Raw genomic sequence first — 144,179 nt, 5'->3', positions numbered from 1 at the left:
TTGCAAAATTTCTAGTGGCTTGATGACACCTCAGATATAACTTGATTATGTAATACATCCATCTGTATAATAAGGCCAGATGGACTCCACATAATTTCAAGACAATGCATAGTTTTTGAGGGAACACCATCTCATCCTTGTAAAAGTTTAGCTCTCACTGAAGTCAAATATGTTTTCTGAAAAACTTACTGCTTAGGAATATTGTGTTTCACAACTTCAGTTTGATTCACTTTAAGAGAAGTTATCAAGTGAAAAACAGAAATCTCTTTTGTTATTGCAGACTATGTAAGCAAATACTGTGATAAAGCTTAACCATGTTATCAGTTTTAATTCTCAGTAAATACTGGTGGAAGTTCTTTCCTGTACTGCTTATATTTCACTATTTAATTGAAGAAATCAGAGGGGGTTTGAATCTTATTTAAACCTATTTAATTCAGAGAACTTAGACATGTTTAATGGAAGAAAATAAGAAGAAAATAATTGATATGTTTTTTTTGGATTAGATCTATGCCAAAACTAGAAGTGAAAAATAACTGATATGTGAATCTGACTATGCTATACTAGTTTCACATTTAAGATCCAAGGGTTTTTTACAGTATTAGTAAATAATAGAATCATAGAATGGTGGAAGTCAGAAGGACCTTTACAAATCATCTAGTCCAACGTCCAATTATAGGTAGGGACATCTTCCACTAGCATCATAGAATAGTTTAGAATAGGAAGAATAGGAAGGGACCTCCAGAGATCATCTAGTTTCTTCCTTACTACAATGAGAAGGGACGTATTCAACTAGATAAGGTTAATCAAAGTCCTGTTCAACCTGACCTTGAACACTTCCAGGGGTGTTGCATTCACAATTTCTCTGGGCAGCCTGTTCCAGTGACTCACTGCACGCATCCTAAGAAATGTCTGCTTTATGCCCAATCTTAATTTAGTCTCTTTCAGTTTCAGCTCTTCTCTTGTCACTACAGACCTTGATAAAAAGCCACTCTACATCTTCTATATTTTATGCATTCAAAGGCCACTATAAGGTTTTCCAGAAGCCTTCCTTCCTTCAGGTTGAACAGCCCAAATTCTCTCAGCCTTTTTGCACAGCAGAGGCGTTCCAGCCCTCGGATCATATTTATTAACTTCCTCCAGGCCTGCTCTAACAGATCTTTGTTCTTGTTGTATTAGAAACCTCAGAAATGGATCCAGTAGTCCAGGTGGAGGTCTCACATATTCAAAACTTTTTTTGTTTTTTTTTTTCTTCTGCCCTCATCTCTTCAGTGTATTCAGTTATAAACTGATTATCAGCTGCAGTTACAGAATACAAAATTTCACAGTCCATGGTACAGAAATAGTTGAAAATTATTATGAAATACTAAAATAGAGTTTATTTGTTAAAATACTGCATTCAATTCTAAAGTGTTGGAAGAATTTTTCAGTATCTGAACCTTCTCCTGCAAGCTCTCAGGAGCTTAGAATGAGACAAAACCTAGAAAAATGTACACCTAATTTATTCCTTAAACTTTCTATTAATAGAAAGCAGAAAGAAATTTGCCACAATTAGAGAAAATATGAAGTTCTTATAAATCTGTAATTTTTAAAGATATGCACTAAAAACCAAACTTCAATATAAAATAATCTTATTTAATACATAATGATATATTAATGTATTTTCAAATCTGAACTATTTTAATAAAAATGTTTTTACAGCTAGCATGAATCCTTATTTGTTTTGGGGAAAAAATCCTCTTTATATAAAATCTAAGGCTACTTATGTAGTTTTGCACAGTATTTCTAAGAAAAAAAATTAAAAATCTAAATTGTGAATTGCAAAAATAATTTAAGAAATAGAAAATAATAGCAAGGAACACAGCCTAAAAATACACATGAAAATATCAGAGCAGCCCTACTGAAAATAGGACTATTCTATAGTATTTCTCTTATTAAATTAAATAAGTATTGGGATTAAATTAAATAATATCTGGGATATTATGAGTGAGGTCCATAAAAATATTTTTTTTCTAAGTATTGTTTTTCTACCTACATAGGAAACTAATCAGATATAATTAATATTTCTTAATCCATGAAGAAAAAATTCCTTGACATAGGAACATTTAAATGTTAATCATAATCAATTAAATTGTACAGAATACAAACTCTAATTTTCTTTAACTGTACTGCACCAAACTATAATTCATAGCAAAATTTTGAGGTTTTGCTTTTAAAGTTTATATCTGAAATGCTTTCTCATTTTAAAATAATTAGCTGTTCATGACAGAGAATTTCTATATTTTGCATCTAAAATATGTAAAATCATCAGCTTTCATTATTAGCCTTTAAATTGATTTCTTCATTTTAATGCATATTAAAGCATTAAAATCTGCATGTTTGATGATATTATTCATAATATATAATATACAATATTTAACTGAGAAAAGATATAGCATGCTTGTCTATTTAGTATATGAAAAAGAATTACAAAAGAAAATGCTAGATCAGTGAACATAAGGTAACTAAATTTTGTAACATCATCCTTATGACAGTTTCTTGTCACATGACATCGAGCAAGAAGGAATTGTCATGTCCATTTGATATATACTGGCATTCAGAAACAGTTTTCAATCACCATATGCATATCAGAATCATATCATATGGAGTCAGAAGTTTTTGCAATGTAGAATTCTTCATACATGCAACAAGAGTTGTAAATAGTCTAAATATCCCCCATTTCATCAAGATTAAATGTCAGCTGAGAATTTGTTGCACACGTGAATGAAGGATGGCTCATAACTAACTGTAAAAATAACGTAGTTGAATCTGCATGAGGTAATAAAAACACGTTCTCTTAGACTTCATCACAGTCTACAACTTCCTCATGAGGGGAAGAGGAGGGGGCAGGCACTGATCTCTCTTTGTGGTGACAGTGACAGGACACAAGGGAATGGTCTGAAGCTGTGTCCAGGGAGGTTTAGGCTGGATTTTAGAAAAATGATCTTCACCTAGAGGGTGGTTGAGCCCTGGAACAGCTCCCCAGGGAAGAGGTCACAGCACCAGCCTGACAGAGTTCAAGAAGTGTCTGGACAATGCTCTTGGGCACATGGTGACTTCTGGGGATGGTGCTGTGCAGGGCTGGGAGCTGGACTCAAGGATCCTTGTGGGTCACTTCCAACTCAGCTTATTCTGTGATCCTTTGATTCCATCATATCTGATGTGATTAGTCATTTAGAAAAATTATTTCTGTAACCTTCAATCAAAAGAGCAGATTAACCTTCCTAAAATAAAAAGTCTAATAATCCACAGTAATAATTAAGCATTAGAAAAGAGCACAGGATTCACAGGATTTCACTTAGAAGAGGAATACATGATTTCTGTTTGGCATAGCAAATAACCAGTTTTCATATTTTCATCATAGAATTCTTTTAGGTATAATGTTAAGTAACTTGCCAAAAACTGAGCTGTTATTGTGGAAACTTTATGAGTATAGAATAATGAGTAGGCCTTGTTCCAATTTTATCATAGTCTAACTAAATAATGCTAGAAAGTGTAAGATACAGATTCACAAAACAACAAAAAACACTCTTGATGTAGGAAGATTTTTTTTTTAAATTATTTCAAAAATAGGCAGCAGACTTTTTTCAAACTAGAGGGTTAAGTCATCTAAATACCTGGGACATAAATTATTTTGCAAGTTTATGGGATTTTTTTGCTATAATTTGGAACTATTTTCAATTTCTTTTCCAACAGGGCTGGCAATCTGCTTTACTGATCTGTGTCACATAATGAAATGGCTAAACAGAGAACAGCTGAACTCAGTCTGTGATTTTGAACCAGATAGTCCTTTTATTTGCTTGAGTATATTTGCTATTTCTGAAATAATTTAAGTACATAGTACCATGTACTTAGACATAATGGTCTAAGCCAAGTATTTGCTCATGCACCATAGTTCTCAAAGCAAAGCTAGTTCTACTCTTCTTCCTTCACTATTCAGTTCTGCATATACTTTTGTCAGTAAAGAGCTGTGTCCAACCCTTCACTCCCAACAGCATTTTTTAAACATATACAGTGCCAACTAAGACAGCAGAACACCTGTGTTTTTTCTGCATATAAGACTTCAGGGTCCTACCTTCCCATAGAACCTCTCTGTAGTGAATTTGTCACTTTGTTCTTTTGCATATTTAGTTTGAAAATTTGTTTATTATTTCTATGTAAAAATTGCTTGTATTATTTCTATTTAAGCTTAGACAAACCCCAGAAAAGTATGGCTATTCTGCATAACAGATTATTTATATGGTAGGATTATTTCTTTCTACCAGACTCTTGAAATATTTCATTGTTATTTAAAGCAGTGTAACTAACTAAAAAGGAATGCAGATATTCTCTCAAAAGTACCTATATGGTTGATATTTTTTGTCTAGAAAAGACATTAATTTTATTTGCAAGCTGTTAGAAAATAACACTGGCTATGGGGAACAACCTGAATAGTGGAGCTCCAAGAATTCTAGAATTCAACTCTTCAGTGTTGAAACTCAGTAATATAATATACCTTCATCTCTTTTTACATAGAAAACTGTCTTAAAGTTCTCTAAAACAACAAAGGAGGTTATCCTAAGTAAATATTAAAATATTCAAATGAATGAGCTGCTGTTTATATAGTGTGTTACCTAGAACTTCCTAAAAGTTCTTACTATAGTTGAAGATTCAGATATATAATCTTAGATATTATTATTGTTATTGTTATTACTGTGTTGATTATTAACATTTTAATCACATATTAACATTTATATACAACAGATAGCATTTAACATTATTAATTTATTTATATATGAATATAAACATGCTTACCATTTATCCTCTATCTTAGAATTTTCTGGAATGTTTATATCTAAGGGATAGCTTAGCTATCAAGCAGTTTTGAAGTGATGTTTCAACATTTCTAGAATTCAGGAAAATGCTTCATGTCTAGTGCACATAACATTGACTAGAAAGTTCATTCAATGGCAAAACTGTTCCAACTCTAGCAATACCATAAAGCTAAGAAATATTTTGTGAACACTAGTTATACACAAGCAAGAAAATTGTCTTTGCAATCAGGACCTTGGTTTTCCTCTGAATTTCTTATTTTAAAATGAAAAATTACTGAGGTTTTGTGTGTGTCTTTCTTTCCCATATTTTATTTGATAATTCTGTTATCAAAATTTTAGCATGGTATTAGGGGAATTTGAGAAAATTATAATTCTTTTTCTGTATTCCTATAAAATAAGCACAAAAAATGAGTGGATCAAGGATTTTTCAATTATGGGGTCTCACACCTACTGATACATATGGGGATTTAAAAAAAACTATATTTATATAGATATATATATAAATTTATTTATAAATACATAGAGTCATGCATTATAAATGCATACTTATTCTCATTTTTGTACTCTAAAATCTAGGTGATACAGCTGGTTCTTGTGGCGATCCAGGTATCCCAGGGCATGGGTCTAGGGAAGAAAACAATTTTAAAATTAAAAGCACGATACATTTCAGCTGTGACATTGGATATATCCTCCATGGCTCAGAAGAAAGAACATGTTTGGCAAATGGAAGCTGGACAGGAAGACAACCTGAGTGCAAAGGTAAATCAAAGATCCACTCAATTTTTGAACTGTTTTTTAAATACTGTTGATCAGAAAACCACTTTTGCATTGCCAGCTTTGTGTTGTGAATGGGTGCTGTTTTTTTGGACTGACAAAGTTTTTTTCAAATAAGTTTTTGCACTATAGCAGTGGCTTGGCATCAGGTGATGAATTTGAAACCAGTTCCTGGCACCCATGAAACATCATGTTTACAGGTTTTGAGGGAAAAAAATAAATAAGCCTCTAGATCTCAATTTTTTGATGAATATTGATTCACTTAAAAACCTCAGTAAAATGTGACCTTTAATCACAACCATTATACACATGCATTTCAGACAAAAGACCCCAGTTTTAGGAAAATGTCATTGTCAGGATTTCTTTAGATTTATACATCTATGTATAAATGGTTGGCTTAAAATTTCATTTAATAATACTGTTGACATTATTTTTCAATAGAAAAGAAATTGCTGAAACCAGTTTATTTGTAAAATGTAATTCTGGAAATTTCAAGGTAGACAAATTATCACAAAAGAAAGCTATAACAGGATATTTCTGAAGAATCAGTTATTGCCTAAATTACCTTTCTTCAGAATAGAAAATAATTCCCAACAGATTCTTTTGCAAAACAAAGTGTTTTGAAAAGAAGAAAATACTTTGAGAACATGTAGTCTTATTTTCTACTGTATTGCTATTGACTGTGTTATCTGTATGAAAGAGTAATTTCATTTAAAAAACTTTTTTCATAAACTGGTTTTGTAATATCCTTTCTGCTGAATGATTGTCAACTTTACAGTACATTAAAAAAATAGTGTATGTATATATATCTGTTTCTATGCTGGTATCAAAAGGGATATGCTTTGCCCAACTGTACCATCTGCTATTTTTCTTCAGTCTCATGTATTACGGAAATAAATCAGCTTTTATAGATTTTAAGATGATATTTGATAGTATTTCTTTCTTGAAATGATAAATATAGTTCACAGATATTGTAGGTGTGGTAGTGCATGCACAGGTATATTGTTCTAGTTTAGGTCATATAGATTAGATGAATATATATGTAGTCACATAAGAAGGACACATTCAAATTCCCAAGCTGAACATTAATGAACTGTGAAACATCAGGGTTCCACCTGCCTGTGAAATAATAGCTGACTCCATTCAGTGCTTTGAATTAGGAAGAATACTTTGGTGATGCTAGAAATGCATGATTCAAATTAAATCTGCAGTTATAATTGTAGACCAGATATTTGCTTATAATTGGAAGTTTGTTTTTGCAGCTAAACTAGCTTTTCAGTAATGCAGATTATAAAGCTAAATTTGTAGGTTTTTCTCTACAAACCAAAGGGTGAAAATAGTAATGTATATACACAGTTTTTTAGTGTACATTGTACCTTATCAGTAGGTGGTGAAACTTACCTTTTTAAGGACAACAGAATGGATTTCTACCAAATAATACTGCTGGCAGGATTTTTCCTGCTTCAATTTTTCCTATTTCAGAATCACCTTTTCTACATTTTGTAAATATTTCACGTTTTCCTTTATAGCTGTGCAGTGTGGTAACCCAGGCACAACTGCTAACGGAAGAGTACTTCGCATTGATGGAACTACATTCTCTAATTCAGTAATTTATTCATGCATGGAGGGATACATACTTTCTGGATCATCTGTAAGACAATGCACTGCCAATGGAACATGGTCTGGATCCTTGCCAAACTGCACAAGTAAGACACATTTCTAATGAATAGTCTTTGTTTTTCCTCTCCTCTGAAAGTAATAAATAAAGTAAAATGCAGAAGTCTCATGCCAATAAGTTTTCATCTTTTTCTTGCACTACTTCTTACATGATTTTGTATGCTAAATACCTTTTAAAAATATGCTATGCAAATGTTAAGAATATGTTTTTTAAAGGCAGAGCACAGTGAAATGTATAGACTGGTATTTCAGTTTCAGAGAATTGTTTGGTTACATACTCTACCTACTTTAATTCTTTACTAGTATATATATATATATATATCAGTCTTGTTTATGTTTTGTGATATGACATATCCAGACATTTTTATTTTAATTGTTTTACTTCATCTTGAAAAATCAGCAGTGTACTATTCTCTTCTTCCAGAGTAAAAAATAATAAACTTGTAATGAACATTGAGGATTCTTTTCATAGTGACTCCAAGGTCAAAACTGTTGTCCCATTTTTACATATCATCTTCTGTTTGGCCTCTTCACTAACCTTAAAACTCCTTTGGCTACCCAACTAACAGAAGCTATTTCAGCAGCTCTAACATTCATAATGAGCATTTTGCAGCACTTTATTTTCAAGCCCATCTGTTCCTTCTTTATTACATGTCCTAGTTCATCTTTTAGTAGCAATTATGAAAATTTTACATTTATGTGATGCATGAGACTGCCTATCATTCTGAAGAAACATATCCTCATCAGAGGTATAGCAAACTGTTTTTTAAATTTTGAACACACTTACAGCAACCCAAAAAGAAGCCAAAAGATAGATGATAAAACTTTTTGGTTTTAAATCCATCTTTAATGGATTTTTGCAGTCATAAAGCCTGAGAGATAGCCAAGTGTTTTTGTTTATTATTTTACAAATTAGAATGAGAACCAGATTAATTATACCAAAAATAAAGGTGATTTGCAGTGTCAACTGCATCTATATTTTTTCTTGTATTTTAGAATAAAATTTTACTGAAATACATGCCAAAACAGTCTTCTCAAGACACATTACTCAGGTAGAAACATGAGATTTTAACTTGAAATATGTTGACAGAGGAAGTTTCATAGTAAAACAAAGAGAGGGAGATTCAGGATATACCATTTTTCTTTTCAAGGTGTTATCAAAATTTACAGCCAGTCCATACTTATTACAGCTCTTGCTTTGACATCATTGAAAATGCTGGGATTTAGAGCTGGCACCATAAGAAGAGAACAGTGTAGATAATTTTATGCTCCTTTACAGGCTGGGAGCCCTGGGCAGCGTACCATCAAACAGGACTGACCTGTGTGCAACATCATGCACACCTAGACCATAGCAAGCTGGTATAGGATTTTCTTAGGAAGAAAGGATGCTGCCATTTCTGCAAACAAAAACAATGTTCTCCTGAGAGCTTCTTGTTGCACTGCTAAATAAAAAGCGAGGTGTATCACTGAGTGGGGGCTGCCTGCAGCGCCTCTGTTGCCATGAGCTGGCTGAGGCTCTGCCCCTGCCAGAGATCTGTGTGGCAGGAACAGGTCTGAAAGCTGCCCTGGCCATGCAGCACAGCCTGGGGCTCCCAGGGTCATCCTGTTGGGATTCACTGGCTCCTCAATAGGAAATGCTCTTCTGGTCAGCATTACTGCAGGAATTTAACATGTTTTTGCCTAAAACGGTGACTCGAGTGAAGGTGGTCCAACTGAAATGAAACAAAGATTAGTGAAAAAAAGGATAAAGGCATTAGCTTGATATTTTAATTCAGTCAAAACAATAAAATATTTATAAAAACAGAAGATTATTTTATTAAAATTTACACATTAAGGATAGTAAATAGAATATTTCAAATAAAGAAAGTTTCAGAGTATTTGAAAGTACTTGTGTTAGAGAGACAGTTCTGTCTTTCCCAGTTCTATATTATTTGCAAAGTGACCAAGAAAAATCTATGGCTTTTTAGTTTTTAAATAATTTGAAATTACTGTGTTACTAGGTAAACTAAAATAGGCAGATCTCCAATTTTCTTTATTAGTACATTAGCTACTTGTTTTCTTTATCAGTACATTGGCTACCTTTACACTAACCCAGATAACCCTATGTTACCATCACGTGGTTTGTTTTCTAGTCTCTTCTGTATCCATACAGTGATTGCATGGGACATTTTAAGATTTGATATATGCTGTGTAATTGGTATCTGCTCACTCAGACCATGGTAAACTGTAGAGAAGATATGCTATATATATCTTGGATTCTCAGGTCCTGAGATATTAGGTCAAGGAAGCTACACCACAAATAGTCCACCAGTCATGGATCTTTGTGATTTTGGAGATCCAGATCCAGAAGGGGTGACATTCACGTCAGCCATGCTTTGGCATTGAGGTAGAAGTGGCCAGGACATGTACTCTGCCCAGGAAACTGCTTCTCACAGTTTTCCTGAAGAAATAGCAATGATGTATGGTGATTTCCAAGTTTACTATAAAATAAGCCATAAAGCACATGGGATGCTTTATATTGTATAAACTAAATTTTCCCCCTTTTTTTCCCTAAAAACAAACTCTTTTTAGCATTGCCACTAGTATTCCCTATATTACTTACTCTAAAAACTGTTCAAGAAATTGATAGATCCAGTTGACCAGATCTGAGGGAAAATTACCTGTTTTAACACTATTCTCAGATTATAATGATATAAAACTTTTTATTAACTCTTTATGAGTATCTTATTTCACTAGGAATTTAAATTGTCTCCTGACATTAGAAGTCACAAAAGGTTTTACAACTACTCCCACACATTAAAGAACTATAGACCTAGTTTTTATGTAAGCCATAGCCCATGTTTGGGGGTCACCTGAATATTCTCACCTGTTTATGTACATAGCAGCTATGTGAGCATTTATAAAGTAGGAGGCTTTTACAGGCATCTATTTTAAATTTTCCAGATTTTGTTTCCTTTTAGAATACCATAGAAAAGTAAAGTAAATAATAGGCATCTACTTTTTTAATAATGAAACTGAATTGATTTAAAGAAAAATTTTAACGTATATAAGGGTGGTAGTAGCATATGGATTATGTCATGCCTTTTTTCTTTTTTTTTTTTTTTAATTGTAATCTTGAAATTCTGTCAATTTAAATCATACAGTCCTTTATTACTATTGTTGAAGTATTTATGATTTTCAAATATAACAGTTATGTAGCTCCACATATGTTCAGCAGCTAATTAAGATGGCATATCTTTATCTTCTCTTGGTGGAGATAAGGTTTATGCCACTTTTTCCTTCTGTTTTTTTCCCCCAATGGATGCCTAGTTTTGTCATGTTTTTGTTGGTTTTTTTTTTTCCTCACATACAGATAAATCTCACATTTTAAAATATGTTCCTCAACTATTTACTTACAGTTATCAGTTGTGGAGATCCAGGAGTCCCAGCCAATGGCATGAGATACGGTGATGATTATGTTGTTGGAAAAAATGTTACTTATATGTGCCAACCTGGTTACACAATGGAAGCAAATAGCTCCTTAATTCGCACTTGTACTAGCAATGGCACGTGGAGTGGAGTAATCCCAACATGTAAAGGTACAGCTTTTACTTTGCTTGTCAGCTATTTCTTTTATGACATTTACCTACACTATTTATTGTAAATTGTTAATTTATTGTGTATTTTCACAGAAATCAAAGCTACTTTTAGTATGAATATATTGAACTGATTTCTTTGGCTGCAGAAACAATGACAATCTTTTGCTTCTTTTCACTTTTATATTCCTACAAGCATAGTATATTGAATAGTTTTTTTACAGTTCTGTAGAATATTTTTATTACTTTGCTGCTAAACTGAACTATCCAGTATGAAACGATGATTTAGATTTGTTAATTGCAGTTGGTATGTCATAAGAAAGTAACTATATATATGTCCTTCCTTTTACAAACAGAACACTCAAACATGTAAGACTCCTCTGGGAAAGATCTAAATATATACAAACTGAACTTTGTCAAAGGCAAATTTATCTGAATTCCTCTGTCTGTAATACTAGGATTTTTTCCAGATCCCTCCTTTATTAGACAGGCACCTTTAAGTATCACCTTGCTACAAAAAGACTAAATCATTCTTGCAAATTTCCCAATAAAGATTTTTCTGCTTAATGTTATTTTCTCTACTGTGAAAACTGAAAGGATAAGTCTCAAGATATTCCTTCTTTCTCTTCTTCAAATTGCATACCTGATTTTTATGGGTTTTTTTGTTGTGTTTTTTGGTTTTGTTGGGTTTGGGGTTTTTTAATGCACCCTGTGAAAACTTTAAAAATCAGAACATAATTGAAAGACAAACTTATCTGTCTAATCAAAACTATTTCCTCTGAGAAACACACTTGATAAACCTTAAAACAACTTCTCTCTGGAGTTATTTTTCTCTCTTCCTAATACTACATCTGTAGAAAAGCAGCATTACCATTTGATGTTTTCTTTCTGGGTTCACACTAAGTATGTCTGATCTCTGTTCTTTCACAACTTAAGTTAGCTACCTTTGTATTTACTTTTTTCTTACCCATCTTCTTTCTGTCTCATTTTAAGGAATCAAAGTAACATACATACCTGCTAAGCAGCACTTATTTTCCTCCTATGAATTCATTTGTCAAATTAGATCAATTTAATTTCAAATCTCCACCAGTTTTGCAATTACTTTTCTTGCTGAACACAATTCCCCCAATACTTTACCAAGTCCAGTTTAATTTTAATTCACCTTTGACAATGTCAATTTTTAAGTTATTTTCCTGACACATTCTTAAGGATGGCAAACATTGAAATCTTCTTGAAATTTCACTTTTTTTTCCTATTTGCATTGAGATAGCTTCAGTTTCAATTAAAATATTATTTTAAGAACTGAAGAATGGACACAGTGGTCATATTGACCAAGAGTCTCAGTCAACAGCTAGAGGATCATAAGACAGAACAAGTATTTATGATAAAATCTCTCAGCCTCAAATTCTTATTGTCTACAGGACACCTAATTGAGACCAGGAAATCTAATTCTGAATTGATTCAAACAGAATCATACAAAAAAAAAAGAATTTCACTATAAATTTTGAGGTTTTGAGTCTTTCTGGGTTTGGGTCATGCATATTTAAGGCCTGTATAAATGATAATTAATAATCCTATGAAGAATGTCTTGTTTTTTCAAAATTTTATTCTACTTTAAATTAGTTTAAGTACACTAGACAAGTTAATAGTGTAATTAAAATAATATATAACATGCAGTAGTGTAAAATGTATAGCAATTAGTTTTTACTGTCAGAATGAAGTGCCAGGGTCCTTTGGTACTATTTAGTTAAAATAATTGGAAAATGAACTGGGCAGAAAACACATGCATAATTGTCACTGTGCCATTGAAAGAGAAGATATAAATACTGCTCTGCTGTGCCAAATTGGAAAAGGATGCATGTTCATCTGCAACTTAATATTCAAATATTCTGACATTGTCTTTTTTGCAGACTTGCATTTGTTATATACTTGTAGTTCTTAAACTGAGAATGTTGTGGTACATATTTATGCCTAACTCTCTTACCAAAATAGAGAAGCTTTCTGGTTTGTTGCTGGTTATGGCTTTGTTTTTCTTTTCTCACCCGAAAATTCTGATGTTCCATCTATTTTCTTCTACTTCTTGTCTCCTTTCCTAATTATTCACCAGTATTTCCTTCCTTAGTCAGCTAAGAAGTTAAAATATACAGACCCTTTTAGATATACTGTTTGTGAGCTCTTTGAGAATGAAGACAGAATCCTGCTGCTTAGAGCACTTATTTTGAATTACTCTTATTAAATCATGATAGAAGTGTAGCAAAAGCTATCATATCCCTTTCTGGAGCAAAACCAAGACCCCAAAAGCTAGATTTGGTTTACTGGCTGGCAAAGGATTATTTGAAACTATATTCTCAAACAGCCATGAATGGTACTGTAAAGTATCTTTATGGTCTACATAACTGAGATTCTCACTGAAGAGAATAAAAAGAATGGAGAAATGGTACATAGTGAACCCTCTGCAGGTTGCTTATTGTTAATTACCCAGTGAATTCTTTTAAGCTTGCAAGATGACAGCTGTTCTAAACATTAGTTTAAAGCTTAGGGGTGCAGCATTTAACCTCCTCCATTTTTGTGACCTGTGCATTCTCTGCACAATTTTTAATTACCACATCTTCTCATTTATCCCAGCTGGCTTTACCAGATTAAATTGTATTAGTTTATTTGCTTTCTTTCTCTTTTGCCAAGCACAATTTACATTTTTTGTCTATCTTGTTCATTCTGTCAACTTGGTCTAAATTTTCCTTTCTCTTTTTGATTCAGATTTTCTTTAACTTAATTTCTTTTATACTTTTTCCCCTTAAGCATTTACTTAGAAATTGTGTGTTACTACACCACTATCCAGTGAATAATACTTTTATCTTTGTCTCAACAGCTATATATCTTTATTTCTACTGCCTTCCTGCACAGTTTTTCAGTCCTCTTGCCTACAACTGAATAGAAAATGTTTCTATTTCTTCCTAGGAGTCCTGGCAATTTAGAAAATATACTGAAATACTTCTTGTTGGCCTTCTCTGAGGCAGCAATATTTACAGTTTCAAAGAATTGTAAATCCTTACATTTTCTCCCTCTCTCTAGCAACTGGATGCTTTTTGGTGATGAACTACTCACAAAGCAAATAGTAACCAAACTGTGTTACTTAGAAACAGCCTTTCAAGTAATATTTTGGAACAGTTGTCCTGGAATTTCATCCCTACACATTAAATCTAGCAAATGCCTAAGATGGTCAACAGGAAGAAAATATTTTATTATTTCCACACTAATAAAATATGGTTGTACTCTATGTTGTCTTAACAGACAAAAAAAAATTTGTAGTAGATTTCCAGACATATCTGAACTATCATACACGTCATAGTTTCCATACTGATTTTTAGGTAGTCTTCTTATTTGGTTTGATGCAGCATCCTGGTTTATTTAAGACACTTCATCAATCATCCACTGCCTCCTAAATGAAGGAAACCAGACATACTAACGTCAGGAAATGTGGCAAGAATACAGTGAGAAAGCATGCCCTGACTGTATTGTCCTCTAAAAAAAGGTGAAATTAGCCCATATGGTTCTTCTAGTAATTGTGTACATGGGGGATATTTACAGCAGCTGGGCCTAATTACTTTGAATATTATTGCAGCTGTTACCTGCCCAACTCCTCCGCAGATCTCTAATGGAAGGTTGGAAGGAACAAACTTGGACTGGGGATTTAGCATTAGCTATGTCTGCTCTCCAGGATACGAACTCTCTTTTCCTGCTGTTTTGACTTGTGTTGGGAATGGAACATGGAGTGGTGAAGTACCTCAGTGTTTACGTATGTATTCACATCACAGTCTGTATTTTGCTGTTCAGCTATAATGGTTTTTCCCTCTTTCAAGTTTTCACTTTTTTTCCCCCTCCCTCCCCCAGTTAATTTAAATTAATTTCAAACCTGGGACAATTACAATCCTTATAAAAATTTCTAATATTTTCCAATATTTTAATGTTAGTTGTAGATTGAGAAAGTCATGGGAGCCTGTAAACCCTATGTGAGCATATAGGAGTCCTTGGACACAGATTCAAAAAAATATAACAGGCAATGTGTATAACATAATCCAAGGCAACTCAAGATTAAAAGGTGCTGGCTTGTTTTCAGATCTAGCTACATGTGTGATAGGGTAACTTTCATTATAATCTCTTATTTCCTCATTACTCATCTTAAACTTCCTGTGATGTCACAGAGAAATCTGTCTGGCTATTATGTTGATTAGGCAGGCCCTGGGTGATTCTGTGACAGTTACCTATCTTTCACCCTAGAGTAAATTTACCTATATATTTTATGTAGTACATTTTATTAATCTGACTACAAATTTCATTACAGTATCCAATCCCATTCATTATATATACTTTATTTAAAGTGATTGTGATTCCTCTGAGAGATATTCAATTGATTGCACTGAAAAAAGGAGTTTTTGTAGTTATTTGTGGAATAATTATACAACTCTGTAATGGTCTTCAAAACAGACTAACTGGAAGAGGATAACATCTTATTCATGGCTTTACTGTCTCTGAAATTTAATTTAAACTTGCCAAGTAGCTCTGCTTGCCAGGTAGCTTGCTAAATGTTGCAAAATGCACTTCTCTGTTCTTTTACTATTTTTTTTCACTTTTCATCTCTCCCTGTCAAAAATTTTCTCTATTTTGGCTATATCCCAGTACCATGAAAGCATATAATATAGATCATCTTTTCCTTTTTTTTTTTCCAATTATATTCTCATATCATCAACAGCAGTTTCTGACTGCTGCTGAAACTGTGTGCCAAGGGTGGAACATACTGAAACATGATGAAAGGCATTTTTTCTGGAAGAAAAAGAACAAGACTATTTGTTGCTTAAATTCCCAATGTAGAGCTCTTCTAGAGTCCATTATACTGTGAATATCAGAGACCATAAAAAATTATTTTTATTATTTATTCTTGATTGAAAAATGGTGTCCTTCATTCATTTTTGGATACCACAAGCTATTTATGATTTTTAAAGCTGGAATACTCAATACTGCAGTATACTCTGAAAAAGTGGGCTCTACCTTTAAACTTTTTAAGAGATATATTTAGCACAGAATGTATCTGCCTGGGAATTAAGGCTATTTCATGCAGATTACATTAACTGAATATTGTTGATGTGCAATGGTTACCCATTGCTTGCAAGAGGAAACAATTGGCAGCCAGTGCTTGTTGAAAAGCTTAAGCTGGTTGTCATCTGGCAGAAATGAGGAGGAGCTGGTGAAAGTCATTCGTAATAAACAATCTTTAAGTGGCCCAGAATCAATTTGACATCAGAAATTTAGTTCCTAGCTTGGTTCAATAGAGCCTGTAGCTGAAGATACACAAGAAATAGTTATGACATAGAATAATTATTCAGAATATTGTGGTACCAGAAGCTGCCCTCAGCACTTGAGATGACGCCACCCCAGAGCAGAGCAGGACATTCCCCTCCCTTGCCCAGCTGGCCATGCTGGGCTGGCCCTCCTGGCTGCCAGGGCACTGCTGGCTCATGGTCAACTTGCCATCGATCAGAACCCCCAGCTCCCCTTCAGCAGTGCTGCAATCCAGCAGTATTTTTCCATGCTGGATGAACATTCAGGGTTGTTCCATCCCCAGTGCAGTGCTCTTGTTAAACTTTATATCTTTGGTGATTGCCCAGTCTTCTGATCTGTCTGGGTCTTTTCACAGGGCACAGATGCCTTCAAGTGAGTCAACAGGTTCTCCCAGTTTAGTGTAATCAGCAAACCTATAGTGTACCTTTGAGTCCAGGTGCTTTAGGAATCTTCTGTTTGTACTAGCTGTGTGGTATTCACAAATAGCATGTGGCAAGCTGAAGTCCCCCCAAAAGACAATAGAAGTTGATTTATAGGTCTCCCTTAGTTCATTGAGGAATAATTTGCCAGTGACTGTGTGTCCTGTAGTAGACTCCCATAACAACATCTGCTTTGTCCCTTAATCCTTACCAAAGACTCTTAACATGCCATAATGCCCTGGTTTTGTCCAGAAAAGTGTTAGATTTTTGCAGGGGCTGGGAGGGGGAAGGGTTAAGTCCCAGGTGTTAGTAACACTTCACATCACTGGCAGGGGTGGGGGAAAGGATTCTCAGAAGTTTCAGTCGGAAAAACATCAGTGTGGTCAGGTCAGATAGGGCTCTGCAGTAAACATTTTGCAAGTAAATTTTGCAAGTTGATATTGTTGCTTTTACTGTTTGTTTTCTTATCTCATTTCTGTTGCCAGTAATTTGTTCTTATCTCAACCCCTGATCTCTGCCTTTTGTGTGTCTAATTCTCAACCCCAGCCAGAACAGGAAGGGGTAGGGGAAAGCTGAGAGGAATGGAAAAGAGCAACAGGGTGTTTTTGGGGAATCTCAGTGGGGGGCCCTGAATGGGGCAGTACCATTCCTAAACCAGGACACATAGTAAACAGCAACCTCTGCCACCCCTCTTCCCTGCCTCATCCCCCATCTCACTTGGCCTGCCTATTCCTCCTGAAGAGTGTGTAACATTCTATGCTGGCACACCAGTCACAGGACAGGTCCCACCAGCTGTTCTGCCAAGGATGTCGTAGTTCATGGGCTGAGTCGAGGCTTCTAGGTCCTCATGGAGAAAACTGAAGGATCTCACTAGTACTCAAAACTCTGGCATCCCATTGCTTATCACAGATGAACCTGGTTTTGTCCCTTTCCCTCTTCCAGTGTAGTTTAAAACTCTATTGGTCAGCCCTTTTAACTCCTACACAAAAATAATTTTTCTCCTCTAAGAAGAGACAGTCTTCTGACTGCCATTGAATAGCAGTTGATCTGGTGTTGTATAGAGCATAATATAATCAAAAACCCCAAAGTTCCTCAGATGACACCATCCTCAGAGACATCTGTTGATCAGTTGGGTCTCTCTGCTCCTTTCAGTATTCTTCCCTGATACTGAAAGGTTTGAAGAAAACACTAATTGTCCTCCTGTTCCTGCAAATAATTGTGCTAAGGCCTGAAATCTCTTGGTTACCTTGGACTTCTCTTTGCTGCCTCACTGCTGTGGACATAAAGAACACCAGATAATAATCAGGGTTGTACCAGACTAGAGCATTTTCTAGTAATGTTCCAGGCTCCAGAGAGGCAGCAGGCTTCTCTATGAGTAAGGTGCAGTTAGCATATTGGGTCCTTGGATTCCCTCAGAGGGATTCACCTATGAAAACTACTGTTCTTTTTGTTTGATAGAGGTGATCATGATGCAGGTGCTAGGTGATTTTGCTCTCCAATTCCAAAAAGACCTTCATCTGCATCTTAAGTTGTCAGCCCATCTAGTTCCAGGGCCTCATACATGTTGTATTAGGGCACCTGGGAAGATGAGGCAGGCTAGGAAAGGATTTGCCTGTCCGTGCAAGTAGTAACCTACTTCCATTTCCCCTCTATTCTTAGAACCCCTCCTTCTGCCAGGTGGTGAGAGGGTAGGGGGGCCTTTGTTTCTTGTGTCATGGTTGCCTGGTATATTCATCTCAGGGATGATAGAATATGATGCCACAAGTCAATCTCCTTGTCAGATGCTCCTTAGCTCCTCAAGAAGCTCAGCCACCAGGCTGAGCATCTCTTCTACCTGCACACATCTCAGACAGGTGTGTTCACTGCTGCCATCAGACATTGACAAGAAATGTGCTGTTAATCAGTTAAATTTCTTCTAAGAATGAAACTAGCCTCAAAATCTCAGTGCCAGAACTCCATGGTCCTGCTCTGTTAAAGACCCTCAGAGTCCTTAGGAAAATGTTTCCACTGAGAGTGGAAACACTCTTAAAACTTCCAGTTCACTGCAACTTTAGTTTGTTCTGTAGTCACCTGTTCTAGTATCAGAAGGAAACTGCTGTGTTTTACCATGGTGCCTGGTTTCCACGCTTACTGATATAAGAGGAGGATATTCAGTAGATATTCAATGTCTAGGTCAGCTTGACTGATAGCTAAGGGGTGGAGCTTACTTAGTTTTAGAAAAAATTAATAAATTTACCAAAACCTCATTTTTGAATGTGAGAATTGTTTTTCCCTTCAGAGTTTGTTGATACTTTGTTTGTGCAAAGAAATTTCAAGTCCCTGTGTTAAAAATTTGTGTTTCATGTATTCTTAAATTTAGACACAGAATTTTCTAGTGAAAGTATAACAACCATGAAATGTCATTCACAAATGAAGTACACTGTGTGGCACAATCTCCAATCCATAGATCTTTTCAGAATTTGGCCCATAATTCTGCCCACAGTCCCGTGCCACCTAAAGAGATGAAATTGCTTACATTTCTGGTATGTTACAGATTAAGCCCTTTCTCTTCAGCAGTGTGGGTGTGCATGGATTTCCCATACAGTCAGTATCTGTCTAAAGAAGCAGAAATCAGGAACATTTCATGCGAGCAGGTCCTTTGGAAAGCTTAAAACATGGGTGACAAAGATAGAAACATTACAAACACATTTTGAAGATTGTTGCTTGAGAGATGTAATTTAAGTTATGTTTGTAGATAAGAAAGATGGAGCACAAAATTCCACTGTCTGTACAGCATGCCTATATATAAACATTATTGTTAAGAGGTTTTTTTAATTATTATTTTCATTATTACACCTTTTTCTGACTCATATGAAATTAGACTACACAATAGTGGAATTCATGTTGTGTCAAGGAATAATATAGCCTGATGACACAGGATTTGCTGTAGCTGATTTAATTTCCTGGGTCAATTATTCAAAATTCAGCTTCTGACAATATTTGGTATTTCATACTGTAGAAGGCGGCCAATAAATTTGCTAGCAGTGCATTTACTCAGTTATGACATGCTATTGACTTAAGGAATCTTTAGGTTATAAGAATAAGTTAAAATATATCCATTTAAGAACAGATTTTTATGACTGAAATTTATCCTGTCATATAACAGTTTATTAGTATGTGATTTTTAGATTGCTACAGAAGTTTCTTTATTATGTTGGGGTTTTTTGGTGTTTCTTTATTGTTAACCGTTCTAACTTTCAAGTATTGTGCTTCCATACATACCAAATCTTACCTTTCAGTGAAGGATGAGGAAGCAGGACTTAATGACTCCTAAAATCTATCTGCTAAATCCTTTAATCAGAAAAAATGTTGAGCACTGTGTAGGTGGCAAGAAAGCAGAAGAGGAGGGAAGATTGACATGGAAGTTTGATACACTCTTTGATTGCTCTCTAAAGATTTGCAGATTGATGTGTTTTGGGGCACAGGTGAATTGTGGATATTTGGACTTCAATAAAATAAGTTGTCAAGTTGATTTATTAAGCGTCAGGTATTGACCAAGCACACTGTGTAGTCATTTTGAACAACTATCAGAACTACTGCAATCTGGCAGACTAAATATTCTCTATCTAGTCTCTCTGAATTCCTATTAAATGTTTCCACGTTTGATCTGTGTCTAATAAAATAAATATCAAATTTGGAGTAATTTCTTCACTTAGTTCAGCTAAGTGGATTTGTTTGGGTTTTTGTTTTGTTTTGGTTTTGTTTTTTATAAATGCTGCATTCCATTTCTGTCATGTCTTTTTTCACAGCAAAGTTTTGTGGTGACCCTGGAGTTCCTGCTCAGGGGAAGAGAGAAGGCAAAAGCTTCATCTATCAGTCAGAAGTCTCTTTCAGCTGCAACCCTCCTTTTATTTTGGTTGGGTCTAGCACCAGGATTTGCCAAGCAGATGGAACATGGAGTGGTTCTTCTCCTCGATGCATAGGTATGATTATGCCAATGTATTGAAATTTTTTTCGATGCTTATTATCCCTCTTCTTGCTAAGACAATCTAGAATTTTTCAGTTTTTTTGAATTATCTTGGTGTTATTCTATACTCTCTAAGAATCAAATCACTTTATTTTTGTCTTTCTGATTGGCTTACTGCATGTTGCTGAACAAGCTTAATTTTGTCATACATTCATGTATTTAATTAAAATATTGTAATTTGTTTTGTCTTTTTTATACTGCAATTCTTTTAGAACCTACTCGTACAGCATGTGAAAATCCAGGAGTCCCAAGGCACGGGTCACAAAATAACACATTTGGCTATCAGGTAGAGTATACTTTTTTTTTTTTTTAAATTAACTTGCATATTTAAATATATTTTATACAACCTCAAAGTCTAGAAACATGTGATTAGAGGTTCAGAGGCTGCTTCTGTAATAGTTGTTTGCTGCTGTGTTGCTGTGTTTCCTTATTTCTAGCTGTGGGATTACACTAACTCTGTGTCCCTATCAGCAATGCACTACATGAAAAACTTGTGCTCAAGTTCCATTTGATCTTTCCTTGAAGGCTTTCAGTATCCAATTCCCTCCCCAATATATGTGCTCCCTACGATTTATTAAATAAGCTTTTTCTCCTCAAAAATGTGTATACTGTGTGCCAATCTGCTAGTGTAGGCATACTCTAAAAAACAGGACTTTTTTTCCTGAGAGAAAATCGAGAGAAAATCAGTTTGGAACCACAAATGAATTAGAGAGTCACAGATCTGTTAGAAGAACTTCTTGCTCACTCCCCCTTCTCAAAACAGTGTCAGCTAGAGCAGGTTTATGAGGGCTGTCTCCAGGTGAGTTTGAATATTTGCAGAAATGGAGACTCAACAGTGCCTCTGAGCATCCTGTTCAAAGCTGATCACCCATACAGTGAAAATTAACCCTTTTTTCTTAGTTTTATAGAGATTTTTTTCCAATTTATACCTATTCTTGTGTCCCTGGGCACCACTGAAGAAAAGTCTCTTTCTGTTTCTTGTCCTTCCCCAGGGTTTGATTTTTTTTTTTTTTTTGCAGGCTGAATAACCCCAGGTCTTTCAGCTACTCATTGCTTTTCAGATGCTATAGTCCCTTAATCAATTTTCTGGCCCATCACTGGGCTTCATATAGTATTGTCCTTGTCTCTCTTGCACTGTGAGCCCAGCACTGGACACAGCACTCACTCACGACTCACTGGGTCTAGCAGAGGGGAAGAAACACTTCCCTTGACCTGTTTTAATGCTCTGCCTGATGCCTCCCAGGAGACTGTTGGCCACATTTTACACAAGGCTGTGTTGTGGCAAATGGTGCTTGCATATGTTTCTGTTGGAAAAGGAATTGTGAAACTGAAAATTATTTTGAACTGCTAATTTTCTGATTCACACAAAACAATAACGTCAGTGAGATGTTTTCATGAGTGAGTGGTTTAGAGATGAGAAAAAGTACTTTACAGGAATAAGGGATCTTGTGAACAAAGAGAGAGTCTAATCTATCCTGTGACATCTGTGTTTGATGTCAGGGCTGAAAGCTCCAGGCAGATGAAGAGGAATGAGCAGAAGAGTACCTAGCAGCTCCACAGTTGTAGGAGGTCTCTGTCTAGTAGCAGGAGAATAAAAACTGCAGTTTGCTGGAAATACAAGAAAGGGCTGAGTGAAATTTGAACAAACTTACAAAATTTACTTAGTTTTTAAAAGCAAATTGTAGCTAAAGACTTTTCAAAGTTTCATGGCCAAAAATTTCTTTGGTTTATCTTCTTGGTGGCCTTTATGCAGTACTTCTCAGGCTTGTTTTTTAGCAATATTTGGATTTTCAGATTGTTTTTCAGCTAGATCATAATCATATGGAAGTGATAATAAAATTGCCTAAGTTTTCTCTAGGCACTGAAAGTACTGTTTTGTGCCAAGATACCACAAGCAGGGGCAGACTTCATTTGGTTATATTATGCTAGAGGGCAACTCTTTATTCAACTATGTATTTAATAAATAATTTATTAAGCATTTTCTATAATTGTATTGTCACAGTTTTTCTCACATATTAATGAGCTTTCATTGAAGAAGCTAATACAGTCTCTCATTTGTGCTGTAGTTGTTGTGAGTAAAATATCACAGCTAGCATGGAACTGTAAAAATATCAAGCAAAATGTCAGTTGAGAAATCATTTGTAAAATAAGTGGCAGGGTTTACAACTCTGTAATTCTAAAAAAAAAAAAAAATTGGAAACAGTTATAAGGTTAGTGCCCAGTATTTAAGATGTGTGTGTTACAGTCTCCTTACCCAGCCAGCAACTTATTCTCATGTTTACACAGTGAATTTAATATTATGTAGGAACTAAATAGGCAACTTCTGATTAGTCTAAGGATGATTGATTAGTTAATACATAGCAGGGTAGAAGTATCAGTCATACAGATGAAGCTGATCTTAGCTCTTGACTGGATGGAAATAATTGTGAAAAAGATTGGTTCTGGACAAGTCTGTAGATCCCAGAAAGAAATATTGTATTATCATATATTGTATAATGTTATGACTCCTTTAAAACCACAAAAAATATTGTAAATTAATGTATTATACTATAATTCATATTCTGTGTGAATGGGATAATAGTTATTTTTCCTTCTATCCATAGCAGGAAGGTAAAGAGTAATTCTAAATTGTTCCTAAATACAGATGTGGGTTTCCTTGTTTTGTTTTGGCTTTTGTTTGTTTTGTTTTAACTCTCTCAAATACTTCATATTTAAACTAATATTAATAGGGTAACTTAATTGACTTAATTGCCAAGGTTTAAATTTATTTCTCTGTCTCATAAAAATACCAAGCTGTAGCCTTACACTTAGAATTCAAGTCTTCATATGTGGAATCCTGTTTTAAGTACTTTTTATCAAATGGCACTACCTCCTCTTTTATCAGACAAAAATCACTGACTGACACTTGCTTTTCACAATACTGATGTCATGTTATGAGCTTGCACAGCACCATTGCTTTGTTCCTATTTTTCCCCTACTCTTGATTATCTGTTTGCCTGTCTCATTGATTGCACTGAAAGTTCAGGCAAACACAAGATAATTCTAGGCTTGACTGAAAGGGATATATAAATCTGACCTCCTGGAACCTACACTAACAAAACCACAAATATCATCACATCACTTTTGAATGATGTTTCAGCTATTAAATAAGAGCTTTGTAGAAAAAGAGGCAACAGAATTTTGCATGGACTTTATTGTTCAGTATTGAATTCTTCAGGCAGAAGCAGTTTCTTTCATGTTCAAATAACATCAAAATACCAGTTTAGTGCTACATGGGAATCTGGTATGGCATGGAAGCAAGGAGCATCATCTGCTTTAATTGTTATGAATACATACTTATAGGATGTTTGCCTTTAATCTGAGCCATTTTTATTTGACAGATCTACCTTTGCAATGTGTTATAATGGAGACAAAATAACTTTATAACTAAGAGAATACTTACTTCATTTGTAATCTGGGAAATAAATCAGTCCTTTGAAATAAACTGTGAGGTTTGAAATATTTCTTCAGCTGTATTGCTAGAAACATAGAAAAGTGCTTATAGCACTTTGACCATAAGCTATTGTAACACAAGGTACTACTGAATTGAAGAAACAGTTTAGAACTGCTTAGACCAGTCAGTCATATATATAAGATTTATTACTTCTCTTACTTTTCCAACATGTTTTGTAGAAATTCAGCTGTCTTCCCTAATGTTGTGGCCTAAATTGAGCCAAAGAGCAGTCTAAATTTAAAAAGGAAAATAGATAAAATGTAGTAGTGGTATCCTTCTGCTAGCTCTTGGGTTCTATCTTATGAAATTCTATATGAAACTTGATCTGCAGATGTTAGTAGCCTTGCAAATAATCTCCTTCTGTGAATTTAATGCTTATAAAAACTTCAGTGTTGATTGAATTGTAGAATGAGGTTCCAAGAGAAGTGCTCTACTACCACAATATAGCTGTCTCCATTAGCACAGTTGGCATCACCTTTGCATCAATGAAAATGTAATTTAAGCCATATCAGACACCATGTATTTTCCTGCTTCTCATTGTCCTGAAGTCTCTGGTGTCAGTGTGTTAGTGTCACAATCTGGAGTGCATCATTGGCACAAATATGATTTTTCTTTTTCTTTCTTTAGTGTCTGTCATCTGTTTTTCACCTGGGGTTATTTGTCATGTTCCTAACACAGTTTTACACCACTCAGACCACAGCTCACTATTATACACATCATATTTCAATCTATACTATAAGGTACATGTTACCTGTGTTAGATGGTTGTTCTGTTTTACCTCTGAAACCAGATTCTGTCCAGGCCTGTATGTCTTTAAGGGTAAGTTGTTCACAGCAACAGGATCTCCAGTGCCAAGACTGTGTTGCATCTTTTATCATAGTCACACTGTAGTCTTCTTCACAGCATCCTGTTGTCTGCATTTCTCAAGGGTTTTGCTGTCGTTCCAGCACCAGGCCTATATTTCTCTGTACTGCATCACATTAATGGGAAGTAGCTCATTCTGCACATACTAGATTCCTAGATTCTTTTTTTTCTGCTATGGATATAAATCTGTGGTTGTACCATACAGAGAAAAAGAAAGGCATAAAACCCAGTCATAGCTGCCTGATCATAGGAGATTTAAATTTTAAAATCAAAGTGAGTTAAAAACAAAACAAAACAAAACCAAAACAAACACAAAACTCCAGACAGCTCAAGACTCTTTCAGACAAAGAATGCCTGTCAAGCTTCTGCCCAGGGGTATTGCAAGCTCAAAACCCTTTTTTAAGGGCAATAATGTATTAGTGGGCTACCAAACTAGAGATACAGTGAAGACTTAATGAGGTATATTTTCATTCACTTAAAATGTGATGCTAAGAGTTACTGAAGATAAATAACTGGCATTCCCTTGGCTTCTTAATTCTTTGGCACTAATTGCTGGGGATGGAGAAATTTATTAGAGTATCTTCATGCTCTCTGGTGAACTGAAATCAAAAAAAAATTGATTGTAGAGTAACTCATGAGGGTTAGAAGTATTTTCTATTCCTATAAGGAATAAAAGAAATAAGAAGGATAATAACTTACTATTTTGATAATTTTTATACATTATTATCATCTTATTTGATGAAAAAGTTAACTACAGTACTTTGTAAATGGATGCATGTTGATATTTATGCATTTTCTTCACAGATTGGTATTTCTCCTATTAGAGAATAACAATTATACAGTCTTTGGGGTTTTGCAAAAAAAAAAAAGAAAAAAGTTAATTATTATGTTAATTTTGGGAATACCCAAGCTACAACTGACACTATAGAAAAGGCAGCTATAGAAAAGACATAATCAAGCACTATTTTTATTTTTTTTTATCCAAACACTGTTGCCTAGAGTACTAATATTTTCACTTGAGCTGTAGAATAAAAATTAGAGCAAATCTGATCATCTCAGGACTGGGAATTTTATGGGCATAGAATACTGTATTTTAGCGCCACCTGGTGCCTCTGACACAAGAATATTGCAAAGTACACCACAAAACTTTTTAAAAATACTTTTATTTGTTTAATAATAACTATACATATCCTATCTAATTAATTAATATAATTTATTGTTCTTACTTATTACTTGTAATATTTTTTCATTTATTTGTAATCTTGAACAACATGGCAGTATTTCTTAAACATCTTCATGCCTTCAGCAACTGTTGCATTTTTTGATGTTTCTTTGGTGCTAGCATATATAAAGGTTGTGTTTCTTGTGAAACCATAAAGTCATGGAATTGTTTGGGTTAAAAGGGACCATCAAGATAATCTACTTGCAGCCCCCCTGCCATGGATAGGGACACCTCCCAGTAGACCAGGTTGGTTAGAGCCCCATCCAGCCTGGCCTTGAACACAGCCAGGTATGAGGCATCAACAGCTTCTCTGGGCAACTTGTGCTAGTCTATCACCACCCTCACAACAAAGAACTTCCTCCTAATATCTAGTCTAAACATACTCTATTTTGAATCTATTCCCCCTTGCCCTATCACCACATGTGTCTGTAAACAGTCCTTCTCGGTGTTTCTTGAAGGCTCCCTTCAGTTACTAGAAAGCCACAATTAAGTCAGAATGAAGCCTTATTTTTTCCAGGCTTAACAAACACAGTTCTCTTATCCTTTCCTCATAGGAGAATCCTTTAGAACATTTTGGTGGCCCTCTTCTGGATTTCCTCCAACAAGTCCGTGGTTTTCTTGTGCTGAGTCACCCAAAGGACTCAGGGTGATGTCTCACCAGAGCAGAGGGACAGAATGACTTCCCTTGACCTGCTGCCCCATGCTGCTTTTGATGCATCCCTGGGTGCAACTGGCCTTTTAGGCTGCAAGTGCACATTTCTGCTTCATGTCCAGCCTCTCATCCACCAGAATTCCCAAGTCTTTCTCTCGATCTGTTCATATCCAGCCCACCCCTACTATAAGGTGTAGTGCAGCACCTTGAGCTTGGTCTTACTAAACCTCAGGATGTTCTCACAGGCCACTTCTTAAGTTTGTCCAGGTCCCTCTGGATAGATCCCATCTTTCCTATGTTTCACTCATACCACTCAGCTTGGTGTCATCTGTGAATTTGCTGAGAGTGCACTCAGTCCCTTCACCTGTGTCATTAAGGAAGCCATTAAATAATATTGAACCCTGAGAGACACCTTACGTCATTGTTGTCCACTGGGATTCTAAGGCATTCACCGCTACTCTCTGGATGTGACTATCCAATCACTTTCTTATCCATCTGACAGTCCTCTGATCAATTCCATCTTTGCCCAATTTAGGGAGAAGGATGTTGTGGTGAGCTCTTGTGAAAGGCTTTACAGACGTCCAGAAAAATGATATCTGTAGTGCATCCCTTGTCCACTGATGTAGTCATATAAACACACTTTTCTTAAGGCTAGTATTTTTTAAAGTAATATATTTATGTTGAGTCTTTTAACTAAGATCTTTACCATGAAAAGGAAAAAAAGCTACTATAACTACATGGAGCTATTTCTAAAACTTGTAGTATTTTACTACTTTGTGCTTAATCATGCAAGTGATTTAGTGTATTTCCTTCAAAATCTTTTAAAAGTAATTACATAGTCCAGTGAGCACAGAAAAGAGCAAAATAAAGGGAGATGAATTTTAAATCACATCCTGTGTTGATGAGCTACTATCTGTAGTTCATGAGTTATTATTAAATTTCATTCTGATGAGAAACTTGAGCTGAAATGGAATAGTTCTATAAAGTTTCAAATTAATACTTGTAGCAGTGAAATGCTGCTTCGTAGTACTAAGCTATCAGGAAAGAATCCACACTTTGAACATCAGTCTGAATCAAGTGTTATGCATTTAAACAAAATAATTAAAACATAAAATCCAAACTAGAACTATAAATGTGCTGTCACAGATAGTTTAAAGTTTTCAACTACTTGTTTAAACATGAGTTGATAAATATATTAATACAGGTCACTGCAGAACAGTAGATACAATCTATGCACCTTAATATTTGAGTTAACCGCTCACACTATGTAATACAATGCTCTCTGAATCATGTACTTCTAATCTAATTTCCTCGCTTTTGATGGAAACTAAGAATTATTTGCATTTTCATCAATTTCACCATGACTGGACATGCTGAACAAGTTATTCCATTTTATGTTTGTGCAGAAACTGTAAGAATTCTATTTTCCTTTTTATGCAACACATACCCATAATAAGGATAATAATTAAAAGCTAATCTCAGATGAATTGCTATTGTAAATTGTAATGTACTTGTGTTCCAGCTTCTATTATCAAAGTGGCATAAAGAGCTGTTATTCTTTACCTCTCCTCATCAAAAAATAAAATTAAAATGTCATAGGAACATTCTGAAGCATAAGACAGTGCTGTTGACCAGCCTTGTCTATTCTAATCAAATATTTCTCATTATAACCTGTGACTATATCCAGCATTTCCCAAAGGGGGATCTGGTTCAGCAAAAGTCCAGCAGAATCTAATACCCATTTCAATTCTGTGACTTGCCTCATTTGTGGTAATTTTGCCCAAGTGGCATTCCTTTGGTCCAGCGTGGGGAAGGCACCATAAGCTTTGTTTCCAAGCTCAGTTCATCAACTGTTCCAGGCCCAAAGCAACACACTAGAGAGACCACAGAAGATGAAGATTTGATTTTCTTCCATGTAGGATCTAATTTTGGGGGGAGAGTAATTCTACTGGGAGCAAAGCAATTTTTTATTTCATATCAAATTGTTCTGTGAAATTAATTTACTTTCCAGAGAAAGAGAATCACAACTTATCAAGTCTGTATTATGTGAAGAAGTGATAAAATTTAGGAAAAAAAAAAATCCCAGCTGATAGTTGCTCATAAAAATATTACTGTGTTTTCTACTTTTCAACAGGTGGGAAATGTTGTTCAATTTCAGTGTAAAAAAGGACACCTGCTCCATGGCTCAACAACACGAACTTGCCTTCCTGATCTTACTTGGAGTGGAATCCAGCCAGAATGTATACGTAAGAAATGACTTTTTTTTTTTTTTCCTTTTCTCAGTTTTTTTAATCTAGATTATTTAGCTGCAGTAACATTGTCATTAAGTTACATAACTTTATTAACTGAAAGTTAACAGAAATTTGTACTATTAGCTTTCAGCAGCTAGAAATATGAGTCTGAGTGAATTTTCATATAAAAAACAATAGAACTAAAAAAAAAAAAAAAAACCACAAAAAAAACAGAGAGAGAGAGAAAATAGTCAGATCTTCTTCCATTGTCAATTTCTATCTAAAAGGGTGCAACCCTTCCAACTCAGGAGATGGTGAGAATAGGACATATCAGAAAGCCTTATTCTAAAATATGCAGAAAAGCATATAATTAAAATCTGTTCCAGTAAGGAGTTTGAACTGTTTCCCAGCCAAGGAGTCACAGTATTTTAAGATGGGGAAAAAAGTGTTTTCAATTGGAAATTTTTGAATTTGAAATAGAATCTTTTTAGAGTATAGACAACAGCACTTCATTTCATCGATCTTTACACTTTGGTAAACAATGATCATTTACTGAAGATATAAGATCATGGTTAATCTTTGTAGTTCAGTTAGTCAGCTGTATTTTTCTGGAAATAGTCTTACCTTGTAAGGTCTGACCACATAGAATCACTTCAGTGAATGGAGAGCATATCCACAGAAGGAAAGAGCATTACTATTGTCTCAGCTGGTGCTAGGGTTAATCATAAGCTAACTGCAAATCAGTAGCTCAGTGTGTTGAAAGGTGAACTCTGCTCTTGGAGGTATGCTGTCTTTGAGATAACACATAAATCCCACATTCTGGTGATTGTAAAATATATAAGACTCTTCATTAGAAATGGTAACTAAATTTTTCTGATATTTACAACTCACCTTCAATTTCTCCTTTATCTTTCATAGTGTTTTCCAACTCACCATTTACTTACTGTAATACAATGTATAACATATATACATAAATAGGATAAATGATGTAAATCACTAGTAGTGATTGCTTTCAAGTCTGGTATGATGTGTGCTGTTTCTGTTCTCATATGCAGACAATATTTTGTTCATGCAGGTACATTTAAGTCTGTTCTTGGTCCTTTGGAATTGAAAGGTTCATGTTTAAGTGTGCATTTACAGACTCGCAGTGATATTTTATAGGCTATATAGTAATTTATAATGTGAATTAAAATATATTAATATGTAATTCCTATTGATTTTTCACTTTGTTAGTTAATCGTCAGAATGGGCATTTATTATATTTTCAGAAATATTTTCACCATTTTGACATAGGAATGTTTTATCTTTTCTTTGTAGCTCACAGCTGTAAACAGCCAGAAACACCAAGTCATGCTAATGTTGCAGGAATGGATCTTCCATCACTTGGTTATACATTGATTTACACTTGTCAGCCAGGCTTCTTCTTGGCAGGTGGATCAGAGCACAGAGCCTGTAGGTCTGATGGCACATGGACTGGGAAGGTTCCAGTTTGTGAAGGTAAGTTCTTCTGTTTCCCACTGCATGTGCCATCTGTCGTATTTCAGTGCTTTTCTTTACTTGCAGTTGGCACATGCACACAACAATTTGATTTGGCCCAGTCAGCGTGTTTTATGAAAGGCAGGTCCTGCTTGATGAACCAAATCTCCCCCTATAACAAAGTGACCTGCTTAGTGGTCTCTCAGTACTTGGCACTGGTGAGACCACACCTTGAATAGTGTGTACAATTTTTGACTCCTCACTCCAAGATACTGAGGTACTGGACTGTTCCCAAGGAAGAGGAATGAAGCTGGTGAAAGGTTTGCAGCACAAGGCTTATGAGAGCCTAGGGAAATTGCAGGTCTTTTCCTGCAGAAAAGGATGCTGAGGGGAGAATTTATTGCTCTCTATAACTACCTGAAAACAGGTTGTAGCAAGGTGAATGTTGGTCTCTTCTTCAAATTAACAAGTGATGAGAGGGAATGGCCTAAAGCTGCCAGGTGAGGCTTAGGTTGGACATTAGGAAAAATTTTTAGGAAAAATTAGGAAGGATTGTCAAGGATTGGAACAGGCTGTCTGGGGAAGCGGTGGAGGTAGATGTGTAGATGTGGCATTTAGAGCCATAATGTAGTGAAGGACTTAGTAGTGTTAGGTTAGCTATTGGGCTATAAGATCATAGAGATCTTTTCCAACCTAAATGATTGAATTATTCTGTAGTAATTTTTGAAAAAGATGCCTAAAGTCCAAGAAGATGTCTGAATCACTGTGTGAAATTAATTCATAGGGCTTATTATTATTTTATATTTTTATGTAAGGAACTGTATACTATACTATATATATACTGTATACTATACTATACTATACTATGCAATATAGTATATATAGAATATATATACTACTATAGAAAACAAAATGTATCTACTTTATCCTTGCTGTTCCAATCTTTAACTTTTTTCTAATTTTTAGTACCCACTTTGTCACTATAGGACATGAAAACACCGTAGCCAAGTCATGGTGAGAAAGGTGGTTTTCATGTGAGATAAGGAATATACTCAAGTGTAGGAACTGTTTGGGATTTTATTTCCTGAATAATTAAAGGCCTTTTCAGATTACTGTTACCTAATGCTTCAGATGTGGTTATCCCCAGGGCTTTTAGAGAGGCGTTCAAAGGCTTTGTAGCCAAACATTGCTACTTGGAAGGGAAATAGGAAATGAATAGTTTGTACTACTAAAGAACAGGTGTCCTGGATTTGCATGCCAGGCAAGTGCTGGGGGAAAATAAAAGAGAGCTTTGGAAAAGTGCTAGAAAGCTAGCAGCCAGGAACCTTATGACTTGTTCAGTAGTTGGAAAGTATTACAGCAGGCCAAATGTGATTCATTGATTGTATTTTGATTCAAAAATTTTCTGCTGCTGCTGTTGAAAGAAGTTCACCTCTTATTGTGAACTTCCCAAAAATAACTTGGAAATAGATGAAAAGGAATAAAACGTTTGGAGCTGAGAGCTCTAAAGGGATGTGTAGGGGAACTAAATTAGAATTTGATCCTTTAAATACAAAATTGAAATCTTGAAAGTCCTACTCAAATATCTGGACCTAGAAACTTAAACTTCACAGTTAACTAGTTTTAGTTTGGGATTTGCATCTAACATTTGTATTTAAGTTTTATCTGGTGTTTCAAATTTCAGTTGTAGACTTGACTAGAAATTTATTCAACTTGACAAGGCAAATTGACTCATCACCTTTTTATGCTAAAGCCCACCTGGAAAATGTGATCCAGAAACTTCTAACCTGAACTTTATGTAGTCAGAAAGTATATGCTGTTGAACCATTCCCCCCAGGTCAACAATGTACAGTGAAGCTCAGTAAGTTTCTTTCAAAACAGAGAGGAAATAGAGGTTAATCTATCAGTAGTAACAGTCTATGAGAACCTTAGGCTATATTTCAACCCCCGCCCTTGCTTCTTTACCATTTTAACATGTATGACAAGAAAAGACCTTTTGAAAAAGCTAGAATTTATTCTCAATAAAAATATTCTGAGCCCTTCTTGCAAAAGTTTTCTTTTTATGCATAAACATACTCAGCTCAGGGGGAAGGCAGTTTCTTTTTTTGTGTAATTTTTAGAACATGGATCAGAGAGAAAAGGCCTGGGTTCAAGCCCAAGACCCAAAATACAAAACACTGAAATCACAGTTGGAGCAAGAAATTGAGTGTAGTGCTACATGAGAATATTTTATATTAGGAGACAGAATTATTTGTCTACTTTATGTTCCAGTGAATCTGAATTAGTTTCTCCAAAGTAAAACAGCTTAATCTCCAGGAAATTATAATGTCCTAGTCCTAATTTAGTTCATGATCTTCAGTGATGGGAGAGTTCCTGGTCTAAGCAGAGAAGAAATCATATTCTCCAACTTCCAGTTCTTGTATCACCTGAACAGAGGGAGATACTGTGGACAGCCTTTTTTGTTTCTTTCTTTCTTTCTCTTGTTATCCTTTAAAGAATCGGGGACCTTCTCCTTCAATATTAAGTGATTAAGGCAGCATTTATGGGTTTTCAGTCTTGAGTACAAGATGTCTCACTCAGTAATGTTGAAGATAGTTAAGTCCTGGAGAGAAAGGCTTTCAAGCTCCCTTTGGTTATGTGTATCTCTACCTTTTGGTCTTACATTACAGTCAATGCACTGTTTGTTGTTTGTAATCCAAGTGACAAGGCCAGGATTAGATGTTATATTAGGAGGCATCTCACCATGCACCATATCAGGTGCATGGTCCAGGACCGTAAATCCTGAAACGTGGATTCTGCAGTGAAACCCTGCACTGTCTGACTGCTGAAAATGACTTAATAACATCCAGGTGCATGATTTAGGAGGATATGGAGGAACAGAATAAATTTGTGTGCAAGTGCTCCTGTGATACTGAGGTTTGATGCCAGCTGAAATCTCATTTGTATTTGAGTTTTAAACATCATCCCATATGCTTTTTAGCAAATAAATTTTATGATGGAAGTTATTTTCTTTGTTTCTGAGTAACATTTTTCTGCTGATTTATCTTTATATCATTTATTTTTTCTAATAGCTGGTTCTAAAATATTAGTGAAGGATCCCAGACCAGCATTGGGAACACCAAGTCCCAAACTAAGTGGTAAGTACTCCAAAGTTTATATTGTTATAAACCGTTTCTGCAGGAAAAAAAAAAAAAAAAGAAGATCAGTTTAATGAGATTGCACTGAGTGATTTAGAATGGGTAAAAGATATTAGATTAGGCACTTCATTAACAAGGGGGAAAAGATAATTAAATTATTCCCTAATTTTGAAGTCCATCTACCATATGGTATAATTTATATCTATATAAAAGTTCTGTTATATGATGAGAATTTTATTTGTTTCACTGAAATCACTGTGTTCTGTATAAGATTCTATGCAATTTACATATTTACAAACTGTACTACTCACCTTGTAATAATTTCAAGATATTTTTCAGTTTTCTTCAGTCCTGCACTTTTTTTACATATCACTAATTTAAATTGCTTTACCTAAATACTGAGTATTAGCCTTGAACTTAGCCTTTAGAAAATAAGCTGATTTTAGCTGAGACAAGGTAATCTCTCCAAATCTGTCTGAAGTCTCCAGTGTTAACAGATTTGCTGAAGACCATATTTTATGTCCTGACAAGAGAAACTGTCTGTCCACAGAAGAGATTTTTTTGAAAAGAGCAGTCTACTTAACTAAAGTTAACTTTTGGCTGTAATAAACCTATTGAGTTTCTATGATATTGAATAAGATTTAAAAGTAGTACTTTAGCATATGGGGATTTGGGGGCTTTTTTTTTTTTTTTTTAACATTTTGTGTACCAGCTCAGAACAGTGTTTTTCAATGATGTGCTGCTGAATGTTAGACATCAAATTTTTAATTCATAAAATTTTCATTTATTTTGTGCAATCCCAATTAACTGCCAATATAACACAAAAAGATCAGTTTTCATAAAAGTAGGAAAATATATTTCCAGCAGATTAGAAATCAACAGCATCAGAGCATTTCCACCATGAAATTTCCTTGCTTGTAGGTCTGGTATCTACATGTTTTTTCAAGAAAGACATACAAATATAAATACACATACAGAGACAGAAAAACTAGGAAAGCTCCTTCACCCTTCATGGAGAAGATCTGTCTTTGTATTGCATAAAGTAAATGATGAAGGAAAACTGTGGATATTCCAGTGTGCCCCAGTCTTGGATTTAGAGGTGTCTTGAGAGAGAGAAAAGAGCAGAGGTTGTTCTCTGCTTATCTGACATGAGATGCCAATGCACACATGAATACAGAGCTTTAAGTTTGGTGTGAATTACTTCAAAAAATGTGCAAGTGCTGATTTTAAATAGTGATTCTTACATTCTGTAACTCTGATACATTACTTTGGAAAGTGTAGTAAGCCCATCCCAATCACTTTTAATTTAATTGTTTGAAAGGTATCTTATGTTAAGATTTTAAAGATTTGCATGTATCAGTTTTTACATCATAGGTAGCTTTTTGTTGTTTTGGTGGTGTTTTTTGTTACTGAAATAGCATTACTTAAATTAATAATTTTTCAATTTGCTAATGATAAGTATTGAATGTGAGGGTATAAATCTAGCATATTTATTCCCCAGCAGACTATGATCTGTTATAAATTTTACATTAGAGATTTTTTTTTTTCTCTTTGTGGAGCTCATAGTGTTTTTAAGCATTTGAAAAGACAAAACATTATATATATATATTTTGCATTAAAAAAAATTGACTAGTTGATAAAGAAAATGCTTATAATATCTAATGTCATTTAAAGAAAACAGCTATATCTTTTTTTTTTATATCTAAATAGATACTAATTCCTGCAAAATTCAATGCTAGCCATACGTCCCTAGCTTCTGTGCTGGCACAGAAAACATTCTGCAGTGAGTGGAATGCGATCTTCTGGCTTAAGCTTTTAGAATTTGTGAAACTGGTTAACTCTGGGACACATCCATATTTTAGGAAAAAGGCAATTGAAGATGTAGCTGTAGTTGTGTTCTTCAGTGCATATACATTTATTTCATAAAAGTTCATGCCAGGTTTCTATGTTTTTTATCTGAGAATTATGCCTAGGAGATTTATAAAGAGTAAAGGAAAGAAAATCATATTTATCATACATTTTGTTGGTTATTTGACTTTTTAAGTACTGGATATCGCAAAATGTATTGAAACATGTTTTCATCTGAATAGTTCCTGATGATGTATTTGCCCAGAATTACATATGGAAAGGATCTTACAATTACAAAAGCAAGAAGCAACCCATGACATTGACAGTCACCAGTTTCAATGCAACTTCAGGAAGAGTAAATGCAACACTGACAAATAGCAATATGGAATTGCTGCTATCAGGTATGTGCTAAAGAAAACAAATGTCCTTTCTTTTTTTTATTGTTCTGTCTTACGTACATTGGTATCCTGCAACTTGCTACATAACTTAAATTTTATTATCAAATAAATTTTCACTGCATTTCAGTTCCTTTTCAAATATAGGGATTTTTCCACTTCTTTCCTTCCCCTTGGTTGTTTTGTTTTTACTTTTCCAGGTTTTTAATATATTTGGAGTTAATAATCAATAAGCAGTAAAATAATTATATTAATTATCATGTTTCTCTTTTAAACATTTTAAATAATCCTCAAGTACTGTTCCTGGGATTCTCTTAATTCGTATTTATAAAATTTCACCACAGCAGCCATATGTTGACCTAGAAGGTCAGAGATACCTAATGAACATGGAAAGAAACTAGAGCTGACATTTGTTAGATTCATAGAATAAACCTATATTGCCAAGGCTCATTCATTTGGGCTTAGTGGTTTAACATGAAAGTAAGTCTTCTCATTAGCTCAGAAATTATTTGTATGGAATGATACCTCCTATAGGGCAGTCACCAATCCTTAATGTGGAGAAGACTTTTATTTTTTTCAATTTAGGCATGTACACAAGAAATTATGAATTTGTAATCATTGCCAATGGAAGATGAAATCACCAAACATATTGTGGTATTTTATTTTCATTTCCTAATTAACAAATAATGATATTTGGGTTCTATATAATTATTCTGCAGGAACACAAATGAGTCAATAATTATGTCTACAAAGTAAATAAGGTTGCATATGAGTCTTCTCATTATATGAAAGAAACTCTCTTGTAACTGACTACTAACTGATGAAGAACAATCCAATCATAAATTTATTTTTTTTTTCTTTTCAATTTAGCAGCAGCTTTTGGAATAGAATTTGTGTGTGGATGTTCCTTTATCATGTTTTATATGTAATGACTAAATTATAATTGAAAGTAGGGGTGTGATATTTATATACACTCTTCCTGATTCAGAACAATATTTTTCCATTTCAAATCAGATTGCTGTCAATGTTCTGCCTAAGGCTTGAAGTAACAGCTGTGTGTATGGGATTTCCCTTCTCTCCTCTCTACAGGCTAAGCTAAAAACTGTTTCTATTGAAATCTTACGATTATTGAAATAATTTCAAAATAGAGTGCATCTTTCTAAACAAACAATGTTGACATTGGTACTTATTCTTCCTGCTTTTCCTCTTTAAGACAAGAGATGATGTGTTTATTTTCAAAGACAACATCATTTTCCTAGTCAACAGAAATATGACTTTTTAAAACTATATTCTACAGGAGTGTACAAAAGCCAGGAAGCTCGGCTAATGCTCCACATATATCTCATTAAAGCACCCTCCCATACATCTGCAAGCAAGTTGAAAGAGGAAAAATGGGCTATGGATGGTTTTGTGAGTATATTTCTGCTACAACAGAGAGGGATTTTTTTTTATTGAAATCATGCTGGTTTTTAAATCCAAAAAATCCTGAGACATATCAAATGGAATCTTTTTAGCAAGGCTGATTCATTAAATTACCTGAAAATTTTCTTGTTAAATGCAGGAGATCAGTCTGAGGGAAAATATGGGATCAGTCATAGAGTGTAGGCAAAATTAAAATGCATGTTAGTACAGAAGTCTTTCTTATAGGTCTATTTATTACAATATATTTTAAAATTTTATCATAATTAAACAAAACAATTTTGTAATAATATTATATTAATACAATAACAATTTTGATCATTATATTGGCATACATGTTTTATTTTTTGGTGAGTTTTAGATATACCTTGAAAAAGATGTGTCATATATATGTATAGAAAACAGAATACTCCAATTCAGCATTAGGCCCTTGGGGTTCTGGATCTGAGTTTATTCTTTAAAACAGAGGAAGAGAGTACATAACTGGGAGGAGGAGAGGTAAAGAAGAGGGTTAAATAGCCCGGGTTTCTGGGATGTGATTAAACCATGAAAATGACTTCCACGAGTAGAGAAAAAAAGTAGATTTTTTTAGGAAACAAAGAGCCTAAAATTATATGTGTGAGGATAAACACTCATTCATCCTTACTTACATCATATGATTTTTTAAGGAATTTATTGGTTTTCCTATTTTTCACCTATTGGTTAAGCACTAAAGGTTAAGCACTATTATATTTTTTTTATAACTGGTTGAACAATGTATTTTTTAAAAGGTGCAGAATGAAAATCTTAAACTAAACTCATAAAGCAATAAATGTACTAGTGAAAAGGCTTAACTCTTTTGGCTTGTACAAACTTTAGGCTTCACAAACATGCTCATGAGTTAGCAAAAGCAAAGAATTTACTTTCAGATTTCTAAATTTACAATAGTAGACAGTATACTCCCTACATTCTATATGCTATTTACATACTGTTCTCACTTGACCTTTTTTTTCCTTTGAGTCTTGGAATAGCACAAAGAGGCTGCTTTAGCCCAAAGTAAAAAATTCACCTAAGAAAGGCACTGGGTCTTCAGTGAAAACATAGCTTCAGGTCATTGCTGAAGACATACTGTGTCTTGAGAAGTTGGGAAGCTTAAGGGAAAAGATTGAAGGAAACCTACCTAGAAAACACTGAATTTTACCCTAATAACTATTCTTAGAAGCAAGTATCTGTCGAGTTGTATACAGTACACTACTTTAGACTGTACTTACTATAATAAGAGAGATAATCATAGGATCACAACCAGTTCCCTCCCTCCCACAAGCCTTTTAGTTTTTACTAGCATATTTTGGCCTTATTCTTCTGGTCCACATTTGTATAATTAAGTGCTTATTTGGATAGGCACTGAGAATAATCAAAAGAACTTCCAATTAATTTGAGGTCTTTTTAAATTCGTTTAAAACTAAGTATTAAAACCTCAATACTTGCATCCTTAGGATTATATGTAATATAAGTTTTTCAATCTACTTCCAAAACAAAACAGAAAGTTATGAAGCATATAAGAGCTTAGAAATGCTGACATTTGAACTACCAGAAACTTCAGGTCTGAGTGGTTTTAAAAGAATACAGTTAAAGGTAGTATAAGGTATCATATGGACCATAAAACACCAAGTCTAAGTCGTGCCTATAACAGTCTTGTCTTTTCTTTGGAACTTTATATATAAATTTCCTAGAAAAAGAAGTTTTTGTAGTGGGGAATAACAGCTACCAGTCAAGCATATTATGATATAAAATAGAATAGCTCCCTCTCAAATAGATACATGTAACTTGAAACCAAGTTTTCCACATTTAATTCTAAGTACTTTTTGTTTACAGGTTTCTGCTGAACCTGATGGAGCAACGTATGTTTTTCAAGGATTCATCCAGGGTAAAGATTATGGACAATTTGGGCTTCAAAGAATAGGTATTCAACAAATTCTAATTCTTTGCTAGTTCATTGTTCTGTATTCAGCTTTATTGTATTCAGTAGTATGAGGGTATCTGCAGGATGTTAACAACTGACATTTTATAGACTATTGAGATATTAATATCATTAATATTATGATCATTAATATCATTAAACTGAGTGGTAGTTATAAATAAGTTGTAAGGAGCTATAGATGACTCGCAGTCTGCTGCCTAATATACATATTTATTTGTAATATTTTGAGCAATTTTTTTATCCAATTATATGTAAAATGAATTTAGTTTCATATCTTAATAGTGATCTAGAAAACCCATGTTGTAGAATGTTTTGATAAATTGATTTCTTGCTTATGGTACTGAAACACCATTTCACCTAAACATTTGTTAAAAGAGGGAAACGGCTAAATATTTGCAGGTAAATATGTATATTACTTTTAAGAAGCAAAAATGTTACTTGATAATTGTTTATTTCCTAAAAATTAACTTCCTGTTTCTATACTAAGAGAGCTTTGATTACAGAGCTCTGGTGATAATTCTGTTGTGTTAATTAAGAAAAGAATTTAATTTTCTTTTCTAATGTTGTCTTAAGAACTGTGATATTTCTCCTTCCATGAGAATTTGAATTTAGTTTATACCAAATTTTAAATGATAAAATACTGTTGGAAATGCCTTGAAGAGGGCTCCTTTTTCACTAATATAATAGCTATTTAGAAAGAATTCTTACCTCCAGGTAAAATTCCTATATGTGAATGGAAAATTATGTTCTTTCAGCCACAAAGTATTGTCCATTCTTATTTTTTTTTTTCAGTGAAATCAGGAAATTCTATAATTCTTGAATGTGCTGGAAAGAGGGAATGTAAAGTCAAACTTTTCTCTTTTCACAATTCTAAGTCACAGTAAAATATACTGATCCTGTTTTTCACTGTAATTTTATATGCAAATTACTTTGAAAGAATTTTTAGAAATATCTTTATCAAGAAATGTTTTCTTTAATATAAGAAGTTATTTCCTTTTATTAACTTCTTAAAATTATTTGAGTCATCATTTGAGAAAAAGTAAAATGCAAGACTTCCTTAGCAAATTATTTTGATAGATTATTGCAAAATTTTTATTTCTTCATTTGATTTTTGGATGATATGTTTGACATTTTTTTGTGTAATATATTGAAGACAATTTTAATTGGTGTATAACTTCAAGGAAAAGAATGATTCAAAGTAAAATTGTATACAAGATTTAATTGTAGCTAGTCAATAATATCAGTATAAAGAAATTCACAATATTTGAACAGATTTTATTCACATAGTTGGGTGTTTGAGGTATTTTTTGTGTTTTTTTTTTAAATTTCTGTATATTGTCTTATACAGTCAAGAAAGTCAGAAAACATGATGACATAAGCAATTCATAAAAGATCCAGTTAAAAATCTTGAAAATTAACTTTGAAGATGCGTTAGAGAATCACAGAATCAACTAGCTTGAAAAAGACATTGGAGATGATCAAGTCCAACCTATGACCCAGCATCACCTTACCAACTAAGCCGTGTCACTGAGTGCCACATCCCATCTTTCCTTAAACACCTCCAGGGCTGGTGACTCCACCACTTCCTTGGGCAGCCCATTCCAATGCCCAAACATTCTTTCTGTAAAGAATTTTTTTATAATGTCTGGGTCATTGTTATAACCTTTCTTCACATTTAAAAGGGGTATAATTTGTTTGTGTAGATAATGTAGGTAATGTATTCTTCAGCCAAGCAGGAGGTCATATTTCTATTTTTTTTAATCAATATCTGTCTTTAGCTATTCAAAATTTTTCCTATCTCTTTCACTCTGTGTATCAGTAGCAGCACCTAAGAAAATAATGAGTTTAAATTTTCCTTTTCAGGTGATTGACCTTTTCCTTGATAGCATGTTTGTGTTTTATATAGTAGTGTTTATTAATTAATGAAATACACAAATAAAACCAGTACTATAATCAATCTAACATATGCATTATTATAAATTTGAATTTTTGTATCACAGTACAGTAATGAGTTTTCATTACATACCAAAGTTGAATCAAATGCAGAATTATGCTGTGAGATATTTACTGTACCAGACTAGGTGTACTGTTCTGCCAACATGTGGCATCCACATATTAATCAGAATATGGTATATATTAAGATTCCAGGTGGCCTCAGCATACAGCTTTATGCATGCAGCAGAACATATGATGATGACCCAGTAACAAGATGTTATTGAATTCCAAAGATTATGGAGTAGTATGTGCTGCTGATAACATACACATATATGATATTACTTGTGTTTTCTTATTGTTTTTTAGGTCTTAACATGTCTGAGGGTTCAAATTCTTCTAATCAACCACATGGTACAAATAGTAGTTCAGTGGCCATTGCTATCCTTGTGCCTTTCTTTGCCCTTATATTTGCTGGTTTTGGCTTTTATCTTTATAAACAAAGGTGAGTACAAATTGCATACACAGAATTCCTCTATTCCTCTAACTGTTGGTGATTATTTTTGTCTTCAGCTTTTGCTAGTGCAAATAAAGTTTGCTGTAAAACAACAAAGACTTTGGAAAATATGCATGTAGACAGTTCTCCCTACATCTATTAAGATCTGATATAATAACTAAGAGATGAGTTTATTATACAGCTCTGTACTTCCATTCCTACCTGTCAAAAATTTTATAAATTTATCTCTTCATGATAAAATAGGTGGTTTAAATTATTGGCATATGCTGAATAATATTTTTGGGAGATTTTGTGTGTATTTAATTGCCTTTATTCTTTTCTTTATGTGACAGAATCAAGCCATATCCCAAGTAATTTATCTTAATGCCTGACCAGTTTATTTGCATACAAGTGTATGCAAACATTATGTCATCAAGAGATTTCATTATGAAACTGTTTCTGCATCTGAAATTATTAGTTTATATGCAATTACTTTAAATAGCCACCAGTCATTTCAGTTTCTTCATTTAAGTTCGTTTTTTTTCATGTTACCGAGACCAGTATTAATTCTTTGGGTGCAGTGAGCTTCTCCTGTAGCTTTAAAGCATTTAATGACTAAAGAAACCTTAATCACTTTAATGCCAAGGAAATTCATTGCATGCTAACTGCCAAAATGGGGATTTACGTCTGATAGGCTGACAATGATACTAGTAATATATGTTACAGGATAACATTAGTTTAAAACATGTACCATCATTTGTAATTAGTACTTGTTTTCAACTGTTCCACCATATGAAAAATTGCCCATGTAATTTTTTTTATGTATTTGCTATTAGCTGTATGCTGTAAGCACTGGTCTTGGCTTTTTACACTGATGACTTAAAATATAGTATGCATTTTGTACAGAAGTATAGGTCAAAAGCTTTTAAGGGTTTGAACTATGATATTTTTAGTTATTTAGTGAAAAGGAGGGCATTCAGCTATAAACTTACTCTTGGTAAAATTGCTGAGTCTCCAAAGGGAAAAAAAACCCTCAGTCATCTGTTTGGGGAACTATTGTGTCTTTACAAGATTTTGTTGTACTCTTTATAATCTAATTATCCAAGTGGAATGGATAACAGCTTAGATAAGGGGTAATGGTTACAACAACAGTGAATAACCTCTTCTAAGGTTAACTAAGTTTCTAAGTGAATACCATTTTCAAGGAATCATAAAGCCCTTAAACTTCAATAAAGACAGTACTAATTCTCATCATAAATATTGTAAAAAAAAATCAAGATGTCATATTTAGCTCCTATAATTGGAATTGGGAGCTAAACTCTGTTCTGCTTAAACCATGTTAAGTCAGTGAGGAAAACTGCAGTTACAAATGTTCTGTCTTTTTTCTACAGGACTGCACCTAAAACACAGTACACAGGATGCTCTGTACATGAAAATAATAATGGACAAGCTGCTTTTGAAAACCCCATGTATGACACAAATGCAAAGTCAGTGGAAGGGAAAGCAGTACGATTTGACCCCAACTTGAACACTGTTTGCACAATGGTATAATGTGGTAATGATTTGTCTTCAAAGTCTGGAAATTGACACACAACACTGAACACACAGTTCACTAATTAAAAAAATTAAAAAAAAGAAATTAAAAAAAAATTAAAGCACACTTTTCAGGATCTAGTGGGTCACCTTTTCCTGAGGATGTTAGGCAAGTCTGGGTTGTAGTTATCTTGTTTTGGTTTTGTTTTTCATAAACTGGATCAGAATTCTTCTTTGTGTATGTCACAGAGAGTTTTAAAGAATTTTGCTGCACTCCATGAGTGCTACTCACAGTTTATTTGCTTTTTTAAAAAAGGAGGTTATTCTAAAACATAAAACATATTTGCATATATTGGAGGAGCATCCACTATCAATATTCTGTGCTTAATAAAAACTTTAATAGAGGGACTGGGTTAAAAAAAAAAAAAAAAAGATATAGGTAGAAAATAAGAGCTATACTTACAGGAAACAATAGGTCACTGATTTCTCTTTAACAGTCATATGCTACATCTTTCTCATGAGTTTGAATCTTTTTTCCTTTTTCAGCCCATTAAGTATTTTATTTTTCTCAGTCGAATTTCTGAGTCCAGGATGTAATATTTAGAAATCAGCAAGTATAACTTACTCTTTTTGTATCACAGAAAAAAAAATTAAAATTTCATGCCCTTATAAAGTGAATTTTCTTCCCTGCTTTATATCTTGCTTCATTTTCATGTTCCAAGTCAAGCTTGTTTTCTCTGTTTCTATTAACAATATCCACAAATTGTAATGTTTATATATTTCTTTTGTCAATCATATATATAGACAAATTTTACAATGAAGAATCTAATATGAATTGAGCTTTGTATGTGATTATGTTCCTTTAATGTTGAAGAACATTCAGGGGTGACCATCTTACATTTGTTTCGAAAGTTAAAACAATTTAAAATTTCCCATTAAAAAGTACAATTTGCAGTAATATTAGTAATGGAATCCCTATATCAAAAATAGGAATCCATTTTTCAGTCCATTTTACTTAAAACTAGACCATATCCCACCTGTTTGTTCCTTCAGCATTTTCACAAAATGCATGCACAAAGCATGATGTGATCCAATTGAAACTGATGGATTCTAAGAGACTTCAATGAACTTTGAATCAGATCTACAAGGTAGCAGGAAGTTATAATTTGGAAATACTGTGTTTTCACATCTGTTCTATCTATATATTCCAGTACTCTATGGAAACAAATCCTTAAAGCTCATTTAAAATTGAATATATTACCATAGTGCAATGAAAAAAAAAATCAATATATATATATATATATACACACATATATATATATATATAAAGCCATGATTTTATTAGGGACAATCCATTCATTTTAGGGACAATTCAGATTCCACAGCCCTCAAATACAAGTTTTACACATTCCAGAATCACTTCTAAGGAAATGCAATTTTTAGTTTTACAGTTATTTCATATCAGGATTATTCAGTGGGAGCTCAGTAATTTATTTGGTGTAGGTCATTGTCTTCCATTCATAGCATGACTCACAAATGCTGTGTGTTAGCCAGTGTGAATTACCCGTTATTGTCCCTTTCAGACATGAATAATTCTGTGAAAATAACCTTTTTATTACCGTAATAGAGAGTGCCTACCAAAAATCATTGTACCCAGGATTGCTGCTTGGATTTCTATAATGTTTGATGAATTTCTTATAAATCATTTTACAACACTTTGTTTTGAATATTCATACAACTCTGTCAAACTGTATTCTACTAAAAGGATGCTGTTTTATATTTTATACCATTGGTTGTTATTTATTCTTGTTTATTCAAATGACTGCAATAACTATTATTCATTCATTAATGTTAAAGTTAATACATTTGAGATCGTTTAAAATGTTTCTTCTGCAACTGGCTACTCCTCTTATATTAATGCATACACTTTTGTAAAGAAGTATATTTTTATGAAAAAGGATTTGTAAAAGTATGATGTAAATTTTCAGTGCAATGTAAACAAAATAAAACCGGACAATTGCTTTTTTTAACCATGTCTCTTCTTTGGAAGATGAGCTTTAAACTTATTTAAGTTGGGAAGATGAGAAAATAACCAAATTAAGAATTCAAATTTGGTATTCTTGTGGGTCTTAAAATCATGTTAATTTTTCTGAATCTTTCTGCAAGTTTTAGGTGAAGTTGGTAAAATTTAGATTACTTTCAAGAATAATTGATAAGCACAATGTTTAAAGCTATTTATTTTCTAAAATTAATTTTCTGATTTACTTGAAGAAGCAGGTTTACTGAAAAATTGTCCTATCATTGGAAAACAGAGGAAAAAAAACAACAACAAAGTAATGTAGAAAACTTGTATCATTCCTAAAGATTGTAGATAGCCTTTGTATATTATTTTGCTACCTTTTCTCAGAAATGTTCAGGCCATATTAGCTGGTAGTACCAGTGCAAACAATATTTTCTGGCATTAAAACCCCCCCAGTGATTCTTTTACTGACATTGAACTGGAAGGAGGGATGTTAATTATTTACTATAACATTGAAACTGTCTTTTGATGACCCCTTTCACTTACAAGTATGAAAAGTGGCTGGCAAATTCTGATCTGAAATGCTAGTCATTGAATAACTGGGCATGGGGGAATAGTCTAAAATTAATTTGTGAATTTGATGCTCTATATAAACTAAAAATGCCAATTCAGATCCATGTTGAAAATGCTGAAAATTGTATTGTTAAATACATTAGAGAATGAAGCATGGATTCAGTATATAAAGCATGAGGATCACATTTTTAAGGGGTAGAAGGTGGGGTTCTAGAGCAAATAGGTTCACTCTGCAAAACAAACAAAAAAAATCCTGTTTCACAGTAGCCAAACTAGAATATGAAGTTAAGCTCTTCAATTTTTGTTTATGCATTATATGTTCCAACACATAAAAGTAAATAAAACATCAAATTAGTTCCACTATTATGTGAATTAGCTTAGCTAATATACCCAGTTTGCACTTTTCAATAATTATACTGACTTCATTGCTATAGAAAATGCCATATTCATAATAGAATGAATTTGGGGTTTGGTTAGTTTGTTTGCTTTGGTTTTGTACATTGGATCTTCGTTTGTGGATTTTATTTTTTTGGTTTTGGATGGCAGGGAGGATGGAGGTTGTTCTTTGGAGTGGGTTTTTGTTGTTTACTTTTTACTGTAGTTCCTGACACGTTTGACTTATAAATTATGTGTGAATTCTGATTTTCTAGTAGCAGAGTGGTCAGTTTTCAGAGTGGCAGATGGAATTCCAAGTTCATTGGAATTCCAGCCTCATTGGAGGCTGTAAATACAGTCTATTCACAGTCTTTTGTTTTTCTTGGGAAGATAGCTGAATAGAAGATTCCACTTTGGCTACATTATTCAAGCAAACAGAGTACACAGAGAAAATGTGCATGAAATAGAAATTGTCATGCAACTCTGAGTCTGTCTTTTCAAGATTAAGACAGCTTGTGCAATATTATGGACCAAAGTTTAAAATTTTCTTTAAGATTCTGTAACACTGAGCCCTTTTATTTCTACATTATCTCCATGTCAATACCCATCTTTTCCAGTGTGTGCTGTTAGATAACACTATGTGCTGGTTTGTTACAACAAGCCAGAAGCCACACAGTTTCAACTACACTCACCAAAATAGCAGTTCTAGTAGAACTTCTCAGGAGCATCATAAAATCGAGCTTAAAATCTCATATTTTACTTACATATTTTACATACTTTACATATGTTGTGAAGTAGAACTGCCATTGATATGAAGACGTCTTAATCTGGAGGAATTCTTTGACAAAAGCAGAACAAAATGTTCTTGTCAAGGAAATAGCTTGATGGCTACCAATCCTATATAGAAATCCTTCATATGGAGAGCTAATGGGAAGTAAAATGAGCTTTTAGCCAAGTCATTAAGCTATTAAAGACATATATGTTGCAGCATCTTTATTTATATGATCAGAGTTGGAGAAAAATATGCCTTATATCACTAGTTATATTTAAAGTCCCACAGTCATTGTTAGATTAATTTACAAAGATATTTTATAATTTCAAATTTTCATTGGGGATTGATATAGGTACATGAAGAGCCTGGATGACTACTTAAGCAATGGTAAATTCAGTCACCAAGTTCCAGAGCTCCTCTTTCACACATTGCTTGTAGTCTTACTAGCCCTTCATGGCACATCAGGAAATCTACACAGGACCTCTCAAAATCCTCATCTTTCCTTCCATTTATGTGTTCCTGTGATTTAATTTTGATTTGCTTGCCAAAAGTTCAGTTAAAAATTATGGAGAAAGATGCACTCGGTTGGTTTTCTGGTAATCTGTATTCCTGGTTAGCAAACAAACATAATCATCTCCTTTTTTATCTTTCTCTATGAAATAATTTATTCTTACACAAGAGAGTGTTCACATGAGGCAAGCATGATACAATGTTAAGGAATGCAATTAGGGGTTTAAGATTCCTGTTCTGTATATTTATTTTTCAAAATCTTTTGTGATCACAGATTTTAAACAAATGAAGCCCTGTCATTTCTGCAGTTGGTTTCAGACTGTCTCCCACTGCCTGATCATTTTCTTCATCATCTACTATATACTGATGTCGTAAGTGACAGTTAGAACAATCAAAACAGGATTCATCCTTTGGTTTCCTTATGTAGTAAAAGAAGTGCAATAACTAATAGCTCAGGAAAATAATTTTTAATAATTTCAATGTCATATTTTGCAGAACCTATATTGAATTAACATTTGATTGTACAAAAAAAATTTTTTTGTAGTGAAGTAGCTGAGTTCCCGATAGTTATCCTCTTGTTTCTGAAACTAGGACAACATAATATCCTGCTTTACTGAACTAGGAGTAAGTGTAGTAATAGTTCTGAAGTGAAAATGCCATCATTTTATGAAAAAATGTTTTTTAAGACATATATCACAGTAATTATCAAGTGAATATTTGTCAGTGTTCCATACTTTTCTGCATATCAATTCTAACACAGCCAGATTAAGCTGATCAGGTCAAAACACATCTTGTCCAAAGCATATTGAGAACACTCTTTTAGAAAATGCCCTATCAGCAAAACAGGCTGAAGAGAAGGTAACTTCCAACAAAGGAACTATATATGCATTTTAAGGTAAAAGCTACATTAGCCAGTGTCCAGAATTTTATGCTCTAGTTGCATGCTCACATTTCTAAGTACAGAATTATGTGTCTTCTCTGTATGCTGAAGCCATATGTGATATAGATTATCTCTAACCATATCTAAAGGTGTTTAGATGACTGACATTAGGTCCTCCCTGCAAAGTTTTCTTTTCTCCAGGCTAAATAAACTCAGGTCTCTGAATCTCACAAAACAAATTTTGCAGCCCCCAAACTTCTTGGTGGCCAAGCCAATTTATCAGCATATTTCTTGCCTTGGAAGTCTCTAAACTTGCTGCAGCATTCTAAATGATTTCTAACAGATGTTGAGTAGAAAAGAAATCCCCCATTCCACTGCCTGTACTGCTATTAACTCAGGCCAGGATTTCTTTGGCCCTGCTGTGGAGTACCCTGATGGTTCATAATCAGCTTGCTGCAGCTCCCAGAGGCTTTTCAGGAGAACTTTCTTCCCCTGCTGCTAGCTCCAGCTTGTACTGTAGGCAGAGGAATGCCTTTTCCAGGTGCAAGGTATCCTATTTGTTCTTGATGAATTCCATAAAGTTCCTTTAATTGTGTATCATGTCCTTTTGGATGGCAGCACTGCCCTCAGCAGTATTGGCTGTTCTTTCACTCACACATTGTCATTTGCATATCTGCTGAAAATTCAGTCAGCCAGCTCCTCTGGATCACTGATCTGGGTATTAAACAGGACAGCTCCTGAATGGACCTATGAGGAACACCACCAGACCCCTTGGTTAGGGTAAATACTCTCCTTTAATCCTGACATCACAAAAAATGTAATTTATTCATGTAGTTATCCACCCATTCAAACTATAATGTCTTAACTTGGACACAGGATTATTTTAGGACATAAAGGCTTATTAAAGTTAAGATAAATGACATTAGGTCTCTTCTCTCATCTACTACAAATAGCAAATTTTTATTTAAAAAGACAATCCATTTATTTGGGCAGTATTTTTACTACAGGGATGAACAAATACACTTAAAGGCTGCACACAGAAGTTTCAGAATCTCTATCCATCTCGAGACAATTCAGAAATCAACTGGGCACATCCATAAGCAACTTGGTTTAACTGGCTCTAGTTCATATGTGTTAGTCTAGGTGACTTCCAAATGATCCTTCCAACTATTTGTTTTTATGTTTCTGTAGAAGTCACAGGAGAATGATACGTCATTCAGGTTGAGAAATTCAGGGAAAAGGTTGCTGAGTGCAGTCACTTAGTTTGTTTACTAGAAATGAGGAAAAAAAAATCTTTTATACAGGATTAGATGAACTCTGTTCATTCTTTCTCATTCACACTTCATTATTAATATGACAAGTGAATAGTTGTCTCCCTTGTCATGCCATTTTAAGTTACTTCTTCTTCTGTAAATGTGTTCCTCTCCTTCCATCTTGAAAAAGTAGAGCAATGTGGTAAGGAAAAGAGAGTAAATTAACACTAAAGGCACTTAAGTTGCTATCTACTTTGTTTGACCATTTCCTGGGAAGAACCCAAGGAAAGGCAACTGAGCAAGAATGGAAAGATGCCATAAGATTATACAGGGAGAAAATTAGAAAGGCCAAAGAATTAGAATCTAATCAGAGTACTATTGAAAAAAGTTTCAAAAAAATTCTGTAAATAAATTAATGACAAAAAGAGAGCTAAGGAGAATGTCTATCCTTTATTAGATGTACAGGGAAACTGAGGGACAAAAGCTGAAGAAGATGCTGAGGTATTTGATGTCATCTTTGAATCAGTCTCTTATAGTAAGACCAGCTATTCTTGGAGTACCAGGTCTCCTGACCTGGAAGACAGAGCTGGAGAGCAGAATGAAGCCCCCATAATCCAAGGGGAAATGGTCACTGATGTGCTGCATCACTTAGACACTCACAAGGCTCTGGGGCTGCACAGAATTCATCCATAACTTACTGAGAGAGCTGGCACCAATGCTGAGTGAGCCACTTGCAATAATTTGCCAGCAGTCCTAACTGGAGAGGACCCAGTTGACTGAAGGTTAACAAATGTGGCAGCCATCTGTTACTAACCAGTTTAAACACAGAAGAGCAAAGAAAACCAAGTCTCTGTGAATAAAATTGAAAGAACTTTGAAAATGCAAAATATTCCCAAAATATGAGATAAAAAACAAATGAGATGTTGTTTTTGATGCCAAAAATTTGATATATTTTTATTTGATAGTAAAAGTATTTAATAGTAAAAGAGGCAAAGAGAAAGTAGAAAAAAGTTATTAAAATATAGGATTACTTTAAAAAGCACTGGAGAGGTCACCACCACAGAGTGCTACCTTTGTTGCTGCTGAGACAGGGTGTGCAGCATCATGTGGCACATACAGGAAAATCATGTCTGATGGGTTTACTTTGGATGGATGTCAGGTGCCCACCAAAGGCACTGCATTGCTCCACTCCTCACCTGGGCAGTGGAGAGAACATATAACAAAAAGCCTGTGTGTTCAGACAAGGACGGGGAAATATCATCCCACAAATACCAAGAACAATTACCAAAGAAAACAGACTTGACTCAGAGAAAATTAATTTAGTATATTAAGAATAATTAAGAGTTGAATAATAAGAAGTAAAAACAAAATCTTAAAGATTAAATATTTTATTCCTCATACTTTCTCACCTTGTTATTCCAAACTGTCATGAGTAAATATACTTGGAAATGATAAAAATATTGAGAGTTGTTTTTTCAGCCTCACAAAGTAATAGCCAAAGTGAAGGAGGTTTGAAATCTCCAAACATGTTATTGTGAGTAGAATAATAAAAAGCAAAGAACTTGGAAAAGGTTGCCCAGAAAAGTTATGGATGGCTCATCCCTGAAAGTGTTCAGGGCAGGGTTGGATGGGGCTCTGAGCAGCCCAGTCCAGTGAAAGGTGTCTCAGCCCATGGCAGAGGGGATGGAACTAGATGATCTTTAAAGTTCCTTCTAATCATAACCATTCTGCAAGTCTTTGTCTCTATGATTCTCCTAAGACAGAAAGTTATAAGGTTCAACTGACATGGTAAAATCAGTTTGAAGATGTTCTTGTCTCATTTCACTTTGGCACTATATGTAGACAATGTCTTATTATAACATCTTATTTATTTTGGGGATTACATTTAGGGCAACACACAATTGTACATGTTTGATGTGAATGCAGGTGAAAAATAAATTTCCTTGTTGCTGTCATCAAGAAGATACATCAGCCCCAATCACTTTACCACATTTTACAGCCAATAAATTGGTAAAGGGTGTTGAGAAAACTTATTTAAAAGGTAAGATTTTTACCAGAATAATTACATCACATCAAATTTGAAACAAAATAGACGCAGTTAAACTATCTCATGAAGCATTTATATGTCTAAGAGTCAAAACCCCACACATATTATTGAGTGGAGATATTACTTTTTCTTGTTTTCTATTTGAATTATCTTGCAGTTGAGTTCCTTGTCTCCCTGGAAAAAAAAAGTAGTTCACCAACTGGTCTTAAACTACCAGCCTACATATACACCACTTCAGAAAACACACAGGCTGCTTTGGATGGCTGTTTCAGTGTTTGATTTTCCTTAAGCCAAAGGCACCTCTTGGCAGACCTCATCAGTGAAGAATAGCTGAAGAGTCATCAGGTAGAAATCATGAGTCACTGGTATTCCTCAGTGGGGAAATCCCACGCATGCCTTACTTGCAGTGTGATAGATAGAACACATCTATCAGCTCTTGTAGTTAAATCCCATGGCCCACTCAGCAGATGGCACGATGACAAAGCCTTTCCTGGAAAGACTCCATATCTGCACAACAAAGGTTGATGTGGTACACAGAATTATGGAAGTGTCTGCATTACTCTTTGCTAATGGTCTTTAAGTAGTGAACTGACCAAAGGACACACAGGTCAAAGAATACATTTGTTTTGTCTAATATTCTATGTTAAGATTTTTATTTAATATGAGGAGAATTGCAACATTTTAAAACAAAAAATTCTGCCTACAGAAAAGCAAAACAATAGTGAGAGTATACTTTTTTTTTTTTTTCTTGGAAGATTGAAAGATTCATGTAAAGCATTATCACAGCTTTAGCTTATGAGACAGAAGGCTGGGGAGTTTTTATAAGTTTTCTTTGGTTTTTTTTTAATCTTTCTTCACTGAGTAACCTTCTCTGAGAAGAAAGATTTTGTGTTTTGCTTCATGTAGCCATGAACCTGCAAGCTCTGAACTTTCTTCACAGTATCTCCATTCCTCTTGACTCCTTCCACAGTGGCAACTGAAAAAAAAATGCTGACCACCCACAGTGTTCTATAAGATTAGAGGGAAAATTAAAAAGTACAGTGACCATAGACAGATGCAGTTTTTTGCCTTGCTAAGAAAGAAAATAAACAAAAGAAATGTCTGCTGTGGAAAATCATGAAGAAAATCTTTCTAGTTAAGTGAACAAATGTCCCACCCTAGTTAACAGAACTGTGCTTCCTCATTGATATGGCACATTCTGCATTCATTTCTGGATCACATCTGGAAAACTAGGCCACTGGAGACAACAGAGGGAAAAGCAAAGTAGGGAATTCATTGAATAGAGAAGGTACTTCAGGCAAAAATTGAACATTATGGGATAACAAAATATGTCCACTAAATTCTGTCCAAGACCAAAATTAATTTATTTATTATAGTATAAAGTACTATAAGAAAAATTCTGTCTTGACAAGGATATAGATATGAATTTTTTCAAACTCTGAAATATGAAACTTTATAATTTAATCCATATCCTCCAAAATCCATTTGCTTTACAAAATAGTAGATAAAATTGCACATTGAGAATTCATTTCTACTATGTTTTATTTCAACAAATATGGACATTTAAAACAAACATTTTAACATTCATCTGGAGAAAAACATCAGAAAAATTAATTACTTACAAGCAGCTTGTGGCTTTGCTAATCAAATGGTTTGGCAGAGAGGTATCTACACAATTTCATAATTTAAGATATCAGGAAAATCTTTGCTTTCTCTGGCTGTGAAAAAAGAATGTATCATTTCAGATCAACTTCATTCTTTTAACTGAGAACATTGAAAGAAAATAAAGTGATTAGAAGGTTTACTGCAAAATTTTCGAGGATTTGTGAAACCCAGGAATGTATTAAGCAGGAGTCCTTGAAATACAGTAAAGATTTGCATTGAGATGTCTAGACAATATTTCTTTACTAATTATCAATTATGTTGATTAGAAAGTAGTATGGTTCTAATTCTTTCTATAGCAAAGGACCCAAATACTTGTTTCTTCAAGGAATTTTCAAATTTTTATTTTTCTGTTCCATATGCATTAGAATGCCTATGGTGTAACATTAAACAAATTTTCCTGTCAGAAATAAATCTTTGGAAATTTTGCTTCCTCCTTCTCCCATTCCCCAGAAATTTCGGCAGTGGATCAGGAAAATAATAGAGAACAGCAACATTCCTTTTTTTCCTTCTCTATTTTTCACATCAAACTGACTGACTATAGCCAGGAAAGGTTAGAGTGCTAAGTAAAAGAAATAGTTTGTGGTAATTTTATCTGAAGAATTTTAGAATACTCTGTTATAATGATAAATCCCTGCAACATTATCTCATTATTATTTTTATTGTTATTACTATTATTATCTCTGCATTTCCTCAACAGGTGGGGAAGATACCAGTCAGTTTTATGTAAAGGGATGTTTAGAATGGGTAAGTATGTAAAGCAAAGCACACAATTTTATATGGAATAGCTATCAAAACACCACAATATGTTGGATTATCTAGTGTCAGATAATCTTACAGTTCAAACACTGTAAGATTTTTAAAAGAACATATCCTAAAAAAAAAATAAATAAATTTCTATTATAATTTTAGGTTTATTTCTTATTATAATTTCTGGGGTTTTTTCTGGCCTTCATAAGCAAGGTAAGTCACTGATCATGCTAAAAAACAAGATTCAGTGAGTTAATTTCTGTTAATTTTACTCTTTACTGGTGAATTTAGAAGGAGAGAGACCTTAGTTGTTCATAATCTGAAATAAAAATTTTGTGTTATACCATATAGATGACAATTACTTATGAACACATTTGTCTTTCATCATAAAGAATCTTCTAATATTACAGAGAATTAAGGTCCCCTCTGAAATTTTTGAGATTTATCCATAGGATTCTCTTCTTTACTGAACTAATCTGTGGAAGTAGAGAATTAAAAATAAAAAAAACAAAACAACAAAACAACTGGTTTTGATCAAGCATTGTGTAATTAATTTGCTAATTAAATATGTTAAACATTAGTAAGTTAAATATCCAACACAGGCCCCACATGTCACACAAATTGCTTTGGTAATAAATGTGGCAGGTTGCTAACAGTTACAAAAACTTGTTATTTACTTATTATTAAAAATGTTTATCTCTGGAGAGTGGAAAACCTTATTGTGCACAGTGGTGAGTTGGAATGAAATAAAACAGTAATATGCAGCTTTCCAGAGACTTAAGACTGGACAATAAAAAGTGAATTTTTTATGTTGTCCAACTACTTGTTTGAACAAATGACTTCATGAGTAGAAAAGCTGAAAAGCTCACAAAAGCTTCATGTATGACTAAGGCATAAAAATCTATTAAATAGCAGTGTTCATTATAAATAATCTCAATATAACTTGTTCAGTAAATGAATGGATCTCTATGACTGAGGGCATCAAACCAGTACATCAGAAATTTGTTTCAAGTTATCATGTCACTAAACAAACCAAAATAAATTTCTCTGCCATAACAAAATGATTCTGCATTTTTTTGAAAGTAGATAAATATGCTTTTTTACGTACACATTGTACTGGATATTTCATGGAAAATACCTTGAGTGTTTTAACAAATCAATTAAAAGGAAAATAATTTACCTTGCAGCAATATGATTAGGAATTAGCCTTGTCTTGTTTTGTATACTAATGTACAATGTCTTGGAAGCTTTCTCCACTCACATATAATGAATAAATCAACTAGTAATAGCTCTACTAATTACTACATACTTCCCTAAAAACACAGATTTGTGAGACAAAAATATTTATTAACAACTAAATAAACTCATTCTAAAAGAATTTAGAATTTAACAAAATAGCCAGTTAAATTTATTATAGAATGTTGATACAAATGAATGAAATGACAAAAAATAATGGCAAAAGATAACAATTTAAAAATACAGATGAATGTCTATTACAAGCATTTTTAGGAAAATTGTGTACAGTTATTAAACCAAAAGCTAAATGCCTAATTTTTCTAAGAGACAGTAATATAGTTATCCTGGAAATAAATAAAATGACTCAGGTCTTTCTGAAGTATGATTCTCATCAACTTTTGAAGATTATTAGTACAGAAGATTAATGTAAAGACTGTATAGATTATATTATGCTGTACCACAAGACTTGTGGTATATATTCCTGTAATGGAGCTAAATTAAAAACTGGCATTCAAAATACTGAGGATTCTTTATTCAGACTTCTCATATTCATTTACATAACCCAAATTACTTTTGATTAAACTTTTCCAAGTATTTGTAGACTCAATATTTTTTAGCCTGTTCTAGATTTTGTTATCCAAAGCTCAAAAGCCCTGATAAATTTCTGATAAAGGTCTGATAAATTTCTCAGCATGTCACTATTCTGCATGCTGCCAAATAGTCTTTATATTTGTTAATCTTTATTTTGTATGCAGGAGAACTTAATTTTGATTATAAATACCTCTTGATTTAAAAAGGTGTAATTGTCTTGACTTCAGTTAAGTTTTTTTCAGTGGGGATCTATACTGCTGTGTGGAAGAGGTGACCTTGTCACCTTGAAATATAATTCAATATATTGAGTCTTTGCTGATATACACAGAAAAGAGCAGAATGTTTCCATTATTACAGTCTTTGATTTACAGCTTTGTTTCATTTTGGAGGACTCCTGTAAGATTCTAATTACAGAAGGAAAAAGTAAAACATGCTGTCCATGTAGATAAGCAAAAAGAGCCTTACACTTAGGGCCATACTCTATGCTGATATTCTCCAAATAGTGGACTTTTTTCAAAGGTCTGAATATAAATGCAATAAAATCTTTTGGGGTGAGAATATATTATTGGGAAACTTCAGAATTGTGTTAGCATTTATCAAGGTCTTTAAGAAAGTGTACTCAAATTTTAACCTTATAACAGAAAAAGAAATGAGAAAATAGAATTTGTCCTCACTATTGAAAATCAGTGTTTCTCTAATATGGAAAAAAATCCTAAGACGTGGCAATTTAATTACAATTTTCTGTTGTGGCTAGAAGCTATGCTAAGGCACATGGAGACAGTCAGCAGGGATTCACCAAGGGCAAGTCCTGACTGACCAACCCAGTGGCTTTCTGTGATGGCGTGACTGCATCAGTGGATGAGGGAGGCACAACACATGGTTTTCTGGACTTCTGTAAAGCCTTTAACATGATCCTCCACAACATTCTTCTCTCTAAACCAGAGGAAAATGGATTCAATGAGGGGACTGTTAGATGGATAAGAAATTGATTGGACAGTTGCATCTAGAGGGTAATGGTCAATAGTTCTGAATCCCTGTGGACATCAGTTAAAACTGGTGTCCCTCAGGGGTCTGTACTGGGACCAGTGTTATTGAACTTCATTAGTTACATGGACAAGGGATCAAGTGCACCCTCAGTAAATTAGCAGAAGACACCAAGATGAGTGGTGCTAATAGCACACCTGAAGGATGGAATCCATCCAGGGGGACCTGGACAAGCTCAAGAAGTGAGTCCATGGGAATTTCATGAAATTTAAGAAAATCAAGTACAAGGCTCCCTATGGGAAACCCTGGGTATCCATCCAGGCTGAGGGACGAGCAGATCAACAACAGCCATGTCAAGAAAGATTTGGGAGTGATGCTGGATGAGAGCCTGGATATGAGAAAACAATGTGCACTTGCAGCCTAGAAAGCCAAACATGTCCTGGGCTGCATCAAAAGCAGCGTGGCCAAGAGGTGGAGAAAGGTGAATCTGCTCCTCTAGTCTGTTCTGGTGTAGTCTCCACCTGAAGTACCATGTCCAGCTCTGAGGTCCTCAATACAATAAAGACATGGACCTGCTGGAACAAGTCCAGAAGAGGCCACCAAGATGAAGAAGGCTGGAGAAACTCTCATACAAGGAAAGGCTGTGAGAACTGGATTTGTTCAGTCTCTGGAAAAGGGAGGGCTTCAGGCCTGATCTAATTGGAGCCCTGCAGTACCTTAAGGGAGCCCACCACAAAGATGAAGACTATTTACAAGGATACGTAGGACAAAAAGGAATGGCTTCGAACTAAAAGAGGGTAAGTTTACAGTAGATATTAGGAAAAAATTCTTTACTGTTGTGTGTATTGAGGCACTGTGAGGGTATTGAGGCACCGGAACTGGTTGTCCAGAGAAACTGTGGATGCCCCATCCCTGGAAGTGTTCAGGCTGGACGGAGCTGTAAGCACCCATGGATAGTGAGTGACAGATGTCCCTATCCATGGAAAGGATGATCCTAAAGTTTCCATTCTATGATTTAGTGATTCTTCATTAATAGTTTTCATAGGAAATTATATATGCACTCATAAAACCAACACTGTATTTCCAAAGACTTTTAATAGATACTTGATTGGTGTATTATAGTTCAGAAAGATGAAGATTTTAGGAGACACTGCAGTGAATGTAATACTATTTCTTTCCCAGACAACAGATACTGAGTTTAAAAAGCAGTTATCTAAAGAGCATGAAAAATAACACAAAACTTGAAAAAAACATTAAGCCCTTCAGTTGGCTGAAAGTAGGGAAAAAAATGAGTAAAAGTCTATATAAATGAGAAATAATTTTAAAACATTTAGGAAAGCTTTCAAAGCTTTCATTTAATAGCACAATTTCATCTCCATTCCCACTCACTCTATTTTTTTTGTCAACCCTAACACTAACTTTTCTGCTAACCTTTAGAGAACACCTAACTATTCCCCAGAGGAAAATGCTGTTGAAGAACATTTCTCTTCTGCTACACAAAGGAGACTGCAAGAGTCTCATGTGCAGAAGTCTGTTCATGGAGACTACAGTGATAGCATGCATCAACTTGATGATGAAAGTTACCCCAACACCAGAAAAAAACCCCAAAGCCCACAAAATTAACAGAGAGAAGGGGAGAGAGACAGGGAGACAGAGGAAACAGTAAAGGGATAACTCTTCCCAGGTGACCTTTTTGGGGTAGGAGAAACATGGTCTCAAATGAGCATTCACCAATACAAGCTTTCACCAGGGCAGCAAGTGAAAATGAAAAAGATTATGAAGATGATGATCTTTTGTAGATGTTGTGCTTTATCTCAAGTTCAATAGAATTTCCATATATAGCAGCATAGATAGTCCTACTGGTTGTGACTCTTTATGATTTTGTTAGTGTTGATTGAAGTATGTTAATCAGAATTAACACTGATCAGCTCTTAAGCTTCTGTTTACAATAATATTAGATAGAATTTCTCAAGTATTGAAATTACTATTATTTTCTCAGTTGAGAATTGTGTTTTAGTTTCTTTAAAATAAGCCAAAGAACACAAACTTCAAACAAGACATGTAAAGGAAATAGGGACAAGGTGACTCAAAGACTACAGTTATGTACTTCCCATGCATTACATTAAGCAACAAAATATAAATGCATGGCTGCATGAGAATGAGAAAAAGCCACATGAGACTAACAGCATAGGCACTCTAAAACAAAAGTGCCATGCTGCAAAAATGCTATCCAAATAAATACAAAAAGTCATAGAATTGCAGAGTAGATCAGTAGCATTAATAAGGATAAGCCAAAAAGTTACTCAAGAGAAATCGCAATAAGATAAAGACAGTCTTTCTTTTTTTTTAAACCCTAACTCTGATCCATCCATTGTGCTTTAGCCAAAGCCCCACCATGGTTCCAGGGAAGAACATCACATGGCCTGGGCTCTTTGGAAGCTGTTGCCTTTAATAGCTCCATGCCAGCTCTGGTCTGCAAAAGTAGGTCTTTTTTATCCTGAACCCAGACCCTAACTCTGAGTTCAGGCTGAGCTCAAGGCACTGCTTCTGTTGTATTTAGGCTAGGTCTAGCAGAATTTTTCCAGTAGTTGTAGTGCATATCTTCTAGAAATACTCTTGAAAGATAAATAAAAAAGCCAAAACAAAACAAAACAAACAAACAAAAAAACCCCAAATAGAACCAAATTAAACAAAATAGACACTCTATATGTAATGAGCATTTTTTCCTCAAGATACTTAACTTTGTACATGTTTGTATTATTGTTTTTCCATGCTTTAAATCCATGGACCTGAAGAGGCAGATGGCTAAGTGGTTTGTAGATGGTTGAAAATGATAAATGCTAGTGACAAGGTTGTAATAATACTTTTGCTCACTGTATTAGCGCAATCTGTTTCTGCCTGGGAAGAAACCTGAACTATTAGGTGGACTTAAATAAACAAAGCATTTTCCTCTGCTTTTTGCTCTGATATTTTATGGATTTATTTTCAATATAATTCATATTTATCTGTACTGAGTGCCATTTTAATACACTTGTAGTTTTCCAGCTATGTGTCTAGGGTGACACCTGCTATTTTCTCTGTGTAAATAATCTAAAAAATTTCATACATATTTACAGATTTTTTTTCATGGTGTGTAACTAATGAAGAAAGAAAATCCTTACGGTCTCAGATGCATTCTGTAACTATCCTGTAAAATTGGTAGAGGGAAGTGCCTTGTATTTGTTTTTGCTTTATTCCCTTGAACTAATAAGTCAACTGTGATAACTGGGAATGGCAAGGCTACTAGAAAAAAGAAAAAGTATTATGTATTCTTTTTTTTGTGTGTATTTATCAATTATTTTCCCTTTCCCAATTTACTAGTCTGACAGTGAAGAAAGTTGCAGGAGATAAAAAAGGATAAGTAGGTAACCAAAGCATTGGTAAAAGGTAGGGAAAAGTTTATTATATGAATATGAGAATGGAGTCTTACTTTGATTCAAACCAATGGCTTGTCTTGTTAGGCCTCTTTTACATCACAGTACACAGCACCATTTTTTTTCTGAATAAGGTAGAGAAAACAATAGCGACATTTGCACTAATTCAATGTGGTCTTAATTTCTTCTCCATTCCATTGCTGGGAAATGGAATTTTTTACTGGAATAATTTCTCAATATTCTCTACCTTAAAACAAAGCAAAACAATTAATTATGAGCTTAAAATAAACTCATTTTGTCCAGACACTGCTTTTGCAGTATTTTGTATTTTGCAAGGTTTTTTTGTAGCACAATTTATGACTGGCCTTGCCATTTTCAACTGTGAATTTTATCTATCACTGTCCAGATGGGGCAGGATGTTTACCTCCCCCGCCCCCCTCCTCTCTACCACAGATAGCTGGTGCATAAAGAGATAACCCAGGCTGAAAGGCCCAGCAAGGGGTCATCTTTGGAGCCAAAAGAGCTCAGACCTCAGCTAAGAATCAATGTCAGTCTGGAGAGCAGATGTGGGAAGAGATTAAAGAAATATTCTTGGCTGGGAGACACTGTTTTACAAACTATAAAAGACACAAGAGTTATCACAGAGGCAGAGGCCCCTTACACCCTGAAGCATTTGAGACTTCTCCCAGAGTTTGGACTCAGATTCTGTGGTTACTTGCCTGGGGATTGAGGGAAAGGATCTCAATGTGTGCCCCACCAACCACTGGATGGTAAGATATATTGAATCCTAAGTTGTATTATTTCTTCACTAGCTTTAAAATTAATAGGTACCTTTAACCTCACACTGTATATACCTACTAGTAGTTTTGTCTTTATTCCTGTGCAGTATTAGTTTAAGTCTTATGTCTCTTAGTTTTATGTCTATTAAATAAATAATTCATTCTATAATAGACTGAATCAGCCATTATTAAAGAACTTGTTAATGAGAGTGGGTTTTGGGGTGCTGGCTGCTTCAATAAAGTTACTGCCTGCTGCCAGAGGCCTGGGCAAAAGGCAAGGACTTATCTAAACCCCCACATCTATTCATAAAAAAGTATCTGAAGTTTCATTAAATTCTTCAAAGCTCTTGACTATCTTCTGAGATTTTGCTAAGAATTTTTACATGCAAATATTTGTAACATCAATTCTACTCTGGACTCTCCATTATAAACAGACCACAGTGGTGCAGTTAAAGCAGTTACTTTGATTTATATTCTCCCTCCTCTTTTCTAGTTCCAATCAAATACTCTAACTCTCATGTCCTTTACAATAAAAAAATGTTCATCAGAGTTTATGGGTAATGTTTTAGGTATCTTATATGTCTGGCTCTTATATATTTATGTGACTTCTTTTGACAAATTTATGACTTTCTCATTTGTTAGTGTATGATCAGTGATGACCTATTCACCATACAGTTACCAGGTTCATTCTAACTCCTTTTGAAGATCACCTTCTTAATTTTTCAGTCATCTGGTACTTTCATGCATTCTTAAAAATAATTTCCTGTGAATAAAAGATATTGCCAGAAAGATTGTAAAATACTGAATACAGCTCTTCCAACCCTTCAGACTTTAAATATTTTTCCTGTATTCATGAAATATACTCTTCACTTACTGAAATTAGAGAACTCTCTCAAAGCCATGTAAACACAGCCCTGCTTCTGTCTTCATACAGAATAGAAATATTCAGCAGATAGTTCCATCTTTCAGCAATACATCTGAGCAAATCTATGACATTTGGCTAGATTTAGGTATACTGGAATTCGGTAGTGCATTCATAATCTCAGTTTTATCTATCATAATAGTCTTATATGGTACTGGGATATGGCCACATTTATAAGATAGTCTTATATAGATTATCCCACAGCAATGACACAGCTTAGGGCATTCCTTTGAAGCCAGATATTTTCAGAATACAGCTAAGTGGAAGAAGTCCAGGAAGGATTGACTAAGTAATATAGACCAGAAACTGTTTTTTGTGAAAAGTTAGATAGGGCTGCCCTGTGGAAGAACTGAGACTTCCAAAGAGCAATAGGATTTAAAAAGAACAGACAAACTACCAGTGGATTATTTAAACACAAATAACATAGAGTTGCAATTCTACTTTGAAAAACAAGAACTAATTCAAGCTACAGTGTCAAAGTCAAAATCTGAGAATCTTTAATTCCAAGAGATTCAGCACACAGAAATTGATAGTATTTCTGATAAATATCAGGATCCTTAAAGCTTTAATGCTGAATGACAGACAGGGAAGAATATAAGCCATATTTAGCTCCTAAATGCAATAATTTAATTTACATTAACTATTTTTAAAAATTTTAAATTAAGACAAGAGTTTCTAGTGATTATATAATCTAGAGATGGCCAAGGCAAAATGAAGTAACTTCCCTTCCAGGGACAACTTTTCTTTTGTAAAGTTACACTTGCCTTATTCACACATACACAAATACATTCAGGGCCTCTTAATAATACATAAATTTGAACTTGGTTATGCAACATCCACCCTATTCTTCAAAAACAGTGACAATAAATAAAAACCCAAATTGAATCTGTGAAATTTATTGAAATGCAGGCTTCACAATGTAAAATCCACCTCAATTTCGAGCAGATCCCACCACCCAAATATCCAGTCTTTGTGAATATTTCCATTATCATAGCTAAGAGCTATGCTGCCCTGAAACTGTGAAGGTAATTACTTTTAAAAGCCTTTGACCCCAGGATATTAGTCATGAACAGGTAGTTTGCATTCCCTAGTCCATCCTTGTTCCACACATTTTCTCCATAGAGAGCAGTCTATTTACATAGAAATTGCAAAAATAACCTTTTATGAATTTAGCACTTACTGTGTGCTCTTTTTGTACCATCCCCCCTCTCAAGCCGAGTGAAGGATGAATATTACAATAACGTATACATATTCATAGGCAGTATTGTAGGCTAATTCTCACAGGGCTGTTATTATTCACAACTTATAAGTGAGTCCTTAATAGCCATTCAAATCTATAAATAACCATCATATAGTTGGTCAAATTGTCATTTAACTGCAGAACAATGACAAAAAATATGAAGAATTTAATATGAAGTATTTTATTTTGAAATGTAATGTGAAAAAATATTAAAACAGCCGAAAATACACATTTGATGTGGAGCCATCAAACAGGGTCTTATGCATTAACTCTTTCTGTTCTGTTACACCTTTAACACCACGTTTAAAACCCCGTGGTTTAACAAGTCTGGTTTTCAGCTGGGAAGATGGTTCCCTATGGGAACCTGGCGGAACCAAGCAGAGGGCTAGTTTTGAAAATGGACACCTGGTTAACCAATCCAAAGAGCTGGGTACACCTTCATGAAAATACATTTAAGGACAGGCCAGGCCGTGAGAAGGGTCTCTTGGCTTCTGGCTTTTGAAGAGGTGACTGGCTGACCTGGCCCCATGCAGCCCGATCGAGATTTTCTGTCCCCTGAGGGGTGGTGAGTGGGGCTGCCGAGGCCCTCACTGGGGAGTCCACCAGGCCCATCCCAGCGGAGCCTACCAGTCCTTTTTCCAGCAGCACTGCTGGGCCGTGCCAGCCGGAGGCTGTGTCAGTGCTGGCAGTGGCCCCATGGCCAGGAGCAGCCAGGGCTGGGAGTGGCCACCGCTGGCCTGCTCCGGGGATGGCCCTGTGGCCGGGACTGAGAGGCTGAAAAGTCAGCGTGACCGGGATAATGGCACGTGGCCATTGCTGCCTTGGTGTGCCTCGCAATGGACTTAGTTTGTTTAGCTGCTTTTAGCCAGCTGTGCTGCGAAGAGAAGGATAAAAAGCAGCAGCAGGTTTTCTTGTTTGCAGAGTTCCACATGAAGAAAGGTGCTGAGTGGAGCTGGCGGCCGGCACGGCTCGCTTGGTGTCGGCAGAGACCCCGTGAGCAGCAGCCAGAGGCACAGCGAGAAATCTCCCTGAGGCACAGCCTGGATAACATCGATCTTTCGGTGCTACAGGACTCTATAACTCTTCCAATTGAAAAAGCCTGAGAACACAGGAACCTACAAACTCCAATTCTCTCCTGAATCAGAAAACGGAAAGGGTGAGGAGGACACGTAAGGAAAACAACATGGGACACTGACGTCAGTAAAGAAGGAATAAAATTCTACTCAGGAGGGGATTGAGGAGATGCCTTGGTCTTGGGCTGAAAATCTCTTTGTAAGGCTGTGGTGAAGATATATTTTTGATATAGCAGACTTTATTTTTTCCCTGTAATTCATGAGGTGCATGGGGAGATGCAGCATTCACCGGCAGCCCATGAGAAAAGGGCACTCTTGCTGGAGCGTGTGGATGCTGAAAAGTTGTAATCTAATGAGAAGCTTGAACAGAGATGAGAGATGAGAAGCTTTACTCCTGGGATAGAAGGAGAAAAACCTCTGTTCCCAGAAGTAAAAGAACTTTTGGGTTTTTATTCTAGAACAGCTCATCCTTAAAATAGTACCCCATAAACTGACATGGCTCATGAAAGCAGCTTTGGGAAAGCTGCAAAGCTTGGGGGGGACTTTCATACAACAAACAGATTTTCCTCTCCCGGGCGGCTGATTCGCTGTGACATTGAAGCCACAAGAGAACTGTTTCTTTTAGAGAGGTCTCCATGGCATGTGAAGAGATACTCCTCTCCCTAAGTAGACTAAAAAAAGATTATTTTAGAGGTAGTAAACTGACTGAATTTTCCAGGTTTTGTTTCTTCATGTCAGTAGGAGAAAAGAGGGTGTGGGGGGAGTAGAAGTCTTCTGAGGGTTTATTCTAATTTTATTTTTTTCTTTTAATTCTGTTAGTAAAGTTTCATTTATATCCTTTAAAGTTTTTGAGCCTGTGTTGCCCTCCTCCTCCTAATCCATATCTCACAGCACAAAAAGAGCAAATAATTTATAGTGGGTGCACTGGCATTTGGCCAACACTGAACCCACTACATAATTGGTTCATTGGCTGCAAAACAAACCAAAACCACTACACTTAATTAGTTTTTTCTGCCTGGTTTCTGAAATCGCTACACACATTACAATGGATGTACATTGCTGTAGACCAATCAAGAATGCAGCTGACCAAGTCCAGAGATCAGGCTTAAAACCATTGCAATGTCCCAGTGTTAGTGCTCATCATGACCTCAGTAAGAAAAGCATTCAGGCTGCGTTCAAGCACCATTAATTAAACCAAATGCTATAAAGAATAAGGATAATCATGGATAGCATCGTGGAATGTTTGGGGTTGGAAGGGACATTCATTGTCCCTTGTGCCCTTGGCCTTCCACTAGATCAAATTACTCAAAGACCCATCCAACCTGGCCTTGACGGTTCAGGGCTGGGATATCCACAACTTCTCTGGGCAACCTGTTTAGGTGCCCCAGCCTCACAGTAAATTTTTCTAATATCTAATCTAAACTTGCCCTCAGTTTAATGATCCACTTATTTTAAAGTAAATAATGAACCTTATTTTGGAGCTTATTTTTTTACATGTTATAGGTATGAATTTTAGTAAGATAACATACTTTCTAGAAGCTCACAGATAAAACTTCACACCTGTGGAAACTTTTCTAGTGAACAAAATTATAGCCTACACAGTTTTTATCATCCAAGTGCTGTAAATAATTTACAAACACAGAAAGAAAAGCACTGCCTAGAAACGGCGAGAAATTCCAGTCTGCTGCCTCACTCGTACATACTATTCATAATCATATACATTTTTCCTTGAATTCACAGTCAAATATCTATCAGCAGTATTAATTGCCCTAGAAAATTTTAAGCTGTTTCTAACAAGTTGGTGTTTCCATAGACTCTTCTGACAGTCAGAGGCAAGCTAAGATTTCTACTCATTTGGATGTCTTTGTGTATATATCCTTCTCATGGGGTAAAAAGAGAATCAAGCAAAAGCCCAAAGCACTTCATCATTCTAATATGATGAAGGGACTAGAGGCTGTCTCATATGTTGAAAGAATGAGAGAACTGGGACTGTTCAGCCTGGAGAAGTCCTTGGGGATCTTAGCGTGTACCAATTCCTTCAGGGATTCTGCAAAGACAACAGAGCAAGGGTCTTCTCTGTGGTGTCCAATGACAGGCAGGAGGCACAAATGGAAACAAAAGAGGTTCCCTTTGATCATGAAAATTGAACGGTTTTGAGAGTGACTAAGCAGGTTGCTCAGTGAAGCTGTAGAATCTCCTTGAAGATAGTCCAAAACCATTTTGATGGGCAACCTGCTCTAGGTGTGTCTGCTAGAGCAGAGAGATTGAACAAAATGCCCTCTTGAAGTGTGTTCCAACCTCAACCATTCTTTAATTCTATGAAAAAGAGGTATTATAGCTCCACTGCACATGTCTTGGCAAAAAAATTGTGGGATCCTGCCCTACTCTGATTCTAGAGGCAAACCTTCACCTTAATGAGGAGCAGGCCATATTTTCTGAGACTGATAAATCTATCTTTGAAGACTGGCTGGAGGTACCAATTAATTTTTGTTTACAAACTCGATAAAACTGGCTGTACCTTTGGCTTTTTCTTGAGATTACTTTAAATTACTACGCAGTCTCCAAATAATAATAAGCTGCATTCTTAAAATAGAGGATTATGTTCCCTCTTATAGGAATATGAACACTCTTGTTCCTTCCACCTTGTCTACTTCCCTATGATGAAAACATCAAGTAAGACTAAAACTAATTTCTTACTTTGTGTTTGGTTTAGAATTTCTCAAAATATTCTCCTAGCTGTGGTAGATAATGGTCATCAAGCATATATAATCTTCAAAGCTGGACTCTGCCATGCATTTCCTTATTATCTGAAATTATTCTGCAAAATACTATTCTTTAACTTTCTTCTGTCTAATCAATTTGAGGAAATTAATTTTATTAGGTGATTTTATTGGCATGACTTCAGAATGCAAGTAAAGCACATCTCATGTTTATGTAGGATTAGAATTTATACACCTATGTTAACCATGATGATTTCATGTCTAGAAAAGGCATTGCAATCCCTTACCTCTAATTTTTAAAACTTCGATTTGCACTATTTTTGCGATCAAGTGTACAATACATAGATTGGATATAAAATTATGTGGATGATAACTATAGTTCATATTTATACAGTTATATGCCAAATCTTTTTTGGTGTAAGGCAAGAAGGAAAATTTTTAGGAAAGGTAAAACTTCCTTCCAATGAACCCAAACACTTCAGTGGTGGCTGTGAGGCAGCACTGCTTTATACAGTGTAAGCTCAAAATGCTGCACATTCTGGCTCTCATTCCCTGGTCTCTTAGTCCTGGTTGTACAGTACAACTGTATTTGGACAATATAAATACTTTAATTACTAGGTCCTGTAGTTCTGCTGTGGATCTTTCTGCCATTGCAGGGAACATAGTACAGGTTGCTGTGGGATGAGGCTGTGTAAACCAAAAGGCAGGACACCTGATAAATCTGACCAGCAGAATGACCTTCAGGCTGGAAAGACGGAAATGGACAACATTAAAATATCTGATGAGATTATGGTATGAGGCCAAGAAAGTGAAAAAAACATAATGGAAGTACCTCTCTGCTTTAGTAACTGAAGTCAAAATAACTTAATTTCTGTTTTCATTACAATAGAGTTTGTTGCTTTTTATCCCCCTGTGTACATTTTGAAGATTTTATTGATTTTGTAATGAAATTGAAAGGAACAAAATGATACTACTTTGATTATATCACCCTGGCTTACGAAATTTTACTCTTCTATCTGTATGACTGAATGTGGAATCATAAAAAGAGAACAGCTGGGTGCAAGAAAAGGTGCACTGACCTGTCATTCCATTTGATTGTATTTGTATCCAAACCAGGGGGAATTATAAGCTAGAAGTTGGCCACCATTTCAAATATACAGCTCTGTCAGAACATCTGCTGCATTAAACCAATAATGGTTTTAACTTTCCATTTAAAATAATTCTGTGCCTTTTTATGTTTTTACTAGGTGATATTTCATGATGTATCAATTCACAGTATAATATAATATTTCAAAATAATTAAATTCAATTAAATTAGCTTAAATTAATTTAAATTATTAAATTAGCTTTCTACTGGAAATTTTAAAGCATTTATTAGCAATAAATCTATTTTGTTTTTTTTATAATATTATTCTTACCCTGGGAATTCAGGTAAATGATCTATTTTAAGACACTGACCAACTTGGAAAGTGCCTGTGCAGCCCAAATATTACATAGCACCTCTGCCTCATGTTAACATCTATTTTCTATGTAACATATTTTAGTCCTTGGCTCTTATGGCTCCACTTGGAGTAATAAAAATAAAACTTCTTCAGCTGCTTGGCTACTGCTCTGTACTGGAAGCTCCCCAGTTCTTGATTCTGCCATATGAAAAGAACATACAAGAACTTAATCTACTTCAAACAAAATAGCCATCTTGTCTAAAAATATCCTTTAAATCTTCAACACTTTGAAAGAGTAGAAGGTTATCATTGCAACCTCTTTTAGACAAGAAAGTCTCTTCTTTCTCTACTGAGTAGTTTCCCTCAAGCCTTGCCTAGTTAGTCACATCGAGTAAGGTATAGTAAGTAGTCAATTTTTGGAAATCTAATCATAGCAAACTTCAAAAATGAAAACAGATGAATTTTTTTTTTTTTTTTTGTAGCAACTTTAATTTTATTGAGAAAAAAGGAACAAACAGACAAAAAAAATCAGTGTATGAAAGTTTCAGGGTCATTCCTTCTTCTTTAAGGTACCATTTGATGTATATAAAGAAGGTTTGCATGCAAAGAAGATAAAGGAAATGGTAAAAACCCAAAAACTAAACACTGATTTTAACAAAAAGCATCTATGATGCTAACTTGGAAAGAAGTACAATAGGATTCAGATTATTATATTGCCACATGTTGACCAGACTGAAATAATCCCTGCATTTGGGATCAAGGAGTGAAGGTGTTGCCCATACTTGAACAGGATGGCAATCCTCCCTGAGCAGGAACACTACAAAGCCAGCTAAAAAAGAGTGCCTTGCTGGCTTTAAGCACAGTAGGAAATTTACTTAGCTTTTTTCAGCTAGAAGTTAATGTTTTGTACTTTGCATGCATTCCATTTGGCAGTTTTTATACTCGGATGAGAACTAGCATACCAATAATTTTCAACAGCTAGTTTTAAATGCACATAATACAATTGTGAAGCATTTTCTATGTAACTTTTTAACTTTCCCCTGTCAACTGATGTGCCATTAACGCAGAATAATATTTTTCTGAGTCTTGTTCTACCATCATACTCATAATAGAAGAACCAAAGAAGAGTCCAGTGTGACTTTATATGAATTTTCAGAAAAATGTGCTCTTTACTCTGCTTCCAAAAGGGTGTCAACAGCCTATCCCTACATCTTTACTGGGACTTTGAGCATATTCCTGTTTGAGGCTTTTCTGGATGGTAACATCACTTGTTGACAGAAAGAAACATTTCTCCAAAGGTCTGAAGAAACTTGATGATCTTTCTTTTCTATGTGCACAGAGACCAATCTCTGGAAGCTGATGACATTGTTGGTCAAATTTAAAAGGATTTCAAGTTATTTAACACTATGGATATTAGAATATAAGCATAGAAGTTGCTGGTTTTTTCTCCCTTGCTTTAGGCAGTTTTTCCTTGAAGAGAGCAAATTACAATGATGAGAGATTAAGATAATAAATGCAAATGTCATCCTTTGTTTCTCTTTGCATATATACCAGGCTAATTATCAGATCATTCAGTGACTCCTTTCTTACACTAAGAAATGAAAGACCCATTTTCCTGAAAACGTTTGGTCCTCTTTCTTGCAATTACAAACCTCATGGAGAGCTAAATAAAAAAACTTCATTGTTTAACAAAAAAACCAACATGGGTGAATGAATTCTAAATTTACTATCCTTATCTATACTATTGAACCCTATTTAAAAACTTCCATTATATTTCACTGAGAACTTAATTATTTAATATGGTGTGCTCAAAGCCAATCTCAAATTACTGTCTGACATATCCAAGAGTGGCAGATGTAGAGCAGAACCATGCTGTCACAGGCACAGTACAAGCAAGCCTATGCTTACTGTGTTTTTTTCTTAAATTCTGTCCACTATTTGGAACCCCATGTGAGTACTGTATATTGATTTCCTTCGTGCTATAGAATTTTGAGTTATTTATTTCAATTATTGTCCTTTGGTTGAATTCCAATTGGAATATAAGTCATGTTATATTCAAAGCAAAATATGCTTCAAATTCATCAAAAATCTTTCAATCAAAACATTAACAGCTGGGTATGATAAATAAAGAATGATAGTAGAGCTTAAACACTGAATTTCTTACTCAGTCATTAGAAAATTATAATGTGTATTTGATGGAAGATTTTTAAATGTGCAAAAGAGCAGTCTTCATTAATTATGGTTTTTTCTTTGTATACCTGATTGCAAGGTAACAGAGGTAATTATGAGAAGTGAAGGTAGCTATTCATATAACATAAGCTATTTGAATTAGCTGAACCTTATCTCTGCTCTGCACTACTTATGAAGGTGCTCTGAATTTGAAGTGAGAGTTTGTCATATCCACTGAAGAAGGTAGAAATCACTGGTAAAGTATTTGAAATTATACTTTGCTACTGCTGTTCTGTAGCCCATGGAAATTGTGTTAAATGGCAATATATAAGGAAACTGTGCATTTTACCTACAAAAAAACCTCGGGCTGGGATTGAAAGCCCTGGTCAGGGTTTACACAAGGGAGTTCTGTGTGAGGCTGTTTCAGGGCAGTTAAGATCTCTTATTTAACTGCTTCGAGAGTACTTTTTTGTACTACTAGAAGTGAAGGGCAGTTTTCATTCTGATAGTAAAATGAGTATTACGGCATTTCTTTAACCTTATCTATGGAAATACAGGAAACACACAATGATTTGGAGTGACATAGACCATGGGAGACTGTTAATCCCACCTTTAGCTCAAAGCAGGGTTATCCATAAAGTCAAAAAAGGATGCTCTGGTCTGGAGACTGCACAGCCTCTCTAGACAAGTTGTACTAATTCATGACTGTGCTCATTACTTGCCTGCGATCATTACCTAGAAGTTTTTATATACAGTCTAAACCTTTCTTTTAACTTACACCTATCATCTTTGTCCCATTAGGAACCACTGCAAAGATACCTTCCTATCTTGATGACCTCCCTATAGATGTTTAATGCCTTCTATGAGGTTTCCCCATAGTCATCCCTTCTCCACACTGAATCAGCCTCTCCTCACAAGGAAAGTGCCTTGGTCAGTGTAGTGGCTTTACACTGTACTCTCCCCAGATTATTGGTTTATTTCTGTTTGCAGTGAAAAATTAGACAGGATTCTAGATGCAATCTAATGACAGCTGACTAAAGAAAAATAATAATTTTCCTTGATGTACTGGCTGCACTTCTGTTAACACAGCACAGGAGGCTCTTGGCTGTCTTTGCTGCCATTGCACACTGCTGGGTGATGATCAGCCTGCTGCCTGGCAAGACGCCTACGGCCTTTTGGGTACAGCTGCTTTCCAGGCCATCAGACCCTACCCTGTAATGCTGTCAGGGGTTCTTTCTTGCCAGGCACAGGATGTCCCTTTGAGGACAGCCCATGGCTCCTGTTGAGCCATCCCTTCATCCAGCCTGTCTAGATCTCCTTGATTGCATTCCTGTCCTCGAGCACAGTGACTAGTCCACCTACCAGTTTGGTGCCATCTGCAAACTTGATTAAGGGCCACTGACACTCTGATCAGTCTTTTATAAAGACATTAAATGGATCAGTCCCAGGACAGACCACAGACTGCTCTTGTTACCAGCATCTAGGTAGAGTATTACCCATTAAATATTACCCTGAGTTCAATAGTTCAAATACTGTTTTTCTGTCTTTTTCCTTTTCCTAACTGGTTGTCCATTCATCCAGACAACATCCCTACCTGGACACAAGAATGCTTTTGGGACAGAGTGACAATAGGCATCTTAAAGACTAAAATATGGCATACAGTGCCCTCCTCTTATCTAGAAATCTAGGCATACAATAAAAAACAAGTGAATTGGTCAGGAATGATTTGTTCTTGATGAGTTCATGATGACAATTCCTAACCAGATTTTTCTTTTCGAAATGCCCAGAAATTTCTATAGGATCCTTTCTTTGATTTTGTCAGGGACTGTGGTGAGGCTGATCAGCCTGTAGTTCTCTAAATTGTCTCCAAGGTTTTTAGTAGGTGGTGAAACATTTGTATTCTCCCACTAAGTGGATAATCCCCTGATAAAAATGACTTTTCAAAACAGTAGAGTTGCCTTGCAATGACACAGCCAGTTCTTATCACCCTTGGATGTAAGATGTCCATCCCATACACTTATATGGCTCAAATTCTCTGAAGGGATCCTTGACTCAAACCTCATTCACTGCTAGCAGATCTCTTCCTTGAATCCTGCCTTTTAACACAAGGACCAAGGACACCTTCTAGGAGAAAGTTTCTCCTTTGCATCCCTTTGCTGAGCCAAAGAACACATTCAGTACATCAGCCTTATCTGTCTCCAGGGTTAATCCATTCTTCCAATGCAGTCCAGAAAATGCTTCCTTCAACACTTTGGGTTTCCAGCAAAGTATCAAACCCTTACCAAAATTTTAAAAAAAGGAAAAAAACAATTTTAAAGCAAAAGGTATTTACTCCAGGTTTTCTGTAATACCCTGCTGGTATAATACTTTTAAAAATTGGGTGCATTACACAGATGTTGTAAAAATGTACAAGTTATGAAACTTAGGAAACTTTCCAAAAGTGTTAGTGCTCATAAATCATACTTGAAGTAAAATGTCATTGTGGTTTTGGAATGCCTACACTTAATAAATCATTGCTCAGCAAAAGATTTTCTCCCTGCATGAAAGACAGGATAGTGGGTACACTTCATGTAATTGTAGTTTTTCCTTCAAAGGGAAGAGAGGGACAGAAGAACTGTAAACCATACCCCTTTTTAAAGGTATGCATTTAAAAGAATACTGAAAGTAATGGATCTATATCATGATGATTAGGCAAAGTTAATCCATTGTAAAAATTTATCAGTTGTTATTGCTGTTGGTTAAAATATATAACGCACATCTTCATTTAATGATCACTTTGGTGATCACTTTTCACTTTTCCAGTTCTGTTGATTTTAAAAGCATGGGAAGTACATGACTGGGTGCATTCAAAGCTTTTTCTCTCAGTAAATTTCTGTCCTATTATTTTGTAAATATAATAAACTACAAATCTTTTTCTATAGATTTACTAAATATTTAGTTGCATAGAAGTTCTTATATCTATTTTATGAATATTAATTCTCAATAATTATTTCTTGTGTCATTTACAACTTATTAACTGTTTGGTCATGTGGCAAAACGGTTTCTTTAATACGTTCTAGTACTGTTGCTCACTGACTCAATGGTGCTTTTAGACAAAGAAAATTACTTGGGAACTGAAGTGTAATTGAGGCAGGCAGTTATTAGGGTTTAGCTGATTCATGATAATTCATTAAACCATAGTAATTCAATAACTTTTACTCATATGATAGTATAGTATATGTAACCTAGCCCTTCATTTTGTTGATGCAAATTTAAAAAATCTTTACATTTCTATCAAAATGTTCAGTATTGTTATTGTGATAGAAGTATATTTTATTTATTTTTTTTTAATAAAGAAGGAGTCTAAGTCTTAGAAATTTTGATGAAAATCAACCTCATTACATCTTTATAATAGTTCTGTGGGTGTAAATGGAGATTTTTTTAGTAACTGCTGTAGGGTAACTCTTCTGCTAGAATGATGGTGCAATATACCTTAGAATAATAATGTTCCACCAGCAATTTTTTTTTTTTTTTTTACTAGTTGTAGAGTTAAATTAATGGCATGCAATACTGGCTCTCTCCATTATTTCTTTCTTTAGAAAAAAAAATATTGATCTAGTTAATGAAATGTCCATAGCTGGCAGTAGTAAGTTGAATTCACTTCTATTTCAGGTGCATTTGATCATCTAATAATATGACGTCTCAGGAGGAAAGAAATTAACACATTTTTTAATAATTTCTTCAGTTTTTTAGCACTTTCTTAAAAAAAAAAAAAAGCTTATAAGAAAAACTTATGATTTCAATGTTCTTTCAAATATGGATAAACGTCCAATCTAATAAAAATTCTGAATAAAAGATATAGTAGTATAGAACATTCTTAGATGTTAGATCTTTATGACTTCAAGAGCAATGCTTTAAAGCTATAAACATGTTGTCACCGTATTCTTAAATAGTTTTTCCACTGTATAACCCTTTTGCAAGGGAAAAGACAACCTACTCTTTACAAGTAAATTGTCTATTTACTCCATTATCAACAGCTCCCCAGACATTTATAGTAAAAGTGTAGCTTGCTGTTGCAGAGTACTTAAACAGATTACTTAATACTTAAACAGATTGTGCAAAAAAAACCCTGATAATTTTATTTCATCTTTTAAATATCCTTTTCCTTTATGTTTTTGCTTAATCTCTTTGTTGCTGTCATTTCTTAATTAAGAATCACAGAATCAACTAGATTGAAAAAGACCCTTAAGATTATAGAGTCCAACAAATTACTCCCTGCAATTTCTAGTGAGCTTAAATTCTGTTCTATAACATTAGCACAAACAAATGACAGGACATCACTTTGTAAGGCAGGGTTCACAGTAGGTAGATCATTAAAGGTTTGCATTTTTCTCAGCTGAAAGAACATTAGACTTGAGAAAGCAACTTACTTCCTAATCAATTTGGTTCCAGATGTTGTTGTATTAAAATAATTTTAAACAACAGCTTATTTATCGTTGTTGCTATTGTTACAGCTGCTGCTGTTGCTGCTGCTGTTGCTGGTGTTGTTCTTGTTGACATTGACAGAGGCTGTCGAGAGAGCTTGTGCCTGCTCCATCATGAGATTTGTTTAAGTCCAGGTTGGATGGCAACCTGAGTAAACTCACCTAGTAGTGGTATCCCTGCCCAAGGTGCAGCTTTGGACCTATATGATCTTTACTGTCCTTTCCAGCCCAAAGTATTCTATGATTCTGCTAAAAGGACGGATAGTAGCAATGGTAGTAGTTGGAATAAAGAATACATCAACATAAAGTTTGAACAAGTGAAGAATTTTGTGCTTGATATTTTGCAGCTGGTATAAAGTAACTCAGAAGAAAACAAGCAAAAAAGTTTACCTTTAAATGGAAATGTTCCAATTTATTTTCTTTTAACATTAGGTATTATTACTCTCCTTGTATAAAATTGTCATCTTCTTCCTAAAATTCAGCTGCAGGCTATCTGTGTGCCTGTTGTACAATTTTCTGAACAAGCTGAACATTCCTGTAATTGCTTCTAAAATACATCAATTCAGCAGTGCAATGCTACTACCATCCAAAGATCAGTCTAAGTGTAATGTTCTCCATATTAGAAACAGGATAAGGAACAGAGAGCAAAGGAAGAGTTTGATATATTATCTCTAGTAGGTAATCAATGACAGATAATTTGTGAAAATAATGAAGAAAAATGTTAGTAAATTACTTTAAATTGTTCTTATATACACATTCTGGGCCTAAACTTAAAAATGTTAGTTGTTCATAACATTTATTATCTTTTATGGGAATTTTTCAACCCTAGGAATTACAATTTCATGTGCTGCTTTCTAAATTTTTGAAAAGGAAGATGAGTATGCTCAGAAATAGTAGAAAAAACATATTTGATGGAATTACCAGTGAATACTGTTTACTGTTTATAACACATAGACATAATGAGTTACAGATTAAAAGATGTACTTCAGGTTTAGTTGGGGTTGGAATAAATTTTGAAGAAACATTAGTAACGAAAGTTATGAGAAATGCAGTAGAAGAGACAAAGTAGCGGTTGGTGGATGAGGGAAGCTTGTGGAAAAAACCCCAATTAGACAGTGACAACAGTAGACGAGAACAAAATAAAATATTTTACTGTGAACAGTCTTTGCTAAATTCACTTACTTATCTTGTCCAATTACTTCAATTCACAGTAATTTAATCAGCATATTTCATATTTTAATGATCCATCTCTTTTTGGACATATGCACCAATATCTACTGTTGAAAATTCATTTATTACACTGTTATATAATACTACCTGTTGAACACTATCAAGTCATAAATCCTTGATGCCTGCCACCAAAATATGTCTATTTAAAAGCAAAAGAAAGGTGTCTCTCAAAGCAAAATTATGCATTTCAAAACAAATATACAGACCAGGCACAAAGTAATAATCAAAAGTATTTTAAAATGTTATTTTTATTATTTACTGAATAAAAGGTAAAGAGGAATGTGTTTCTCTTCAAGACTAGATTATACAACAGTGTTACATCAAACACATTAAAGTGTTTTACCAAAAAAAAACCAAAACAAACCCAAATATCTTAAGGTAGCTTCCAGTTTAGGCTGCTTTCCATTACTTCTTAAACCTAAATATCTCCATATTTCATATTTCCCCCCCTACTCTGCATTGATGCAGCCTCACCTTGAATCCTGTGTGCAGTTTTAGGCACCACGGTATAAGACAGATTTAAAGCTATTAGAGAGCATCCCCAGGTGAGGGCCTGTAAAGATGGTGAAGGGCCTTGAGGGGAGCTCCATAAAGAATGACTGAGGTCACTTGTTTTTTATAGCCAGAAGAAGAGAAGACCGAGGGAAGACCTCATTGGAGTCTTCAGCTTCCTTGTAGGGGAAGTGGAGAGGCAGGCACTGACCTCTTCTCTCTGGTGACCTGTGGTAGGACACAAGAGAATGGCAAGAAGCTGGCTGAAGGGAGGTTGAGGTTGGATATTGGAAAAAGGTTCTTCATCCAGAAGGTGTTGGGCATTGGAACAGCTCCCCAGGGAAATGGGCACAACATCAGCCTGACAGAGCTCAGGAGTGTCTGGACAATGCTCTCAAGCACATGGTGTGACTCTTGGGGATGGTCCTGTACAGCGCCAGAAGATGAATTTTGGTGATCCTTGTGGTACCTTGCAGCTCAAGAATATGATCCTATAGTTCCATGATTAATCATGAATTCCAAAGTAGGATTTTACTCAACTTTAACTCATACTTATATAGATAGAAATAAATTTCAAGTGTGTAAATATTTGTAGTAACGGGTTTATATACTACTATATATTTATATATATACTGCTACTATATATTTATATATTTTATATATTTTTATACTTTATATATTTTTGTATGATCAGATTGCTGCATGTTACTTTCATTTCATCTCAAACTTCCCAAATGCCCACACATTTAAGAAGCTATTATTAGATCACTTTTTTCCTCCTTTTTGTATACCTTAATTATAGAATCACATCACAAAATGTGTTACATAGTCTTTGCTATGTAGTCAAATGTTAAGAATCGGATCGTATTTGTAAATCATTGATCATCAGGTACAAAAGACGGTTCAACTTATCTGCAAAGTAAAAATTTGTTGAGAAATGTTGACAACTTAGAAATATTTCTAAATTTCAGAAATTCCTGAGCAACTTAGGATGTGCCTGGGGGAGATATATGGAGTGCTTGCATCATTTTTGTACTCCAGGCATCTACTATTTTGCTGCTTGTAGAGACAGTACACAAAGTACGGTGGGTATTTGATTTAAATCCATAAGTTTTCTCTATGATTGTCTTACTTATTTCTGATTCCTTCTAGTTTTTTTGTTTTGTATTGTTTATTTGTTTCCATTTCTTGATTTCTGTCAGTACTAGAGGCATTCAGTACTCTAGTGACAAATACCCATAATGATAACTATATTTTATTGTAATCTTATCCTTAAAGTATTTAAGGAGGTAGTTTTTCTATGATATGTACTTGCATTTGAGTTATCTTTTAAAGATGAAAAAGCATTGGTTTTGTTAATAATGAAATTATTAAGACTGTTATAAAAATTGTACACATACCAGAAAAAGTGGTGTTTTAAATTCCCTTAAAATTCACCCCTCCTAAGGAATTTATGGAGACTTCTGTTCTTATGCCAATTCACACCAGAATCAAACTGGACACCCTGCAGAAATATGTAATCACTGATTTTTAACTTGAGTTATTATAAAGATGTCATCCTGTGTACAATCATTAGCTAATTAATAAATTAATATATTGAACAAATGAAGGTTTTAACAGAAGGGCACAGTAACTCAGACAAATGATCAACATAATGATATGAGAGATGTACAGGCAGTGCAGAAGATGTCAATGCAGCTGGCTGAAGAGTCTGCCAATGAACCAGATGCTGCTGTGGAGAAAATATGTTTCTCAGATGGCATCAGGGTAGTGCTTGTCATCTGAAAGTGAAAATGACTTATGTTTGTATTGTGATAGGGCAAATAGCACTGTTCATCACCATGCAGTCATCTTTATTGAGTGTCTTTGGAAATCCATTCTGTATGTGGATTTTACATTCCATATTTCACTAGAACCTCATGTAAGTAATCATGGGAAAAGTATTTGATTGAATGATAGGTAAATGATAACACAGACAAATGCATTTTCTGTTTTATTGCTAGTAGGAACTGGACTCTTCCTTTACTCTCTGCATTTCAACAAATGTTTTTTCAGACTATATGATAGTAATAATTAATATTCTTACTCTTAAAACTGGACAAAGATGAAGTTAAAGAGGTGTCAATGACATTGAGATACAGGGCCATTCTTCCTAGTTGAAAAATTCAGAAACAGAAAAATCACTGGTTTTTTTTTTCCTCTCTCTGTATATATCTGTCTAGATCTAGAAAGATACAGATATATGGATTTATATAAAAACACAGGGAATCCCAACTCCCTTCTTGCTTTGTATGAAAGAAAAAACAGACTTCATCTTTCAACCTTTCTTCCACTAAAAGGCCTTCAAAACACAATTATCAGTGACCAAGACTACTTCTGAAATTATGACAGATCTGGAATTCTTTAGACTTCAGCAGAGACTTCAAGGCTTGCAAAGAATTATGAACATAGAAAGGACAAAAGTGTGTCTTAATGATACAACTTAACTCTTAACTTATCTTAACTCTGTAAGAGTTACATATTTTTAATGTCATCATAGGCAAATTTAAGGGGACACACTGTGCTCCTTCACTGTAAGGTGATTCTATGATAAATTACAAGCAAAAAAAAAAGCAATGGACAAAGTGAATTACCTCTTTTTTCTGCTGGATTAAGTGTGACAAGTGAATGCATATCATACTGTTAATTTTAAAAAATACCAATGCTTTTATACAACTGAGAAATTTTAAGAAATCCACTGCAGAGTGCAAAATTGAGCATGGGTTTGTTTGCAATACCTCACATCTTTAGCCAAGTTGTATTACCTCTGTGTCTGTTTGAATATTTTAGCTGCACTGTAAGTGAACATACTTTTGTATTTCTCTAACACTGTTTTCTGTGAAGTCCTTATAAAACTAGAGTATTTCGTTTAGCAACAGAGAGTCTGGAATTCAAATAATCTACGTGATTGTCATTGCCCATACCTTGACCGAATGATACAGGTCATAGCAGGACCATTTATGTTATATACAGAAACAGAAGAACAGAGACATGGCAGACTGAACTGCACTGGGACTGCCCATTATTTGGATAAACTTTCAGTGGTTTTAGAGATTTTCTGATCATGGAAAATGACTACAGGATAGAACCAAACTCACAAACATAGAAGGCCAAATCTAAATTCATTAAAGTAAGTGTAATACTTTTTTTTTCCCCATTTTGAAAACATATAGACAATAATTTTGCCATCTGAGATATTCATCAAAGTAGATCTGTGTTTTACCATTCTAATAATAAGTAAAATAAAAATACTACCTTCCAGAATTACATGCAGGAGGTATGAAGCACAATTACTTTTGTATTAGGTCATAGAATCATAAAATTGTCCTTGAATGATCATCTTGTCCAACATGTCAAAGGAAAGGCAGTTGAGATAAGAGTACCTGATACCCTGTTCAGTCACATCATGAACACTGGTTCAACACATGGTAACCTCAGCACGTTCCTGGGGAAGTTCTTCCACTGATTAATTTTTCTCACTGTAAAAAAAATCCCTCTTTCGTCACTATGAAACTGCACAGTACAACTTGCACTCATTGCCACTTGTCCTATCCAAATAACAATCAGATATTAAGGTTAGGACAAGTTTGTTGATGTAATTGGAGCATTTGAAGGTTTCCAGTAGCTCTGTTAACCTTTATAATCACTCTAGTCTCCTTTAAATAATTACATCAGGATCTGGATCTGCTCTTTAAAGCCCTAGAAAAATTTCTTTTGCCTTAGTGACAAAATCCAAAAAATTTAATCATGTTTTATATCAGAAGTTGACTCCAGTGAGGACTTCTACTTAAAATCTGGTGTTGTGATATATTCTAAAATTATTTGGTAGAGTTCAATCTATTGACAAGAAACCATCCATGGAATAGCATTTTTATGGCTCTGGAGCTGTAAATAATGTCCTGATAGAGTACTTTCTTATGGGGATCTCAAAATCATTTGTTAACATAGGGTTTTATGTTAAAATTTAAGGAAAACCAAAATACAGAAGCCAATGAATGTTGCAAGAGAAATAATATTGTCATCTATTTGTTATGAGTTTGGCTTGTCCCTCACACAGTTAACTTAAAAGAGATGGAAAAAGAAAAAAAGGTAAAATCAATAATTCTGATTTAGAGGGTGAATTTTTATATTCATCAGGGATAAAACATTTCCAAGGCTATCTTTTCCACCCATTATTCTAGTTTCTATGTGAAAAACTGAACGCTTTCATTGTTCTACTGTATTAATACATTCTTGCTAAGCATCAGCTTTTCATAAGCAAGAATTTTGTTTGTATGCATATTGGAAAACTTCTTCCCACTTATACTGTAATATGAAAAGAATGAATTTTATGATTTACAACGGTCACAAATGTTGGCAATGCTTGTGTTACAACATTTTCTGATAAATTAAATGGCTTTGTAGCATAACTGTTACCACAGGTACCAGGAGATTTCAAGGATAAAACAGGATAATCTCAGTTTAACCACCTGGAATAATTTAATAAAGTTAAAACAATTTCAGTGAACTTGTGTTTTTTCAAGTTTGATGAGGGCAGCACTCCACTTACAGCACTATTTTGTGAAGTTACTAACTTTAAAACGGATTTATCAGCTGTGTTCAGTGCCTGATAAAATATGGGTTCATTGAGAACTTTACAACTACAAGGATTCCACTTAAAAAAACCAAAAAACCAAAACACAAAAAGCAAAAAAAACTGTGTGTGGATTAGTTCCATTAGAACACTCGATTTCTCCAGTGTGTTATCAAAACACACACTGGAAATTTCCAGACTAGACTGCTTGGAATAATGGAAGCCTGTAAATAATTTAAAAATAATAACTAATTGTTCATGCAGTATTTCCAGAAGTAAAATACAGTGTCTTCCAAATACTTTGCATCAAGAGTCAACTGATTTGCCAATAAAATATGCTTTAAAAATTCTCCCCAGACACTTTTTAAAAAAAAAAACAAATAAATGTTTACATTATTCTAAATTAAATATAAATCCCAATAGTTAAAATTAATAATGATAAATTCCCTTGTTTTCACGAAATGAAAATGCATAATCAGATAAAAATAAAGTAAGACAAATTAATTTGTTTAAAAAATTGGGAGATAGTAGGTATGTCAAACAGATGCTGGTAAACAAATTTTTGAATGAGTAGTACATTATCAATTCACATGGAGGTTCTTCTGCAACAAGCACAATCATTTCTTTCAGTTCCATAGGGAATAATTAAAAATTTAAACTAAATATTAAATTAATGTGTTGTTTTTAATGGAAAAATGAATATGCAAATGAATTTGTCAGAATATAGAATATCAGATATGTAAAATACAATTCAGCTTTTCCTTTTCAACTTTATTAAACTTGTGAGAAAACAAATGAAAATGAGAAAAGATTGATCAAATGTTTCCCTTTCTTCCAGTTTTCCTTTAAAAGAAGGTGGCAAAATTTCAAAAATCTGAGGTGCTTATTTTTGAAAAACCATACATCATTATTTCACAGAGAAGTTGCAATGCAGACTCTGAAATACCTACCTGTGTTTTTCTGTGTACTTCTTCTGTTCTCAGATGAGCTGACTTTGTAACTAATGAACTCAGTGTGAAATTTGATTATCATAATTGAAATACAGCATTCCAAATTATTTTCTGCAAATACAGGGCACAGGAGTTTAAAATGCCCATGAACACTCTTTCTAATAATGGCTGCCGTACCATGCAAGTCATAATTTGTCACCAATAACAATATTTTCTCACTGAATAGCTGCATTATCTTTTTGCTTTATGTATTTTTCTTCCACTTTTTCTGAATCCTCCAAAAACTTTATCAAGTCCAGCATCGCATGATATTTTCAGAATGCTCAACACTTCGTACTGCATGAGGGATAGATACCCTTTGCTGCTGCTATAACACAAACAGGAAATAATGATTTTAAAATCCTATTCAGTTGCTAGGAGTATTTGACACAGTGAAAATATGAGAATATTTATTTATTTACATGTGATTGAGAATGGGGCTCCACTGCCCTAGGCACTGTACAAATAAGTGAAACTGGAATGAAGCAGGGCTGTGCATGGAGGTGTGTGGCCACCTTTCTGTCATAAGGAAGAGGAAATGATGTGTTAGGAATGACAGTAAGCAGAAGCAGGACTGCTGTCTGCTCTCTGGCCAAGAATGTAATGCAACAGCAAAGGAAAACCTTTATCAGTCTGGTGGCTTGAGACATGGGTAGAAATTGCCTTCTGTGAGTTTCTGTGCTATTGGCTACACTTGGTTGTGATTGGCTCCCCCCACATCTGGACTTCATGTTCGCAAAAACACCAGAATGCCCAAAGCACATTTAAAAATGCTGTCTATGTTTATGGGATGGAGAACTGAAAAGTCACTTTGAGCTCTGTTTTCAGGAACTTCTTGGTCTTTGATTCTTCAATTTCCTGTAATCCAGATCTGTTTTCAAACTTAGCCACTGGAAACAAAACCTACATGACTAGGTTCTTACAGAGCAGAATCAGTTCAGATTATCCATTCATTCAATGTAGTAGCATTTTGCAGCAGGTGTGCCAGGACATTTTCCATTATGTATTTATACCCATGGATGGTTTTGAAGAAGCCATTCACATGTCTTTAAGTAAAACATGATTTTCTGCAAAAAAACAACAGAATTAAAACTATTGATCTATTTTTATAAAAAAGAGATGATTTTTATATTTATAATGTATTTTATATTATTTTTTATTTATCTCTTTTTTTTATTGCCTAACAAATTATTTTTTGTTCTGAATAGAAGGTCATTGCAATATAAACCAGTGAAATCTTAGAGCTATGAAAATTCAAAAACCAAAACAAAAACTGGCATGGTTTAACCTAAGCAGGTAACTCAGCATCATGCAGACACTTTCTTGTTCCCTGGTAGGATGTGGGACAAAATTGGAAGGTACGACAAAATCAGAAAGCCTTGTGTAGCTTATTTCTCAAAGGATAATATTTATTAGAATGAAATTTATTAATGAGTTTTTCTTACTCAGGCATGAGTGGTTTGATTTGGTAGAAAATCAAGGATTTGCAAAGAAAAGATAATGAGTCACAATGTTCAGATATAAATTGAAATTGAATTTTAATTTTTAAAGCACATGTTTATCACCCAGATATAAATCACAAGGAGAACATTTAAATTATAACCAAAAAAACCTTGATATGATGTTTTGAATCCTAGTTCCTCCTATTTGTTGTTTGCAAAAATAGGGAAAATTATTTAAGCAAGAAATTCTTTGTGGGAAAAAACCATTTAACTGGGATCAATAGTGGTCCAATAAAATCAATACAGTCTGACTGAGCAGCTGTATGAGCTGGGGCTGTTTGCTACAGCACAAGAAAAAAAAAAGGATTTGTTTATAGTCCTGGCAAACAAGTAGAATAACCCCAGAGCATGAATAAAAATTACAATAATGTAATCATTTATATGAGAAAAAGTCATAAAAAATATATCCTATTTACTTAATCCTGTCACCCCAGGCTTGCAAATGCAAAGAAGTGACTTAGTGCTAAGTGATTTGTGTTATTCAGTGATGTGCTGTAGTCAAATGGCTGATATTTGACAGACGTTGAAAGACAGCAGCATTAACCTTGTCCTTTCATCCCAGATTATGCAAAACAATTAGTCTTTCTGTTTCATTAGGTGCTTAAATCTACTATATTGTCACCTGTGACATCTTTCAAGATATATGTTAGTTATCACTAACTTGTTAGGTACTTCCCTGTTTGGTGAATGTGAACCAAATGATTTGAGGTAACAAGATGATAAACATTTCAGCTGAGACCTCTCTGGAGAGAAAATCTCAAGTTAAGTGCTCCCTAGGTGTTAGCCTCAGAAAAGATCCTTCCATCTGCAACTATATAGCATGTGTTTGGCTCTTTGAGGAGATATTAAAAATCTACATTTCTCTCTGAGTTGAAGCCTAGCACAGATTTCCAGGATGATTATCAGGCTGTCTGTTCTGAGTTATCTTGGCATATGCCTCTGGCAGATATGTTCTGCTCTATAATCAAAGGACTAAAGGAATTTTGAGAATAAAGGAATTGTTCATATTTTTTGTAAAAATGTTTTGATACTTGGTCTTTAATATCCCTTTGGGAGGATACCATCTCCAGGTAGTGGGTATTCAGGGGTACGGTGTTGACTGTTCTTTCAAATATCTGACAGATAGGAACCCAAAAGCTCTGTAACAACAGCTTAGGAGTAGAGGAACATCATCATCCTTGGCCTTTCAAAGCAGTTTCCAATTTTCCAGGCACATCTTGGCCAGGAGCCATTATCAAAAACCAGTTTTCTTATGCTAAAAATTTTGTTATAAAAAAAAAAAAAAAAAAAAAAGCGCCTTATATATAAACACAGGAATTTATTATTATTATCATCAAAATTGTAGCAGCTTAATCATTTCATTGCACTTGCCCTTACATTGCATTTCTCAGTAGTTCTTCTCCTATGGGTGGCCTGGAAAAGCTTATTCTTCATGGAATTACAACTTGCTAATGAGAAGGGCATTTCTTTCTTTACTTCAGTGAAATTCATTTAAGAACAGAGCCTGTGTGACTTTCCTGTTTGTTAGCTTCCTTTAAAGCTTGAGATCAAAGTTTTTGTCATTTCAGGCTTTGTTTCAACTGTTCAGCCTGGTGCAAGTTTAGTCATCAGCTGTGCTATGTTCTCTCTATGTGGGCAGAGTTGGAGCACTGTGGAGGTGAGGCTGGCAGCCAGGAGATGACAGCACAACCTGAAGCTGTTGACATGCACTCACTGGTCTGGCTCCACCGTCCGTAGCACCTGCAGGCTACACACAGTGGAAACGATGTCACGATACTCACCTAGCATGACTGTGAACTCAGCCCAAAACCTACATAGCATGGAAAGCAGAGGGGTGTTCTACAATGCCAGGAAATAACACCAGTCACAGCAGTGGCAGAGACAGTAGCAATGCTCACAGTTAGCTCTGCACATTCTCAGACTTTCTATGAAGGTGGTTTTTTTTTTTGTTTTTCATGTTTCTACATTTCTGTAGAAAGATATTGATGCATACTACATGTGTGCATCATTTTAGATTATCTGAGATCTCATTACTGGCCATCCAGACCCTGAAATAAAACATTTTTTATCAAATTTTTACAGATTTTAAAATATCTAAATTACTATCTTTGTTAACAGATTTAAATATGACAATGTAGTAAATAGCATGTTGCATGTATTTTGAGACCATAAGTGTGAAATTTTAAGCTTCAGGGAAACTTGAATTTTCAAGATTCCACAGGAAAATGATATTAAACTTTAGTTTGATTTCTGGTACACTCGGTTGCAATCCTTTATGGACTTGAACAATCTTCAGTTCTGTGCATGGGTTCTGCTCAGCTCCCATTTCCTGTGCCCTGCAGATGCCTGCATTTGCAGGTTCTTTTTTTCTGCTTCAGTAATTGGAGTGTGGGATTATATGCTACACCTGCTGAGCTACTGCTGGGATTGTATTTATTCATGGAATTTTGCTTTCTGACAGGCCCTGTTATTACCTGGCATGCACTCTTTGTGCTGGTATGTTGGCCACAGGGTGTCCTTCTACAAAAATCGTATGACCATGCAGTCTTCCTTCAGAAGAGAGATACGCCCTTGTGAATCCCTTATGTGTATTTACCTAAATGACTTACTAGATTGGATATCCTTCACCAAAGATAGAGAAAGTAAGCAAGAAACATCCTTCACACTTTCTAGCATGCAGGAAAAGATGCTGGATACTTCCTAAAACTCTGCCAAAGGGAAAAAAAACAACTGTCTGTACGCTTCTTCTGCCTCCCCTTGGCTTTTCTACATGACAGAAAGTGTTGTCTTATGAGAATGATAGTTATTGCAACTGAATTTGTTGTATTAGCGTACATTTAAGATGTAATCTTTCCAGATACTGCAGACTTTTTGCTAGCAGTAATGAATTTCCAATAACATTTAACAATTTAAAGATCAAGGTCTCATGAAAAATATGATAGCCATGAATACTAACATGGTTTAAGATTATTCATATTTTAAAACAATACTGAAGCATGGAGGAATTAGGGATTAAGACACATTGAAGAATTTTCAATAAATCAATACCTAAAGAAGAAATTTATCGAGTCCAATTATATTGGAAGGCAGCTAGGAAAGTATTGCTACTTCCTCCAGTTTAAAAGTCTACCTTCCATCTTTCACACCAGATACTAGAATAAAATATGAAGATAAAAGAAGAGGACTAAGTACCCTGAGTTATTTCCTATTAAAATCAGATTATCAAATGTAGTAGGAGAACTGTTCAAATACCTCAGTTTGTCAGTCATCAAATCTGCAAACATGGGTTAAATAGCTACATGTAAAAATGTGCTGACATTTATATACAAGCATAATTATGTGTTTTCTTTAAAAAGTACTTTATATAATTCTTGTCTGACATGCTGCACAACAGACCCTTCAAGAATCGTCTCCTTCTTAAGTGACAGAGAAAATTTTTTCATGTGTGCTTCTGTAGCACTTCAGACATGAACTGAATGGTGCTGTCGTCTTTTGGATTTTCTAATCTGTGAATAGTGATAAACTTACACAGAACATCTGAGACTCCAGACATTTGGAGGAGTATAAAATGTCAGTTAGGTCTTTATTTACTGTCATTAGCTTATGATCCAGCAAGACTTCATCAGAGACACTGTTTTGGGTTTTTTTTTTCCCCCACAGCTACAACACCTGGTCTCTCTTGGCAATAAGTTCTATGTGTTATACAGCAATTACCTCTGATATATAAAAAGCTTCCCTGAGATCTGGAGTGGAAAGCTAACTCATGGAGCCTTTTCACAGTCACCAGAATTATATATGTATTTCATTGACTGTTTTACATAATTTCCAAAAAAATGTTTTGATGAATTCAGCAACTTTAAATTGTAACTTCCAAACTACTTGGAATTATTTGAGGTACTCAAACACACTTAGATAGGAGAAGAAGAAAAACTCAAGTCTGGGACTTTACACTTCACACTGACTATTAGAATTTAATTCACTGAAATAAGCTGACAAAAATTCCTGTAGTATATTTTTGTATTTTGTATTTTTGGTTGGTTGTTTTGTATTTTAGGCTTGTTCTTGGAAGAATGAAAGAGAAAGTTCCTGAAAATTCAGAAAGATATCCTTGTCACCAGAACAAAAATTACTCATTTTTCAGAAGCTTTCTTTTACCAGAAATATATATTAAAATATTATTGGGATTCCATTTATGTACTGCATTGTTAGGTACTGACAATAGGATGATGATGCTGTGCTTAATGTGACAATAGTTCCTCCACTACTTTCATGAAGAATCTCTTTTAATTGTGAAGGCCTGCAGTTTTGGTGATCTGTTAGGTAATGAGATACAGGGCCAGAGGGCAGGAGCAGTATCATAGGGGATTTCAATGATCTCAGGGACGAGCTTAGCAGAGTTAGAAATGACACATTGTGCATCAGCCTGAATAGAGAATAGGCAGAAGAATAGGGAATAAGTGCAAAAAGCCAAAGGGATATAAAATCAAAGTCAAGTCTAAAGACACCTCTTGGTCAGGAATGAACCTCAGGGTAGTTTGCACTACTTTTAAGGAAAAAAAATCAAATTATTTTGTTGATGTACTAGAATCTTGTAATTTATTTGCTTCATTTATGTCATAAGAAAGCAATGTGGGTAATTATTAATTACCCACAGAAATGAAATCTAGGCTTTATCTTAAAAGGATTGGAACATGCCAACAACTGTGTCAGAGTTGGAATTCCAGGACTCTCAGGATTTCTTCCTTCTTTTGCAATGGTGTCCAAGTGCTAGGCAGTTTTTTATTTTTCCCTTTCTGCCAATGCCTAAATTGTGGAATCAGAAAACCTTTTCTCAACCCTTTACAGATGTAAAGGGCATATGGTATATGCACTACATAGGTGCTGTGAATTTGCTGACCTCCTGTCATAATGTAAGACTGTGTGGTAGTGTAACAGAGCTATCTTCTTGGAATTTAGATGTTGCAAACAGCACTTTAATGTTTTATATTTGGCAAGGTTTATTCTTTAAATGGATTGACAGTTTTGTCTCTAGGCATAGACAAAACTGACAACCTGACACCTTCTGACAACAGATCGACTGATTTATGATTTATTTAAGCTAGACTGGTTGTTTACTGCTTGATGGGAAAATTCAAATTGCAACTTCTCAGCAGTGGTAATTTGTGACGCTAAAATAATTTGGAATGGAGGGAGAGAAGGCCCCCATACAGAAAGGGTTTAAATAGGCTGGAAGCAGGAGTTCTATAGACAGAGGGATGGACTCAGTTGAAGAGACAAGACACAGACAGCATTTACCTGTCCTGTAGCCATCCTGCAATGTGAGCATGCATGAGCTACGTTTGGGCAGCAGAGCAACCTGGAGTTTGGACTGAAGGCCAGAATAGGTGCCCCACAGGACACAGCATTCACAGGACTGGTGCTGATACAAGCAGGTATAAGGAATCAGCGTAGGACTCAACAGGGTTAGAAATAGTGTAATTTTTTTGCATAACAATGACTTGAGTGCATTAGGGCTTGCCTGTTGCTTTCCTAAGAGTGCATCAATAGTAAAATATTTATTAATGGGAACAAAATGACCTTATAAATGTGAGGCAGAAAATATGTAATTATGCCATAGCTTCAAGTAGAAACATGAGGTCTCCAAACGCAATGAACACTAAATCTTTTTGGAAGTTATATACAGTTATTTGTGACAACGATAGCTCCAGAGTAGGAGAACTCCAAAAATAATGTGCTGTAAGAGCTTGAATTTTGTCCTCATTTTTCACATATTGATGGCAAAGCAGTTCATAATTGAAAATGAGTCTCAAGAGAGGTACAGGTTCTAGAGTGCAACTTAAACTGAGTCTATCTTACATCAAAGAAATTGAAATATCATTAGCACGCAGAAACCATCTCTCCAAGGTATAATAATGTATTCTATATGTCAGCCTGCTGCCCACAATGAATGCATATTTTCCCATCTATCACTTGTTGTATTATTTAGGGTCTTGAAATCAAATGAAAATAGATATCCTATTCTTTCTCTGGTTTCTCAGTAAAGCTATTGAAAAATTGCATTTTATTTAAAACAAACAGATAAACAAAACCCAGATAACCATTTTCTGGGCGGGCTTATATTCACATCTTGGAAAAAACCCACTAAACTACAAAGTAAATATGTATATGTTTTATTAAAAATAATGGTCCATTTTTATCACAATTGCAATTGGTCATTTTCACCAGTGCAGCCAATTTGTTCTTGGCTTAAATTATTGCTACTTTTACCACTGTGGCACACAGTTGCCAATAAACTTCTATGACTTTCTAAAAGCTTGATCAGTTTGGATCATGGACATATTGTATTGATTGACCAGTATGAAGGCCTGGAAGCAGAAGCCACCTGACTGTATCTCCCTCACAAGGAAAAAAAATCTCACAATTATGTTCAACAGCATTCTATCTGCTTTGACCAGTTGAATATTCCAGAGATAGTGAATGCTCTAAACTAGCATTATATCTCAAACTGATAATGCATCTTTTTTATTTTGTGGGACTTTTGTAATGCCATACCACAGAATCACAGAATTACAGAAAGGGTAAGGTGAGAAGTATCCAGAGTGGATCATCTCCTCCAGCCTTCCTTCTCTAGCAGGGTAATCCCAGAGCATATGGCACAGAACTGTGCCCAGATGGTTCTTAAATATCTCTAGCGAAGGAGACTCCACACCTTCACTGGATAATCTTTTCCAGGGCATGGTCACTGCAAAGTAGAGACATTCCTCATATTCAGCTGGAACTTCCTGTGCATTGGTTTCTGCCCATTGCCTCTTGTCCTATTGCTTGGCACCACCAAGAGGAGCTTGCGTCCACTCCCTTGACACCTTCCCTTCAGAAACTTATGGACATTGATGTGGTCTCCTCTCAGTCATCTCCTTCAGGCTGAACAGGCCCAGTTCCCTTAGCCTATCGTTGTAAGAGAAATATTCCAGTCCCTTAACTATCTTTGTCACCCTCCTCTGGACCCTCTCCAGGATCTCCAGGTCTCTCTTGTACTGAGGAGCCCAGAACTGGACACAGCACTCCAGATGTGCCTCACTAGGGTTGAGTAGAGGGGCAGGATCACCTCTCCTGACCTGCTGGTAATGTCCTTCCCAACACACCCCAGGACACCACTGGTCTTCTTGGCCACACAGGCACTGCTGGGCTTGTGGTCAGTTTGTTTTCCATCAGGACCCCCAGGTTCTTCTCCATGGAGCTGCTTCCTGGCAGGTCAGCCCCAGCCTGTGCTGGTGCATATGTACTGCAACTCTAAAATACTTACATTACTTCCAACTCTTAGAATGACTATAGACTATTTTTGGATGGGAAAGAGGAGAAATTAAATTATAATGATATCAGAAATTAAAAAGTAATGCATATGTATAACAGCTGGTTAGAATTGAGATAATAAATTTAGATTTGGATGAAAATTGGTAATTACATTTATTCACATGCAAAGTAGATTTTCATATGCCAATCTGCCAGCTGAATAACTAGCTTTAGTATGTCCACTAATCTGAAATTCAAATAAATCAGTATTTGAATAAGACAAAGTAAGCAAACAGATAATTTTAAAATGTAGTACAAATTTATAGGAAACATTATTCTGATGTCTTGGATTCTTTATTTTATTTTTAAATAAACTGAGGTTCTGACAACCTCAGTATAAACACTTGCTCCAGATTCCTAGTACTGTTTTATCAAAAATGATGGCATAATCCCATTTATTACAAAATAAATACAAAAATATGTTACACAAATGGATTACAAATATTATGAATGTGGTATGCAAACCATTCTGTGATTCTGTAGTATATAAAGGAAAAAATCTGAACATTCCAGAAATTATCAAGACCATGTATTACAGATGTCAGATCGGATTTTTCATTCTCTATTGCTTCAAATGATGCTATAACATTTTTAAAATTAGCCATATAATGATAAATAGTGTCAGTTTTTGGGGATGCATGAAAAAATGAATGTGCCAGCCATTTGAGAAACTGCAATGTTAAATTGAAGATGGATTCAGCCATCATTGGAGATGATTGGTGCCTTTTTTAATCAAGTGGGGTGGGTACCAACTAAACTTTTAATTAAATTTTCCAAAAACTAATGCAATAGTGAGCCCAAGTAAATTTCTCTATTCTTTATACAGAATAGAGAGGATATTTAGGGCAACAGAATCTCATCTGGAATTCTTTATAAACATCAGTCTTATCCATTAAATACAGCCAGCATGAACTATCTAAGAAGATTCAGCTGCTTCTAGACATATATTAAAAATAGTTGTACTGTTATAGTTAGATAGGAAGATGGGTTACAATTTAAATTGCACTTGAAATTCAAAAGGTCATTTTATATTTGACTTTGCTGCTCATGCTTTCTGGGGTGATTTTTGTCATTTCAGTGAGAAACGCAAAACTCCTGCTTCTGACTGCAGATATTTTAGATGCAGCTGAAATGGTTTTGTAATTTTCAGTTTTCTACTCCTAAAATATTTTTTTGTGACTTTTAATAATTGGATATATTTTTCATACACCTGACTTCTTGTTCTGAAGATGGCTGTGTCTAAACATTCAAACTAAAATTTTTCATCTGGGATCTGAAAAATTATTTTCTGCCTGAAAAATTATTAAACTTTCATGTTAAGTAATTCAGTTGCTTCTTCTAGTTCTAGAATATTTTACCTTTTTTTTTTTTTTTTCATTTGCTTGAATTGTGGCATAGCTGTATTGTTGGGATAGAAAGTTTGCATGCTTTTATCTGAAATACAACTTTTGAGGTCTTGGAACCTACTATTGTCTGATGGAACTCACTAGCAGTTTTGAAATGTAATTTTTTCCTCAGCAGAATAGCTCAGTATTTTGCTGCCATTTCTGAGCATTCTTGGAACTTTTCTGCTTCCCAAAGCTCTATAAATACCATTCCTTGTTCCAGCATCACAAAGCTCCTTCAAAAGTGTCAGTTCACTAAGAATGTACGAAGACATAGGGACAGTGATCAGATATGGAAGCTGGAAATTCAGCTAAAGGCAACTGTGGGAGTTCCTGTAACTGCACAAGAGAAAAAATGAGAAATGTGACCTACTTGTGGATGTTTGTCTCATCTCTTTCACTAGATACTAAAAAATTTGCACTGCACTCCTACATAGGTGTAGTCCTAAAAAAATAAGGTCCTTGTATCCTGACCTTGAAGGGTACAAGTTTTTCCTCCTAGAGAGAAGTAAAAAAAAATTAAAAAAAAAAAAAATAAAATAGAAAAAAAAATTGGCTTTTTTCTTGGCTGTTTTAACTTATGGTGGATACCTCAGAGGCATTTGTCCATAAGGAATTCCTCAAAAAAATGCCCAGGAAATCTCTATATGCCCTTTTTCTTTAGAGAAAGCCAAGAAATAGTTGTTATAATTCTTACGGTTGTAATCTTAAGAGTTTTAGCCTATGAGTTCATACCAAATTGTTACAGAAAAAGAAATAATAACATGGTTCAAATTATTACATAGATCTTTTCTACCCCTTTCCTTTTACTGTGTTCACCCTTCCCTTCTCTGGATTGTGAGATTGGTGGTTTCATTCTGATCGTGGTGGTGTTGAGGTATTACAGTGAGTTGTCAGCTCCCAGACACCTTCACCACCAAGTGGAATATAATGTGCAAGTTGATGGCTTCTTCTTCCTCACTGTAGGATCCACTTGAAATAATATTTTTTTGTATATTTTCTAACAGTTCTACACCTACACTCTTCTTTCATTGGTCTGTATTTCTATATTCTGTTCAAATTTACTAATTATACTGGCTTTTACCTAGGCTGGGTTAATTGATCTCCTTGCTCCCCTTAAGAGGATAACATATTTTTTCTCCTATTTTGCATCTGGCTTCATAGGAATACAGTTTGATAGTAACAGACAAATGTGTATCCATATAACATTATCCACCTGTGCAATGAGATCGTGCAACTCAGTTTCATTTCTGCTACACATATTCCAAGTTACTTAAGGACATTTTAGGATGACCATCCTTGTATCTTAACACACCTTTTACTATGTATGAACATCACATTGTTATTCTTAGCTTGCTTTTGGCTCAGTAGCTGAGGAAATCTTTTTCAGTTTTACTGTTGTTATCTGAGCACCTGATACTGTGGGGATAGTGGCTTATTTTAAGCCTAATGACACTAATGTTGAGTGTTATGTCCAGCTGAACAAGGATATAAGGATGATATAAAACGCCTATGTCAGATAGTTGCATCCTTTTAATGGCTGGAAATGGAACACTTACACCAGCAAAAAAATCTACTATTTTCTCCTCTTTCCTGTGTTCTCTCATACCTGCAGGATTTTTATGTTTCAATTTTGTTTAAAGGTTTAATTCTTTTGAAAATTAATTTTACACTCTTTTTTAAAAAATAAATATTTCCCACACAAATAACATTAAAAAAAAATCTGTGGAAATTCCAAAATATACTAACTAAAATTCATGTTAGATATTAGTCATGATCCTTTTCTTTTACCTACATATTTTTACATTATTTTTTTTTCTTATGGGAAAGAATTCTTTCTTCAAATTATTTATTGGAAATAATTAAAAATAAAATTAAATACAGGCATAAAGTCTTTCTCTCTTTTGTAAACACTTATTTCCAGAAGCTGGGCTCTTTGAAGAGGGAAAAAAAAAGAACGAGACAAAAACAAAGAGAAAATTCAAAATATCTGAAAAAAATGACAATTGCATACTGGGAGCTGACAACATTTCAAGCAAGCACCCTCTGGGCAAGCAATTAAGATGGGTCAGGATTTAAAAAAAATGTAACATATTTGAAGTGAACTTTTCCTCAGAGATCCATATGCTCCCTGATGGTGGGAAAGTCAGATTTAGAAGAGGCTCCACCTGTACAGCTGCTGCAGAAGAGCTCCCCCTGGCAGTCCTGGATACAAAACTCATATAACAGAGGTTAGCATCTGAAAATCTGCAAGCATCCACTCTAATGTAAACAAAACTTCTATTTATTTCCACTCTAACTCATTTTGGTGGGGTTTTTTGCTTACTTGTTATTTTAATTAATATTTATCTCTGTGCATTCCCACAAAGAAAAGAAATGAATGCTGATAAAAAATACATTAAATATTCATTTCAATGTTTTTACTAGGTTTTTTCTTTTCCCAAATATTCAGGGATGGAATACTATAATATGCTAATAATAATATGCAAAAAAAAACCAATCACCATCAGGAGATAAATAAAAGTAAAGATGTGATGTAAAAAATGGGAACAGGAAGTTCCCAGGAGGGAGAAAAAAATTTAAAGTAGAAAAAAAAGAAAATAGCTGAAGGTACAGAGCAATTTTAAGTATTAAACTAAATCAGTAATGTATTGGAAAACCTCATACATTGCTATAGGAATAAATGAAATAACAGCAACAGTGAACTCTGTATATTTTCAGTATGAAAATTCAAGCTTCCTTGTTTTTTAATATTGCATTTTACATCTCTCTTTGATATTACCTATTAAAATCTTGTAAGCAAGAAGCCTGATATCAGTACACAGCCAGGTTTCACAGAATTAACAATTAAAGCACAGCCCATAGACTGAGAAAAGTGATTATTCTCCATTATTCAGCAGTATCTAGAGTACTGTGTCCAGTTTTGGTCTCCCAGTACAGAGGAGACATGCAAAAACTGTAGTGAATTCATTGTGAGGCCACCAAACCGGCTGAGACTGGAGCACCTTTCCTGTGAGCAGAATCTAGTGGACTTGATCAGCCTGCAGAAGATCCCCTTTTGAGGGGGTGGAGGACTAAGACAATGTTCTTATCAAGATGGGACTTGATAAGAACAATGCTTGGTGGGTGGATGAGCAGTTGAATTTTTCATCACAAGTTGAATTTTTCCCCACTACTGGAAGGGGCTGCTGAGACAGTCTGTGTAGTCCCCACCCCTGGAGGTTTTCCCACTTCTGATTAAGCCAGCTGGATAAATCCCTGAGCAACCTAAACTGATTTCACACCTGACCTTGATGAACTGGAGACCTCTTTATTTCCCTTCCAGCCTAAATTATTCTACCTATGCTACCCTTAACTGCTGTTTAAATTAAAAGCAATATTCTGAAACAGAAGCCAAGTTTTTTCTACTTATCCCAATATAATCTTCCAGTTGTTAATTTTGTACTCAGCACTTTTCCTTTTAATGTGTTTTATCTGGCATGAAGTCAGTGTCATCTTTTACATGACCCAGAAACTCTTCCGTGCAGCAAGAAATCTCTGGCTTCCAGCAGTCTGCTGCAATGAATGGCCAAGCAAAAAAAAAAATAAAATAAATAAACCATGACTTTTAACCTTTTCCACGCCATTTTCATTAAAAATACATAAAAGATAGGGCTAAAAGACACACCACTGGAGTGACACATAATGTTTCATCCTCAGCCTCTACTATGCATGTTCCTTTAGACTGTCATTCTTAAATATTTAACCTATTTTCTTTAAAGTGTATGAGAATGAATAATCTGCTGGTATCATGAGGTAAAGATAGATTCAATAATTTCTGAAAAAAAATCTGCTTAATTTCTTAATTTATTCCAGAGTTCTAAAGATGTAGTCATCAATTTGAAATTAAACTTGATTGAAATAAAGACAGAGTAGTTATGGTTAAATATCATTAAGATGTTTTAAATGTAACAGTGTTCTGAATGATGTGGTGTGTCCCATCCTTAAGGGGAAAGGGTGATTTTCTTGGGGGAAACCCAAGATTCATAAATGGCTGTACCTGACAGATACAAGTCATAGGGTTCACAAATACACATGGCAATGGAAATTGGTATGTTAGTCCCTGACCTACTATATCAGGACATGACAGTGGGTTTAGAAGAAAGAGGTAAGGTGAAAAAGAAGAGAGAGAGAAAGAAAGAAATGAAAGAGAGAGAAGGAGAAAGAGAAAGAAAGAGAAAAAGAGAAAAAGAGAAAAAGAGGGAGGGAGGGAGGGAGGTGGAGACTCTCTGGCCCAAAGGGACTCCCTTCCTCCAAACCTTGCACTCTCCTCACTCCCATCAATGACCTGCGGTGTGCAGAGTTACCTCTGGGGCCCAGCCATGTTCCCACCTGGCTACTGCAAAAATTAACATTGTCCTGGCTGGAACCAGGACAGTGACTTCAAATGCTCCTCATAAATCTCGTCCTTGAGGCCTTTCATGGTCTTGGTCACCCTCCTGTAGACATGCTCTAGTAATTTGGTGTCATATTATTATCTTGTACTATGCCACCCAAAATGTGCACAGGACTTAAAGTGAGGCTACCCCAGTGCAGAGCAGGGACAATCCCCTCCCTTGCCTGGCTAGTGATGCTGTGACCCCTAGGACACACTTGGCCCTCCTGGCTGCCAGGGCATTTGTCATTCATATTCAACTTGCCATCAATTCAAAGCACCAGATCCCTTTTTGTGGGGCTGTCCTGAAGCCTCACATTCCTCAGTTTGTACATATAACCAGGAAAATTCCATCCCAGGCAGAGAATCTGTCATTTGCTCTCACTGAATTTCATATGGTTGGTGATTGTCCAGCTCTGTAGTTTGTCCAGATCTGTCTGTAAGAACTTTTTCCCCTTGAGAAATCCCACAGCTCTTTCTAGTTTGATATTACTGGCAAACTTAGCATGCATCCAAGTTCTGTGTGAAATCCATTTATAACAACATTGACAAACATTGGACCTAAAATTGAGCCTTGAGGGGCCCTATTAGGGTCTGGGTCTCACTGAACTGCCAAAGTTTTGGATATAGATGTGCAAAATGCCAATTTAAAAAAATATAATTAGGCTGATATGAATTACTACATTATGACACAATTCTGTGAAGTGAAAAAAGAGAATAATGAAAGAAGTGCAGAGGGCATATCTGTTTCTCTCTATAAGAATCACATGGAAATGAAATAATATGATGTCCTACCTTTACTAGCTATATGTCATCTACCTCAAGGCAAAAGAAAGTACTAAAATCTGTAATAATCTTTTAAACAGAGCATATCAGAGAAAAGTTTCATATTAGCAGCACAGGCTGATTTTTTTTTTGCCCGAAGTATTTGACATATTATGTTACGGAATTTTAGGTTTAGCTCTTGGAGCACTATTTATCTTAACTACATTCACAAACATTTTCCAAAAATATTGTTCCATTTCTCTGTATTTTAATGATTTTGAAAATATTTTCTACCTTTTTAGTATACATAAAATGTTAATAATTGCAGTTTTAAGGATAACAATGTTTTAGAAATAAATATCTGTATTTGTTGATGATCAAATACATCATTAATGATTTTTCATCTTCAGTTTCAACCTGATGAGAGAAGGTTAAAGTGTAAGTAAAGTATTTAGAAGTGGAGATAGTAGCAGTTCATGACTGAAGTTGGGGTACATTTCCTGTGATTATCCAAAGATTCCAGATGTCTCTCACAATATTCAGGTCTATTCTTACACCAGTGGTGTATTATGTCAGTGTCATCATATGCTCTTCTACTTCTGGAATGGGAAGGCACACATATACTAATGCTTACCAGCATTTTTTTTTTTTTTTTTGGTGGTGGTGTTTGTTTTGTTCTGTTTTTTTCTTTTCCCCAGCTTGATATGCGTAGCAAAAAACTTCTGGTGCTTATGACCACTCTGATTGATAAAATAATGCAGCATCTATGCAAGCCTACTATTAAAATGAATGCCAGCATTAACCTGGCATGCCGTAATGCACACACAAGTAATCCAAATGTAGATGTTTGGTTTTTTGTATTAAATGAATGAAAGTTATGTGTACTTTGACCTAAAGAAAATTAGGATTTTAGGAACTTTAGGACCAAACTCCCCTCCTAGTGTCACAAGAATAATTCAGGAAAGATTGAACATATTACAACAGAAGCAGTAACATTATTTGGCCTTGAGGAAAGTCTTATGATCCTATGGGTCATCAAGATGCTGGAATGGGAAATGAGAATTTATTTCTAATGTTGCTTCTTCAAGTATTAGTAAAAGGGTAGAATCAACTAATAGATTATATAATTTTGCAGTTAAAACAGAACCAATATATTATAAATGTGTAATTTCCATCTGTATTTAGAGTTATTTTTTCCCTCAGTCATACATAGCAAAACCTTTTTCTAAATCTCTTGTATTAATTTGATATGTCAAACTAATTTTACTGTAATAACAGTAATTTCCAGACAAACATTGAAATTGTTCTTCTGAAGGGTTAAAATTAATTAATCAGCTCTTCCTATTAAAATCCTGAGATTTTAAGATAATAAAGTATAATTGCTTTTTTGTTTGTGTTCGGTTTTTATCTTTTGATTTCTAAGTTGTCAGGGTAAACAAACAAGTTCATATTTTCAAAACTACAACTTATGTATTTAGCAAATATTTTTTAAATCTTTGTAATGAATGTTGAAAGAGGAAAAGCAGGTTATTGATAAGAGTGCAACCAAGAAAATACAGAGGAGGAAAAAAATTGACATTGTACTTTATTAAAAAAAACTGCATGAATATCATGAAAGATTACCTAGAGAGGTCATTTCAGAAATAATATATATATATGCATAAAAATATATACTGGTGTTGAAAATCCAGTTTCCAGTTTGGTTTTATTACTAAATAGCTAGGCTGTTTTTTTGCATTATTTTGTCTCCCAAGGATATATATTATTGGTTTATTTTTCTGGAACAAAATATGCAACACTTTTACTAAACACACACAAGGTTTGGGGTTTTTTTGGTATTTAATAGATAAAATGCATCTGTTTAATGACACCTGTAATGGTAATGCTTGAACTCACACAGTTTGAGTCCATCTACAGATGCATCCTTTTAAATCTAATTTTAACATATGCATAAGTCAAATTGCTTCTGATGAAACTGAATTATACACATAATATTAACTTTTTCTGAATGGTCTCATAAAGAGGAACATCTGTTTCTTTGCCTGAAATTTTGCTTATTTCAGCATTGACCTCTTTACTTCAATTTTCTCTGTTTTGGCCGGAGGAAAGTGTTTATTATCCATCATTGATTATAGACATGTCTTAGAGGACTGTATTATCAGGTGAATTTGATGACTATAAAATTTCAAGTGTTTATATAAATTCAGAGGATATCAGAGTAAGCTTTGCTTTTTTTTTTTTTTCCCTCTACTGTTCCTGGAGTCTAGCCCAGAATTCTTCAAAGGGCATGTATTTGGCCTGAAAAATATTCACATCTTGAAAGTCACTGAGGTACAGCGCTTGAATAAAGGCAAAGTACATGGTCCTCAGGCATGTAACATATCAGAATCCAAAATCCCTAGATAGATATGATGGTGTTTGCTATGAAATAAAGTGGGCTTTGGATCATTCACTGAACTTGAGGGTAGGAGCCTTGTATTCGTTTAGCTGGAAGAGCACAATTGATAAATGCCAAAAGCATTTCTGGAAGTATTTTGCTGTTTAAAGCATGCATCCCTGTCTATTAATTTAGAAATAGATGCTTAAAAGATGCATAAAAGCCAGACAGTAAATTAAGCACTGCTTAAATGAACATTCCTAGTAAAGAGAAAACACCAAGGAAGAGGGTACTGTGACTAACCATGGTTAATCAGACTCTGGTATCACAGTGCATGCCTCACTCTGAAATTAAAAGAAACATCTTCCTGGAATGAGAAGCAAGAGATTCACAATTCTATGAGCCCATGGACCTTGTTACTGCAAAGACAAAGTGCCATGACACTTATTCAGGAGATGAACATTTTACTGCCACTTTTCTTCTTGTGTGAAAGGAATTAACTCACAATTGGGTAGAAGTTAAGAAATACGCACTAATGCATGTTTCTTTATTTTTTCATGCAATTTAATACTTAATAATTAAATAGTTGCAAATTATTTATTTATGTAAAGGGAATTAATAAACACTTGTAGGGTGACTGCAGTGGCCAAGAATGATACCTTTTTTTTTTTTTTTATTTAACTACAAAAAGATATAGTTAAAGAGTACCATTTTTCATGATATTTAGAGCCCTTGTAGAAGAGGGACAATGAAAAAAAAGATAAGTAATGCATATCAATAACATATTGTACAATTACTTCAAACCTTAATTAATATATATTTTCTCATTAAGAATTTACCTACTACAAAGTAAGATTCAGTTCTTGTGAGATAAAGGATGAATCAAAAAAGAAGAAAAAAAAAAGTTCTGAGAAAGCTGTGATTTATTATTTTGTAAGAAATTGCTTAATTAGGAATTTGTTTTTTGCGCACACAAAACTTTAATTGTACTCTCAAGTACAAAAACACAGTTTGTTGATATGTTTTAGTAGGCCACCTGAATTTGAAATTTGCCAAAAATTGTGGTCTTTCTTTGTAAACCATTTTTTTAACTTTCTCCAAGATACCAAGTTTTGCAGTCTTACACAGCTCTCTACTGTTCTAACACTTAAAGTCATTTTGTCCATGAAAATCATTTTTTGAGGGTTGATGTCTATCTCCATCCCTACTGTTCCTTAGCCATGCTTCATCTGAGCTACTAGGCTGTATCTCACACAGTGAGCTACACCCAGTGGGAATCCGTTGTGTTACTCCTCTTCTAACAGTGCTTTTCTCCTGAATATACTGTAAAAGATATTTTGCCATCCAGTACTGTGTATTCTGCCCTCTGGTAGTTCTCTTCCCTCACTATTCACAACAAAGACTCAGTGTGTCTCCATTTTGGTTTTAATCGCTACCCTGTTTTACTCCTCCAAATGATTTCATTTCTTTCCCCTTTTATCCTTGCAATCTCTTCATCTTGAACTGCTTCACTGAGCTCTCTGTTCACTGTTCATTTCCCTTTGACTTGACAGGGAATAATGTTCCCCCATTGTCCAGTAGTGAGCTGGGATTGCACCATGAGGATAACATATCTCTGCTAGTCTGACACTGAAGTATATTCAGTGTCAAGTCCAGATATTTTTATACTGAACCATACATTGGATCTTTATAAAACTACTGGCATCTTCCATCAGGTCACTGCTTTTGGTTTTGTTTTTGATTGGTTGGTTTGTTGGTTGGGGTTTTTTTAAATTTTGTTTGTTTGGTTTTGATTTGTTTTGTTTTTTTACTTCCTGTGCAAGTCTTCAGTTCTTAGATTTTCTTACTGAGAAACAGTCATCATGACAACAGCTTTGTAAGACATTGGGTATATCTTCATCATATCTTCAATAAGACTAATCTGATTTACATGGCTTAAGTTTTACTTTTTTTAAAAGTTTTAAAAATACCACAGAAATATCTGCCTCATTTTGAATGGGCTCTGGTTAATATTTTGTTTAGGTAGCTCTTTTTCTAAGAGTTGAAGTTGTACACACAGTATATTTCAAGACACAATTCAAAAAGAATGAAACTCCAAGCACACATTTTTTTCTTGAATGGCAGTTACACATAATAGCCTGTCCTGAAACCTCAACAATTAAGGAATTGCTTTGAGGAATGCTTTGGTTAAGAGAGGGTAGTATCATTAATATGGTCAATGTAAACTTCACACGGATAAAAAAAGTAACATTTTTATCTTGGACATTCAGTAAGGATAGGGATTTGAGAAAAGAGCAAGTAGAAGATGAACAGAGAGATACCAAGAAAATAATTTGAAAATACCACAGACATGACAGATGTGTTTAAGAGCATATCTCACTTATCAGGTCAGTTATTTTCATCACAGTTTGTAGACACCTGAAATGGAATTCTCAGAGGGGAATGTTAACCCAGACACAACATCATGCTCAGAAGGCTATTGGGCATTTGGATCAGAGCTAGTTCTGTTTTGTCAATTTAGAGCTCAGTCAGGCTAAGCTCAACTGAGGTGCATGAACAAGTAGTTATGACTTTGAGTGAGTTACATGAAACAGCCTCATCAGTGAGGTAGTTCGTGGGCTAGTTAGTTACATGTTTTGATTGAAATTGCATTTTATCACAGTAGTTACTCTTAAGCTGTTAAAACATTCTAAAATGGCTAGCTTAATACACAGTAATTTAGAAAGTTAAAAAATATTACTGTCTTTGGAAATTTGCAGACAGTAGTAATGCATTATCTGTATGTCTTCGTCCTAGAATCATCTTTCCCCATGCTTAGCTTTGATATGAAAAGAACTTGAGTTACATGCACTGCATCTTCCTTAGGGCTTAAATAGGAACATCATATTCAGATAAAAGCAAAGGAGAAATGAAGTTTAAATATTTCCTTATGGATATTTCCTTAACATGTGTGAAACGGAGGTGAATGCTTTCTTTTTATTTACTCTAAAAACATATATTATAATGTTTTTTTTCATCTCCAAAGATGTTACATGTCCTCTGTTCTTTAAAGTTCTCATTACTTCTGTATTTATTTATATATTAATTTATTTTAAGAAAATGTTGCTTGCATATATACCCAAGAAAGGTATTCAAAGTTTATCTAATTTAATCCACTGAATCATCATAACATCTGCTAGAACTGTTAAAGATACAATTACAGATTGAGAGATTTACATTTGTAAATCAGCACATAGAAGGGGTTGGAAGTTTAGTAGGGACAGTGGTAAATTCAGAGAACAGATTAGGCACTAGTGATTAGAACTGATTAGGTCATTGTGTGCTGGGCTTGTTGCTACCTCAGGCATTTTAAGGTCAGAAGAATCATACTGGTGTTCTTACTGAGCTGTTACATGAACGCTGTTGAATGGTTTTTTTGGTGATTTCAGCAATAAGATGAAATGTGGATTCCACTAAGGTTTTTGGCTTGTTTGGGGGGTGGGAATGTAATTTTTATTTTAGCTATTCATGATTAACACAGTGTTAACAATCTGAAGCTTATATCAAGTCAGAATTCTCTAATTCCTACTAATTGGATTTTGTTTTGCTTTTGTCTACTAAATGAAATAATTATTCAATAGTATGTCATAGGATTGTGATGAAGTTGCTTCTGTCTTAATTACAAATTATATAGTAATTTCCTTACATTTCTTATTGAGAAGTGCACTAATCAGACCACAAAATACTCTAGAGACAGTTTTCAGATACTTATAAAACATTTTATTATTCCTTTTGTAATGTTGCTTTTGATCTCTCCTGCTCCTCTTCTCCAGTGCTTTACAGTGTCACAAGTAAAAAAGGATTTTTGTGATATATTGTGTTAAAGGACTGGAGAGGAATTTATATTTTTTATTGTGTGAACATAGTTTAACTGTGATATCCTGTCTTCTCTAAATTTCAGTTACACAGTAAATTGAATTACAAAACCTTGCCTCAGTGACCCTGATTGTTCACTATGTTTTTGAATGCCTAACTCTATCCACTTTTCAAGTACTTGCCAATGTCCTGTAGGTAGATATTACCCTTCTTCATCACTGAATATTTTCCTATGACTTTTATGACTTTTTAAAAGCCTTATCTTCATATAGAAAGATGTAGTTCTACAGTATACAATGATGCTGAGCTTATAACTTTTGCTCCAGTATCATGGCAATTTATCATTTCTTTCCCAGTTATGTGTAGAATGGTAGCTGGAAAGTCAGCAGAAAAAAGAGCAAAGGATTTTGGAAAGTGTCTTTTGATTTCTGATCCTCTGAAATTTCTTTCTAAGCATTATTTTCATGTGTTTTGGCCAACTAACAGAGAAATAGTAACAAGACTTTTCTCAGCTGGATTCAAAGGCAAGTCTGAATTCAAAGGATTTCAATAAATAGAATAAAATACTGTAGCATAACTCAGATGATCTATCCAAAAATGCATCTGATAAAAATAAGCCTTTTCCCAGTGTTCAATGTCTTGCAATCAAGCTTTAGTCTTGGAATATCCTCAAATGGGAACAAATTAAAAGAATATTTAATGCTCCCTTCTCAGATATGCTAAACTTTCTTATTTCTTTGCTGGATTCGCACGACTAGACAACTTTTCCTTTCTTCCCTTCCCCATAGCTAGAATGTTCATCAGGTGTACTGCAGTCTTTGTACATCTTATTCTGTATTTATCTCTCTGAATCTAAAAAAAAAATAAAAATAAAAATGCAGCCTTTCTTTAAAAACACATAAAAAAAAACAGATATGGGGTCTAGGTTGAATAATTTGTCTTCCTCTAAAATATAGAACAGATTTGATTATGCCTTGCAACTCTTCTATGTATTTGATTTTCACTTAATGTGAATAATGTAATCATATTTTGACAGTGAAATACATTAAACTCTAAGTACTTTATTAAGCAAATAAGTACCATTATGTTCAAATTTTATCTTTCTTTTATTTAAAGTTTTCTCATCCAGAAAATATTATTACAAAAAAATCTAGGATTGATTTATTTATATGTGGAGTTATCTGAATTATTTATTGTGAATGAAAACAGTTTTCTTTATCTAGCATGCATGTTTGGTTAAAAATTCAATCTGTTGATGACACTGGTGACAGCCTCAATAGGAGATCACTCTTCAGTGTAAACCAGTGATGAGGAAAAAAACATCAAATTCTGGTAGGCCATTTACTCCCTCACTCACCAATGAAGAATTTTTAGATCCTTTATATTGTCAAGCATTTTGACCAGTCCAGTTTTAAATTGGCTGAGTGACTGGCTACCCAGTACTGTCTTTGCTAGACATGTGGTTAAGCAGTATTTCCAGACATGGCTTTATTTCTTTCTTTCTTAGTATTTCTGCCATTTTTCCTTGTTATGCCCCTCTGAAACAGTCATTAGATTTTATGCTCTGTTTCAACCTACTTTATATTTGACTGATTTTTTTGCATGAGGTACTCATCCTTCTGCCTTACATTCTTCAGGTAAACAGAATAAAACAATGCAAAGCATTCATTTCAGCTCAGTAAGACTAGAGAGAAATTTACTTCAAGTCTATTTCAATCTACCAGAGAGAAATCACACCTTCAGTGTGATGAAAAATGTCAACTATTCTTTGTAATTTTTCATGGTCAATTTTTGGTAATTGGATGGATACAGGAGTGGCTTCAGGGGGAAGCTGCTGGAAGCTTCCCCTGTCTGACAGAGCCAACGCCAGCTGACTCTGATGGGCTCACTGCAGGCCAAGAAAGGGCCCATCAGAGAGGATGGTTCAACCTCTGGCACAGTTTTATTTAAGGAGTGGAAAAGAACCTGTTCAACAGCAAGCACAGCTGAAGAGACAAGTTAGAATATGTCATAGAAGCGACTCTGCAGATTCCAAGGGCAGTGAGAATGGAGTGGTAGAAGGTGTTGTAGGCACCACAGAAGAGATTCCTTTGCAGCCTGTGGTGAAGACCATGGTGAAGCAGCTGTGTCCCTGCAGCCCATGAATGTTCACAGGTGTTCAGAGATCCACCTGCAGGCCCTGGAGAGTTATTAACACCATAAACAACCTTATATAGTGCCTTATAAATTCAATCCCAAATTTGGAATGCCCTTTATGTTATAATCAATAATCAGCATCAGGCTATTTAACCATGACCTGGCTGGCAAAATGAAATGTCAGGAGGCAGAGCAGGTTTGAACACAGACCAGTTTATGGAACTTCAGCTCAGTAAATCATCTTTAATAAGGTTGAGACACCCTTCTTGAAATGTGTAAACAACATTTCTCCTGATGAAACTTATAATTAATTTCTGTGCTGCCTGGCAATTGTATGCCATCATGACAACAACAGCAATAGCTGTAGCCTGTAGGCTACATTTTCAGATCAAAAGAGTTCCTGCTAACACTATTGCTGTTTTTGAGTATTAATGCATTATGGACCCTGACACACTTTTGTCCATAGTACATTTTAGTGTATAATACATAGTTTTAGTACATTTAACCTAAGAATCATGAATAGTTTTAACATTTTTGTTTAAATAATAGTAATTTAACTTATTTCCTCAAGTGTTATTTTGCCATATTTATGCCAAATAATTTTAATTATATTTACTGCTTTCCAAAGGAATCTAACATTTGGCAGAACCTGGATTTGGCCACCAAAACAAGAGGATTAATCCTGCAACCCAGAAAATTTCAGTTAATATTTCTCTGCTGTAAAGTACAAGGTAGAATCCTTTTCTCGCTCAGGTCTGGAGCATTATTTTCACTGTGACTAAGAATCTACAGATATTTAGCACAGAATTAAATGAGGCATAAAAACATATCCAAAAGAACTCTTGATTTCTTTCTACACAGGAAATAATCAGGCCTGTAAGGCACTTCCAAAGATGAGCATGTGCTTCAATGAGAAATGAGAGGATGGGCATCTTTGGCAAAGTGTAAAGATGTCACATGTTATTTAAATTATGAGTGCAGACACATTATCACCCAGGAGGTGCTCAGATGTAATATAGGATTCATAAGATTTAGCCATGTAACTTTATTGTCACATTGCATTATTTAGAATTACATGTGCTGCTTTGGGCTGGTTTCTTGGTTTGTGGGGTTTGTGGTTTTTATGTTGAAGAGTCAGAAAATAAACTAGTTTTGTTTGAGGAAAAAAAAACCTTTTAAAAATGTCTCTATGAAATAAAGAATTGTATAAAAAATATTTTCACGTGTATGATACTTCTGTACTTCCATACATTAATGTATGTTCTGTGTTTCAGCATTGTATGATGTGGTTTGTTTTTTTTTCTGTCTCATACTTCCTATGCCAGATATAACACATAGTTGTAATATGACACTGAGCAGAAGAAATAATCAGTTTGGTCTGAGTTTCAGTTTCATGTTTCTCACTGCCTCTTGGAAATACTACTCTGGATTCTTTGATTTAAAATTATCTGTATTTTAGGATAGCCTATGCAACAGTGAAGAAAACACCAACAAAAGAAACCCAGCTTTTACCAGGTGATCAGCAAAATGTAAAGGATATTCCTCCAGGCTGCTAATTTTTGGAAACATGCAGAAAATAAAAATAAAAATAAAATAAAATAAAATAAAAATTTATTTTTAGGAAAAGCATTGTAGAATCACTGCTTTCTGAAAGCTGGCTTCTTACACTGCTGTAACCTAGTACCCATTAGCCTGCTATCTTTTGCTGTTCATTAATAAACATCTTTATGTTTTTATTACTTTAACTCTGAATGTCTGTCCTTAAAAAAAAAAGGACATTAATAAAGACTGAATTTTTCTTTTTAGGTTTTCTCAGACATAAAAAATAAAATCAGAATATTTGGAATTTTTTAGAATTGTTTTGTATTTTATGGTTATATAATTCCACATAATCCTTCCCAACATAGTTATTCACACAAAAGAACACATTATAATAAATTAGATTTTCAAAAGTAGATGAGGTGAATTTTTACAACCTTATTCTGAGAAACATGTTCTTTATTTCTGACACAACAGATATACATAAAGTGATTATTTTGCAAGCAGGACTGCTGGGGTCAGAGCAGTTACAGGGAGCAGGGCAGGCTTCCTGAGGCAGCCTCAGCCAAGGCACAAGGCACCCGCCTGGGGACAAGGCAGGCTGAGGCCAGTGCTGGGATCCTGATCAGGTCCCGTGAGAGAGGAATTGGGGTCAGACACAAACCTGGGACAAGTGGGCAGCTGAGGGGATGGTTTGAGAGCAGGCCAGGATGGCAGCGTGTGGGAGAGGGTCAGGATGAGATCCCACCATGGCTGGGTGGGGTCAGACTGCAAGATTGCAGGAGCTGTATTTCCATTCCATGCACCTGGAATCGTGGCCAGGACCCTGGCAGGACATACACTGTGGAAGGCAAAGCCCTCCACCAACTGCAACCAGGCTAGTGACAAGTCTCTTCCACTTTCTAAAGCTTTGCTAAACAACTACTAAATGTTTCTTCTAATGCCTGAGGCATGGCCCACACCCGGTCATGCTGTGACCTGGATTGGAGTGACCTAACAGAAAAAGCTGAAGATAACAGATGCAAAATCAGGACACATAATTATCTTCTTATCAAGTTAGCTAGAGCAGCATGGGGGGATTCTGCATGAACCCTTTGACTGACTGCATTTGCCATCTGCTATTCTCTTGCAAGACATTGTACTTCTGCTTACTCTCCTCAATGCACGCAAGAAACATCCAGATACCTTCAACCATGTGCAGGAATGGTGTGGGATATTCCACTATAAAAGTAGTGCTCTTTGGAAATACGGCCTGAGATAGTCATGGCCAGTTATTATTAAAATTGGTAAAAAAAATCTACCATGTCTATAGTTTTCTGTGTACAAAAATCACCAGTGTTTTTTGAACAAGATTTCCTTGTTTGTACATTTAAACTGGTAAGGGAAATGACACTTGTCAATTACCACAATTCTAGCTGTTCTTTGGAATGTTATTTGTTGTACTTTTCAAATAGGTGTTAGTCTGCTTAAAGTTTCTGATCTGTCAGCCTTTATAAATGAAGAAACCTAAAGTCTGAGGACTCTGCGTTGATCTGAAGATTATAAAAAGAGGCCTCTCTGCTCCCTTGACAAGATGAGGGTGGTTTACTTGCATGGGATTGGTTAACTGAAGCACAGATCAGCATTCTGACTTTTCAGAATGTATTAAAAAGGAGTCAAACCTCAGGGTAATTATAAACATGCCACAGTAGCTCCCTGCTGCCTTTCAAACTATAATTTTTTCCTGTCAAGAAAAAAAGAAAAACAGAAATAACCTACATAGAAAATATTTTTGGTACGTTTAAATATGTTTTGTATTACAGATAATTGTTTTTAAAACAAAAATTATTCAACAACTTGGTAACATTCTTCTTATAGACTACCCAGGCTTCTTGTAACATATATCATAATGTATGATTTCAATACAAAATATATATTTGAAAACATATAAAACATGTTTTTATGTATTTTTTTTTTCCCCTAGGGCTGATTTCTTAATCTGTTTTTTCTCCTCCCAGAAACGTTGCTTGCAAATTCAGATGCTAAAAATAACTTCATAGCAACTGACTTGTCTTCACATCCTGTGCAGGACCACTCTGGAAACCACTACTGTCAGCATTCCAGCAGTCTTGTCAACAACAAACTGCTTCCAGTTGCTGATGAAGCCATCTAGAATTCGGTAATTAGAGTATGCATGTAATAATGGCTTGTGGAGTTTTATAAATTGAAACAGAAATCTACAAGGTAGAAGCCAAATAATATTTTTAAACTATGGCTACATTTAATGTAGAAGAAAACTAGTAAGCTCTAAAATACTACTTTGAAAAAATATGGTTTCCAGAGTAGAATGATTCTATAAGTTATTCTTTAATTTTGAAACACAATAAATAAACTTTTGGAGTATATTAAGCAAAATTTTCCTGGCACTTTTCAAGTCAAAAAGGAAAAATATATAAGCTTCCAAATGTTTTTGACTAGAGCTATTCTGATAACATAAATATATTGGCACTACTTAATTAATAAAAATATTATTATATAATAATAAAAATGACAACAATAGCAAGAAAAGCAAGCATTTAATGGGATATAATTTTGCAATAAGTTCTTTGCCTTTTTAATGGAAGATGACATTTGAGATATGATTTTAGTAGGCTTTCTCTAAAGTTCAGGATCCCCACTTTAAGAAATTTAAATATACAATATTCTTTTTAATCCAAATTGCCTTCATGCCTCTATCCTGTAACAACATTCTTCACTTCATCTGATTTACTGCTAGATTTTAATAGAAGAGTCTAGATGTCAATGAGGAATGTAATATCATTAAATTATTATTAAATAAATGGAGCAAAAATACTCTTAATTAAAACAGAATCAAATTAACAATGTTTTTCTCAACTGTTGATGACATGTCACATTGATATAATTTTCTGGGGAGGTTGCATATTCATATTATTAAACCAAAAAGTTATCTTCTATCATGTAGGCTGTAAATCACCTTGAGCTGAGTTCTTGTTTCTCTTGTTTTTCCGAGGTCTGCACTGGGAATACTAGGATAAATAAGATTTATGCTATAGTGTATTTGTTTCAAACTAAATTTTCCTTCAAAACTAGATGTTCAGTTTTATAGAAAATGTTAGATTCATGAAAAAGGATGAGGATCTTTAAAAGTCTGGTAGTTCGGCCAGGTCAAAATTCACTAATTACTTTTCATTATTCTAGAAGTTAATTGTAAACTCATTCTTTTGCTCCCACTGTGAAATGTCTGCACTACTTCCACATTTTTTCACCTTAAAAAAAACCAACAAAAAATAACCACGACTTTTTTTCTTGCAAATTAGATTTTAAGATGATGTAGATGTGCATAACTTTTTTTTTTTCACCTTCACTCTTCCTAGAATAGAATTCCCTAGAAATTATGGAAAACTAAGCTCTGAGTCTGCTGAATAACTGAGCACATACTCAGCAAAAAAAAGTGAGTTTTGTGACTTTGGTTATGCAGACTATGCAGCTTTCAATGGAAGACTAAATGTGATTCAAAATAATCTTTCCACCTTGTACCTTTTCACTTTAAATAGTGACTGCTGTAAATTTCTGCTTGCATAATGGAATGGGAAATTTAATTTTACTACTAACTTTTGATACTGAAGTTAGCACTTAACAGTGGTTTTCCTGTGTGACCAATTCAGTGGCTAGAGGACAGGCTTTATTATTAAAAATATATCTTTACAATTAAACTCATGGTTCTAAATATTTTTTTATCACCTTGGTTTCTTAGAGTATTTATTTGTATCTTGCATAGATTCAAGTAATTTTTAATATACCTGCAGATAATATACAGATGAAAATGAAACTAATATCTGATCTAATGATACCTGTGGTTAATTTGTTATGGATAAACTAGCAGAGTTGCACAGCTATTATAAAATCAGGAAAAAAGTAAGCTTAGATTAGGAGGTGGCCTGTCCACAGCAGTATTGAATTACCAAAATGGGATATGAAAATGATTCTGCATTGAGCTTTGTGACTTTCCATTGGGAGATAATTAACCAAATCATAAGTATAATGATGCTTTAGGATTAAGCACAGTATCAACCTGATTTAAAATGAATGTATGCTTCAAATGTAGGTGTATATTAATAATTCCATGTGGTAAATCTGAACTAATAAACCTAGTTCTTTAGTCAGGGGAGGATTTTGTGCAAGAAGACAGATGTAGCAATCTACTGGCCTCTTCCAGCTCTCACAGTTACCCAGCTGCCTATACCCAGTTTTGAGAAGATACAAGGAGTCTATAAATAGACACATTTAATTCAGTATTTTGCTTTGCAGTTACACTGAGTTTTCAACATGGTACTGGCTCTATTCCTAATGTAATTTTGGAATAGTTTCCTACACATGAATAATGTATGGCATTACAGTCCTTTTACTATGAAAATCCAGGTTATCGTGTCTATTTACAGTCCATTACAAACATGGGAAACCTTGTATGTATTATTTTGACCAAATTATCATCAGGAATATCTAAAGTGTCAATTTATTTCCAGATGAAAGGAGTGACAGCTAATTTGTGGAGATAATAATGTATTATTGGTCTACTTAAAATGTAGAGAGTTTAATCAAAATAAAAAAAGCTAATAGTAAGAAAAATACAGAGGATTTCCAGTTAGAACACTCAGTTTGAATGAACTTAGGAATAAACTCTTCAGCAACTGTAAAAAAAAAAAGAAAAACGCTAAAAAACAAGCCCAAACAAATTAAAAAAAAATAAAATCTATGTAGTGTAAATGCCTTTTTCCTTATGTTACTTTCACTTATTCAGTGTCTTTCTGAATCCCCATGTCAGCATGTTTAAAAAAAAAAAAGATGAGGGTTAAAACCTGGTTAAAATATCTCAGGACAAGACAAATTCAGAGAGTTCATTCAACCCAGTATGGGCAGGTTAGTACAACATCTGGGGCATTTTCTCAAGGGTGGGACAAAAAAAATCACATTTAATGGCTATATTGGGAAAGATCTGTGGACTCTTCTCAATGTGAGAAGTTGATTGTAAAGTGAGATTTCAGATGAGATTCAAAGAGGGATCAGAGAAGTGTATTAGTCTTTGAGTAGGAATATGGCAAGTACAAGTAGCTATGGCACAATTCAGTTATAATTTAAATAGAAATTCAGTCTTGATGGAGGCTTCATTTGACTCTTTTATACAATTTTAGTCTGGACTGGCTAAATATGCATCCTTCCCCAAGCTCCAAATCATTCATTCATTATCCTGATAGCTTGAGTCTCAAGATCTACATCTTTCACAAAATTGTAAAAGTGCTTCTGGAAACTATAATATATTTTTGTGAGTTTAAACTGATATTACATATGTCAGGTAAATGTCTGTGTGTGCATATGTGTATTCTTGACATATTGACATAGCAATTGGCATTGATATCACTGTTTGCCAGTTGCAAACCTAAGATGACTGTAGCTGAATGTATTTTGACATTATGACTGTTCTTAGTGGGTTTTCCATGTGCCCAGTAGAATATATTCTGCCTCACTGACAGCTGCATGCATATGTAAAATCTATTTTTTCACATCTTATCTATTCAGATAATTTTTTTTTGGCTTATGCAAATCAACTATTGTCCAGAATTGATGCACCTGAAATAATGAGGCAATGAAGTCTCAAAGGAGAGAGCTTCATCAGAAAAGGGGGAAGGTTTTCAAATAATTTGCACACTAACCATCTACATGCACATTCTTTTGGCAGATATCTTGCACTGAAACGAAAGAAAAATCTGTTACAGGCACCATGCCTCTGGAAAGATGGACAAAAATGTAAATAGACAAAAGATGAACTATGAGTGTACTTTAGGTTTACTAAAGGTAGGACAATGTTGCCAGCCCTTCACTGTCCACCCAGATGATATTGCTTTTATGAAGGATGATCTGCTACATGTAATCAAACTTCTGAATACACTGTATTTATTATTGCCAAATAAATAATCGCCACCAGTGCTACACACAGGATTTCTGGCTCTGTCAAGATGTGTTTGTTTCTGAGTCATGGATATATGCTATGGTGTGAAGCTGTAATTTAAGATATTTTACCCTAATGTGATATAAATAGCCATGTAGTTCCTTAAGATTAATAACTTCTTCTCATATATATTACAGTGCAGGTTAAAAAAAATATTATAAAATTATAAAAGATGAGAAACTTTTTCTATCTGTGATTTCCTTATCCACCTTGAGGAGTTAAAACACTTAGCAAATGAAGTGTGAGCAGAGAAAGTTCATGTGGTAAAAGGCATACTCACAGTTCAACTTTGAAAGAACAGAGAAGTTTCCCCAGTATGTAATTTGAAAAGGCACTGAAAACTGATGAAGAATGAAGGAAAAAGCATTTTTTGACTAAGAAGTAAAATGGTTGTATTAAATTCATCTTAGCCATTTGTTTCAGTGTGTTTATAACTCTGTTTAATGAGTTGCTGTGCTCCATTTTAATTTTTTTGCGTTACATTAAGTGTGGTGCTAAACAGATGTCTGGAAACTTTATTAAGCCTTTTTCATTAGATGCCTAGGTGTGACATGTTAGGGGTGGGAGGAGGGGAAATTTTCATGCCAAGATCTAAAGATCATGTCATGATGCCTTCATCATTTAGGATTGTAGAGAAACATAACATATTAAGTTTATATAAAATTTCATTTTTTGCAATATGCCTTTGATCAAAATTAGGTAAAATTCATTACAAAACCTTTCTGTGGGCAAGACATTTCCTAGTATCTTCTTAGTAAAACTGACGTTATTGTCAGTGTTTTCGCTGCTAGAAGCATTTGGGGATCTGAAGAGAATTCTGATTTTATTGAGCTTTTTAGAAAGTTCTAACATGGATGGCTAATTCTGTGAATTTAAAGGAAGACACAGAGTTTGATCTGAAGTGAGAGGCTTAGCAAATTTGGCAGTGGTAGATTCAGAAGGGTTTTCCTCAGAGATTTAGAGATGAGCTAAACTCCAAACAGAACATGAATTCTCAGGGTTTTCAGATGCTAAACATCAAAGGAAACAGCTTAGGTTACAGATATCCAGGCTTACAAGTAGCCAGTGGTGTAGAAGTTTAAGAAAGTTGTTGCAACATTTTGATATATGAAAAAAAGATTGCATTGCAATAAATGCCAGAGGAATATTCCCTTTACATATGAAAAACTGCTTTTGATGAGGTAATAGAACATTCTGACTACAGACAGTTCTTTTCTTGGCTAGAGATCCAAAGCCTTGATGATAAAGCAGATCTGTTAAACTCTATTGAATATAGTTTTTATTGCAGACCAAACATAGGGATCATCATTTTGGCACATGTCAGGATTTGGAAAAAGATTCTGGGTTTTGCATTAGGACAGATCCAAAATGTGGCACGAAGAAACTAGCTGATATCACATATAAGGTTCTAAAGTAGCTATTTGCTTATCAAAATGTTTGAGATTTAGATCTAATGTGTTCTTTTAGATGTTAAGCTAGAAAGGACAGAGTTTTAAGTTGCCTCAGAAGCAAAATACCCACTGATGTCTTTCTGATTTAATCTGAGGATATTCTAAGAACTTGAAAGTCTTCAGAAAAATAGTTACATAGTTCTTGATATGCTGTATTATGACCTGAACTCAGCTCTAGAGGCATCTAATAACTTTTTTCTTATTCTGAGATGTGGCTAATCCACAAAGCATATTCAAAACATACCTGAAACAGGTTAGACCTCTTTCAATTTGTCTCCAAATACTTATTCTGTGCAGTTATTGTCTGATAAAGCCTTTGGGATAATGCTGGAACCATGACCACCAAAAACTCCTTTCTGCTGCTCAGTGTCATACCTTGCTGGTGAGGCACCTACTCACAGAAGATGTGTAGGACAGCCCAAGGACTCACTGCAGCAGCCCTTGCATGAAGCCTGAAGTGTCTCAGCATTACAGAGCAGTGGAGTTTTCACGTTCCCTTCATGTGCACAGTCCTTGGCCAGTGCTTGGTAGCTTATCAAGGCTTAGGACGGTAGAAAGCCTTGACATATCAGGGTGTATCAGAGAGCAGGGCTTATAGCAGGTGAGAACTTCTGAGAAGGAATGGGTTGCATAGAGAATGGTAGTAATAACCCAAATTTATTTTCAGGGCTGGTTTGGGGATTGTCTGGGGGTTTTGTGTTTTGTTTTGTTGTTTGGGGGATTTTGGGTGGGTTGGGTTTTGTTGTGTTTTTGGGGTTTTTTTGCATTCTCCCTCACATTAAATGACTATGTGGAAGTCTTCTAAAATTTCAAACTTCACAGAATCTTCTAGCAGAATTCTATTTCAAATACTGCAGAAAATTATTTTCTTTTTCTGTCATGTGAAAATTCACTACATTAAACACACACAATCTTTATTTATATAATAATAATTTAATTAAAAACCCCTAAGCATATAAATGAGAAAACATAATTACCTTTTTTCCCTATAGGTGAGAAATGCTAAATGACACAGGAAAAAGAAATCCAGACAAAATTTTGCATTTCCCATTTGAATCTGAATTTAATTTACAGTGACACACAAGCAATGTCCTTTAAAGGGACAAGGAGAGGAAAATTTATTTTCACTTAATCATCCCACCTAAAAGTAAATTGTCAAAATTAGTCCCTTTCAAATTAGTTTCAAGCTTTTATGAAGGCATTTCACGTTAAAGTGCATAAACAGACAAAATGAATTAAATAGCCAGGACCACAGACAAGGTAAATCCTGTTGTCTTTATCAGCTTGTTCATAAACCATAGAATCTTGGTAAATCAGCACAAGTTCTTGTGGGTTCTATCACGTACCATTTCATTTAAATTTGCTATACTTCAGTAGGCCCTCTACAGTCTGCAGTTTATCAACCATGGCGTATATCCAGCACCCTAAATTAAGAATTAAAGTAAATTGTCTATATTCTAGAGACTCTTCTTTGTCAAGACACTAAATTGTTTATATGGAATAAAACATGTTTAGCAAATAAACTATTTGTTGAATCTATAAATGTTATTAATGACATTATTGTAGATAACATTGTAGATAAACAATAAAAATACTGTCTTATAGGACCCTATACTTTTTATTGGCTCACTTTCTGAATGATTTGGAAAAGTGAGGAGAAAATTTTAAACTACCTGTGTGGATTTCTTTTTCTGGGATCATGCAGCAAATTGCTCAATTGTTTTATCAATTGCATTTCAGGAAAGGGTTCATTAAAGTGATTCCTGAAGCTGTATGCTGAAGATCTTGTTCCATCTTTGAATATGGAGCAGGATGTGATTGTCTCTTGAATCTTCTTTTTGCCTGAAAGTTTACTATCACTCTCAACAGATTTTTGTTTTGTTTTGTGTCTTTTAAGACATTTTTCTTTTTCAAAGAATGTGAAAGGCTTTTATTGAAAATAGAAGTACAGATTTTTTTCATGTCAAAGACAGGTAGTATTTTAGAATTGATTTTAAACATTTTCGTAGTAGAAAAAAACCAAACGTGAAATTTTTATGGAGTGCAGAGACAGTGATAAAACTCCTACCATAGGAAAATTCACCATCGAAGTATGAATGGAAATGTTCTTTGACATAACTGCCAATGGCATTTACATTGGTTATCTTCAGAGAAATCCCCATACACTCCATATTTAAAAATGCTTTTGTAGTTCACTGACATTTAAGCACAATGGTGCAAGGCACTTCTGCATCTGGAATAAAGACAAAATTCATTCACTGAAGTTCATTTTACATTGAGAAATGATCTATCTTTATTTCTTCAGTAAGATATTTTGTAAGAAATTAGTGGGGGAAAAAGTGCTAGTCTTACTTTTACTTCACTTTTATGATTGAAAGCAAATCATCTACAGCCTCAAAAATAATTATTTATTTTTTTTTAAGTCTCTACTCCCAAAAATGAAGTGGAATTGGAGATAGATTTTGCTAATACCCATGCTGAACATTATAGCAGAAAAAGCTGAATAATCAATGCGACATTTATGGTTACATAGGTCATTGGATTTTTCATGCATGATTGATGATAATGGTGGATGAAAAAGAGGTGGTGCAACAAATTCTCAGGTAACTGAAAAGCATAGACAGCTTGCTGGTCTGAAAACTTTTAAAGAAAAGTTCGTCTTTCCTTCTTTTTCTTGCAAAAATTGCAAGGGAATATGAAAATCAGTCTTTTTATCTATGAGTTTTGCCTATTTCATTAATTATGGTATCACATTTTGCAAGAGTACATAACATTGTGTGTTATAGAGTCTATTAAAAATGAACAGAAAAAACTTTGTTCTTGTGGCTACTGTTTAGTTATTCCAGCTAAGACACAATTGTGATAGTTGTTTATGTTATCAAGACTTTTTAAGAATTTAAAGTAACCCAAAATTTAAAATGCCCCCAGACACATTTCATCAGCATTAAGTATTTCTAAGTTATTTAAATTATCTATTTAAAAGAAATGAACAATTTAGTTATGGGGACTTACATATCCATATGTAAGGATTATATGCAGGATGTTGAAACTTTTACCATATACTTTATATAACAGTATCTTATCCATTTGTTAAAGTAAATCCCTGTAAATTTAGTTTCATAATATGACTAATGAGTGGGGTCTTGCTTGCCCCATCATTTTGTCAGTAAAACAGACCATGAATAAATAAAAAGCAAGTTATTGTATCAGAATTTCCTTTGGTGATACAGGAGCCTACTGGAAATTTCTGTAACATTCTCAGTGCTTGTCTGTCTCTCACAAGTCTTGACTTATTTTTAGTCCCTGAGTGAAAGTGCTTGAGTAGATGAATTAAAGATTGATTATTTTATTTATTTATTTTAATACATGAACCTAAATAGCAAAGGAAAAATACAGTGGAAGATTATTATTGCAAATACATTTGAAACCCAGACTGCAACTATCTACTACTAGGATAAAAGAGTTTTCCTAACTGCATGATACTGAGTTGTTTGATGCTTTGAGTATGTTGCCAGTAAAGGGGGAAAAGTGTGATTAAGTTCATGTTTTATTTTCAAATCTGGTGAACAACTCTAGTCTGGGAACTGGATTATGATGAATAAACTCATTTTGTGTGGGTCAGGAGATAGCTATCAGTCATAATTTTTTTGGGTTTAGTTAAAAGGAAAATGCTGTCCATTTTTAGAAGTTCAACCCCACTTACAACACAAATGTGTCCAATTTGAGACAGACAGCATCTATGCTTGTCTAGTCTCCTGTGGAATTTCTGGTCTTGTGCAGCAGATGTAAATTCTGGCAAGAGGTATGGCAAATTCCCTGTCTTGCTACACTAGTCATATTTGATGCTGTTTTTCATAATTCTGTGCTTCATTTCGTATTTTTATTCTCTTAGAAATAACCTTGAGTTTATCCACTGTCAGTTTGTATTATTTTGCTGTCTTCATTTTCCTTTATCTCTTTTTATTTGCATCCCTAGTTTAATTATAGAAATAAACCTACATTTTTTTCAACTTTACATGAAGAATAATTTTTAGATTTATTTATCTTTTTAGAAAAACCTTTCTTTACCCTGAACTTTTTAATAGTTTTTTTCTACATTTGTTCTGGCTCAAATATGTTTCTTAAATATTGGTTAAAAAGCAGTCCATACTACATAGATGAGTTGCAATTGATGCTTTGTACATGGACAATAATATTGCCTGATATCTATATTGTGTTTGCTATATCCAGACATTACATTTGTTTACTTTCAAAGCCTTATCAGGAAGCTTCATCAGCTTCAATACTCATTGGAAGGTCCCTGTATGCCTTCTATGGATGTGAATATGAAAACAAATTCATTGGGCTGTAGAACACAGAAGTGTTTTGTCCTCTGTGGGGTACTTTGACATTTGAAGTGGGATATGTTAAATTCTATTATAAACATATTAATTTCCCCAATTCAAGGAGATGATGTTCCAAGATTTTAACAGATCATAAACAGCTTTTGTATTCATTCTAATATAGGAATAGCCAAAATACAGTGTTAAACATCCAATGTAAGCACAACTCTTAATCTCCATTAATTAGCTCATGTCTGAATATATTTTAAAGAATGAGTCTAAGCCCATAAGAAATAAACAAAGTGAAATAAACATTTCCTGGAAAACAAACAGACAAACCTCCAGCATTTTATTAGTTACACAAAGAATAAAAAAAAGCTTATGCATGTTATTATTATATATTACCCAGTAAATTCATTGTCATGCTAATATAAAAAATTATCAGATCTTACTAATTTTTTCCAATCTGTATTCTAATACTTCATTTTTAGGTTTTCTGGGTCAGCAAACTGTCAGAGAAGCGTTTTTTATTGTCTCCATGTGTGATTGATGGCTCATTTTAAATAAGACAGCAGCATGATTCTACTAGCAGTGACACAAGATATATCAGAATATTTTAATAATATACACTCTGGTATTTTTGCTGCTCTGAAAAATAAAATTATGTTTGTTTGATTTTTAGCGCAGAGCTGAACGGAATAAGGATTTCTTAATTAGGCTATGCCATTAGTATCTTTAATTTATCTAAAATATTAGTAAATAGCAGTTTACATAAACAAACAACTAAACCCCATCCATAAAGTATTTAATTTAAACTTGAAATAAGAAAATCTCTTCCTGCAGGTTAAATAAATACAGATGATTGACCAAAGTTAAATTCCTCAGGAAAAGAAAGTGAAGACCATGACTATTTATTTAATCTTCCTATATTCTTACAGATAATATATTAATGAAAATTTGAAGAACCTACTATATTATGGATTTTTTAAAAAGTCTCAAACATCTAAAACCCATGAAACACATAGATATTAGATACGAAAAAACCCCTAACTTTTTAGTCCATCTTAATGGAATTTCTGTATCATCTATAGTGTTAATTATCCAGCAGTACTGCTTTATAATCTAGTTGCTGCTTTGTGAAACCCTCTGAAATACTTGAAGCAAAAGGGCTTTCTTATGTATGTATGTGTTGGGTTTTTTATGCTTGACTGTAGTTTAATTTAAAATATTATTTATGGTGCTAGAAATTCCAGGGAAGGTATTTCACCCATTTCTTTTAATTCTCCAGGAAGGCAGACCTTCAGGTAGAACCTGAAGCCTTTTTGGTTGTCTACTGAAGGCTTTTGAAGTAGTTTTCATGTTTCAAGTGGTGATAAACACCCCCTCCTAAAGATCTAAACTTCCTTGTCCTCTTTAGCTAGCTTAACTACAAGACTACTTCTCTTTTGATTCTAATTACCTTGATCCTACATATTTCACTGCATATTTCACTAAGCTGGGAGAAGTCCTTGGAGACAATGCCTTTCTTAGAAACACAGATGTAATGTGTTCAAAGTCATGAGTGCTGAATCATAAACAGTATGACATTTATGTTGTGGGTTTCTTCCTCATCACACCTGGGCTACTTGGGTCCATTTTCATCCATACTGAATGCAGTATGTTTGAGCTACCTCTCCTTCGTTTCCTAAATACTAAATTTTTCTGTTCTGTTTGTTGTCAATGAAACTTTTTTTGTCTGATTCACAAAGTTGTGCTGCTGCATTGACCAGAAACTGTGTGGGACCATGACACCTGTGGTATCATCTCATTTCTCTGCTTTTTGTTCCAGGGTCATTGTTAGTTCATTCTACAAACAATAACCACTCTTCCTATAAACTCAACCTAAATATTAAACAACTAAGGCAGAAATTTCCTATTTTCAACACAATATTAAACACAGATAAAATTCAGACTGGCTAAGTTCACAACAATCTCATTCCCTATAGTGTCAATATAAAATCTGTGGCCCTGAACTAGCAAAACACTAGCTACAACTGATGAGTTTTTGAGTCAGTTTGAAAAGTAGAGAGTCCTACTGGCTGTATTATATTCATATCTCAATGGCCTGCTCAGGAGAAATTTTGAAATATTTTGGTATACAAACCATCTGCCACTTCAATGCAGTAAATGAGATCAAATTTTCCTCTGTAAGTTGAAGTATATCAAAAAGGTTATTTTGTCTATCTGTTTCACAGCTGCTATCTGAAAATGGAATAATACTGCAGCCCAAGGTTTTTTGATGTCACTTAAAATTTTAGTCATTGGGTATTGTTGGTTCATCATTCTTTTCATCACCAACATAACAATTTATCTTCTTGTCCTCCTATGACTGCTGTTCAACATCCTTTATCAATATCTATTCAGATCATCTTGTCCTTCTTTCTTTTTGATTTAATCCTATGATCTAGTCATGCAAAATGTCAGCCCTGTTAAGACAGAGGGAAAAGCCATAAATGTTACTACAGTGGTTGCCAATGTCTTATTTCTGCCCAAGGGTTTTTATTCTTTGCCCACAGGTAACTCTTCATCTGTATATCTGGAGAGTCATACTTTCACTTTTCAATGGTACCTATATGCTTCTATTATACTTTTTTGCAACCTAAGCATTCACTTTCTAGAGTTTGATTTACCAGATTAATTATTTTATGCATGAGTTGCATTGTGAGTTGCATCCTGTAATATGTCCATATTTAGCAGCAGTGTGTAAGGTATTCCATTAAGAAAGGGAGTGACAGGATGAAAGACTTGAGCACAAACCTGAAAATATTGAAATTCTAGCATTGTTCTGGGTCAATCATTTCTTGTAAAAGTTGCAGGAAGTCTTCAGAACTCCTTGCCATTGGTGGAAATTTCAGCTAATGAAAATCTTTCTGTGGGAAGGTGGCGGGAGAGGATTTGGACTTGGAGATATACTGAGCTATGTAAGCTGCCCTTTTATATGAAATTTTGATAAAAACTCAGAAACGGAGTAACAAATATCCCTCAATAGAACACCAAATATCTCAATCTGCAGCTAGATGAAAGCATGAAAGTCTACATTGAAGCTTTCTGGGCAATTAGATTTTTGCTTTTATAGAAACATTATTTAGTAAATTCCTGTACTTCCTGTATTTCTACTGCCTGCAACACAGATTGGTACTGTCCTGCTTTGCAATATTGTTTTTTATTGGGGGGGGGAAAAAAAAGAGAAACCATAACTTCCAAAAAAAATAGTATCTCATTTTTTCCCCAGGTTTTGAGGTGTATGTACAGACAGATGCATATTTCAAGCATTAATATAATATGCAATATATTATAATGTAATCTATTATAATATAAAATTTAATATATAATATAAATTATAAAATATAAATTATAGCCTATAAATAATATAATGTAATAATATAATATTATAATATTATAATATAATATAATATTATATTATAAAATAATTATTATTATATAATAAGATATTATAATGTAATAATATAATATAATATAATATTATAATATAATATGTTACAGTACTCATACTAAAAAATGTCCCTCCTTTACACATACTTTGTATTGTTGCTGTCATCATAGTTATTTATGTCATAAAAATTCAGAGCAGTTGTACACATCGTAAGTATATAAAAATTCTAATTCAGGCCATAAAAAGAAAGACAAAACCATATACAGAATTATGATAGCAAGAACACCAGTAATACAAAACATTATTAGTTGTCCTTATGTTTTTTGGTTTGAATTTATGATTGCTTCTTGAACAATTTAATAAGGTTGTATCCTTTATCTGGAATTTTAGGAGATATAACTCTGTCTTTATTTAAATGATTGAAATAAAGAAACACCCTTTATACTGACTTCAGATGAACGAAAACTGGGATCCTTAATAAAGGCATTTTTGGTATTAATAATCATGTCTATAGTCACAGGCTATTAATAAGATACCTTAATGTTATTTTCTTTACTTAGAGAAAACATAATTTTCTCAATGTTCAAAGGAACCTAAGATTCTTCAGACATTTATAAGAAATATTCTAACCAATCATTAGATGGGGATATTGAGAAAAAAAATACCTGAAAAGCAAATGAACTGCAGCAGAATTAACCATGTAAGAAAGCAAGCTGGATTTGGGCCGCTGTGTTTTCTTTTTCATTATCAAGACCAGATACATTTGCCTGGACACTGTTCCTTCAGTGTTCATTTGGTTATATTCTTTCTGGTGTGCCAGTGATTAGGAATTCATCTTTGGTTCTGTCAGGCAGTGTTTATGATTTGGGCTTTTCATCAAAATTGCCCTTGCTACTTTCACTCAATTCTAAATTCTGATGTACTGTCACTTCTCCAATCTTGAAGTAATTAAATAGATAATAGTATTTTCCCATGACAGATATCTGCAATATAAAATTAATAGAATACTCAGAATGAACTGTGTACAACAACCAATAATTTTCCTTTGATTCATCATACCCTAAATACCATTTCTGTCTTTTAAATAATCTTGAAGAATATCATCACCTTGGAAGTAACTTCTATTTGTACTAGAATATAATATGCATCAAAAATTCTACTTGTCCTCAGACTTTTACTGGAATATTATGTCGTGTTTTATTAGCCAAAAAACAAGGTATAAAGTTTTTACTAATGGAAAACTCAGAATTAATAATTTATCCATAACATCCAGGCCTTTAATATTGATTGAACATAAGTAAAGGCTTTGGTATTTGTCTGTTTAATCACTTTACCAGTTTTTCAGTAACTCTTTAACTTATACAAGGCTTAGCAAATGGGCTGCTGAATAAGTGTTTTTGATGGTTCTAACATGAGAACTGAAAATTCACATCATTTAATAGGCATTGTAAAATTAGTAACTTTACCTACAGGATATTATTTTTTTTGTCCTGCAATATCCTTATGGAAATTACTGTGAAAGCACCCCTTGTTATCAGAGACAAAATTTTGAACTCAAGGCACCTACACTGTGAGACAAGACAGGTGGAGTATTCAAGATGGGCACTTTGCAATGAGAGTGCACAATTTTGCTTTAATTTTGTTTTGTTCAATCATGACATAAAATTTTGGTTTCTGAATGCCATTCAGGGAATTACAGATATTACAGGAAAAGAAAACTCTTACTGGAGACTGAAGGACTTGTTCAGACTTTATTTTGTTAATATACATTCTTCAAATTTTATTGTCCTAGCATAAATAATATTTCTTCAATTTGTTCTTTCAGTACTCGTGATTAATGCTTCTGAAATCTGCTTTTCTGGTATTTATCTGAAGTTTAGTAGGGTGATCCTACCTATGAGGGGTTGATTTAAATGTGTAAGACACAAAAAAACATAAAAGAAAACATTGAAAGAAATGTCAAAGAAATAGATTGAAAGATAAAATTTCAGTGGTGAGGAATCAGGGACTGGACTAGATATGGTGTCTTCTTTTATGAAAAACTAACAAACTAACATGAAATTAACAGTGATGTCAGGCCATGGGCTGAATTCGTTAAGATGAATATAGACAATTTAGTCTATTCTGTGCAGCAGTATTTATTTTACTGTGATTCCTCTTGCTCCAGCTGGAAAATATCACTGAGTTCTCTTTCATTCCACCCATCTGCTGCTGCCAGCAAATTCCACTGGTCAAGAAGGTTCTGCAGTTTGCATGCAAGACCCTTGAAGCAGCCCTTTCTATAGAAACAATTAAATGAGGCTGAATTTGGATTAAATTTGGAGATTGAATTAAATTAAATTGATTAAATTTGGAGAGCAGCTAATATCATCCACAGGCTCCAGTGGGAGCTTTTCAAAATTTCTAAAATTCCAACATTCCATGTAGTAAACAAACAAATAAACAACACATAAGTAAAGAAAACTCTCAGAAGATAGAAACAGTGACTAAAGAAATCACCTGAAGAAATATATCAGCATCTTAAAAAAAATTAAATGAAGGATTTAAACTATCAAAATTTCTAGATATTGCGAAGAAACAGCAGAAACTTAAGAGGACAAAAATATATAGCAGGCACAAATCTACCCAAGATTGCCCCAGGAGCATCACTTCTTGTTGTGTAACACACTGAAAGGACCAAAAATGTTCATATACAGTGTTAATTTTGCCTGAGGTTACCGCTACACACAGAGATCGGTTAGAGCTTTCTTTCTCAAAAAAATCCCAAGCTCTTCAAATGGTACCATAAGCAATGGAATCACTAAAATATCAGGAGACATAACAAAAAATTGAATGTGTGAAATGAGTGAAAAAATTCTCAATATATTTGCTATACATTGAGATAAAAATAATGCGTATTATTATTTATTGTGGCACAGGAAGGATATTTTTTACAATGGTTCTATATGAAATATGACATCGATTAACCAATCCTAAGAAGATATTGTTTCATTCTTATAAATAAGAGCAGAACCAGATCTGACTCTTGTGACTATTCATCACAAATACTCAAGAGTATTTCTTTTACCATTCTTGTTTAATATTTCATTACTTTGGCCTCATCTCATTAACATTGTTCCTTTCTCATGCAGTTAGCTATTTGCTATTTTAAACCACTTCAAACAGAGCAATTTAAAGTATTAAAATGTAGTGCTGTGTATCCTCAGTAAAACCTCAAATCTCCTACACAATTTGTCTGGATGATAAAAAATTTAAGTATAAGCTCAACATTTCAGAGACAATAACATTGCTACAGATCTATACTAACTTCATTTTTCTCTCAGCAGGATCAGGAGTCTGCTTTGGGAGTTTAACAATGCTGCTTTGGTTCTTGATGTGCAATTAGGAAACTGTCTGAAAAGATTCCTTAGACCTGAGGAGCAAGGATTTTGACTGCAAGGACAGACAACTTCTTATTAAATGTACATGTTTTATTTAGAAAATACCAAAACATAAGGTCTGATAGGAAAAACTAAATCTGAATCTGTTGTAAATAAACCTAAAAGACTGAACATGCTAAGTGTGATATTTTTGACCAAAAGCTTAATGAGTGTGGCATGAATGAAAACCAAAGGCAACTCTTCCCCATATCAGATGTAAGGCCCCACTGGCTGACCTGACCTAGAAAGGTTTCCTGTTTGCTGGGGCTCAGACTAAGGACACTCTAGTCTGCCAATTCTTATCCAGACCTCAGACCATTACGCTCTGCTCGTCTTCTGTGTAGGTTCTGGACTGCCATAGGAAAACCTGGAGCATATCAAGCTTGCTTGCATGTCTTTAGCGGTGACAGCAAACGGCGTTGAGGTTCTGGTGTTTTTCTTCTCAGTCCTGTTGACAAAGGAAAATATCTTGAGATATGACTGGGTTCTGCAGGTCAACAGCTGCTTCCACACTTGGTGTTGACCCAAGTGTAAGGATATAAAAAATATCAAAATATCTGGCTCTTTCCATTATCTGCTTTAAGAGTATTCAGGATAACGAAAAAGCAAATAAAAAGGAAACTGCTAAATTAGACCCACAGATCCCCAGATTCAGAGTCACACAAACATTAAGTACTGTGTGGCAATAGGGACATCAGAGAAGATTAGAACCTATCAGCCACTGAGGGGAGAAACTCAGGCTCTATCTTGAAGAGGGCTGGCCTAAATTCATCACTCATACAAAGGGGGAAACAAGAGTTACATGAATATTATGATATTTTTGCTGTGACTTTTGGAACAGTACAAAACTCACTGCTGGATACTTGAGGGAATTTGTGGAGTATTCAGGTGAAGAACAAGTATGGTAGAAGGGGGACAAGAGCCCTAAAAGGGTTAATGTTTTGTAAGCGTGCAGTCAGCCAATCAACCTGTCTGACAGAGCCCTACACCTGAGGGCAGAAGTCTGTCCTATCTTATGAACTATTACTGTTTCTTATTCTTTTTCTGTGTAATCCCATTCTACCCTACACGTGACAGCTGCTAAGTGTGTGAATGGTAGGAACTGGAAGAGAGGCCTCAAGTTAGATGTCTTGTTGATCTAATTTAGTATTCAGCTTAGAAGACAGCAGTAAGTGATCCATACAATGGCTAATCCAGGGTCATATATCTGTGTGATGGATAGCATCTGACCACTGCTTAAGGTATACTCAACCAATAGTATAACTTTTTTTATAGTATCATATATTATTATAATATAATATGGAATAGAATATTATATTCATAATCACTACATAATTATTCAATGTACATACAATGTGCATTTAACATAACTGTATGCATAAAGTATTGCATTTTCCTCTTGAAATATTGCAAGAATTTCAATACCTCAATATTTTATAAGAACATTTGAGTGTATTGTCCAAGGGAATGTTCAAAATTTTGCCCACATTCCAGATTTGACTGATGTCTGTGATTGATGGATCTGTTTTGTGATCGAGGACCCATCAGAATACTAATGAATTTAATGAACAAACCACATCACAGATAGAATCTGTGCAGGGTACTGTGCCCTGACAAGAGACACACTCAAGATTTTAGGGTTCCAAGCATCAGAATCTACGCTCAAAGCTTTATCATCCATGTTCCCAACATCAGAAGCTATGTAAGATTTTACACCTACCTGTCACCCTTTCCAGGATACTGATAAATATCAGTATTTATCTGTAAATAGTGTCTGTAAATATTTATCTCATCAATAGTTACTCGCTTTGCAAGATTTTATGCCTTTTTTTGACACCCAAAAATAATCAGAACTTCCCCAGTGTGAAACAGCCTTGGTGTTAACAAATGGAGGGAGTGGGTGTCAATATATATGCAATATAAAATGTTTAAAAGGTGTGAGTGCAGGCAGCTGGAGACATCATGAACCACAGTGCTTGTATGGCAGCACTGAAGAAGCCAGGGTGTAAATGCAAAAATGAAAGATTGAAATGCCAAGAGCTCTATGCATCTCCTCAGTGAATTCAATCCTGCATGCATGTCAGTGTGTTTAATCCACTACCAAAAATCAACAAGGACTAACTGAAGAGTGGGAGAAGACCTGTACCTGGAAAGATACAATTCCTGAGCCAGTGGTTGGGTGAGGTCAGTCTCTGAGAATGGATATTAGGGAGACCTAGCATCTATACAAATATGTGATTACAGAAGTTTTTCTGAGATGACTGTGCAACATCAAGCTGGACTGGTCGGAGAGTAGAAGACCTGTGTACTGGGTAAGGAAACCCAGCATCTGGGCATGAATATTAGCTGAAAGTGCTGTGAAATATGAGCAAGATCTTTCTCCTGTCCTATGAATGTAGCAAATTTATTCAATCTTTAAAGCACAGTCATGTGGCACTAAATTACCTTATAACAAAAAGTTATTGTATTGAAACAGAGAAGTAAACTGGCAATTTAAAAATTAATTGAAAGCAAATAGAGGATTGTTCTACCCTGTATTTCTTGTGAAGTATATTTCTAGGGCTGAGTCTGAGTAATTCTTAAATTGTTTATTAGAATAGGAGTAAATATTTGATATATACTATTTTTATACTTAATAGAGCCATCAACACCAGGGCCACACAAGTGTTTTCAGCCTTCACATACAACATCAAGTAGGCCAGCTATTTTAAATACTTCATCAGAACTTCTTTAAGATTATTAACTAAACTATTGGTTAAATATGAAGTTACTATTCTATATATTCTAATTTAATTATAAGTACTTGCAGCAGTTTGATGTATTTATGTCTGTGGTTTTTGTAACTGGATTCTGAAGAAAATCTCTTCTACTAATCTGAGACAGTAAAAATAGATGTGTCTCATGTTCTTCACAGTATCTACCGTGGGACTATGGACTGTGGTTTGGATTTGGGCTGAGGACAGTATTCATAATTGTTACTGAGTGGTGTTTGCATATCACGAGGGCCTTTTCTGCTTCTCCCCCCAGCCCACCAGTGAGGGGACCCAGCCAGGAGACCTGACCCCTACTGACCACAGGGATATCCCATGTATGGATGGCATCATGCTCAGTATATACATCTGGGGAAAGAAGGCAGAAAAGGAGGAACATTTGGAGTGGTGGCACTTGTCTTCCCAAACAGCTGTTCTGTGTGATTAGAGCTTTCCTGAAAATGGCTGAACACTTGCCTTCCTCATGGGAAGCAGTGAATTAATTCCTTGTTTTGTTTTGCTTATGTGCAGTTTTTACATTACTTATTAAACTGTCTGCATCTCAGTACATGGTTTTTTCACTTCTCTCCTTCTGGTTTTCTCCCCCACAAGAAATATTAAACACCAGAAAATTCCTGTAGTCATACAGGTACTCAGAAATAGAGCAATATTGCCTCTGGTGAATAATTGCTTGTTCTTTTTAAAGCTGTTTTTACTGTTGTTCATACTTCATGTAAACTGAAAGAGCTTGCATGGAGATTTGAATATACAGTGTGCACTTATTTCTAGTGATTCTACACTAATTTATATGTCAATAATATCACCTGATAAACATTTAAGTTATGAGCTGTAATGTCTCTCAGTCATCAGAGATTTTTGAAAAAAATCATTCATGTTAAGTCCTTTCATATTCACAAGAGCAACTATTAAGTTGTTCTTGACATTATAATGAAAATTGTATCCCCATCATCTTCTGAACAGTACTATCTTTTATCCTAAAAATAATTATCTGTAATATCAAGATCCAAAGCCATTGATTTTAAAATTTAATTTTTAAAAAATTAAAGCACTTTTTCCCTCTCTTTCCTTTGGTTATATTTAAGACTTACTGCAATTCATCGGTCTTTACTGTAATTTTTTCAGGGTTAAGTAGTACTAACTGCAAAGGTAGTTGCAACTACAGAAGAAAAGAAAAATTCAAGATCAGAAACTGAATATGTAACTGTGCAAAATAAAACACAATGTATTATTGCATAATAAATTTTTACATTTTAACTCTACATAATATCACAACAATTTAATCAAAACTCTAACCAGTTGTGATGGTGTCAATGCTCACAGTCTGAATTACTTAATTACTATGAAATGTTTCAGTGAAAAGTATGCTCTCCTATTATCTCTTTTGTTTCCTTTCCATCGCATTCACCTTTGGACTGTTCCTGTGTATTGATAAAAGATTGTGGAGCATGGAGCATGGAGCCAAGTTGTGAGCTGTGAGCCTCCTGATGTCTTTCCAGGAATGCAATTTTTGTCATGGTAAGAATTTCTTCTTTCTCTTTGTCTGGATAGCCATGATGTCAATGATGACAATTTGTTCTTCTTTTCCTGTTTAAGTCCATTGTTAACCTCTCTTCAGAAATATTGGATTTTCTCCATTAGTTTGCAGCTCTCTGTTATTTTCAGCTTTACTGTGTACATGGCTTTTAATATGTGTTAGATAATTACATTTTTTTCTTATTGTCCCTAAAAATGAGGTTTTCCCACCTTCTGAGTTTACATTATTGCCAATAACTTACCATACATGAGTTCTTGATAATTCCAGAGCGTTTTTTCATCACTGGTATCATCTGGCCCATAGCTTCCAAGTCTCTCTGTTGTCACCCCAGTCCCATATTCCTCCACATACATCATAACCTGTGTAGAGGATAGGGGAAAGGCTGTGGATGTTGTTTGCCTGAACTTTAGTTAAGCCTCTGACTCTGCTTCCCACAACACTACCCTAGAGAAACTGTCTGCTCATGGTTTTTTTGTTTGCTGGGTAAACAGCTGGCTGAATGGCCAAACCCAGACAGGGGTAGAGGATGGGCTTAAGTTCAGCTCTCTGGTCAACGATGATGAGTTCTCACTGTGGCCAGTCCTCTTTAATACCTTCATCAATGATCTGGATGAGGGAATTGAGCACATCCTCAGTGCATTTGAGGATCAAAGGAATGTTGATGTGCTGGAGGGTAGGAGGGCTCTACAGAAGAATACTAAGAGGCTGGATTGATGGCCAGAGGTCAACAAGACCAAGTGCCTGATCCTGCACTTCGGTCACAGCAAACCCATGCAGTGGTATAGGCTGGGGGCAGAGTAATTGCAAAGTGGCCAAGTGGGAAAAGGCCTGGGAGTGTTGGACAGCTGGCTGAACATGAGCCAACCTGTCCCCAGTGGCCAAGAAGGTCAATGACATGCTGGCCTTTATTACAAAAAATGTGGCCAGCAGGACTCGAGTAGTGATTGTTCCCCTGTGCTCACCACTGGTGACGTATTAGAGACATTGCCTCTAATATTATATTCAATTTGGGCCCTTGAAGAGTCATATGGAGGTTCTGGAGCAGGTCAAGAGAAGAGCAAAGAAGCTGATTGAATGGTCTGAAACAAAAGTCTTAAGAAGAGCAGCAGAGGGAGCTGGGGCTGTTTAGCCTGCAGAAAAGGAGGCTCAGGAGAGATCTTCCTGCTATCTGTAACTACTTGAAAGAAGGTTGTAGTGAGGTGAGTGTCTGTCTCTTCCCCAAATTAACATGTAGTAGGAAAGAGGAAATGGCCTAAAGTTGCACCAGGAGATGTTAGGTTGGATATTAGGAAAAAATTCTTTACAATAAGAGTTATCAAGCTCATTAGAATGAACTGCTCACAAAAGTGGTGATTCTCCATCCTTGGACTCATTTAAAGGAAATGTAGATGTGACATGGGATGGAGTTTAGAGGTGGACTTGGAAGTGTTAGGTTAACAGTTGGACTCTGATGTTAAGAGTACTTTCATACCTCAATGATGTATGAATCCCTATAATTCTGTTACTCTAGGGCCTTAGACAGTTCTTTCAACATAGCGTAGCCAATTGTTTTGAATGCCAGAGATAAAAATAAGACATAAAAGACACAATTACACAAAGGTTTAAAAAACATTTCTTTCATCAATAAATGCAGACTTGAGCCCCTGTTGAAATTCCTGACTTTTTGTAATTCTCTTCTATTTTTTTCTTTTCCCATCAACCACAATACTATTTTTCACCAAATGCATTGGCAAAATTAACTTGTCAGTTTTGCCAACTGAAAGAAATGAAGGCTCATTAGTACCCTGTTTGACCTCAAGGATTTGCAGCAGAATACATTTCAGGACAATTTGACTCTCTCTGACTGATTTTGTCTAACCTTGTGTAAATAACAAGAAATTAAGATACTAAAAAAAAACCCACAAAAGAAAACACCCCAGAGTGCAATTCTTTCACTACTTTGTTCATCATGCCTGTCTGGTTAAGTCAAAACTTTTTTGTTTGTAATGCAAGTTAGCAGCAAGTTTTTTAAAACTGACCTAAGAAACTTTTGAGAGGGCGGTTGAATCCTACAGGGACAAGCACTCAAAAGTATCTGAATATGGTTTAGATTCAAAGGGAAAAATTATATCATTTTACTGGAAATAAGAAATCAGAAGATAGATTTATATCTCTTCAGGAAGCTGTCTTGAAAAACACCATTCAGGAAGTCTGCAGGAAGAAATCAGGCAAGATATCTTGTGAATAATAATCCTACAGGCATCATTCTTTCTATTAGAAATAAACTTCTTTCTATGCTTTGTATTTTTATTTTCTCTGCCTTGACACCAAACATATCCATCATAAGTTAGAAACACTAATTTTTATTCCAAATTTTCTGTATGAAGAAAGGATTTTCTAATATTGCTTTCACAATAACATAGTTCTTTCACTTACAGAGTTTAATTAGAGCAATGTCATTCATTGTTTTCATTCTTCCTCAAAAAATAAATGTTTCCATTTTTTAAAATCCTCCATCACAGTAATTGAATTGTGCTAAATTATTTTCATGTCTCTATATGAATCTTGCCTTTAAAAAAAAAAAAACAAGAAAAAATTAAAAAAAAAAAACCTGCTTGCCTCAGTCTTTTATGTAGATATAATAAAAAACCCTGTAAAGTGATAATCAGCTTTGTACCAGGCTGAGTTGCAGAGAAACTTGCTTCTAAATCTTCTTAAAGTATCCCAGGACTTAAGTGGTTATCCCTGAAACTTTTCATGAAATTAAACTATTAATTTTATTTAATATTTAATTTTTTCAGCTATTCTGTGGTAAGGATATTTATTGTAAAATCTGTTAATATCAAAGAAGATATGTGTATTGGGTTTGCTGGTTTTTGGTAGCATGGGGGGGTACAGGGGTGGCTCTTGTTAGAATCTGCTAGAAGCTTTCTTAGTGTCCAGCAGAGCCAGTCCCTGGAGGCTCCAAAAATGGATGAGCTGCTGACCAAGGCTGGGCAAATTTGGAATGATGGCAATGCCTCTGTGATAACAGATTTAAGAAACCAAAACAAAAAGTGTTGGCACAGTATTAATTTCAGCCAGAGAAGAGCAGAGTGAGATGATGTGAGAACAGCTCTGCAGACACCAAGGTCAGTGCAGAAGGAGGGGAAGGAGGCTCTCCCATGTGCCAGAGCTGAGATTTCCCCATGGCACTGACCACGGTCAGGCAATTGTGCCTTTGCAGCCCACAGAGGACCACAGAGATCCACCTGGACACCGTGGAGGAGCCCCACACTAGAGCAAGTGGAGCAAATGTGCAGGATAATGTAACTCTGCTGATGGAAAAAAAGGAAGAACTGGAAAATAAAAAATTAAGCACTGATAATATGATGGACGGGACAATAATTAATGGATAAAATAATGGACAGAACAGTTAAAAAGTCATGGTTAGAGTATTAAGAAGAAAACTGGCAGGAATGTGTAAATAGAATGAGCTGCTGGTCAAAACAAATCACCTTCTTAATAGAAAAAATAGAGTTTTTTGAAATGCTGCTGATAAGCTGTTGTTTCAGCTGAGAACAAAATACCCCATATATTTTGCTAGTGCTTTGTAAACCTGGCAGGTACTAATTTCATCAGAAAGGAAATAATCCCAAAATTTCACTGACAAATGGGTCTCCTAGAGTGTGGAGGATTATCCAATTGCAGTTTAAAGAAATTTATTGCAAAGATGATTGACTAAAAGGCTCTGAAATGGTTAGTAAAAGAGAAGGAAAGAACAGTGTACTATCTGTAGTGAGTAAAGTGAGGAGAACTGTATCTGTCCTTCAGTGTTATGTTGAGTGAGAAAAGTTCCCTTTTCTCTCTCTCTCTCTCTCTCTCTCTCTCTCTCTCTCTCCTCCTTGACTTCTTTCTCTCCCTTCCCCACTCTTCAAGTGTCAATCCTGTACTTATATGAAAAACATTATGCATTCAACAAAATGTGCTCTTAATGCAAATGCTGTATTTCGAGTGCTATCAACAGAAAATTAGAAATTGGTTTTAGGCCTGGCCTGAGTCAAGGGAGTGGCAAACAGTTTATTTTCCTGGGAACAAAGAAGGATTTCCAGAGAATGACTACTTTGAAAATCTCATCCATACCAGGATTAACAGACACTCACAGCTCCTTATGAGCTAACAGCTGTTCCTGACTCTGTCTAGGCATGGGGAGTTGTTCACATAAGGAAACTGTGTTATAATGGCTGAAGGGAAAACTGATTGATCATGCATTCCCATCCTATATCCATCAAAGCTATTGTGAACTCTCAGCTAGCTGAGGAGAGTGTCCAATTGATTCAGAAGCATTTGAGATTTACTGCTGATCAGACCCAATTTCTTGTTACTAATAGCTCCCATGCAACTCATCTTTAAGTATGGATAGAATAACCTTGCTTTTTAACACTTACAGCTTCAGATCTGAACTTGTATTTCAGACCCTGTCTTTGCGAATCAGTGGATTTCCTGGGCACAAGCAGGGAGCTCACCTTAACAAACAGTCATTCCATTGTTGAAAGTAAAAATTGTTTCCATTCAAAAATATATAGAATCAGTGTAAGAAAAGGCAAACCAGTGGTCTTTGAGAGCAAGACCCATATTTTACATAACTTTCCTGTAACAGATTTTCTGGACCTAATAGAAAGTGTTGATCTTTTCAGTATCTGACATATTGCCCATACCTGGTTTGAACCTAGAGATGCAGTCATTAAACTTGGTACACTCTTCAAACAAATGTTGAGATTATGTAGAATGGAGAAATAGGAAGCATTCTAAAACACTGCTATCTGGAGATAAGGAAAAGAACAAACAATTTTGCTGTTCTACATACTCAAGGAAAAAAGTTAATGTTTTATAATCCTCTTCCTAATGTATGTTTTTAATTCTTCTTAAGTTTCTGTATGCTGCTTTCAGCAAAATGAACGTAATTTTTTTCCAAAGTAATTTACTACCATTCTTAATGGCTGAAATATATTTTGGCATTTCTTGAGGAAAAGAGGAACCCAGAAACTTTTAAAAGCTTACTAATTTTTCTTTAAGATTACATTTGTTGAGGTTGTATTTGGTTTTTACACAATTTGATTTTGTTCCTTAAGAAAATATCTTTTTTCTTTTTACTTTTCTTCTAATCATTTGGAGAGAAAGACAGGCAGAAATGTTTATAGTTTTACTTGTTGCTTTTTTCACTAATATAACCAAAAGAAAATCATTCCTTACCATGAAGTGAAGCATGTTTCACAGTAAATCACAAAATGAAGCATCTCACCTTCAAGATATTTAGACCTTTTAAGCTGGTAGTCTGCACCAGCACTTGGAAGTGCAAAATATGGTCTGCCGCCCTACTTAAAATAGTGAAAATTCCAGTAATTTCCATCACAATGGAAATACTGTTTCATTCTGTTTCAATAATTCCAATAATGGAAAAAAATAGTCATTTTCCTATTAATAATGCTACCACTCAGCTGGCATTTCAAGTTTAAACTGTTTACCTGCTTTCTACTAAATATGCTTCAATGACTTATTTACTACCTTGTTCATATCATAATATACAGATGTACAAGGATTATTCTTTTCACCTGCTGAGATATAACAACTTTGGCTTGGAATTTAGTGTCTATTCTAAGCATTTGTCAAGAAAGAAGATTAGTTCAGGGACATGAAGACATTTAATTTATTATAAGGAAGTACAGAAAAAAAAAATAATGTCATGTCATCTGTAAAGTTTAAATAGAAGGTATATGGGGATACTTCTTTTGTCAGCGTCTGATCAGAAGTAACTAGAATGTAATATGAAACTTTCATCAGTAAACTTGAAACAGACATCCCAAGAGGGAATGACAATTATGACAAATCTTCCCTTATGTGGCATATTTTACATGTCAGTACAGGATAAAACTATGCACAAATTTAATCTTACAGACAAGACCTCACTGTCATTAGCAGCACATGGAGAAGTGCAGAAGCTCACTTTAATCTCTCACTGTCAAATAGGTTTTGCTACTTCCATGTTCTTTTGCAGTCCTTCAAATTAATAATCTTGATTATTTCTACTCTACCAATTCCAAAAGGTCTGCACTGACTCTTCCTATTACAGAAAATAATCACAAACATGAATATTATTCTAGAGTCTTTTAAATGTCTCAAGTGGTTATAACATACCTAATATATCCAAAAAGATGTTTCCTTTTACAAAGATGAATAGCTATAAAAAAGAATGCAGAACAAATAGTCAGCTACTGGCACTACGTTAACTTTCTTTCCCACAATAGTAAAATATACTTCAATATACTTCAAAAATATTAATTAAAATATAATTTTTTCCCCCAGGCAGTTGGCAGTTCTTACCTGCACTTTCTTTTATAGAAAATTTGCTTCATGTTGCAGGGGAAATCGTGGTTGTAGTAGTCTGAGTAAACATGAAGATAAAATTATCTTTTAGCCTTCTTTTTCAGTTGTACCTCTAAAAAGACAAGATGCACACATATTTTTTTATACATTTAATCATTTGGGTACTCACATTTATATAAAAAAATTAACTGGAAGAAAAGGGAAAAACAGGCCTTTAATTATTACTTACTTGAACTGCAAAAGACGTTTAATATAGGAATATAAGACCTACAGCTTTCCACTGGAGAAATCAATTTTTCAATGTAAGCATTTTCTCACTGACTTCGGTATCTCACGTGGGTGTCAATCTAGCCAGAAAATCTTTCATTTCTGAATTACTGTACTTCCAAAAAGCCTCTGATCTGGAGAAAAGCCATCTGAATCAGCACAAATATTAAGCCCCTGTGGAATTTCCCTCCCTAAAGTAGATAAATAAAAATTTAATGCATTTCAGAATCAATATCTTATGTTGCAAACTATAAGCCACCTAGAAGATGTGTTTAGGAAAAGTTTTTTTTCTTTTCAGTCCTTTGTGAATGAAACTCCCAAGATACTGATTCAATTCCCAATCTCCTAGCAGGTCCCATGTGAAACACATGCTGCATTCCAGCTCAAAATCAGATTTTCCAGAAGACTTCTGCCCTTTTCATTTATCACAGAAGAAAAAGTTGAAACTTCAAAGATGGTAGAAGCAGCATGTAGTTACTTTCCTGTACTTTCATGTCTTAGCTGGCTGAAATAAGCTGCTTCTAAATATTTCTTAACAAATGTGATGTTGTATGGTGTTTGAAGAAAAAAGCTTTTTTTCAGTTTATGACATAGGCCTATTAACAAAACCATTAATAAGGGTAAGTTTAAATATTTTCTTTCTGAAATGATAAGTGAGGTTGAGTATTATTCTTTGTACCAACAGACAGTAATAGCTTACTTCAGAGCTTTTAGCAGCTATAGAAGAACTGAAGTTTTTTATGTCTTACTTTCACCCCAAATACGTTTCAAATTAACCTTTCTTTCTTCTTTTAGGATAACAAGGGAATTTCAATAAATTCCTTTTTATTATGTCACCCTGAGGCCTGTGTTTATGCATTAGATACAGTACATTCGTGTAGATCCAGCCTCTGACCTGCAGTTTTCTTTCTTTTCTTTAAGTCAGTGTCAAGTGCCTTAAGTGCCATGGTACATTTGAAAATCAGTATATTTCCAATACAAGCAATACAAGTCATAAACCCAAAACCTGCAACACCTTCCATATTGCTTAATTTTTTAATGTATTAATGTAATGTATTAATATAATGGCTTCATTGCCAGGGAATCACATACATATAAAAATATTAAATATACCATGTCCTAGCTTTTAGGAAGCTTTGAAGGAAATTTTGATAAATTCAACAGGTACTAGAAATAGGTATTTTTTGTGCAGTTGTGATTATAGTTACACTCACTACAGTTGCATGTATGGATAATCCACTTGCATCATTTAAATTCAGCTGTAATTAAAGGTTATACAGGTGTGGGAAACTGATAAATGATGATGAATCTGGTGGTGCTCATTGAAATTCTGACTGGCAGAAATCATAAGGTAAATTAAGGACATCTGGTGCTATATAATGAACCTTGCAGGGAAGTATTTGTGAAAGCAAATTAATTTCTATTATACTCTTTATTGATTTTTCATTAGAAGAGAATGATTTTTCCCCCAAAATATTTAGAAAGTGAAATTCTTAAGAAATCACATAAGAATGTGAGCAAATGTAGAGAAACTTGATTACTGATTATTTGGTGGGCCACATGTGAGTGTAGGAAGGTATTTGGTTTCCTTGTAGACTTAGAAAAGTTTCAGTATCCATCCAACTATATAAATATTCAAAACTAAGAAAATGAACATCAGAGAAATCAAAAGCAATATCAAGATGATGAACAAGTCATGAAATAAGGGCATTTTCATTCAAAAACTTAACTTCTAATCAGATTCTGGAGACTGAGGGCTTCCAGTGAATGTATTTCTAAGATTTAAAAGCAACAATTGTAAAGACAGAAAGAATAAATTGTTTTCTTACAAGTTTTTAAATATGAGTTTTAGAAAATTTTAAATCTTTCTTATAAGTAGTCTAAAAGGGATAATGTTTCAATAGTAAATATATATATGATTGCTATTAAAAATATAGACCACTATACTAGCATTGTTCAGTGTTTAACAGAAAGTCCATAGCTGGAAATACTAGTTTGACTTTATTTTTGCAAAATCAAATACTATCATATTTGTAGCTTTTTTTCATATTTAAACCTTTTTTCTTTTAAATTAATTGGGAAATATAAAATCAGTTATGCTTTTATTTTGAAAGAACTCAATTTCTGAACTGCATAGAAAAATAGAGAACCAAACCGTAACTATGCTGAGTATATGAGACAACTGAAAATTCTGAAAAGCACTGAATGTGCAATCAGTATCACATTCAAAATGCCTGGCTGACTTGAGATCAAATGAAGAAAAAATGGAAAAGAGAATAAAAGCTCCTTGTGTTCAATGTAGTAAACATAAGGCTTAAATTAAATAAACAAGTGTCTCAGGACTATACGTTCCAGTAATGAACTTGAACTAGATTTCAGAATTTAAAAAAGGAGGATGCTAGATTCATCTGCCAGGAGAGACTTGACAGATGAAGAACAGTCAAAAGCAAAACAAAGAAAAAAGAAGATGCAGGGGAGTCAGGAAATGCATAAGACATGCCAGCAGGGAAAATTCACAAGAATTGTAAATAGACCTTAGATGGCACTTGAGGGCTATGAGACTGCAACTGACTGCAAGAGGATAGCTAATCTTGTTAATAAAATAGCATCTGAAAGACTGTTTAAATTGTCAAAAAGTCTGAAAACAATGTCATGCCTGTAAAATAACTTGTGCTTTGTGTTTACTGTCTTTAAAATCAGACCTGTATTATGAAAAATAAAAAAAGAACACCCCTCCTTCCCCAAATCATAAACAAGCCCCTCCCTCCTGTGTATTTATGGAAGACAAAAATTATAAGCAGCAATATAAATTGTTAGAAATTCTTTCATGCTTTAATGCTGAACTTGCATCAAAACAGATGGTCAAAAAATCACAATTCTTTTTCATGTGCTGCAGATGAATTAGTCCTTGAGAAATATAAAGCAGAACTGTGATAAATAAGCAAAGTTAATTGGCCAAAAAGGAAATGGACAGGAATCAAATAAAATCAATTAATAGATTAATTAATTAAGTAAATAAAAGCTCCAACTTTTCTGCTGTTACAGATCAGGTATCATTTAAAGAACTTAAAAAGTTGGGAGCAGCTTTGAAAGATGCAATAACAAGTAAAGAGAAAATCAGACAGAGGATAATAAAGTCATCACCACTAGTGCCAGAAAAACTGAGGTCATAAGTACTACTGTTAAAAACTGTTGCAGCCATGTGTGATGACAACAGTAGGAATCACTGACCCTTCTACCTCTCAAAAGCCCATCCTTTTTTTCTAACCATTCATCTGAAGCTTCAGTGCTTTAGTCTCCACTTCTATTCTTAGAACTTTGAATTCAGTCAGTTTGTCATATTACCACATCTATCATTTTGCCACAAAGCTAAAGCTCTCATCAGAGGTCTAATTATTTAAAAACACCTGATCCAAACCAACACATCATCTTACACGTGCCCTGAGGTCCAAAGGTGAATGAGCCTTAATCCCAAGGTCATCTTGGAAGTTCTTAGAACTTTAGATATCAGGGATACTGCTTCCTATCCAGACAGATCCTGCATGTCTTCACCTTTTATCTCCTTACTGTTTGTTTAGATGCTGCAGTGACTGATTCTCAGTGACAAACCCTTAAAGCCCAAACTGAGATGCCTCAGTTCACCTTTTGGTGTGTGACAAGAAATAAGAATCTTGGGACAGAACTAAGGCCAGCTATTTCAGAGAACAGTTAGGTGGTGACACCAAGCAAAGATAAAATGATTCTGAAAAAGATTTTACTGAAATTTTCCCAAAGATAGAAAAGGAAGCACACATGCAGAAAAGCAGGAAGGAAAAAAATATTCACAGAAAAGACATAAATCATTGTTCTGAAGTGAAATTACACATACCCAAGCTTCAGATTATTAGGCAAGAGAAAATTGATCTTTAAAGTTGTCATAAAAAAAAAGTCAAAATGACTGAATCACTAAGTGAAAATCTTGACAGAAGTTATGGAATGTTCCTTGTAGTGCTGGTAAAAATAATTTCTAACTATTTTGAACATCTGCATAAAGTAAAGAGACAAAATTATGGCTTCAAAAATTAAATTATAATTACTTCAGGAAAAAAAGCGTTTCTGGGAAACCGAAAATAACGAGGAAAAATTATACTTTCTTTTGCCTCCTCTTCACCACTGATAAAAAAACTTCCAGTGTACAAAAGCAAAGGAGAAAGCAGTTCAGAAAAAATTTTTGTGTCTTGAGCCTCATTTTGTGCTTTTGGTAAAGTTAATTCCATGGTGTCCTAATTAAAATTGATGTCCTGATTAGAATTGCTGAAATTTTAATTCATCTTCTTACAATCTTGAAATAAATAATACTTACATAAGATTCTACCTCTTACACATAGGATGTCATTTTACACTTTACACCTAATACAAATAGAACATGAAATGGTTGTAATTGCATGCAACATTTAGCTCTTCAGTGGAAAGTAATTTGCATTGAAATGTTCGTCTTCCATAAGCACCTAGAAATAGTCATGTTCTTAATGTGACTGATACTAATAAAAAGATAACTTGCTATTTAAAGTGTCAATAATCTTTTTCACAGGGTAATCCTGCAGTTATATTTTTAGTGAAGTCTAATAGATCAATAGAGGTAGATAATGCAAAATTTTCTCTGAGTGTGAGTTCTGTTCCATTCTTCCATTATACATTATTCTTATGAAAAAGAAAAGTCATTTGAGAAGACAAATTGTGTGTTTTTATTTTTTCCCCACATACGTATCATAAACTGCTTGAATATATAAGCAAACTGCCAGTGCAACTCTTAAACATTTTATATGAGATGAAATTGTCTCACAATCTGTTCCAAATCACCTAAATCTATTTAACATGTATTTACATATTCAAACATACACAGAATTCAGTGGGGTTTAAGTGTTGTAGAATTTTTTTAAACAGATTATTTCACAGAATCACAGAAGGGTTAAGGGACCGTAAAGATTACATAGTTCTTACCCTCCTGCCATGGGCAGGGATCCCTTCACTGTGTCCATCCCATCAGGGACCAGGGACTAAGTGTGTAGCCATTTTGCATAAGTGTTGCCTGATCTAGTGCTCTTCACCCCGTGTATATCTTTGCTCCAGCCTTTTCCCTTTGTCTCTGGGATCTTGGTTTCTTGAAGGACAGTCTTGCTAGCAAAGGCTGAGGCAAGGGAGACCTTTTCTACCACAGCCTTTTCCAGGTCCTCATCTTGTTGAGCAATGGGCTCACATTTCCCCTGGTCTATCTTTAGTCACATATGTGCTTATACAAGTTCTTGTTAACTTTGACATCTCTGGCCAGATGTAATTCCATTTGGCTTTTAGATTTCCTAATTTCATCTCTGGGTGCTCTGACAATGTTTCTGCATTCCTACCACGTTATTCACACCCTGCTTGCTTCCTACTCCTGTATGATTCCCTTTACCTGTTTGAGGTTGATTTGAAGCTCCTTGTTCATCCACAGAGGCCACCTGCTCTTCTTGTCTAACTTTGTATATATTAAAATTGTTAGACACTATTAAGTATCAGTTAGTATAAGCATGCAAGCTGCAAGTGTGTCTTTTTTTCTTTTTTTTTTTTTTTCTTTTATTCCTTCTGGACAACATTTTGTTCATCTAAAACATTTAGAAACCTCTTTTCCAAAACTCAAATTTGTGAAGGTGAGTGGCTTTTCTCTTTTTTTTTTCTTTTTTTTTTAATAAGATTTTTCTAGCAAAAGGAGAAGACTGCTCTGAGTAGTTTATTCAGGTGTGATTAATCTGTTTTATGGTGTTACAGAATTAAATGCAGTTTGTGCTAGGTGTACAATGACTCAGAACCCTGCATAAATTAGAGTCTATTCTGCTGTGTGGTGTCACAGGGAGAAAAAGCAGCAGTGAGCTTTCAGGCGCTTTTAAACATTGTTTGTTCAGCATCTAAAATGCAATGGTTACAGTGTTGCTTGTACATTTTTCTCTTTTGGAAAAGATGTATCTAATTATAACCTTGATGTTCATCCTTGCACAAGGCATGAAAACATGTAACCACAGCAGCATCAATGACAGAGTGAGTAGTTTAACCTTGTTATGTGTTCTCCTACACCCATATCTCAGAACAACCTGCTGGATATGATACCTTAATCACCTGTAGTCACACTGTAGATACAGTACAGAAGAGCTTGCAGCATCTTCAGTGAAAAAATCTCAGGTCTTTTGACATCTCTCCACTTAAGGTATCATGTTACAAGGAGATTTGGAAGAGAGAGACAGCCTCCTTTTTTGCCCCCCATGTATTAATGAGTCTTGTGGAAAAAAAGTAATTATAATTCAGGAGATGTTATCTCCCTTTTTCCTTTCTGCTATCCACATTGTGCTTATGTCTCTTGTAGAGATAACAGAAATGTTAAACTATTAAAAGTATTTAATTTTTTGAGATATTGTTCTACCTACTGCTAGAATCCTCCATATAATTAGCTTGGAAATCTTTAACAGGAAAAAATGAGCAGTTTGAAGCAGATTTTAAAATTAATAGATGAAATAATTTTAAAATTTTAGTTTTAACTATGTATGCATGACAATAATTTTGGTCAGAATCCAAATCTGAAGTAAATGTTCCACCTTCCTTTTGAAAACACCTCTTGACATCAGCTATGAGATACTACATAAAGTTAGCATTCTTCAGAACAGGTGCTTTTGTCTGGATTGCAGCACAGAGTCAACATGGACTATAAAAGATGACATCACCAATATCAGCAGTCCTTGGTTGACTCCACAGCCATGCAGTTATCAGTGTTTGAGACATACACTTTAGCTCATTATCTTCTGGAAACTGAGAG

At 34.6% G+C, this 144,179-nt stretch overlaps 1 protein-coding gene and 2 long non-coding RNA genes across 7 annotated transcripts in view; 2 read left to right on the top strand and 1 right to left on the bottom strand.

Annotated features, from left to right (window-relative positions):
* CSMD3 (CUB and Sushi multiple domains 3) overlaps positions 1 to 45,326 on the top strand; it is a 569,626-nt gene extending 524,300 nt beyond the window's left edge. For 2 of the 3 annotated variants that reach the window (XM_015619106.1, XM_015619105.1), the window contains 14 exons: positions 5,427 to 5,609; positions 7,154 to 7,330; positions 10,700 to 10,879; positions 14,499 to 14,672; positions 20,421 to 20,594; positions 20,851 to 20,924; positions 29,004 to 29,115; positions 30,418 to 30,597; positions 33,648 to 33,713; positions 35,804 to 35,962; positions 37,254 to 37,366; positions 39,230 to 39,317; positions 41,637 to 41,772; positions 43,155 to 43,432. In XM_015619106.1, the coding sequence (XP_015474592.1) occupies positions 5,427 to 5,609; positions 7,154 to 7,330; positions 10,700 to 10,879; positions 14,499 to 14,672; positions 20,421 to 20,594; positions 20,851 to 20,924; positions 29,004 to 29,115; positions 30,418 to 30,597; positions 33,648 to 33,713; positions 35,804 to 35,962; positions 37,254 to 37,366; positions 39,230 to 39,317; positions 41,637 to 41,772; positions 43,155 to 43,314 (1,976 nt within the window). In that variant the 3' untranslated portion in view covers positions 43,315 to 43,432. Of the gene's footprint in view, positions 1 to 5,426; positions 5,610 to 7,153; positions 7,331 to 10,699; positions 10,880 to 14,498; positions 14,673 to 20,420; positions 20,595 to 20,850; positions 20,925 to 29,003; positions 29,116 to 30,417; positions 30,598 to 33,647; positions 33,714 to 35,803; positions 35,963 to 37,253; positions 37,367 to 39,229; positions 39,318 to 41,636; positions 41,773 to 43,154 lie in introns of all 3 variants that reach the window. The other variant, XM_015619103.1, reaches the window with a different exon arrangement.
* Positions 8,127 to 20,409, bottom strand: LOC117243978. Of its 2 annotated transcripts, none has more exons than XR_004496224.1 (2): positions 19,148 to 20,409; positions 8,127 to 9,013 (listed from the first exon to the last, which is right to left on the bottom strand). It is a non-coding gene; the product is annotated as an uncharacterized LOC117243978 (long non-coding RNA). The 2 variants fall into 2 exon arrangements; XR_004496223.1 differs by lacking the exon at positions 19,148 to 20,409 and adding an exon at positions 10,698 to 10,783.
* Positions 45,327 to 63,328: 18,002 nt separating the features above from the next.
* On the top strand, positions 63,329 to 130,709 carry LOC107201023. 2 transcript variants are annotated; one of them, XR_004496222.1, is made up of 3 exons: positions 63,329 to 64,499; positions 109,814 to 109,974; positions 130,652 to 130,709. It is a non-coding gene; the product is annotated as an uncharacterized LOC107201023 (long non-coding RNA). The 2 variants fall into 2 exon arrangements; XR_001519949.2 differs by lacking the exon at positions 130,652 to 130,709 and adding an exon at positions 113,551 to 113,905.
* Positions 130,710 to 144,179: the final 13,470 nt, after the last annotated feature.

The sequence above is a fragment of the Parus major genome, chromosome 2 (assembly GCF_001522545.3).
Source record: "Parus major isolate Abel chromosome 2, Parus_major1.1, whole genome shotgun sequence".
Classification (NCBI taxonomy): Eukaryota; Metazoa; Chordata; class Aves; order Passeriformes; family Paridae; genus Parus; species Parus major.
The sequence above is the reverse complement of the archived record's forward strand: the minus strand, read 5'-3'. Positions and strand labels throughout refer to the sequence as shown.